Source organism: Panthera leo, chromosome B2, assembly GCF_018350215.1.
Source record: "Panthera leo isolate Ple1 chromosome B2, P.leo_Ple1_pat1.1, whole genome shotgun sequence".
In the NCBI taxonomy this organism is placed as follows: domain Eukaryota; kingdom Metazoa; phylum Chordata; class Mammalia; order Carnivora; family Felidae; genus Panthera; species Panthera leo.
Genome location: NC_056683.1, coordinates 1 through 124212, shown reverse-complemented (window position 1 = coordinate 124212; position 124212 = coordinate 1). Strand labels below are relative to the sequence as shown.

General features: G+C 45.8%; 2 protein-coding genes and 3 long non-coding RNA genes across 9 annotated transcripts in view; 2 read left to right on the top strand and 3 right to left on the bottom strand.

The window, feature by feature from the left end:
* Positions 1-4566, top strand: part of TRIM15 (tripartite motif containing 15) — a 7486-nt gene extending 2920 nt beyond the window's left edge. Inside the window, 6 exon segments of the mRNA XM_042937457.1 lie at positions 1-172; positions 921-943; positions 1979-2091; positions 2453-2485; positions 3560-3761; positions 4323-4566. Of these exon segments, the coding sequence (XP_042793391.1) occupies positions 1-172; positions 921-943; positions 1979-2091; positions 2453-2485; positions 3560-3761; positions 4323-4365 (586 nt within the window). The 3' untranslated portion in view covers positions 4366-4566.
* Positions 4567-13807: 9241 nt separating this feature from the next.
* On the bottom strand, positions 13808-35979 carry LOC122219309 (tripartite motif-containing protein 26). Its single transcript, XM_042937481.1, has 8 exons — positions 35896-35979; positions 25174-25641; positions 24982-25077; positions 23269-23499; positions 20548-20570; positions 20032-20147; positions 19338-19370; positions 13808-18976 (listed from the first exon to the last, which is right to left on the bottom strand). The coding sequence occupies exons 2-8, from the start codon at positions 25609-25611 to the stop codon at positions 18294-18296; spliced, it is 1620 nt and encodes a 539-aa protein (XP_042793415.1). The 5' UTR covers positions 25612-25641; positions 35896-35979; the 3' UTR covers positions 13808-18293.
* Positions 35980-38255: 2276 nt separating this feature from the next.
* On the top strand, positions 38256-77866 carry LOC122219306. Of its 5 annotated transcripts, none has more exons than XR_006202332.1 (9): positions 38256-38294; positions 39362-39764; positions 51317-52234; positions 54382-54538; positions 72514-72606; positions 73655-73900; positions 74415-75288; positions 76616-76907; positions 77582-77866. It is a non-coding gene; the product is annotated as an uncharacterized LOC122219306 (long non-coding RNA). The 5 variants fall into 5 exon arrangements; XR_006202330.1 differs by lacking the exon at positions 77582-77866 and having other exon boundaries at positions 51317-51577; positions 52006-52234; positions 76616-76715; XR_006202334.1 differs by lacking the exon at positions 77582-77866 and having other exon boundaries at positions 72528-72606; positions 76616-76715.
* LOC122219307 lies at positions 71523-77089 on the bottom strand. The gene is made up of 4 exons (XR_006202335.1): positions 77054-77089; positions 76692-76857; positions 74386-74481; positions 71523-71760 (listed from the first exon to the last, which is right to left on the bottom strand). It is a non-coding gene; the product is annotated as an uncharacterized LOC122219307 (long non-coding RNA).
* A 336-nt stretch (positions 77867-78202) lies between the features above and the next one.
* On the bottom strand, positions 78203-108013 carry LOC122219308. The gene is made up of 3 exons (XR_006202336.1): positions 107651-108013; positions 80479-80617; positions 78203-78230 (listed from the first exon to the last, which is right to left on the bottom strand). It is a non-coding gene; the product is annotated as an uncharacterized LOC122219308 (long non-coding RNA).
* Between the last annotated feature and the right edge of the window lie 16199 nt (positions 108014-124212).

The window sequence follows — 124212 nt, the reverse complement described above, 5'->3', positions numbered from 1 at the left end:
GGAGCTGAGGGAACAGCGGGGCCTCCTGCTGGCCAGGCTGAGGGGGCTGGAGGTGCAGGTCTGCGAGGAGCGAGAAGACTACATCTCCAAGTTCTCTGAGGAGGTTGCCAGGCACAGAGCCGAGGCCAAGGAGCTGGAGAACTGCCAGCAGCTGGCAAGTGTCCTGCTACATGTGGGGGGCTCTCCACAACCTGCCTCGTGGGATGGGAGAGGGATTGCTCATGCAGGGACAGCAGCTGAGGTTGGGAGATGCTGCAGAGGGGCAGGAGAGGGGAGCAGAGGTCTTCTGCTAGGAGGGACCGGTAGCTGTCGGGTTTCTTCAGCCCAGAGACGCTACAGAGGGGCAGACCCCGGAAGGCTGGATGACTTGACCCCGCACTGCGGTCGTGTCAAAGACTCTGGAATCAGCCGTTCTTGGGTTTGAGGGCAGGCTCTTCCAGCCGTGTGGCCTCAGCGAGCCTTGCGCCCGCCTAAACATGGGGATAACAGTAGCACCTCCTCCCTAGAGCTCCTGCAAAGACGATAAACAATCTGTGCCAAATGCCTCACATGGTCCTGGTTCACAGAGAGAACTCCATGGTGGCGTCTGTTTCGATGGTCCTCACGTTACCCTGCGTCACATCAGGTTCGGCTGGTAACTCAAGGCCTGGACCCTGTTCTCCACCATCTCTCCATCACTGGAGGCAGAACACGCTCCCAAGATGAGGCTAAGACAAAGTGAGCTTGAATGATCTGGCCAGAGTCCCACATTAGTAGGGAGGCATGGTGCAAAAGAATAGTCTGATGGGTAGGTAATTAGACACAACAGAACTTTCTTCAAGAGGAGAACTTTGAGCCAATGCGTTAAGAAGAACGGATGTGCAGGCTCCCCGGCGGGAAGGACCTGAGGACACTGAGTGCATGTTCTTTCTCTTTTGTAGGATGTGGGCGTCAGCCAGAGCAGGTAGGGCCTCCTCCCAGTCCTGCTTCCTTCACACATGGGGTGTATACTTTGTATCCGTCACCTGTGTCCGCTGGGCATGGACATTGGGGGGCACTCTGACCTCGCCCTCCAGCGGGCTGCGCGGAAACACAAAACTGCTTTGGCAGACACACACACAGGCAGCCTCCACTCAAAGGTTTGTGTCCTAAGAGTTCATTTTTAAAACTGATTGTTTGGTATCAGGGACACATTTTCCCCTTAAAAGTGAAGAAACAAACAATAATCAGGTTTTTAGGCTGATCCAGGAACATCCATTTAATTCCCGAAATTATTAGTACTCGAGGCAGTAGTAAACACCACGTAAAACGTAATTCTGAGGGGAATATCTTCTATCAAATACAGTCAGCACGGAACGTGGAAAGACCGGCAGCCTGCCTTCAATCATTTCCCCCCTCAACTGCCCCATTTCCTTCAGAATTTACAAACACTACTCTCAAGGGGCAGCTGCTGGAATTGTGAATATTAGCTCCTGTCCCTTCCTCTGCTCCAAGTGCCTGCGCCTTCCCGGTGCTCTGCTAGGGAGCAGCTGTCACAGCCATGGGTCATGCATCCACAGGGGCCTGAACCCCGGGGGGTCTACCCTGGGGGCCCATGAGCCAAGAAGCATCTCCAAACATACTTTTCAAGTTGTGTTAGAGATTCCGATCTAGATGGGCTTTGCAGGCCTTCTGGTCTGCGGAGGAAGCTGAGACCAGGAAGTGGGGGAAGGGGTTTGGGGGGTTGAGGGGTTGGGGGAGGGGGTAGGGGTGCTGTCAAGGTCATGCAGCGGGTGACCCGCAAGGACACATTTTCTTCCATCCCGCTGTTCTCCCCCATCCCCTTCCCCTAGTAATGAGCAGCACACAAGTCACAGAGGAGTTTAAGCGCCTTCTCCTTTTCCTAGTGACCCTGTACTGTCCTCTAGAGGCAAACAGGGTAACGACCTCTTGTAGCCCCCACAAGCCCCAAACATTCTCCTAAAGGACCTTCCTCTAATTCTGGAGGAACTGGTTGTAGGTGTGAGAAGACTTTTGTGAGTCCAGAGACCATTTCTCCTGCCCTTGTCAAGAAGATCCGAGACGTTCACAGGAAAATCCTGCCCCTCCCAGAGATGCTGAGGACCTTCTCAGGTAAAGGGGAAGGGGTAACAGATTTCCCCATGCTGTTCCCTCCCCCCTCCACCGCTTGCCCTTCTGCCCACCCCCCCATCCCTCTCCACCTTCCCCTGCCTTCCAAGCCTGGCTCCAGTTGTCTTCCGCCCAAGCCTTCCCTTAGTGACCCTGGCTCTGCTCAGAGGGACCATTCCTCAGAGATCTTCTCTCCCCAGCGACATGCACTGGCAGGTGGGGGCTGCTCCTGTGCCATTAGAGCACAGCAGGAGGCATGGAGCAGATGCCTCCTCCTCCTTCCCCACGGGGTCCCCAGGTCTGCCCTGGGGAGTACCTGTAAGAGATGGCAAGTCACATACCTTTCTATTTCTGCTTCGCTCAGAAAGCCTGGTGCATCATCTGGAAACAGACTCAGGTAAACAGCTGGGGGTTTCGGGAGCCTTTCTCTCATCCACCCACTCAACCCAAGGCAGCAAACAGAGCAATTAAATACACCAAGTCTGGAGCCTGGTTACTGGGCTCTCTGCTCCAGCTCTCGCTGGGTGTGAGGCATCTGGCAAGCCGTTAAGCCTCTTTGTTCCAGTCTCTTCACTGGAAATGGAAAGAGACAATGGAAAACACACTGGTTCTAGCCCCATACGTAGCCACCAGGTAAATGAGGCAGTAGATGCAAAAGCCTTAGTGTAGCACCTGGCACATAGTGAGGGCTCAATATTTGTTACTTGTGTAGGCATTATTTCCCCCCAAATATTTATGAAGTTCTTTGTTGTGTGTGTGTGTGTGTGTGTGTGTGTGTGTGTGTGTGTGTAATGCCCGGCACTGTGCCAGACTCTGCTGACTTGAACAGATACTGTAGAATTTAAAACCTAGCATTTACTTTGAGATGGGTGCTTAAAGAAGAAACTATTTACACAAATATCACCACATTCTGCTTCTCACACTTAATGTGCAAGAAAAACCACCCGGGGGATCTTGTTAAAATGCAGATTCTGGTTCAGTAGGGATGGGGCCCAAGATTCTGCATCAAAAAAAAAAAAAGTTTATTTATTTATTTTGAGAGAAAGCGGGGGAGGAGAAAAGAGAGAGGGAGAGGGAGAGAGAGATCCCAAGCGGGCTCCACAATGTCAGTGCAGAGCCTGATGTGGGGCTTGATCCCAGGGCCCTGTGAGATCATGACCTGGGCTAAAACCAAGAGTCAGACGCCTAACCGAATGAGCCACCCAGGCACCCCCAGGATTCTGCACTTTTACAAGCCCCCTGGCGAGGCCGTTCAGGGGCTGCACTTTGAAAACCAAAATCTCACAGCTGAGCAGCACTTGCGTGTTGGGTAGCATTGCTCCCGCCTCGGTCCTTACAGAACAGAAGGGGAAGCCGAGGTTCAGGACAGAAAGGCGCTGGCGGGTGGCACCTACTGGAGCGCTTTTTGCCCCGCCCCGAGCGGCGCATGCGCCCCAGGGCTCCCCTCCACGCCCTGCTCTCCTCCCCCCAGGGGCCGGGACCCGGGACCCTCCGGCCGCCAGCTGGAGCACGGCCCTCTCCGAGGACAGGAAGCCGACGAGGTTCACCCGGGACCAGCAGGACCTGCCTCACTGCCCCTGGAGCTCCGAGGGTGTCCCCTTGGCGCTCGGCTGCCCCGGCGCCACCTCCGGGCGCCCCCGCGGGCACGTGCAAGTGCAGCCCAGAGCCCGCGGGTAGGCGGTGGGCGTGGCGGGCGCGTGGGCGGGCAGCAAGGCGGGGGGTGGGGGTGGGGGTGGGGGTGGCGGCGGGGGTGGGAGCGCCTGAGCTCGGCCGCGCGCTCACCGGCACCAGGCCTCCAGGGCTTCGCACCTGCTGCACCCAGCGCGCAAGTGCCCTGCCCCGTCCCGCCCGCCGCGGAGCGCGACCCCGCCTTCGCCACCTCCTTCGGTCGGTCGGAGCTGTCTGGAAACAGGCTCCTGCCCGAATGAAGGGCCGAGGGGGGAGTCCGAGGGGCGCTGGGGCGGAGAGCGGCCGAGCTTTCGGGAGCCCAGGGGCTGCTCCCGGACACACGCACGGCTCGGGGAGTCAGCGCGAGTTTGAAAAACGAAACCAAACACCAGTACAATAGAAACTGCCAAAGCTTCAAAATAACCGTCGTGGGGAAAAACAACGTCCTTGGGCCTGCATTAATTTGTTCCGTTGACATGCGCGCAGACATGCTCCCGTCTTTGCGGGGCGCAGGGTGGACCCAGACTGCCTTCGGTTCTGACATTCGGGTCGTTTCTTTCTCGTAGAGGGCGTCCTGATACAGTGTACGACGAACCAGCCAGACGCTGAAAACTTGAAAGGCAACGGAATCTGTGACCGCGACACAAGCCTGTCCCTCCTTGTAACTCCGAGTTTCCTGATTTACCAGACCCCACTGTTCAATAAAGTGACATTTGCTTTCAGGTCCAACTAACCTCTCTAATGTGTATTATCATCCCCGTTCCTGTTGGATGATGAGGCTTTGTCTCACTTCCCCTGCACTCAACTCGTGTTCTGGGCAGGCCAGGCGTTTTGGCCGCGTATGAAGTTGAGAACACAAATGAGCTGCTTACACTGTATTTCCACGTCTAGTGCTGCTACTCTCACGGTGAGTGTCCAGTGATTTCGGCTGTGGGTATGCATCTAGGGAGGCCCTGGGCCAAAATTAAATTGCCCTGCATAAGGAAGAAAGTAGGATTCAGAGGCTTCAGGGGAAAGTTGAGTCTGAGGACTGGAGCTGCCTCGAGGGAAAGAATCCACTCGGTGGCCCCACTGGAAAATCTGAAAATATTTGTGTTGCAATGTTCGTGATGTAAAACCGGCCTTTATCGTCTGCACAGGAGCCTCAGCCTAGTTGACCTTGGGCTCGATGCTTCTGGAAGCCTTGCTGGGCTCCGGGAATCTGGAATGTGAGAGGCTGAGCACTGTTCACTACCGGGCAGGAGGCAAACAGAGACTCCACAAAACAAGTGTGTGGCTGCTGGTTTACGTGAGGAGCTGTCACACACCGGGACGTGCCCCTGAGGACCAGGGCGGCCCAGGTGGAGTCTTTCCAAAGCCCAAGAACAGTAATTACAGCAGGCAGGATGTGACAGACACCCAGGCCAGAGCACTGCCTCTGTGCCCTGGTCGTGCTCCGCAGGCTTGCTGGCTTTCCTCATGCCGTTTTCCCCACGCATCTCCGTTCTTTCCTTTTCCTTGGACCCCAGTGCAGACAGCTGACTCAGTCATACTCCATGGTTCCGGGTGCAAAACCGTGCAGGGTCTTCTTGTTTTATTTATACTTTCTCCCCTGTCTCCAAGTCCCATTCCCATTCTCTTCACCCCGTGGGCAGTGGCTCTCGAATGTTCTCACACACCATCGTATACAGAGGGGTCCTTGCACACACAAGTAATACAGGATTGTTTCTTCCTTCTTTAAACCTAGTACCACGGTTTTAAGATCTAGTCATGTTGCTGTATATACATCTAGTTTATGGCTTCTAATCGCTGAATAGTATTCTGTAGAACACGTCAACCACGTTTACTTTGCTTTCTTTTGGCAAAGAATGTCTGGGTTACCTCCGTCTGCCTGTGACAATGAGCAACATTGATGATGAACAGCCTCATGCTTTTCCCTTGTGAACCTAAGATATACCCCAGGAGGGGATGGCTGGCGTTTGCACACTTAATTTCCTTAAGTACCACCAGATTGCTCCCCAAGATTGCTGTACCCACTTATACTTCTGCTGGAGGGGCACAGAAGTTCCTGCTTCCCAGCCCCCCCCACACAAATGGGTGCCATCAAACTTGCTCATTTCTGCAAATCTGATGACTGTAAACTGATAACGTATTTTTAAAATGTTTGTGTTTTTCTTCCTGTAAAGTGTGCGTTTCTTCTGGACTTTTCTATGCTGTTTCCCTATCTTTCAGGTTCCCCTCTTCCTTTCATTGACTTCCAAGAATCTCTTACATATTCTAGATGTTAATCTCTTGCTCATCTTAGGCTTGAAAATACCACTCATTTATTAACTTTGCTGGTGGTGTTACTAATTAGATAGAAATCCTGAACTTTCATGATAAATTTAATAAATTTTCACTTTGTGATTTATGTTTTTGAGATCTTTTTCACCACCACAAGATCATGTGTGTGTTTATATATATTTCCACTAGTTTTATAACTTACTGTGCACATGAAATCTTTAGTTTATCTGGAGTTAGGAGGACGCCGCCTTTCTCCATAGAGTAAGCCAGTTCTTCCAACTCCATTTACTTAAATAATCCATCTTAGTCCTACTGACCAGTAGGGCCACTTCTGCTACACCAGCTTCCCATGAATGAAAGAGCTGTTTCTGAGTTTTCTACTCTGTTGTCTCAATCTATTTGTCTTCTCCTGGGCCAGTTCATGCTGTTTTTTTTTGCGACAACCTTGTAGTGCAAGTTAACGTCCAATAGGACGGCTCTACCCCCTTTAGCTTCTTTTTCAGATATATCTCAGTTACCTGTAGACATTTATGCTTCCATATGAACTTAGAATCAATTTGTCAGATTCTTTAAAAAAATGCTGGTGCTCTTTTAACAGAACTTACATTGGCATTGATTGAAATTTTATTGAATTGGAGGATTGAGGGAAATTAATTTGGAGAAAATGGACATTGTCATCCTATCCATAAACGTGTTCTCTCCCTTCAGCTGTTTGGATCTTGTTTTGTGTCTTTAATGGGATTTTGAGATTTTCTCCAGAGAACAGTTTGGCAACATCTAGTAACATGCCTGTCCTTTGACCCGAAAACTTTCCCTTGAGAGAAACGTTCACACAAATATGCAATGAAACACCTCATGATGGTTTGTCACAGCACAGTTTATTTATTTATTTATTTATTTTATTTTTTTAAATATATGAAATTTATTGTCAAATTGGTTTCCATACAACACACAGTGCTCATTCCAAAAGGTGCCCTCCTCAATACCCATCACCCACCCTTCCCTCCCTCCCACCCCCCATCAGCCCTCAGTTTGTTCTCAGTTTTTAAGAGTCTCTTATACAGCACAGTTTAAATTACAGAACAGATAATCAGCTGTGGTCTATTCATATAATACAGTACCATACAACAGTGAAAATGAATGAATCATAGCTACACGAATCTGTATGGATACACTTCAAAAGCACACCTGGGCACACACCAAACCCAGCCAGTGGGTCTTTCTGGTCAGGAAGGCAGGAGGTTTGTGATTGGAAAAGGACTGTGCACACAGGGCCTCTCAGCTGTATGTGTAATGTTTTATTTTCTGGGGGGTGGGGGGGGAACTAGATCATGTTTATCAAGGGATAAGAGTTTGATGGAGTTGAGTGGTGACTATTCCTTAGGTTACTTAGAACACTTTTCTGCAGATCTGAAATACTTCATAAGGAAAACCAAAACTTGCTCTTCCTAAAACTTGTACCTTTTGGGGAAGCTATGATATTTACAAGGCTCACATTGCTATTATAAAACTTTCCTTTAAAAAATTATAATTTGTCTTGGTTATTGCTGATATGAAGGAACAATATTGATTTTGATAATCATTTTAGTAATTTTGCCACATTCTTATGAATTCTAATAGTTTGTTAATTCATAGGGTCACTTACATAGAAAATCGTTACTATTTTATCATCTGAAAATAAATTTTGACTCTTTCCTTCTAATCTGTGTAACTCTTACCGCCATTTTGCACCCTGCCGTGTGGGCAGGGGACCTGCAACATGCTGCTGAGTGGTGTTAACAGAGTCCACCCTTGGTCCCTTTTTAACATGAGAATAAGCTCTCTAAGCTTTCTCCGTTAAGTATACTGACTGTGGATTTCTTGGTAGAGAGCCTTCATCAAGTTAAAGAGTGGTTTTCTATTCCTGGTTTTCTTAGAGTTTTTCAAATAATACCTGGGGTTTAAGCTTTATCAAATACCTCTTTTCACGTTTTGAGATAAGCGTTGTGATTTTTCTGTCTGTCCATGGATGTGGTCATCCCACGTCAGATCTTCTGATGTTAGGCTATCATTGCCTGTCAGAGGTGAACTCTATGTGATAACAGTGTAGCCCATTGTTGAAGTGTTTCACAATCACATACACATTCTTTAACCTGCGCAGGACCCTCTGGGCTGAGCTGCCACCATCTACCCGCCCCTCCCCTGCCCTGCTTTGCAAACTTTAGTGTTTAAACTAAACACTTTAGTGTTGACTTGTTCAAGTGCAAGTTCTGATTCACAGGTATAAGGAGGACTCTACTCTAGTTAGGGCTTTAGATCACAGCTGTCACCGGCAGACCTAAACTTCAAATCCCGAACTCCTGAGAGGCTTTGGTCGTCTCTGTACTGACTTTTATGCCAGATTGCAAGTCACTAGCCTGTGAGTGTCCGGTGACCCTTGAAAATGACCTCAGGGCTGATCATGTGGCCGGCAGGACCTGGTATGGTTCATAGCCCTTTGGCTTGGTTATTATGAGTTCAAATCCTAGCTCAGCCAGAAGCAAGTTACTTAATTTTTCTGAATCTTAGTCTCCTCATGTGAAGAAGAGATCAAAATCCCTATTCTATAGGATTATTGTGTGGTTTACATGGATTGATACGTGTAATATGATACTGGAACCCAATCCCAAAGTAGGTACATGGGTTTTCCTGACACCAGCTCCAATTATCTTGACCCCAGCTGGGTGTCCCCCAATTCAGCCCAATTCTGACACTATCTACCCAGATTGCACAGGGTAAGTCAGTGCTAATAGACTGTCCTCCACTGCAGACGCCAATCACAAACCCCGGTTGACACCTATGCTTCTGACTCACTGGCCGTAAATCAGAAGTTCCCAGGGTACCTGGTGGCTCAGTTGGTTAGGCTTCTGACTTCAGCTCAGGTCATGGTCTCGCAGTATGTGAGTTCGAGCCCTGCGTCGGGCTCTGTGCTGACAGCTTGGAGCCTGGAGCCTGCTTCAGATTCTGTGTCTCCCTTTCACTGCCCTTCCCCCGAAGGCTCTCTGTTTCTCTCTCTCTCTCTCTCTCAAAAATAAACATTAGAAAAAAAAAGAAGTTCCTATGACCCTCTCCTTGGGCTCAATTAATTTTCTAGAGTGGCTCATAGAACTCAGGAAACCTGTTCACTCACTAGATTATTGATTTATTGCAAAGGATATTAAAAGATCTGAATCAACAGCCAGATGAAGAGCTGTATAAGTCAGGTCTCAAACAAAGGGACTTCTGTCTTTGTGAAGCTTGGGGACCAGTATGGTAGCACGTGGGAGCATAACTGATTAGATCACCGGCCATCAGGGACTGGAGTCAGCTTCCAGCCCCTCCCCTCCGCTCCCCAGAAATGAGGTTGCTTCCTGATTCGTGGTTCTTCCCTCTGGCAAACAGCTCTTGTCTTTACATGCTTCCCAAAAGTCCCTCATTAACAGAAGCCCACTTGTGGAGGAAAGGGGCCTGTTATCAACCACAGGACACCCATTTCTCCTTTACGACTCTGAAGAGATTTCAGAAACTGAGCATAAGAGAGCCACCATTGTAACAAAAGATGGCTCAGGAAATTGCAAGGTTTGGGGAGCTGTGAGCCAGGAACTGTGGACAAAGACCAAATATATATGAGAACTCTATCTTGGTTGTATGACTGAATCGCATTATCACAACATGTAATGGGCTTGGTACCGTGTTTGGCATTTAGTAAGCATTTAATGCTGGTGTTTGGACTTGGGACAAATTCTTCTAGGATGAGACCCTGCCAGGAGGCTCAGTGAGTGGTCTTCAGAGTCAGGGTCAGACTGGTGTGAACCTTTAAATGTGCACCAAAAAGGACCTATTTAGGAGCAGGGAGATCTCCACTTATCCATTCTTTTTCTCACATGTAACTGAAAAGTCCGTGGTCAAAATAAAAAATCTGGCCTAAGTTAGTCCAGGCAACACTCCAGACGGAGAGAACTGGGTGGCAGAGCTCACAGCCCCACGGAGGAAGGAGAGAATGGGGCCAGGGGTGGCCATGCCCAACTTTCCTGTGTCTCTGGGTCTGGTTATGTCCTGAATTCAAAGAGCGGTGCGGCTTCACTGACTGAGAGTCATAACAGGGAATTAAAAACGTACTCAAACCTACAGAAGAGCAAAACCATTATAGTGAGAACTGCTGTGTACATTACCTTTGGTTTGGACTATGTGGCCTTTGCCAGTGAGTATTTGTATATTCTCTCCTTCCCGCCCCCTTCAGAAGGAGGACACAGAGCTAATTATCCTCATGACAATAAAGCCATTGCCACCAGTGTCATCTGCTCACAGAAGTCTCTTTGTATAGATTCCTGAGAGTGGCTGGGTGCCCCCGAGAAGCATGCAGAAGTGACGGTGAGTATGCACACAAACCAGGGTGCCTGCCTGGGGATGTGAGGGCCCTGCTCCAGGCTTGATGATTCAACCTCAGGGATGGATCCTCCCATCTGCCCAGGGCCTAACAACTAGAGGATCCCTCCCATCTGTGAGTCTTAATGCCTATCATGGAGCTGTGCACTTTAGGGCCTGAGGAGTGGGCCTCTACCCCCTAAAGTGCCACCTTGCTTCTCCTAGGACTGGGGACCAAGTTCATGCACTTTCACCCAGGTCCCCTGGCGAAGCAATGACCTCATACCTTTGTGCTCAGTGGAAACCATGGGCTCTAGAAACAGGGAGACCCTGGTTCAAATCCTGACTCACGTTTTACTGGTGTGAGCTTAGGGAGGTTTACTTAATCTCCCTAAACTTCTACTCTCCATGTCTGAAAACTAGGAACAAATGCCTACGTTAGGGTTGTAATAAGGAGGGAATGAGACGATACATGTGCAATGAGAAATGCAGATTTTTCCTTCTATGGAGAGAAGCATGCAGCTTTTCCCTACCTTGAGTCTCCGTCCTACTCACATGTAACAACTCACTTCTGGCCACCAGGTGTGTGGAGACTTCTCCCTGCATCAAACAATTCTGTGCGACACCAGCTGGGTGTCCTATAATTTAACTCAATTCTGATCCTCTCCACCTGGAGACAGCATCAGATCCCACAGGTTAGGGGAGGGCTCAGTCCCGCAAGACTGTCCCTCCACCCCCACTTCAGATGCTGAGATTATCACCTGTGCTTCTGACTGACCACTCCTTGGGTCCCATTAATTTGCTAGAGTGGCTCACAGAACTCGGATAAACACTGATTTGTTTGCTAGTTTATTTAGGGACATGATAAAGGGTTCATATGAACAGCCAGATGAACAGACACAGGGAATGCATGGGGTCCTGAGCATGGGAGCTTCTGTCCCCATGGACTTGGGGTGCAGCACCCTCCAGGTGTGGGTGTATTCACCAGCCTGGAAGCTTCCTCAACCCTGTACTACTGGGTTTTATGGAGACTCCCTCATGCAGGTAGGATGAATTATTAACTCCATTTCCAGTCCTTCTTCCCTTTCTGGAGAGTGCGGGATGGGTCGAGGATTCCAAGCTTCTAATCATGGTTTGGCCTTTCTGGTGACCAGCCCCCACCCAGAAGCCCACCCAGAGTCCCCTCATCAGAACAAGAGGTGCTCCTAATGCTCTTTGCACTTAGGAAATTGCGAGGGTTTTAGGAGCTCTGCGCCAGGAACTGGGGGCAGAGACCTATATATATGTGTCTTACTATCTCACCACACGTGATGGTGCTGGGCACACTGCCTGGCTCAGGGTAAGACTCGGCGATGCTGCTGCTGCTGCTGCCAATGTTGTCTGGCAGCTCAGAACCGGTAAACATGAGCAAACATAAAGAAGCATTAATTCTATAGACCAGCGGTAACAGGGACTACTTGGAGGCATTCAAAACAAAGAGTGCACACGACTGTTTTCAGGTAAGTTACACATCAAAGTGTGAGGGAAATGCTGTAAAACGTTTACAAGGTAAGACAGGAGAATATCCCCAGGACCTGGGGGTAAGGGAAGATCTCGTAAGACCAGTAAGTAAATAAGTGAATAAAGCACTCACCACAAACGTACAGATCTATCAATTCCCCAGCATTACCGTTAAGAACTTCTGATCATGACAGCCGATGAGAGTGAAGAGGTCAGTCATAAACTAGGAAAAGACACTGACTATATACATGTAACTGACAAAAGACTAGAATCCAGAGTAATAAAAACTGCATGTCAAGATGCAAGAGAACTGCAGAGAAACATACAAAAGATGTGAGCAGGCAGAACCCAGAGAGGAAACCCAAAGCCACCATCTTTAGCAAACCAGGAAGCGCAAACGACAACCACAGTGAGATTGTTACACCTGCCGCTGGGCACAGGCTTCCAGGGCTGATGCTACCAAACACGAAGAGCAGTGAGGAAGTTCAGATACCAGCGTGAGTATGAACTAATGCAACCACTTCCAAAACCACTTTGGCATCACCTTGGTAAAGCCAACATACACCTGGTAAAGAAAACATACCACATTATGGCCCAAATTCCACTTATGTGTATATCCAGATAAGCCCTTGCATATACATCAGGAGGGATGCAGAAATATACTTAGCGGCAGTGGTTTTTTATTTTATTTTATTTTTATTTTTGAGAGAGAGAGAGACAGAGCCTGAGCAGGGGAGGGACAGAGAGAGGGAGACACAGAATCTGAAGCAGGCTCCAGGCTCTGAGCTGTCAGCACAGAGTGGAACGCGGGGCTGGAACCCACGAACTGCAAGATCATGACCTGAGCCGAAGTCAGACACTTAACCGAGTGAGCCACCAAGGCGCCTTTTTTTGTTTGTTTGTTTTGTCTTGAGAGAGGAAGACAGGGTGTAAGTGAGCGAGGGGTAGAGAGAGAAAGAGAGAGAGGGAGACAGAGAGTCTCACAAGGAGGGGGGGAGAGAAAGTGGGGCTCACACAGGGCTCCTGTTTTACCAGAAATGGGGCTCCAGCTCACCCAACGCAGGGCTCGAACTCACAAACTTGCAAGATCATGACCTGAGCGAAAGTCAGGTGCCCACTTAGCAGCACTGTTGTCACAGTGCGAGACTTGAAACAACACAGATGTGGGACAAAGCTGTGAATAATACCATCATGTAGATGAAGGTGTGTTCCCAGTTAAAACTTTCCAAGGTCTTCTGTTGCTGGAAGGACAGAGGGACATTGATATGCTTTATTTTTTGTTAATTCAAGTATGCATGTAAAATTTTACAGATAAAGAGAAAGAAAATATGTAACTTCCAAACCAGGAGAGGAGAAACAATGGAATAAAGAAAAGTTAACCAACCCAACAAAGATAAAAAAAAAAAAAGTACAAAAAAAGATTAAAAATAATATACTGGGCAATGATAGTGATGGGAAAGTTGATGTAACTGTATTACTATCAGAGAAAACATACTTCAATGCAAGAAGTATTATTTGGTGCAAGAAACAGGGACACTGCATTCTGGTAAAAGGAACAATTTATCTGGAAACTAACAATTCTAAGCTCTAACACATCTAACAATTCATGGTCAGTTACAAAAAGAACTTAATAGCAGATTTTAAAACATATTTCTTTCAGTCACTGATACTCAAAGGCAAAAAAAATTGTAAAGATATATAGAATATTTGAGGCACAAAATAAGATTTTCGGAATAAAGATACAGTGTATTGGAATAACAAAATAAAGTTCATCTAATGATCACATGTGGAACCGTAGACTTAACAGGAAACAGTCTTTTTGAACATTCGTGGAACATTAGGAAAAGAGTGACGAGGACCTAGGTACCAAAGCCAGACATGAGTATCATTGTCAGAGCAAAACATTGCATGCCTGCCCGCCCCCCCCCCCCCCCCCCGATTTGTTTCAAACTTTTTTCCATGTCTAAGTTCTGACCTTCTCTTTCTGCCCTGTTCCCCTGCTCCTAACCTGTGGAATCCTCGTGCTAGGGCTTGGGGACCTCTCCTGCTTGTTCTGAGGGGGGTCTGGCCATGGGTGTCCACGGCAACATCAGCATTCAGGGTGTGGGGCTGCAGGGAAGCCTCTAACCATGACCACGCACTCTGTGCTCTGCTGTCGTAGAGCTGATCTTGCCAATGTTGGCCGTAACAAGGCTTTCTTCCAGGGTTCCTCAGCTCCAGCTGTTACGACTGCAGTCTGTAGAATCTGGTGAGACTTTTAGTCTGTACAGTGCCTGCTTTATTACATGATTTTCTTGCCAGACAATAACTGCTCGGGTAATAACTGAATAATCATGTTTTCTAAAAGTATAAATGCCTGAAAGGTTTATTTATTAATCCGAAGCATCTAACCTCTCCAGTTCCACCTGCTGCTTCGCTGGGCTCCTTCTCACCTGGCTGGCTACTGCGTCCTTCCTCTGCCTGGCCCTCTGGCAGGTGCTGGGGCACCCCAGGGGCCAGCACGGCCCTCCCCCATGCTGACTTCACTCTCACCCAGGGGTCAGCTCACCCTAGGGTCAGCATGGCCCTCCCCAGTGCTGACCTTCACTCTCACCCCAGGGGCCAGCACGGCCTTCCCCGTGCTGATGTCACACTCACCCCAGGGGTCAGCACAGCCCCTCCCCAGTGCTGACTTCAGGCTCACATGGTCCGACATGAGTCGCCTCTGCTGACCTCTCCCTGCTCTCCAATATCACACTCCAGACACCCCATCTTTCTGTGCCCAGCTTGTCCCTGCCTTGTGACTCTGGCTGGTGCCATCCTAGAATTCCTTCTCAGAATTTGGATTTCAGCTTTAATGCCACCTTCTGAGAGAGGCGCTGACCATCTGGCTTACTACACATCATCCTCCTATCTCAGGTCTCTGCAGGGTGCTAACTGCTGTTGTATTTTCTACTCTCACTCACTGCCCATTACCCTCCACTAGAATATCAACTCCATGCAGGGACTTTGTTTACTTTATTGCTATTGTAACCTAGACACATCCTGGCTTCTCACAGGCACTCAGTAAATGAATTCAGGAGCTATACGAAGGCGGCAAAGAATAGACTTGAGAGAACAGAGAAAATGAAGGAGAGAAAAACCATCAAGAAATAATTCAGTAATGTTTCCCAGAACCGAAAGCTTATGAATTTCTAGAATGACAGGGTCCACTGAGTTAATTAGCACCATGGTGGGGGAAGGTTGGACACATACATCCCGATGTTTACATATTCAAAAACTCAACTTACATGCCCCATTTCTCAGGAAGCTAGGGGGTGATGTTTCATCAGAAGGAAGTAAATGAAGAAGAGGGAAAAAATAGGATAAGAAAACGAAACCAAAGCCAGGGTTCCAATATGGCAGAGAAGGGAGAGCCAGGAGGCTGGGCACAGGTGAGGGGCACAGGTGAGGGGCAGCCATCCCAGACTGAAGGTCAGGAGGCGGCAGAAACAGCATTGAGAAGAGAACCTGGGAAGTGGGCACCCTGAGGGACCCTGACGCCCAGCCAAGTCTTTGGGGTTCAGTTAGTAACAAGGATGTAGGAGATGAAGCAAAAGGGGAGAAAAAGGCAATTACAGCAGGGAAGACGAAGCCGCACAGGAAAGAAAAGCAGCCACGTTTGCCAGTGGTCCAGGCGTGAACTGCTTTCACAGACACCGGACTCAGCTGCCTGAGCTCAGGGTGGGTGGGGATGGGAGCCCAGAGCTCGACCCCCTCCTGCCGTGGGGGGTGGGAGGGCAGGCAGTGTTCTTTCTCCTTTGTGGGAACACGGAAGGTAGATTGGACCATATGTGTAGTTGCAGCTCATGTATAAAAACTACTTACAAAATAGAAAGGTTCAAGAGAACTTGCTGAGTAAGTACCCTGCTGGTAACTTTCTGTTCTAAGATGGTGTCACCCAGTATGCAGTTTTGTTTATGACTTTGCAAGGCCGTTTTACGTTGAGACTTGCTCGTCTACAGATTATCCTGGAAGTATGACCCTTGTGAGACTCGGTAAAGCAACAATGACCTGAAAGCATTCATATTTTGTTCAAATGGAAATGTTCCCTATTTAATAACTATGCGCTTTTAATTATACAATGATCACCTTAAAACATTTCAGAAACCTCATTATATAAAAATTCTTTCCAAGAAAGGAGAAAAGGCATTTTGAGAATTATGAAAATTTTCCATAAATAAAAGATTAGTAGAGTATAATTTCAGGGAACAATTCACATCAATCAACAAAATAAATTTTCAAGAATTTCAAGAATATGCTGGTGATTATTGTCTCTCAGGACTCAAATGCAGATTAACTGACCTTATTATAATTGATACCGCACATTGTATGTCTATAATTGACACATTTTGCATATCTGTATTTGGAAAGAAGAGTAAAAAGAACAATTAAAATAAAAAGGGAGAACCCAAATGAGTCACAAACGAGATCTTGAAGGGGCTTTATCCCACTCTTCCGTTTCCACCTTTAATATGGCAGTTTAAAAAAATCAGAAAGAGGCCAGAACCAGAGAGTTGAATGTGTCACACAGCAGGACAGAGTCTCTGCTGTATTTCCTTTGGGCACTGCTTATTTTCTGAGGAAAGATTCTGGGAGTGCCACCAATGTCACCTTCTCACGGCCCCATCATGCACTCTGCAGATGCTGGGGCTCAACCAAGGGCTGGCCCCGTGGGAAGGGAGGTAAGGGGGCTTTTGTCTGGGGGAGCAGAAATGACAGCGCGTGTGCAACAGCGTGTGAGCAAGCAGTGTGTGCGCAAACAGCATGAGAGCAAAGTGTGTGCAGACAGCGTGTGAGTAAACAGTGTCTGCAAACAATGTGTGAGCAGTGTGTGCAGACAGTGTGTGAGCAAACAGCGTATGTGCAAAGAATGTATGTGCAGACAACAGCGTGTGTGCAAACAGCCTGTGAACAAAGAGTGTGTGTAGAGAGGACAGTGTTACGTGCAGAGTGTGTGAGCAAATGGTGGGCAGAGCTGCAGGTACACGTCCCAGAAGGGGTGGGGGAGCAAAGCCTGGGGCCACTGTCCGTGGAACCTCTCTGTAGCCAGACTAAGAAGGTCTGGGGGTATCTGAGTTATAATAAAATATGTGTAAACCCAGGCTGCTCATTCATCAAGTTTTTATTAAGCACCTACTATGTGCCCACACTGCAGGCGGTGCCGCAGGGAGTGCAGAGGAGAAGACACGGTCTCCACCCTCCAGGACCTTACAAACCTAGAGGCAGGATCAGGTGGATGTGTGACCCGGCAGCACGAGACACATGCACGGGGCAAGTCCCAGACAGTGTGGAGGCCAGTGGCTGGGGACACGTGGTCTCTGGGGCAGGCTGCTGGCAGGCTGTGGGGTTGGCCACGAGAGGGCCCTGGACACCGGCTGGGACAGGGCTGGGCCTGGGCGTATGAGGCCAGGCTCTAACCTCCTCCTGACCCGAGGACCCGGTGACCTCTCCTGTGCCCACCACCGCCCTTCTCCCAGGAGAACAGACTGTGTGTGTGGAGTCAGGCGCGACACAGGCTTCCTGCTTCGTAGCCTGCAGCAGACTTGTCCAGGCTTCCAGGGAGGGGACCGGATTCCAGGTGTGGCTTCAGCGGATATTTGCCCTGGTGCTTTTAGAGGACTGGTCAAGAGGAGGATATTCTGGACGCCCTGGACAATCTGCCTCCTGTGGCCACACCCACGGGTTATATTGATCACTGGTCACAAGTGGTGAACCAAAGCCACACGTACGCAGATCCTTCCCCCAAGTCCACAGGTCCTCCAGGGGGTCCCGCCTTCTTCAATGCACACACATCAGACGCTCAGCTCTCTCCTGGAGAAGCATGGAGCCCATGCTGACCCCCGACTCCGCGGCACTCCAGGAGGCTTATTACGCAGCCTGGAAACCGTGGCGGGCTTTGGCCCTGTCCACTTGCGTGCGTGTGGGTGCTTGAGACTCTTGAGCTGGGGGGCAGTGTGGCTGTCTCAAGTGCTGGGGAACGCAGGCAGCAGAGAGGGTCTGGGCAAGCGGGAAGCATGTGGATTGGGCCTCACGGTCACCTGCTTTTTCCTAGGAAGAGTCAGCGTGGGATGCTGGACGGGGCAGCAAAACACTGCTTCTCCTCTAACTCAGCATGGAGAGTGCAGAGCTGGGTCAAAGGCAGTGGGCAGAAGAGGGGCCCCGTGGCCCTCGGGTTGGAAGTGTGCATGGGGAGCCCCGGGGGCTGGGGGAAGAGCCTGACTACGGCTGTATGGCACAGCAGCAGCACTGAGCGAGCCTCCACGGGCCCCGGCCATGGGGGGGCGGGGCCCACCTGCTCCAGGTGCGATGGCCAGACACCCCGTTCCCAGCACAGTCCAGGGCTCCCAGGGGAGGGGGGCGTCGGGGGTCATGGGCTGGGGGAGGCGCGGGGCTCAGGGTCTCAGCAGGAGGCGTGTCCCAGGCCACTTGAGCCACAGGAAGGGCACCAGGCGCCGGGTGAAGGTGGCCGTGAACGTGTAGATGAGCTCTTGTGACTCGGCGTTGGTGAAGGTCACGGTGCCCCCCTCGTAGTCCAGGGCGATGCCCACCCTCCGTGGCCGCAGCGCAGGGAAGAGCTCAGCCTCGGGGTCAGTATTGGCCCAGATGCCCGCAGACGAGAGGCGCAGGGCCCATACCCCGTCCTCTGGCCGCAGGGACACGTCTCCCTTCCTCTTCACAGAGTCTCTGGCCACCCCCACCATGCAGCTTTCCAGGACCTCCTCCCCCTCCTCCTCCTCCTCCTCCTCCTCCTCCCCCAAAGACTCCTCGTCCTCATCTGTCTCCCAGTCTTCGTACCCGTCCCCGTAGCCGGCCTCCTCCTCCTCCTCCTCCTCCTCCCCGTCCTCCTCCTCCTCCCCCTCCTCCTCCTCCTCGGACCAGCCCTCCCTGTCCACCTCCACCTCCCAGTACACCTTGCCCCAGGTGAAGCCCTTACTTCCCAGCACACCCGGCTCACAGTCAAACTGATGTGGGTGCAGGTAAGTGCTCTGGTACAGGCCGCTGTACGTCACACACTTCCAGTCCTCTGACAGCTGCAGGTACCCGCTGGCCGACTGCGGGTCCAAGGTGACACTCACTGTGGGGACAGCAGAACCAGGAGTCACCGGTAGGTGGGAGGCAGGTCTCCAGGGCTGCCCACTGAATAAGCCCAGGGGGACCAATCCCAGCTTAGGGGCATGTAGGACACGACCTGACAGCAGGGCCTGGGGCACACACGGCCTCTGGCCAGTTGCATGTCTTGCAGAGGAGGGTCAGACGATCAAGTACAGGCCTCTGTGGCTGATTACAGACACAACGCGGGGGCTCAGACCAGCAGCTGGGAAATCTGGCTGCAAGAGGGAGGGGCCAGGGACAGCAGGGACCAGGGTGCCTCTCTGGGGGGAGGGCGTTCTTTTTCTCTACAGGAGGTGAACTGGGATAGCTCTTTGGACACTTACCCGTCTTGTATTCCAAGTCTCTAAGCAGCTTCCCTGGGGAGGAAAAACACAGCAGTGACCATCGAGCCCCACACACGTATGGGCCTGTGTCCTACTAGGACAGGAATCATTTCCTGACAGGCCCCCATCACTGAGACCCAAGAAGAAAAGAGAAAAGAAGCAGCACCCAGGAGTAGGGCTGAACAAGGTGACAGCAAGGAGCTGGTTCCACTCCTCCAAACAGAGCCCTGGCTCCCGACTCGATTCGCGACTCCCAGCTCCTGACCCCCCACAACAGTGCCCTCCCTGCCCAGCTCCTGATCCCCACCCCTGTGCCCTCCTTGCCCAGCTCCCGACTCTCACCCCAGTGCCCTCCCTGCCCGGCTCCCGACTCGATCCGTGACTCCCAGCTCCTGACTCCCCACCCCAGTGCCCTCCCTGCCCAGCTCCTGATCCCCACCCCGGTACCTTCCTTGCCTGGCTCCCGACTCTCACCCCAGCGGCCTCCCTGCCCGGCTCCCAACTCTCACCCCAGCACCCTCCCTGCCCGGCTCCCGACTCTCACCCCAGTGCCCTCCCTGCCCGGCTCCCGACTCGATCCACGACTCCCAGCTCCTGACCCCCCACGCCAGTGCCCTCCCTGCCTGGCTTCTGATCCCCGACCCCAACGCCTCCCGGCCTGACTCCCATCCTAGTGCCCCACCCTGGCCCTCACCTTGGAACTCTCTTAGTCCTCGCTGCAGAGACAGCACTTTTTCTGAGAATTCTCCTGTCTTTTTTTTTACCACTCGAGCAATGGGTTTCCCAATCCAGAACTTCTTCCGCGGATACCTAGGGAAATGACACAGGGACGCTGTTACTTAGGTCCCCCTGCATTTCTTTCAATTCTCACAACAATTATGAAGCGGGAAGGACAGGTATGACCATCCCCACTCAAATGACAGAAAACCAGGGGGTTAGAGGCAGAGGGAACTGCCTGCAGCTGAACCAGGACTTGAGACCATCTACAGACTGGACATCTGTGCTGCTGTGCACTGGGCCCCTGGTCACCTGTCCCGTCTCCACCCAGCACAGCTGGGGTCACGCAGAACCCGCAAGCCTGCACTTCTCAAGGATGCGCTCTTGCTCCCCAGCAGGGAAGGTGGTGGGAAGAGCCACAGGACACGGACACCATCAATTCAAACAGGTCAGGTTAGCAGAAGGGCAGGGAGGACACAGGGAGCTCTCTTACCTGTTCAAGAAGTCCCTGCTGTCCTGGAAGGAGAAAGCACAGCATCAGTGGGATTCGATCAGACCCCACTCACAGGCCACAGGTCTGTTAGGAGCCAGGGCACCCATGCACAGTCCCTTCCCCATGGCTCTGGCACCCAGTGGCATGGCTGGTCAAAGGTTGTGGCTCATGATGTGTGTGGTGCCTCCTCCCCTTCTTCCATTTTTTTGTTTGTTTTTTTTTTTTTAGTTTTTAAAAAATGTTTATTTATTTTTGAGAGAGAGCATGAGCAGGGGAGGGGCAGAGAGAGAGGGAGACACAGAATCCGAAGCAGGCTCCAGGCTCTGAGCAGTCAGCACAGAGCCCGATGTGGGGCTTGAACTCATGGACCTCGAGATCATGACCTGAGCTGAAGTTGGACGTTTAACCGACTGAGCCACCCAGGCACCCCCTCCCCCTATTTCCTTTGAAGAGCAGAAGCCCTGGGATCACAGTGGGCAGACTGCCACCCAGCAGAAGACTACACTTCCCAGATGACTTTGTGGTCAGGCCTGGTCACATGACCGAGGGCAGCCAATGGGATGTGAAAGGAAGCAGAGAGGAAATTTTGGGGTGCTGTCCTAGCTGAGACCCACACCCCTTGAAGCAGGTGGAACCAGCAGGTAGAGGCACCCAGCCTCCAGGATAACCTCACGGTTGGCCGCCCGGTTCCTGGAAGAAGGGAAAGTGTTCTCTCTGAGCCAGGGTATTGGGTTTGACACTGCAGCTGCCCTAATGCCCCAGTCTTGCAGACTGGGGCAGAGGGGGCGACGGGGACACAGACGGGGACACAGACAGGACACTGATGGCAGGCAGGGGAGGCCAGGCCCCGTCCCTGAAGCGCTTGTCCAGAGACTAGCTGTGAGTGTCCAGTAAATCCTTCTAATCTGCGCCCCCCCCGACACGTACACCACGGCCAGCTCAGAGAGGCCACGAATGCACCCGCGTGGCCAAGAGGTGTGCCAGCATATGGGCACAGGGCCACGGGTCCAGATTCATGGGGCGGAATCCCCAGCAGCACAGAGGCCGGCCAAGGCCATCTCTTCATACACCTGGAGAGCCTGCTTTGCTGTCTCTCCCTGAGGCTGCTGGCCCGGAACAGACAGCATTTTCCTGGAGGAGACCCTGGGGGCTCCACCACAGACACACAGGCCCAACTGCACACCAGCAAGTGAGACCATCCCAGGCCTCCTCCTGACTCGGGGAGGGGGAGGAAGATCAAGCACACCCCGCCAGAGGCCTCTGAACCCTGGTCAACGGGTGGGACTCTTCCAGAGGCTCTGAGCCCTGATTAGGGAGGCAGGACACCTCAGAGAGGCCGTGAGCCCTGATCAGGGAGGGGGCACTCCTCAGAGAGGCTGTGAGCCCTGATCAGGGAGGGGGCACTCCTCAGAGAGGCTGTGAGCCCTGATCAGGGAGGTGGGACACCTCAGAGAGGCTGTGAGCCCTGATCAGGGAGGCGCGACACCTCAGAGAGGCACTGAGCCTGATCAGGGAGGGAGCACTCCTCAGAGAGGCACTGAGCCCTGATCAGGGAGGCGGGACACCTCAGAGAGGCTGTGAGCCCTGATCAGGGAGGGGGCACTCCTTAGACAGGTTCAGGAGCAGGGAGTCACAGAGTTGTTTCAGGTCAGGACTCTCCCCCTGACAGCATCCAAGCTGCCTCCTCCAGGAAGTGCTCCAGAGGCTCCCTGCCTGCTCTCTGACTTTTCCTCTGGGGGTAACTACAGTTGCAGAAAAAAACCTCGCCCATCAGTCTCCTTCCCCAGCTGCCCATCTCCTCCAGTCCTTCAGGTCCCTGAGAGAAGCTGCCATTCAGCTTGTGCTCAGCCCCCCACCCAAGCTACGTCTGCTCCAAACCACAAGAATCAGCCCCCACTGGACTGGCTAGCAGGCGGACTTGTGAACGGTAGAATTGAGGACAGGAGCAGACATGGAAAGAGCAATGACCTTCCCTTCCACTTCCACAGCACTTTCTAAAATTCTTACACTTTTTTTGGTAGAAAATTTGCTTTTTGAAGTGACAGCACACGCCAGTCATGTCATCTTACACTCACCTGACTGCTGGAATACGTGGGGCAGTGGGGTTATCCTGCTCACGTTTTGGGAGAGAAAACCCAGGCCTGAGAATCAGTGAGTGTCCCAGGTCCCCCAGGTAAGCGGTAGGGCAGAGACCCAGTGGTGAGTGTCCCAGGACCCGCAGGTGAGCGGTGGGACAGAGACCCAGTGGTGAGTGTCCCAGGTCCCGCAGGTGAGCGGTGGGGCAGAGACCCAGTGGTGAGTGTCCCCAGGTCCCCCAGGTGAGCGGTGGGACAGAGACCCAGTGGTGAGTGTCCCAGGTCCCCCAGGTGAGCGGTGGGGCAGAGACCTAGTGTTGAGTGCCCCAGGTCCCGCAGGTGAGCGGTGGGGCAGAGACCCAGTGGTGAGTGTCCCCAGGACCCGCAGGTGAGCGGTGGGACAGAGACCCAGTGGTGAGTGTCCCAGGTCCCCCAGGTGAGCGGTGGGGCAGAGACCTAGTGTTGAGTGCCCCAGGTCCCGCAGGTGAGCGGTGGGGCAGAGACCCAGTGGTGAGTGTCCCCAGGACCCACAGGTGAGCGGTGGGGCAGAGACCCAGTGGTGAGTGTCCCCAGGTCCCGCAGGTGAGCGGTGGGGCAGAGACCCAGCGCCCTGGCCTCCCGCCCCTACCCTGGGAAGGTTGCTCACCTGCATGAGCTCTGCTGCTGGCTGCTGGGCCTTGCCCTCCAGCTCAGAGATGAGCAGCGCTAGCCGGGCCAGCTCTGAGACACCCTTGGTCTTGTACTTCTCTCTACCCTCCGTGAGCTCCTGCTCCAGTTTCGCCAGTTGGTCCAGCAAGTGCCGCTCCCGCTCCCTCAGGAACTGGTGGCTCTGCTCAAACTCAGCCACTATGTCCTGCCTCTGGTCCTGGAGCTTCTTCTGCGGGCACAAGAAGGGGAGGAGGGCATGACTCCTCTGCTGTGGGGTAGAGAATCCCCGCAGGCTCTGCTCCTGCCCCCATCCAGGCCCCCCCCCCCCCCAGCTTATGTCTGACGTACAAAATATGTCCCCAAGCTCTGCCTCATTGGACTGTATCCTATTCCCTCAGTGAAACCATGGAATATCTGTGTTCAGGGACTATGTCCTTTCCTGCCTCCACATCTCCCTGCTTAGTGCAGGCTGGAGTCTGGCCAGAGTTAGAACCCCTGTTGACTGATGTCCATGCACAGTGAGGGCACAGGGGCTCCTTGGACTTGGGCCAGCTCCTGCCTCACTCTTCTCCCCCAGGATCTCATCATTCACTGTGGGGCCTCCATATCCCTGCAGCATACAGCTCCCTGACACTGACGCTCCCCCAGGAACCTGGAACATGTCCTCCTGACCCGTTCCTAATCATGCACGTGCTGTGCTGCTTCTGCATTCTGACTGTGGGCAGCGGTCCTGGGACAGGACTCAGCATCCACAGTGTTCTCAGAGCCGCTCAGGCCGTCCCTGGCCTCCTCTCTCTTCCCAAACCCTCCGGCTCCCCTCCACCATCAGAATCTCATCTCCCTCCCCCTCTGACAGGAAGGACTCAGCCAGGACCTCGTTGGTCCCTTACACTCTGGCCATCCCTAGCACAACAGCGGCAGCTGCCAGATGGGACCCACAACTACGGTGAGTCACACAGAAGGAACCTTAGCTGACACAGGGCCACTCCTGCAGCAGATGAGGACGCCAGCCCAAAGCCACCCTCCCGGCAGGGTTTCCACTGCTCACCCTCCCCTGCTTAGCCTTTGAACAGGGCCTCTCCTGCTCAGCCTTCCCAGCACAGCCTCCCCTGCTCAGCCTCTCCTACTTGGCCTCCACTGCTCAGCCTCCCAGGCAGGGTCTCCACTACTCAGCCTCCCAGCAGAGCCTCTCCTGCTTGGCTTCCACTGCTCAGCCTCCCAGTAGAGCCTCTCCTGCTTGGCCTCCACTGCTCAGCCTCCCCTGCTCAGCCTCCCAGCAGAGCCTCTCCTGCTTGGCCTCCACTGCTCAGCCTCTCCTGCTTAGCCTCTGAACAGGGCCTTCCCTGCTCAGCGTCCCCTGCTCAGCCTCCTGGCAGAGCCTCCCCTGCTCAGCCTCTCCTGCTTGGTCTCCCCTGTCAGCCTCCCAGCATAGCCTCCTGGCAGAGCTTCTCCTGCTTGGCTGACACTGCTCAGCCTCCCCTACTCAGCCTCCCAGCACAGCCTCCCCTGCTCAGCCTCCCGGCAGAGCCTCCCCTGCTCAGCCTCCCAGCACAGCCTCCCCTGGTCAGCCTCCCGGCAGAGCCTCCCCTGGTCAGACTCCTGGCAGGGCCTCCCCTGCTCAGCCTCCCAGCACAGCCTCCCCTGCACAGCCTCCCAGCTCCCCCTCCGCACAGTCAGCTGCCTCAGGCTTTGTGCTGACAGCCTCACTTACCAGGGCGGTGAGGATGTCGGCTTCTCCCTTTGCCTGAAAGCCCTGAATCTTGTCTCTGTCTCTCCTGAGGGTGCTCAGGTGGTTCAGGATCTTCTCCTGTGGGGAGATGGGCGGTGGGGACAGGTGGGTGCTCCGGGTTGGGGAGGGAGGTGGGGCTGCGGGGCGTGTGGGGGAGGGGCGTGGAGGGCTCACCCTGTGGGGCTGGGCAGCCTTCTCCACGAGGACGGCCGAGTGGGGCCGGTGCTCCCGAGACTCGCGGCACATGACGCACAGAAGCTTGCCGTCGTCCTGGCAGTAATAGTGCAGCTTCTCGCGGTGCCGCTCGCACAGCCTGCCGTCCGCCTGCTCCCGGGCCCCCTCTCCGGGCTGCCTGTCCTTGTCCACCTGCAGCCGCTCGATGTTCTCCACCAGGCTGGCCAGCTGCCACACGGGCCGGATACTCTCCTTCCTGAAGGGCTTCTTGCAGAGTGGGCAGACGGGCCGGCCGCCCGGGGCCGGGCGCACGTCGCTGGTGCAGACGCGGCAGAACACGTGGCCGCAGTCGATGGTCACGGGGTCCCGCAGGTAGTCCAGGCAGATGGAGCAGGTCACCTCCTCCTCCAGGCTGCGCAGTGGGGCCGACGTGGCCATGGCGTCCTCGGCTCACGGGGGCTTCTTTGCCTTGGGGAACAGACACGGTGTCAAGAGCGGGCGGGGCTGGGGCGCAGAGTGGCAGCCCGCACTGCCGGGGACAGTCAGCAGAGGCTTACCAGAGCCCACAGCATGCGGGCGAGAGGACCTCACCCACCCTCCAGGCCAGCCCCACATCGTGTACATGAGGACAGGGAGGCCCAGAGAGGGCACTCTGGTGGGCTGGGGAGCACAGCACCAGCAGCCCAGGCCATGCTGCTGGGGCAGCGCTCCGGCCTAAGACCCTCTCCATCCCTTAGTGTGGGGAAAGTGCTCTGACATACCGAGTGCGACAGAGTAGGACGCGTGTTAACTATGTGGTGGAAGTGTGTTGTAACACACAGAGGCCTGTGGTGTCTCCTGTGTGCACGGTGCTCCCTTAGCTGTGCACCTGCTGCACAACCATTCCTGGGGGTGCTCATGCAAGACACTGATGTGGGAGGAGTCCCCGGGTGGCTGGAGACGACACTGGTCCTGTCTACCCATATGGCCAGGCCCACCTCCTGTCTGGGGAAGGAGCCTCGGCATAGCTGATGAACAGTGGCCCCCTGCCCCTGATTCTGTGTGACAACAGAGACGCCTCTCAAGTACTCTGAGCCTCGGTCTGTTCATCCATAAAATGGGGACACTGATGCTTACCTAGAAGTTTCTACATGGGCGGAGACAAAGGATTGGTGAGGGCACAGGACACAGAGGCGGGCACAGAAGTCAGAACCCTTGGTTCCCAAACCTGGTGACAGTTCGAAGCACGAACAGAGCAGGAGAGGAGGTGAGGACGCAGCAGCCACAGTGGCACGTGCTTCAATTACAGTCCCTGAGGGGCAGGGACCAGGACAGGCTGGGGAAGACAGCCGGCCCACAGGGCACATGGGTCACCGCAAGGCTGGAGCAGGCACCTGCAGACACAGGTAAGTCACTACCACTAGTGGCTGTGTGCGGGGAGAGTGTGTCACAGCCCGGTGACGGGGAGGCCCTGCCCTGTGGTGACGAGCTGGGACGAGTTGGAGATGAACCCCAGAGAAATGACACGGGAATAAGGTCTTGTCCCCAAGATGCGATGCGACAATTACAAGAGTGCCTCATAGGCTGTGAGTACTGTGTGGACGTAAGGGATGCTCCTAATGCTGATGACCAACAGCAGCATGGATTCAGAGGCTGTGGCCTCGAGGGACGCCACGCACACACAGAGCTCACGGGAAAGAACAGACGGCTGTGTCTGGGGTGTCAGCGAGGCTGCGACAGACCCTGGGAACTGCTGGTCCCTCACCAAGAGGAAGCTGGTCGGTGCCGGGCTCTGGCAAGGGGCACCGTTACTGTTACTGCTGCTGGGGACGGAACGTGCTGTCCTTGGGGCTGGGACGTACAGTTGCAGCTTGCTTTGAGAACAGCAGACCGCAGGGAGCTTGGTGACAGCCCCTCCTGCACACCTGACCATGGTCACAGCCAGGCCCCATGCCGACACTGCATGAAAATGCCCACACACGTAGCAGATGCATGAGGCTGTCCGGGGGTAACAGAAGACCACCACATTGCAACCCGCATTATCAGTGGATGCTACAGGCAAGAAAGGTATTAGGGAACACGGTAAGTCCCATGGTGCTGAAGGCCCTCCCTGTGGATGACCTCCCAATGTGCCCTGATGAGGGGAGTATCTGGTGATCACCCCAAGCAGTGACCAAACCCAGCATCGCTCAGAGAGGTACAGACTGGCACTGGCTTCCCAGTACGGCACCATATGGAACACTCGGCATCCCCTGTGAAGGAATCCTGCCAAAAATGTTTGACCTGAAAGGATCTGATGAAGCCTGTAGACCTAGCTTCCAACATACAGAAAAGATGAGGGACAGAGAAATGAGCTAAACCACAGGATGAGGAAACAATCTGATAAATTCAGACTAAACCACAGTATTAAGAAACAATCAGATAAATTCAGAATATAGGACCTTCCACAGGACAACTGGCCCAGCCTTTAAATCAGTCAATGTCATGGGGAAAAAAACAAAAAACAAAAAACTCTTCTTGACGTAGACTGAAGAGAAATAACAGCCAAATGCAAATACCTTGACTGGATCCTGTTTGTTTGTTAAAAAATAATTTTTTTTTAACATTTGTTTATTTTTGAGAGACAGAGAGAGACAGAGTGTGAATGTGGGGGTGGGGGTGGGGCAGAGAGAGAGGAAGACACAGAAGCAGAAGCAGGCTCCAGGCTCTGAGCTGTCAGCACAGAGCTCGATGTGAGGCTCGAACCCACAAACCATGAGATCGTGACCTGAGGCGAAGTCTCAAACCCACGGACCGTGAGATCATGACTTGGGCTGCAGTCAGATGCTTAACCGACTGAGCCTCCCAGGCACCCGTTTTGTTTTGTTTTTTTTTTAAAGCTACAAAAATAGTTTTGGGACAACTAGAGGAACTCTGACAAAACACAGTACTAGGGGCACCTGGGTGGCTCAGCCGGTTAAGTGACTGACTCTTGAAGTCGGCTCAGGGCATGATCTCATGGTTCATGGGTTTGAGCCCTGGGTCAGGCTCTGAGCTGACAGCATGGAGCCTGCTTGGAATTCTCTCTCTCTCCTTTTCTCTCTGTCCCTTCCCCATTTGTGCTCTCTCTCTCTCTCTCTCTCTCTCTCTCTCTCAAAATAAATAAACATTAAAAAAAGCCCGGGTTCTGGATCATAAAAAATCATCATTAATTTTTAACAGTGTTTACTGAGGTGATGAAGGGGAACACACGTTTAGGTGATTCATCCTGCCGTATTTGGGGCTAAGGACTATCACTTTTAAATGGTTCAACAAAACATCATACAAAGTTAGAATCATTTCCTGAGGAGGGCGTTCTGGTTTTCTATCACTTTTAAAGGAATGTGTACAAGGGTCTGGAATGACCAAGGCCGCTGCCCCCTTGTGGATGCTCAGTGTGGGCACACAGGCGGTGGGCCCGGACAAACCAAAGGTGACGTGAATTGTGCGAACCCCATGTCTGTGAGCCTGGCCTGAGCAGGCAATCGAGGCTCGGTGTCTCCATGCACCGTCCCACACCCGGTTACACGGATTCCATCCCAAACACACAGCTCACGCTGCCGGTTGCACACACGACTGGATGTGTAAACTGGTCAGTCCAACAACCGAGGGTCACGTCTGGGGCCCCAGAGCCGGGTGACCAGCTTCTTGGGACACTCTTCTGGGAAACTGAGGTTCAGTGAGGTCAAGCAGTGTGCCCAGGGGCACCGGGCTACGGCGGCTCGACTGGATCCTCCTCCTCGGCTGGCTCCCTGGGAAATGCCAGGAGCTCAGGTGAGGCCACCCACATGGAAGCGCTTTGTGAGCTGCCCAGTGTGTGCACTGACCAAAAGCACAGCAGCTCAGATTCGGAGAGGGCTCCAGTGCAGGAGCCTTGGCAGGCTGGACCTGCTCACGCCAGCGAGACTCTGCCCTTTGTCTTGTGCAATGCCTCTGGAACATTCTATGTCATTGGATTCCACAGTATGGAGGGGCAATGGTCCTGCTCTGGGGCAGAAGGAACCACGGAAAGAGCTGGAAACCCTTCCAGGCCATACCATCCACCCAGTCCCCATTACCCTCAGTGAGAATTCTGACACTTGAGATCATTTTGTGGCCTGCCTGGTACCAGCGGCCACGCACCACTGCTCTGGGGTGGCAGGCACACCCCTCGCTCTGCCCCTGCCCTGGCCCAACTGCCCCTTGTTTCTTCATGGAAACCGTCTTCCGCCCCCGCAGGTCCTAACTTCCCCTTCAGCTGTCTGTAGTTCAGCTGCCCCACACTGTCCTCCCTGCCTCCCACTGCCTTGGGCTCCCGGATGCCACTGAAAGGGACCTGGAAGGCACCAAGTCCCAGCTGTGGGCTTCACGGCCCAGAGCTGCCAGTGGCCTCCAGGCTGCTTGCCAAGCCCACGCGTGGGGTGTAAACAGGAGCCCCTTCTTGCTTGTAATCACCAAGCACTTAGCTGATGGCTCCATTCCCCATGGGAATCCCATTTAAGGGCTCCTGGGGCCCCAGGCTAAGCCCCATTTCTTCATCCGAAATAAGCCAATTCTCCTAGAAGTAAACACCTGTGATGCCTTATAAATCTGGAGACGACAGAATTCGGGGCAAAACCCAAGTGATCTGGATCTGGCTGCGGAGAAGTGGCTGCATCTTGGCTGACGATGGAACCCTCAGGTCCTGCAGCCCTGGCTGTGGCTGGCAGGTGGGCCACAGTGTTGGGGGACACAGGTTGTGCGGCCAGTGCACTCCTGAGGTCACACGTGGGCTACTGTCCCCACAGGACCGGCGTCTGTGGTGCTCTGACGCGCAGTGGGGCTGGGCTGAGTTGCGCTGTGAGCAGTGGAAACCCCAGGGCTCAGGGGCTGTGGCAGCCATGGTGGTGGATGGGACCGGCTGTGACGTGCCACTGCAGGCTGTAGGTAGCAGGCTGTCATGCTTCCCCCACGTCCCGGACACCGGCTACGTGCCAGGCACCGAGGATACGGCACAGGACAAACGTGGCAAAGTCCCTGCCCTCCCAGAGCTCCGACCAAGTGATGCACGTGCGTGACCCTTTGGAAGCTGAGACTGGAGCTGACTGATACACAGCCCTGCAGGGTTTCCCAGCACCTCCTGCCTCCGCGGCCTGTGTTCTGGTCCCCCAGGCCGGCCTCCCGTCCGGCACGCACATTCCACGGCATGTTCAGATGCAGGTGTGCCCACGCGACCAGCCCGGTTAGCACCCTTCGGTGGCTTTCTTCTGGTGCCCCAGGGATCAAGTCAAAACCCCTTCCAGTCCTCCCTGAGGCCAAGGAACCTAGGCCCAGCCCTTGTCTGCAGTCTCATTTCCTGCCACCCCCCACCCTAACCCGACCCCATAGCCAACTCAAAACCCTCTCCATGTCTCCCAAAATGCTATGCTCCCTCCTGCCTGAGCCCTTAGAAAATGCTACTCTCTCTGCATTGAACGCTATTCCTTTCCCGCTTAGCTGAATGCCACCTCCTCTGGCCATTCTTTCCCGATCAGACAGACTGAGACCACAGGCTCTTTCCCTTACAAAGCCTGAGAGCGTCCCACGCTGTGCCCTGCACTTCTTTGCAGTGCTGAGTCCTGGCTAATGAGCCTCATTACATCTGGACAGAGACTGTCTGCCTTATGCCCAGAATCCAGCCCAGGGCCAGTACCTCCTAGCCAGGAGGTGAAGAAGCACGGGCACAGGGCATCTGATGCGCACAGATGCTTCCTACATGTCTGTACAAGGGCAAGCAATCGCAGCCACCTGTCCTTTCCCCTCCGCCCAGACGGCGAAGTAGCAGAGGGAGAGAGGGGTGATTTCTCCACATTCTCCACAGCAAGACCAGCAAGACCACATCACCAGCACCCTCCTGTCACGGTGCCTGGGTCTGGCTGCAGGGATGCAGACACTGAGGGAGGAGGGAGAGCCATGTCTGGGGAGACAGATGCCGTGGCATATGTGACACAGGTGACAAATCACTGCCCTCTCATCCTACAGATGCTACCTCTTCTTGCAGGGGTGGGTATCAACAGCGTGTTTGTAAGGTGCATTTATGTGATTGTGAGCTGATGTCATTCATGTCCATTGCTTTTTGACACTATAATTCTACCTCTGACGAACAGGCACACCTTGGAGATTTGGGGGTTCGGTCATACACTCCCACAGTAAAGTGAAGATCACAATAAAGCAAGTCAAAGCAATCGTTTTGTTCTCCGGTGCATGAAAAAGTTGTGTTTAATAAGTCATACAGAGAAAGACAGATACCATACGTTTTCACTCTTACGTGGATCCTGAGAAACTTAACAGAAGACCAGGGGGGAGGGGAAGGGAAAAAAAAAAGTTAGAGAGGGAGAGAGTCAAACCATAAGAGACTCTTAAAAACTGAGAACAAACTGAGGGTTGACGGGGGTGGGAGGGAGAGGAGGCTGGGTGATGGGCATTGAGGAGGGCACCTGTTGGGAGAAGCACTGAGTGTTGTATGGAAACCAATTTGACAATAAATTTCCTATTAAAAAAAAAAGTGTGTTTACACTATACTGTCGTTTATGAGGCGTGCAGTCACGTTATGTCTAAGAAGCAACGTACGTTCCCTAATTAAAAATACCGTATGTAAACAATTCCAACTGTTGTCTGAGCTTTCAGGGTAAGTGTCCCCGCTGGTCACAGATCACCATAACAACTGTAATCATAATGCAAAGGTTGGAAATACTATGAGGATTGCCAAAATGTGACGCCAACATACAAAGCAAGAAAAGGCCGATGGGAAGTGGCACTAAGAGCCTTGCCTGATGTGGGCTTACCTCAAACTTTCCGTTTGTGATAATGCAGTATCTGCAAAGAAAACAGGTATGCATGTAGTCTGCTTCTGATGGCCACCTGGACCGTTTCCTGCTCGGGACAGTTACAAACACGGTTCTGTGAACGTTTCTGCACCCGTGTCCTGGTACACACAAGCAAGCAAACGCATCCTTAAGCTGATCAAGCCACACTGTTTCCACACTGACTGTACCACTGTATGCTGCCACCAGCAGGCTACAGGCATCCATGCTGCCCCACGGCCCTGTCGACACCGGGTACTATCAGCTTCTAAACTGTTGCCAGTGTGGAGGATGGGAAACAGGATGCGTGCATATACGTGCGTGACGTGTGCATATGTGTGTGATGTGTGCATATATGCGAGTGACGCTGAAGGCAGAGGGAGGAAGCAAGACGGAGCGCAAGGGAAGCAGCATGAGAGAGGCCGAGCACTGGCTGAGGAGTCCCACCACAGCAGACAAGAGCAGACGACGGCACGGCGCTCCCTGGTCCCGGCGGTAAGTGCTGCAAGAGCTTGGTCTTTGGGCGAGCGGTCCCCCTAGCTTCCATTCTTCCTTCCTTTGCTAACTCTTCCCAGTTCCCTTCTGGGGATTATGTGCTTAGGGCAGAGCTCTCCCTCAGCTCAAGGGTGGAGCGAGAGAGTGCATGTGATGCCTCCTTGGCCACGGTGCCTGCTTCAGAGGTGAGAACATGACTCAAGGACTGATAGTCACAAGGAGACCTAGTTTAGATGGGGAAAAGATTCTGTGGTTTCTCGAGAACGTGCAAGAGGTGAGGTCATATGGTTTGGAGCTACATGAGCAATTTTGCTAAGTCTGTTTGAGAGTGAAGCCAACCCAGAGAGGAGGTACGAGAAACTGGTTCCTGATGACATCCTGTAAAACCCTGTATCAGGCTGTGCCTGAAGCTAGATTGACCCTTGAGTTCTGCCATCACGTGAGCCAATAAATGCCCTTTATGCCCAGCCAGATTGGACTTGTGTGTCATTTGAAAAAAAAAAAAAAAAAAAAAAAGGAATCCTGACTGATACAGCACAGGAAGTTGCTGAAGGTTACTAGGCTGAACTATACAAAGCATTTGTGAAAAAAAAAAAGAACAACCAAAAAAACAGCCTATTCATCTAGAGAAGGGCAGACACTGGGCAGCAGTTCCCTCTCTGGCCCCACAGGTGGAATACAACCTGCCAGGACAGCCAGGTCTCCAGCCTGCTCTGGCCCACCACGGCCCTTTCCCACGGCTCCTGGATGGTGCGAGGAAACACCATCGAAACCTTCTTTCACCCCGGGCTGTCCTTCTAACCAAAGCCGACAGTGAGGACTCCTGGATCAGCACGCAAACCCGGATTTTCACCCAGCTGCAGTCACTCAGATGTAGAGCTTGCGGCTACATTCTTGACCTCTACACAGCTCGGTATCTCAGGAAGACATGGTGGGGGGAAGCGGGGGGAACATCCAGGCCGCTCACAGGGCAAACTGAAACAGACGTTGGCCGAGCACAGCAGCATATTTGATGTGCCACACAAAGTCATGGCCGTTAACAGGAGCAAGCAACGCAGAATAAGCACGGATGAAAGACGGAGGTCAGGCGTCCCCTGTGCTGGTTTTCCACAATTTGGCTATCAGGCAGGAAAGAGCCAGTGACGGGTTAGTGAGATGGAGATATCCTGACCGTTCACTTCCCAGACGGCGGAGGGATCTGAGCAACTGGTGAGTGATTTACAACTTTCCGTCAAATTTCAGATGCCCGTGGCATCACATTTCAGTCTCTCAAGTGTGATCAGCAGCACATCCTGATTCAGCTGGCAGGATGTGTGTTCTGTGTGGAACATACCTAAACTGACAGCACTGACGATTTGGTGGAACGTAGCAGATGTCCTACAAAGGGCCACCAGGGCCATCCTAACACAGCTCTCGACCTGGGGCTCTCCCGCACTGCACGGCAAACAAAGCCTCCTGCAAGCTGGCCCCCCTGCCCTGAGCCAGGAACACAGCTGTGTCCTCAGGGCCCCTGCTCCCCACCCCTGGTCCTTGTCCCTGCTCCTGCTCATCCCTGAGGACTTGACACAGGCCAGCCCCTCGTGAGACCTTCCCTGTGCTCAGAGCTTAATGGCTCTGCCCAAGGACCACTCCTCGCTGACCCTCTCAGCTCCAGCACTGGGCACAAGGCAGGAGGTCTGTCGACTGTCTCTCGAGCACCACCCTCTTCATGCTCCCCCCACACTTGCCCACCCCTCCCTCCCCCTCAGATGAGACGCTCTGACCACAAACACTTCCCAGATTGCCCCTCGCCTCCCTCCACACACACCGGCTTGGGGACAAGTTCAACCTTTCATGTCTACCGATGTGGCAGGTGGTACTTCCTCCTGGATGCCACTCAAATTAAGCCTTTATTTTCCAAAACCATTATCTTCCCATTCTCCATCTTTTCTGTTCTGATCCTGGGGCCGAAGGCTGAAGTCACCCCAAGAAACCTCAGCTTGGACTACGGACTTCCTTCTGCGGTTTGCAGGGTTTTCTGGGGTGGTCAGCCCTTGTCTGAGACCAGTCTGTCACTCCCTTGCAGGGAAGTGACATCTAAGAAGTCATTCACTGCTCCTGGGCCTCAGTTTCCTTACCTCTTAATGAGGAGAATAATAATGTCTTGTCAAGTCCACTGCACTGTGTGAAGTTCAAGTGAAGCCACATAAAGTGCTTTCAACAGCAAGAAGCTCTATAAACACATGCTAGCAAGGACACAGGAGCCAACTTGACAGGGCACCCAAAAGCCAAAGCTGCAACAATTTGAGCATCAAAATAAAGCAGTATTGGATTATAACCCAAAGTATAAAACAAATATCCACGAGTCCATGCTGATACAAATAAATGACTGACTTAATAAATAAGGAACACGAGAGACTAAACTCCCCTGCAGAATTCCAAGTAATATATGTAGATACTTGTCCTCAGGGAGGAGGAGCACGCCCCCCTCCTTGCAAGTGGGCTGCACACAGTCGCTCATTTCCAGAGAGTTCAGTATGAAATGTAGTAGAGTGACTTTACACCTGAGGGGCCTGGCTACACGATGCCAACGGGTCACAATCAACAGCACGTCATACATCGTGTTGACACTGTGGGCGGCCTTCCTCTGGGGTCCTCCACCCAATCACCTGCAGCCGGTCTCAGGAGAAACACATCACAGGGATTCCAGCGGAGGGGCGCCCAGAACACAGATCACCGGCAGGCAGTGAAACTGTCAACATCATCACAAACAAGTCTGAGAAACTGCCACAGCCAAGGGGGCTTTAGGGAGCCATGCTGACCAAATGTCACCTTGTGACCTGGATGGGATCATGACACAGAACAAGTGCTTAGGTGAAAACTCAGTCACTCGGAGTAACTATGGACTCTGGCCAATAAGGTATCAATATCGGTTCATCAGCAGTAGCAAATGTGCCACATGTAAGATGTTAATAGACGGGGGGAAAGGGTTAGGACCCGTGGGAAGTCACAAACGGGTGCACAGGCAGAGCGTGCGGTGTCACAATCCGGGGCGCACACGGGGAGCTTGCGGTGTCACAAGCCGGGGCGCACACGCAGAGCGTGCGGTGTCACAATCAACCCGGGGCGCACCGGGAATCTGGAAGTGCCTGCCCCCCCCCTCACCCCCCACTTGCTCCTCCAGGATGAACTGACACAGCCTGTTCTCTGAGGAGACCGAGGCATGAAGTCAACCGGGCAGCGCGAACCGGCTGCAGGATGGAGTGAACGTGCAGCTCCAAGCCCGGAGCCTAACCTGGTTCATTCCGACCAAACCCTCCCCCGCCTGGCGGACGAGCAGACGGAAGCAGTCTCGACGCGGGCCCCGGGCCACCTGCCGGCGCCAAGAGGGCCCGGGAGGGCAGTGGCCCCGCACCCAGGCGCACCGCACCCCCCCTCCCCGCCGACTCACCCCACCGTCGATCTCCACGCCGCGAGCTCCGGGCCGGGGGCGCTGCTCTCGCTCGGCGGACGGTTCCGGATCGCGATCCCCGCGCGTCCCCGCCGCGCGGTCTCCGGGATCCGCCGGGCGCGGCTCCGAGATTTCTCGGATCAGCGCCCGGATTGGCTGCTGCCAAACTCCGCCTCCCAATGGGAGCCCGCCGCTCTGCTACGTCACTGATCACTGGGCAAATCCGCGGGTCTCTGCAGGGGGCGGGGCATCGGGGGCCCAGCCCGGCGGGGGGAGGGGAAAGCCTGCGCGCGGGCGGAGCCCAGGTACGCGGGGCGCGCTCCCGGCGACGGGATGGCGGGACCGGGTTCCGAAACCTGGCGGCTGGTTTGCAGGATTCCGACTGGATCCCTTGCCTCCCCCAGCGCTGGGTCGGCGTCGGAGGGGGCTCTGCGGCGGGGTGGCGCGCACCAGGCGCTCGGCCTCAACTAGGCCTCCTCGCCCCCAACGTGGCCTAAATTCGCCTCCGGAACCCGGAAGGCCCTTAGCAAGCACAGACTTAATGGGCGCTGTTTACAAAAATTAACTGCTGTTTTCGAAGCGCCTGCGACGAGTGAGGGGCCGTACACAGAATACCCTTGAACAGGACGGCGTTACTGTTCCCACTGGACAGAAGGGAACACCGAGTTTCCCAGAGCTCCGGTGCCCGGGCCCCGCTCAGGGCGGCTGTCTTCCTCCTCGGGGCTGGATGCGGGACACTCGAGTCCCTGAGACCCCGGTGGGGAGGGTCCGTGGCGGCTCCGGCGCGTGCGCCCAGGCTCCGCGCCAGCCGCCAACGTGTCTCCGCCCCTAAGGGCGCCGGAAGGTCAGGGTAGGGGTAAGAGGGTGGCTGGCGGGGTCCTAAACCTTAGCACCTGCCCGCCCCTGGCCCTCTCGCGGTGGGCCATTCAGACCTACGCGGCCTTGTTTCTCCACCTCCGTGTGCGCCCCCACCCCCACGCCAGGCAGTCTTCTCTCCCTTTCTGCCGCGGTGCCACTGGAAGCCCCTCTCTGGGGTGGAGGGGTGTTGGCCTCACCCTCTGAACAGGACGCGGGCCGGCCTGGGCTCTGGGTGTGGTCTCAGCACAGCCTGGACACTGCTGCCACCTGGTCTTGTGGTGGGTGTTGTGGAAGAAAGCGTGCGTAAAATGCTCCTTAAGTGTTTCCGTGCTACTGGTGTGTCCTCTCTCTGTCCCTGACCCTTGCCCCACTCAGAGGCCATTCTGTAGCCATAGAGGTCCCCTGCCGTGCTTCAAATTATATGATACCTTCCCTGCCCACTTAGAGACGCAGGAAGACCGTACTTATCTCTCTGAGCCACTTCTGTCTCCGTCCCTGCGCTTCAACCCCTCTGGCCTGAAACACTCTGCCCCTGCCCCTCACACAGCTGCCCTCTTCTTGTTAGCGGCTCAGTTGGCGTCTTAGACAGGCCTTCATTCTGTCACTGTCTTCATGCACGTGTCAGCATTGGAAAGCCTCTTACTCTCCTGTCGGTGTCTCTGCCCGCCCCGCTTGTGCGTCCCATGAGAGTGGACACGTTCCCTGCCTCCTTCCGGGCACCTGCCTGCCACTCAGCAAATGTATGTTGAATGAATGATCTCTGCTTGGGCGTTTCTGGAAGCTTTCTGAAGCTGTGTCAACCGGCCTGGCTGCAGTATTGGTCATGCACTTCAGCACACCATACCTTCTCAGGTCTGAGTTACAGCAGTGGAAATGCTGACTCCAGGCCTTGTTTGGTGGTTAGAGATGGATTTGTAGCAGCATAGGGTAGTACTATCCTCTCTGGCTGCTGCATGTTCAGACTTACTGGCCTCCCGCCTTTCTCGGAACACAGCCAAAATTCCTTCTTCCGGTTCTCTGGTCCGGTGCTCACACCAGAAGGAGTCCAGTGCAGTAAATGCGGCTGATTAGATGTCTGACTTTGGAGTCCAGTCTCTGTTTGGCTCTACATGCGCTTGAATCCTACTCTCAGCTACTTTTGGTGTGACTTTGGAGAGTTGCTCAAACTCTATGTGCCACAGGCTCTTTCTCTGCAAAATAGAGATGGTAGTTCACAGAGCTGCTGTGAGGGTTAAGTAAGATAATACATATTATACCCACTTCACAGAGATGCTGGGAAGATTAAATAAGATAGTACATATAAAACTTCTGGAACGGTGAGTGTTGGGAGGCCAAAGGGTGTAGTATAATTACTTCCATCTGAAATGAGAATCTTTTTTTTTTTTTTTTTTAAGTAGGCTTTATACCCAGCACAGAGCCCAGTTCAGGGCTTGAACTCAAGACCCTGAGATTATGACCTGAGCTGAAATCAAGAGTCGGAAGTTTAACTGAAAGAGCCACCCATGTGCCCCTGAAATGAGAATCTTAAGCAACAGGATGTTGTAAGTATGTTCCTGGAGCAACCCAGGTTTAACCTCAGGAAGAACTAGGGGGTCCCCTCTAAAACTGACTTTGCACAGTATAAATATATTGAGTTAAAATGTGGCATCTGGAAATCTCAAGGCTTTAAGAATATTAGAGTGCTTGCAAAGAGGCCTCCAAACAAAAGTCCTTGAAAATATGAGGTTTCCATTGGTAAAGATGCAAAGCATTTGTCTGAATCTTTCATACGAAGGATGCCTTTGCATCAGGACCAGAATAAATGACTATCTTAAAAAGCTAGAAAAAGCTATCTAAAAAAGCTTAGAAAAAGTTAAAAGTTATCTCTTTTAACCACGGGGATTTCATTTGCTTACATCACCAAAATGCCACCATCTCACCAAGTAAAAGTATTCATGTAATCAATATTTTCAATAATAGCTTTTAGCACCCAGACTATATTCAAACTTCCTGATTTTCTCAAAGATGTCTTTTTACAATTAAGTTGTCTCAATCCCGATGCAAATAAGGGCCACACTATTAAGGAAAAAAATCCCAAACTTGGAAATGGGCAAAATGAAGACTGTGTATGCTTTCTGAGCAACACTGGAGCATTTTCCAACAGGCCCACAAAGCAACGATCTAATTCTCTAGCACAGCCCTGTTGGACTTACCATGGCAGGATTTTTGGAGGACTCTCTATGGGCAGATGTTAGCTTATGGAAAGTGACGTAGATGCAAGTGATTCTTGGTCAGAAGCAATGCCAATGAATATTGTTCAGTAGAGATATAAAATACGTGCACTCAATGTGCACGTGTGCTCTGATTTTTGAAATGTCTTTGGAATAGTTCTTTTTTTACTGGTCCCCATGTCAATATAACTTTGATACATGCTCAGTTTATATTTGTATAGGACCATTGTTTTTAACTTTTTGAAAATTATCCTTTGACAATATATGGCATTTTATTATTATGTCTTTTAATGTTCTTTTTATCTATAACAATCCTTTAGTTTCACACTATTAATTTGTTGGAGAAACCAGTTTATTTATTCTGTGTTTGAAGGAAGAAAATGATTTTTGCTTCCTAGTTCTGGTGTGCTCCATGCCAGGCTCCTGCAGCTGGCACCTCCCAAAGCACCAGAAACTTCCCTAACATCCAGTGTCTGCAATGCATGATGGTCAGCAAGACACAGCCACCAGCAGCTTCTTGGCACCCCGCTTGGGTGGCTTTATATTGGAGTGTTCCTGGTGTGAACGGCTTTCTCCTGCACCCAAGACGGTGGATTTCTGGGAAGTTCCAGCAACTTCTCCTGCAGCAGAACCTCTGTGACTATTGTGCCGTCCTGGGAAACACCACACAGACAAGCCTGGAGCCATCTTGGGAGACACCACCACAGACAAGGCTGGATCCCATCCCCTCTGTTTTCTGAGATTCTGCATCCACAAATATCCCATCTCCTGCTCCAGCATTTTCTACCTTTTCACTAACTCGTGAGCGTAAACATATAATATCTCCTGTTAAGAGAAACATTCCTTGATATCTAAGTTTTTCAATCATTTTTCCTCAGCCAGCCCTTCTCTCATGTCTGTTCCTTATAACTTGAAAATCTTGTCTGTACCTGCTCTCTGCATTTCCTTTCCTCTCAGTCTGTTAAAAACTGTGAAATATACCATGTGTTCAAGAGTATACATAATACGTTATATGTTTTAAAGCGTTAATGGTAAGGTAATAAAGTAGGCTCTGGCATTCATCTCTCATTTAAGAAGTCAGACATTCCCAGTACCTTTCACTGTGTGTCCCTAAGCAGTATTTCACTCGTGGTCTCCCCCAGACATAAGGATCAATCTGCACTTGTGTGATCATCATTCCTTGGTTTTTCTTTATGCTTCTTTTTTATACATGTTTGTAACTCTAAATAGTACCTTGTCTGGTTTTGCCTGTTTTTGAAGTTTCTGTACCTGGAAATCCCCCTGCACGTGTTCTTCTGTGACTTGTCTTTGTTTTTGAGATTCACCATCTTGATGCATTTAGGTTTGATGCCTTAATTTTCATTGCTGTGTAGTATTTCAGATATGAACAATTTGCATTTTTTTCTTCTTCATTCTACTGTTCCTGGAATTTGGTCTGTCCCCATCTTTTTGCTATTATGGTCAACACTGCTATAAACATTATCCCACATGTATCCTGGCACATGTACCCATGTGTCCATCAGTTTTGGACCTCTCCCCCATTCATGTATTCACACAATGGAATCCTATTCAATGAAAAACTAATCTCAGCGCAGTTCTCTGTGTACTTTTGGTAAGATCTCCAAGTACATTCCTAAGTGAAAGCAGCAAGATGAGGAACAGTGTATGATAGGCTACCTTTGTATTAAAAAAGAGGATGGAACAAAGACTCTATTGATATTCTCATAAACTAGAAGATACGCAAGAAACTAAAGAAAGATGCTATGTGTCTGAGGACGAGAAGTGAACTGCACAAATGGTGGACAGGAGCAGGGGCAGGACACTTTCCTGTCCCTACTGAGGCAGTGAGTGTTCCTTACAGCAAATGAATAAGTAGGGGAGTGTCAGCAAAGTATGGAAGCCGCACTGTGCCACACGCAAGCGTCCCAGCTCAGCAAAGTACCAAACACAGCTGAACAGAGCCGGCCACGGAAGAACAGGGCTGTGTGTGATGCTGTTCACCCCTCCTCCATCCTCCTCCCTCTTTTTGGACACAGCCCCTGTTTAAAAGTTTTTAAATGTTTATTTAGTTTTGAGAGAGAGAGACAGGCACAGAGCATGAGCAGAGGAGGGGCAGGGAGAAAGGAGACAGAATCTGAAGCAGGCTCCAGGCTCTGAGCTGTCAGCACAGAGCCTGACGTGGGGCTCCAACTCATGAACTGTGAGATCATGACCCGAGCTGAAGTCAGACGCTTAGCCGACTGAGCCACCCAGGAGCCCTGATACATCCTCCATTTTGAAATGCTTACTACGTACCCCCCCTAATCATCATGCACCTTTTTTGGGAATGAGAGTATTAATATGCTGCTGCAGACCCTTCCTGCATGAGAGCAGCCACAACTCACTCTGTGTGGGCCCCCAAAAGTGCAGCAGGAAGTCTTCATTAGGCTGCCCCCCAGGAGCTCTGCCTGCTGTCTTCCACGGGAAATGTGCACAGGACGTGTGTCCACTGGAAGAAGTGACCGCTGCTGGGCAGACTGCACTTCTGGGGTAAGGTTGTGTTTGGAGCTCTCTAAGCTGCTTCTTAAGGAAAGAAGGTAGCAGGACAGCAAAATGAACCCAGATGTCTTTTTTAAGCCAAACAGAAACAAGCACAAGGTGGTGAGCCAGAGCCTACCATCACTGGCAAAACCTCAACTGCGTATCCCAGAGCTGTTTTTTTTTTTAAATTTTTAACGTTTTATTTATTTTTGAGACAGAGACAGAGCATAAACGGGGGAGGGTCGGAGAGAGAGGGAGACACAGAATCCGAAACAGGCTCCAGGCTCTGAGCAGTCAGCACAGAGCCCGACGCGGGGCTTGAACTCACAGACCGCGAGATCGTGACCTGAGCCGAAGTCGGCCGCTCAACCGACGGAGCCACCCAGGTGCCCCAAAGAGCTGTGTTTTAAAAGGAGGCTTCACACCGGGGACAGAGCCTGGCTCGGAGCCCACCTCATCACCCTGAGATAACACCTGAGCTGAGGCAAGAGTCACTTAACCCATTGAACCACCCAGATGCCCCTGTCCTGAAACACAAGTGGTGATGTCCCTCTGCCTGTCTCCATGAACCAGCAGCTTCCTTCTTCCCTCATACTCTCAAGAGATCTTTAGTTTTGCCTTTTATATCAGTAAAGCCCTTTATTTCATGTTATAATCTTTATCTATTAGGAGTTTAACACGTCTTTCCCAAACTGTGCTGGGAATTGTTATCATTTTGTTGGTATTGTGGTCACAGAGGTGTGTAGATTTTGAGTTGGCTGCCAAAACACTATTTTCCACTATAAACCCTATTATTTCTGGGGACGTTTTGCAACTTGTGAATTTCTTTCCCCCAGGGATACATACATAACATTAGGGCAGAAGTATCTGTAAAACTTTTTACTGTTTGTAGAATCATGTGACTACCTTGCTACTAAAATTTTTTAAGACAAATTTTAATAAAATCTCCTGAAGTGGGGGGCACCTGGGTGACTCAGTCGGTTAGGCGTCCGACTTCAGCTCAGGTCACGATCTCACAGTTTGTGAGTTTGAGCCCCGCGTCAGGCTCTGTGCTGACAGCTCAGAGCCTGGAGCCTACTTCAGATTCTGTGTCTCCTTCTCTCTCTGACCCTCCCCCACTCACACTCTGTCTCTCTCTGTCTCTCTCTCAAGAATAAATAAACATTAAAAATTTTTTTTTTTTTTAAATCTCCTGAAGGATACAGGGACCCCAATGGCAGCCTTGTTTTACAGCAGCTTGGGCACCTCCAAAGCTTTTTGTCACCAGGGTCCTGTTCAAATGTTGCTTGCTAGGAATTTGGTGCAGATTCATGGGATGTTTTACCTCTAATATCCAAAGAGGTTAGTCAGGTTAATCAGGAGGGTGGGGGCACTTTTCCTTTCTGATTGGAGGCTATAAGACTAACCATCTAGCCTGTCTACATTGTTCAACATCTCTGTGGGCTCTATCTGCATGGTTCCTAAGAAGGACACAGGGCCCTGGATATCATCCTCCCTCAAGGACTACCCAGCTTTAAACAGGTATGCAATGAGATCTTAGTGGGTTCTTCACGGGGGCTACTTCATGATCGTATCAGTAGCTCACATTGTGCTGAGGTTTATTTAATCCACTCTTGGCATATTACAGACTACCTTGAAACCCTGAGGAAGTAGGGCAAGAGGACATTGCATGACTAGTAACTAAAGGAGCGCTAAGCCTGATGAGTAGTCTGTAGAAAAGCAGGTGTTAGGAACGTCCAAGGTTGCATCCCAAGTGTCAGAAAGGCAGCACCCACAGCAATGATATGAGGATCTGCAGGAATAAAGTTGTCCTCTGCTTGTGTGAGCTTCTCAGTCTGCTTTCCCTGGCCAGATGGGGTGGGGGCTGGGTTGTATAGTATCTCATCCACTCTAATTGAATGAAAAGGAGAATTCCCTTTTCACCTTTGGGTTCACAAATCAGTTTCTTTGTTTAAGTTTTTCTTTAAATTCTAGTTAGTTAACTTATAGTATAGTATTGGTTTCAAGAGTAGAGCCCAGGGGTTCATCACTTACATATAACACCTGGTGCTCCTCCCAGTAAGTGCCCTCCTTAATGTCCATCATCCATCTAGCCCATCCCCCACCCACCTCCCTCCATCGTCCCTCAGTTTGTTTTCCATCTTTAAGAATCTCTTATGGTATCTTTCCCTCTCCTTCCCCACCCTTCCCCTATGTTCATCAATTTTGTTTCTTAAATTCCACATAGTAAAATCACATGGTATTTGTCTTTCTATGCCTGACTTATTTCACTTAGCATAATACACTCTAGCTCCATCCATGTCACCGCAAATGGCAAGATTTCATTCTTTTTTATGGCTGAGTATATATGATTCCAGTGTGTGTGTGTGTGTGTGTGTGTGTGTGTGTGTGTGTGTGTACACACACACACACATACACACATACCTTCTTCAGTTGATTCATTAGTCAATGGACATTTGGGCTCTATTCATAACGTGACTATTGTTGGTAGTGCTGCTATAAACATTGGGATGCATGTGCCCCTTCGAAGCAGGATATTTGCATCCCTTGGATAAATATCTAGTAGTGCAATTGCTGGGTTGTGGGGTAGTTCTATTTTTAGTTTTCCGACAAAACTCCATACTGTTTTCCAGAGCAGCCGCACCAGTTTGCATTCCCAACAGTGCAAGAGGTTCCCCTTTCTCTGCATCTTCACCAACATCCGTTGTTTCCTGAGTTGTGAATTTTAGCCATTCTGACAGGTGTGGTGGTATCTCATTGTGGTTTGGATTTTTATTTCCCTGATGATGAGTGATGTTGAGCATCTTTTTATGTGTCTGATTGCCATCTGAATGTCTTCTTTGGAAAAGTGTCTGTTAAAGTCTTTTGCCCATTTCTTAACTGGATTATTTGTTGTTGTTTTTTTTGTTTTTTGTTTTTTTTTGGTTATTAAGTTTAATAAGTTCTTTATAAATTTTGGATACTAACCTTTTATCTGATATGTCATGTGCAAATATCTTCTCCCATCTGTCATTTGTCTTTTAGTTTTGCTGATTGTTTCCTTCTCTGTGCAGAAGTTTTTATCTCGATAGTTCATTTTCGCTTTTGTTTCCCTTGTCTCTGGAGACATGTCTAGTTAGAATTGCTGCGGCCAAGGTCAAAGAGATTTTTGCTTGCTCTCTCTTCTAGGATTTTGATGGCTTCCTGTCTTATGTTTAGGTCTTTCAGCCATTTTGAGTTTATTTTTGTGTATGGTGTAAGAAAGTGGTCCAGGTTCATTCTTCTGCTGTCCAGCTTTCCCAACACCGATTGCTGAAGAGACTGTCTTTATTCCATTGGATATTCTTGATCTAAGTGCCTGTTTTTGTGCCAGTACCATACTATCTTGATGAATACACCTTTGTAATACATCTTGAAGTCTGGAATTGTGATGCTTCCAGCTATGGTTTTCTTTTTCAAGATTGCTTTGGCTATTCGAGGTCTTTTCTGGTTCCATACAAATCTTAGGATTGTTTGTTTTAGCTCTGTGAAGAATGCTGGTTTTATCTTGATAGGAATTGCATTGAATATGTAGATTGCTTTGGGTAGTATAGATATTTTAACAGTATTTGTTCTTCCAATCCATGAGTCTGGAATGCTTTTCCATTTTTTTCTGTTTTCTTCAATTTCTTTCATAAATGCTTTGTAGTTTTGAGAGTACAGGTCCTTTACATCTTTGGTTAGGTTTATTCCTAGGTATATTATGTTTTTTGGTGCAATTGTAAATAGATTCGTTCCTTGATTTCTCTTTCTGCTGCTTCATTATTGGTGTATAAAAATGCAACAGATTTCTGTATGTTGATTTTGTATCCTGTGACTTTACTGAATTCATGTATCAATTCTAGCAATTTTTTGATGGAGTCTTTTGGGTTTTCTACATAGAGTATCATGTCATCTGCAAATAGTGAATGTTTAACTTCTTCCTTGCTGGTTTGGATGCCTTTTATTTGTTTTTGTTGTCTGATTGCTGAGGCTAGACTTCCAACGCTATGTTGAACAACAGTAGTGAGAGTGGACATCCCTGTTGTGTTCCTGACCTTAGGGGGAAAGCTCTCAGTTTTTCCCCATTGAGGATGATATTAGCTGTGGGGTTTTTGTATATGGCTTTTATGATGTTGAGGCATGTTCCCTCCAATCCTCAAAGGTTTTTATTATGAATAGATGGTGTACTTTGTCAAATGCTTCTTCTGCATCTATTGAAAGGATCATGTAGTTCTTATACTTTCTTTTATTAATGTAGTGTATCACGTTGATTGATTGTGAATATTGAATCACTCTTGCAGCTCAGGGATAAATCCCACTTGATCATGGTGAATGATATTTTTAATGTACTGTTGGATTCAGTATGTTAGTATTTTATTGAGAATCTTTGCATCCATGTTCATCAGGGATATTGGCTTATAGTTATCTTTTTTAGTGGAGACTCTGTCTGGTTTTGGTATCAGGATAATGCTGACCTCAGAGAATGAAATTGGAAGTTTTCCTTCTTTTTCTATATTATGGAACAATTTGAGAAGAATAGGTATTAACTCTTCTTTAAGTGTTTGGTCGAATTCCCCTGTGAAGCTATGTGGTCCTGGACTTTGTTGGGAGATACTTGATGACTGATTAAATTTCTTTGCTGGTTATTGGTCTGTTCAAGTTTTCTGTTTCTCCCTGTTTCACTTTTGGTAGTTTATATGTTTCTAGGAATTTATCCGTTTCTTCCAGGTTGCCCAATTTGTTGGCATATAGTTTTTCATAATATTCTCTTATAATTGTTTGTATGTCTGTGATGTTGGTTGTGATCTCTCCTCTCTCACTTGTGATTTTACTTATTTGGGTCCTTTCTCTTTTCTTTTTGATAAGTCTGGTTAGGGGTGTATCAATTGCATTAATTCTTTCAAAAAAAAAATAGCTCCTGGTTTCATTGACCTATTCTACTGTTGTTTTTGTTTCTATATTGTTTATTTCTTCTCAAATCTTTATTATCCCCCTTCTGCTGACTTTAGGCGTTGTTTTTTCTTTTTCTAGCTACTTTAGGTGTAAGGTTAGGTTGTGTATTTGGGACCTTTCTTACTGCTTAAGATAGGCCTGAATTGCAATGTACTTTCCTCTGAGACGGCCTTTGCTGCATCCCAAAGGTTTTGGGCTTTTGTGTTTTCATTTTAATTTACATCCATGCATTTTTAAATTTCTTAATTTCCTGGTTAACCCATTCATTATTTAGTAGGATGTTCTTTAACCTACATATATTTGTGGTCTTTCCAGATTATTTCTTGTGGTTGATTTCAAGTTTCACAGCACTGTAGTCAGAAAATATGCATGGTATGACCTCAATCTTTTTTACTTGTTGAGGGCTGTTTTGTGTCCCAGTATGTGATCTATTCTGGAGAATGTCCCATGTGCACTCGAGAAGAATGTAAATTTTGCTGCTTTAGGATGAAATGTTCTGCATATATCTATTAAGTCCATTTAGTCCCATGTGTCACTCAAAACCATTGTTTCCTTACTGATTTTCCTTTTAGATGATCTGTCCACTGCTGTCAGTGGGGTGTTAAAGTCTCCTAGTATTATTGTACATTGTATATTGTATATTGTAATATATATATATATATATATATATATATATATATATATATATATATATATATATATGGATTTTTCCAAGTTGGGGGCATAAATATTTACAATTGTTAGATCTTCTTGATGGATAGATCCGTTTATGATTGTATAGTGTCCTTCTTGGGAAGGATACTTCTTTGTCTCTTTTTATGGTATTTGTTTTATTTTTATTTTTTAATATGAAATTTATTGTCAAATTGGTTTCCATACAACACCCAGTGCTTATCCCAACAGGTGCCCTCCTCAATGCCCATCACCCACTTTCCCCCCCTCCCACCCCTCATCAACCCTCAGTTTCTTCTCAGTTTTTAAGTGTCTCTTATGGTTTGGCTCTCTCCCTCTCTAACTTTTTTTCCCCTTCCCCTCCCCTGTGGTCTCCTGTTAAGTTTCTCAGGATCCACATAAGAGTGAAAACATATGGTATCTGTCTTTCTCTCTATGACTTATTTCACTTAGCATAACACTCTCCAGTTCCATTCACGTTGCTACAAAAGGCCATATTTCATACTTTCTCATTGCCATGTAGTATTCCATTGTGTATATAAACCACAATTTCTTTATCCATTCATCAGTTGATGGACATTTAGGCTCTTTCCACAATTTGGCTATTGTTGAAAGTGCTGCTATAAACATTGGGGTACAGGTGCCCCTATGCATCAACACTCCTGTATCCCTTGGGTAAATTCCTAGCAGTGCTATTGCTGGGTCATAGGGTAGATCTATTTTTAATTTTTTGACGACTTCCACACTGTTTTCCAGAGTGGCTGCACCAGTTTGCATTCCCACCAACAGTGCAAGAGGGTTCCCGTTTCTCCACATCCTCTCCAGCATCTATATTCTCCTGATTTGTTCATTTTAGCCACTCTGGCATGAGATGGTAGCTCAGTGTAGATTTGATTAGTATTTCCCTGATGAGGAGTGACATTGAGCATTGTTTCATATGCCTGTTGGCCATCTGAATGTCTTCTTTGGAAAAGTATTCATGTTTTCTGCCCATTTCTTCACTGGATTATTTGTTTTTGGGTGTGGAGTTTGGTGAGTTCTTTATAGATTTTTGATACTAGCCCTTTGTCTGATATGTCATTTGCAAATATCTTTTCCCATTCCATTGGTTGCCTTTTAGTTTTGTTGATTGTTTCCTTTGCAGTGCAGAAACTTTTTATCTTCATGAGGTCCCAATGGTTCATTTTTGCTTTTAATTCCCTTGCCTTTGGAGATGTGTCAAGTAAGAAATTGCTGCAGCTGAGGTCAGAGAGGTTTTTTCCTGCTTTCTCCTCTAGGGTTTTGATGGTTTCCTGTCTCACATTCAGGTCCTTTATCCATTTCGAGTTTATTTTTGTGAATGGTGTAAGAAAATGATCTAGCTTCATTCTTCTGCATGTTGCTGTCCAGTTCTCCCAGTACCATTTGTTAAAGAGACTGTCTTTTTTTCCATTGGATATTCTTTCCTGCTTTGTCAAAGATTAGTTGGCCATACTTTTGTGGGTCTAGTTCTGGGGTTTCTATTCTATTCCAATTGGTCTATGTGTGTGTTTTTGTGCCAATACCATGCTGTCTTGATGATTACAGCTTTGTAGTCGAGGCTGAAGTCTGGGATTGTGATGCCTCCTGCTTTGGTCTTCTTCTTCAAAATTACTTTGGCTACTCGGGGCCTTTTGTGGTTCCATACAAATTTTAGGATTGCTTATTCTAGCTTCAAGAAGAATGCTAGTACAGTTTTGATTGGGATTGCATTGAATGTGTAGATAGTTTTGGGTAGTATTGACATTTTAACAATATTTATTCTTCCGATCCATGAGCATGGAATGTTTTTCCATTTCTGGTATTTGTTTTAAAATTCATTTTGTGCGATATAAGTATTGCTACTCCAGCTTTCTTTTGACTTAATTTGCATGACGTATTTCTCCACCTTCTCACTTTCAGTCTGCAGGTGTCTTTAGGTCTAAACTGAGTCTGTTGTAGGCAGCATATAGATGGATCTTGATTTTTTATCCACTCTGTCACCTATGTCTTTTTTTAAATTTAAATTTAAATTCCAGTTAGTTAATATGCAATGTAATATTAGTTTTACGTGTACAATTTAGTGATTCATCACCTAAATACAACATCCGTGTCCTCCTTAATACCCTTATCATAACACGTGTCCTCCTTAATACGCTTCACCTCTGTTTTTTGATTGGAGTGTTTAGTGCATTTACATTCAAAGCAATTATTGATAGATATGTATTTATTGCCATTTTATTATTACTTTTGTTTTCGCTTCTGAATTTTTCTCTGATTCTTTCTTTCTTTTATGTTTTGCTTTCTTTAGTGATGTATTTGGATTTCTTTCTCTTCATTTTTTGCATGTTTATTAGTGGTTTTTGATTTGTAGTTACCATTAGGTTTGTATATAACATCTGCATATAGCAGTCTATATTACATTGATGATTGTTTAAGTTCGAATCCATTCTTTATTCCTCTCCTCCCCAGGTTTTAGGTATGTGGTGTCATACTTTACATTCTCTTATTTTGTGTTTCTTGGCTGATTTTTTAAATAGAAATATTCATTTTACTGCTTTTGTGTTTCCTACTGTTGTGTTATGACTTTTGGTTTTTCCACTCAAAGAGTCCATCTTCAAATTTCTTGCATACTGGTTTAGTGGTCACTAAATTAGTGGGTTTTGTTTGGTAAACTCTTGATCTCTCCCATTCTGAATGACAGACTTGTTGGACAAAAGATTCTTGGTTACAGTTTTTTCCCATTCAGCACGTTGAATACATCCTGCTATTCCCTTCTGGCCTGCCAAGTTTCTGTGTAGAGATCTGCTGCTAACCTGATGTTTTCTTTTGTAAGTTAGGGACTTCTTTTGTCTTGCTGCTTTTAGGACTTTTTTATCACTATATTTTGCCATTTTAAGCAAAATATGTTTTGCTGTGGGTCTGCTTTTGTTGGTTTTGATGGACATTCGATATGCCTCCTGGATCTGATGTCTGTTTCCTTCTCCAGATTAAAGAAGTTTTTAGCTATTATTTCCTGAAATAAATATTCTGCCCATCCCCCCTTCTCTCTCTTCTTCTTCTGGGACTCCTATGGTATGAATGTTATTATATTGGATTGAGTCACTGAGGTCCCTAAATCTATTCACGTTTTGCATAATTATTTTTTTCCTCTCTTTTCCTCAGCTTGATTACTTTTCATTACTCTGTCTCCTAGGTCATTAAGTCATTCCTTTTCTTCTTCTTTGCTGCTGTTCATTCCATCAGGTGTGTTTCTCATTTTGTTTATTGAGCCCTTTATCTCTGCTATGTTGGTCCTTATCTCTGTGTTAAGGGACTCACTCATATTCTTCACTCTTTTCTCAAGCCCAGTGAGTATCCTTATGATCATTGCTTTACATTTTCTATCAAGCAGGTTTCTTAGATCTGTTTTGCCTAGATCTCTGGCTGTGGCTTGTTCCTTTCTTTCATTTGGGGTAAATTTCTCCCTCACCCTGTGTGGTTTGCCTCTCTCTGTCTGTTCATGTGTATGAACTCACTAAGCTGTGTCTCCTGCTTTTGGAAGTAGTGACTCAGTGAGGAAGAGGTCCTGGAGTGCCTGCAGTGCAGTGTCTCTGTTCACCATGACCTGGAGAGCTTTGGTCTCTATCCCATGGTGTTGCTCCTGCCCCGCTGTTACCCCAAGAGTAACACACTTTTCCTTTCTGCCTATTGTGGGCTGTGCTTCCTGTCTGTGGTGTGAGCGGGACCCAGGCAGGCCAGCCCTGAGGGGATGTGCTCACTAGAGATCTTATATTGGGCCACGAATCCTATGCTGGATCCCCTGAAGTGCTGGGTGGCTGGAGGCTGCACACCAGGGTGGCTGGGGGCAGGCAGCTGGGCACAGTGTGGTGGCTGAGAGTGGCCCTCCACTCAGCTGTGTTTCTGACATCTGGGCCTTACACTTGATGGTGCCTGGGGGTGCATGACTGAATGTGGCTCTGGGGCTGGGTGGGCTGCATGCACTGCTTTAGCAACATTTTCCCATAGCCCTGGACAAAGGTGAATAGTGTCTGTGCATCCCTGCCTCCCCCAGGTAGTCCTGTGTTAATGGGGGGGGGGCGGTGGGAAGGGAGAGGAAAATGGCACCTGCCAGCTTCCTTGATTTTAGAGAAATCAGTACTAGCAGATATGTCTCTTGTTTGCCCCTGACATTGTGTAAACTGCTCTTTGCATATTGTCTCTCTGTGCAGGCTGCTGTCTCTTCTAGGGCGATGACCCAGCTATCACTCACCCTCCAGGCTTGCCTGGTGATGAGTCAGCTGACTTTTAAAGCTCCAGGATCCAAGTCCCACTGGCTTTAAAAACTCAGCCTGTCTGGTTTTTAAAGCCAAACATTATGGGGACTAGTTTTCCCCATATGAGCTTCCTCCCGCAAGGACCAGTTTCTCTGCCCTCCTCGTGTGCACAAGGCCCTCCATCTGCCTCCATCTCCGACCTTCCAAAACCTTCAGGTGCAGCTTCTTCTCTAATTTAGTTGTGGACTTTGTTCTCTCAGTGTTTGCATTGTGCTCTGATTTATTGACTTGGGTGTGCATGATACCTGGCTGTAAACGTGGGATGGGGTTACCTCAGGGTCCTCCTACTCTGCCATCTTCCCAAGCTCCCCAGAGTGGACTTGGGATCCAGGGTGGTCATATCCAGAGACCACTCATACCAGCTTTCATGATTTAGATTATGACAGTTGGGTCTTTGGAGCTGATGATATAGAGATGAGATTTTGAACTTGAGTTGATGATGTAAGGGCTTGAGACTTTTAGGAATGTTAGGATGGGGTGAATATATTTTGCATATGGAGTGGACATAAATTTTGGGGAGCCAGAGGGTAGAGTGTGGTAGGTTGAATAATGGGCTTCAAAGGTATCAATGTCCTAATCCCCAGAACCCGTGACTGTTCTCTTTGATGACAAAAAGGACTTTGTGGATGTGATTAAGTCAATGATCTGAAGATGAGGAGAATGGCCTGGATTGTCCAGGTGGGCCCTGGATGCAACCACAAGCATCATTGTACGAAGAATGAAATTTGACTGAGGAAGAGAAGACTTGAGTGGTGTGAGCATGGGAGGAGCCATAAGCTGAGGGACACAGGTAGCCCTTGGACTCTGAAAAAGGTAAAGAAATGGATGCTCCCCCTCAGAATCTCTGGAAGGAAGCAGCTCTACTGACATCTTGCTGTCAGTCCTATAAGACTCATTGTTATGACTTTAAAGTTAACTGCAACACAGAATGGATGTTCATTACACACATCCAGGGATGCAGATGTATGAAATGTGCATCCCTAAAGCACATTTCATGGGAAATATTAGCCAAGGATACATACAGTAAATTCATAACAGATGTGTAGCTCCCTGTAAGTTGCATTCTGACCCTGTCACATATGTGTCATCAAAGATATTAGTGACTATTCAGATAAGCTCTCAACATCAAGATGGTGATGTTAGAGAATCTAGTATAAATGGAATTTCACAGATTCTAAATTAGGAATGATTTTTTTTAAAATTTATAATGTTTCTGTTTTTCTTTTTTGGAGAGAGCCTGAGGGAGGGATGGGGGAGAGAGCAGGAGACACCGAATCTGGGGCAAGCTCCAGGCTCTGAGCTGTCAGGACAGAACCTGACGCAGGGCTCAATCTCATGGGCTGCAAGATCATGACCTGATGGGAAGTCGGACGCTTAACTGACTAAGCAACCCAAGCGCCCCAGGAATGATAGTTTATTGGCAAAAAAAAGATAAATTAAGGATAGCGTAGAGGATGTCAACTTTTCATTGAAATATTCTTCACACATTTGTTGTATTAGTTTTAGGCATACTTTGTAGTCATTCCATATGTCTATAAATTATGTTTTACTTCAGCACAAGTGTAGCTATCCTGTGAAAGCATGCAACAATATTATTACAGAATTGACTCTATTCCATTGGCTGTCTCTTGTATCCCTAGGACTCATTCGTTCCATAGCTGGAAGCAGTTGTCTCTCTCTCAAAGGTGTCAATTCTTTTTTTTTTTTTCAATATATGAAATTTATTGTCAAATTGGTTTCCATACAACACCCAGTGCTCATCCCAAAAGGTGCCCTCCTCAATACCCATCACCCACCCTCCCCTCCCTCCCACCCCCCATCAACCCTTAGTTTGTTCTCAGTTGTTTTTTTTTTTTTTTTTTTTTTTTAATATATGAAATTTACTGTCAAATTGGTTTCCATACAACACCCAGTGCTCATCCCAAAAGGTGCCCTCCTCAATACCCATCACCCACCCTGCCCTCCCTCCCACCCCCCATCAACCCTCAGTTTGTTCTCAGTTTTTAACAGTCTCTTATGCTTTGGCTCTCTCCCACTCTAACCTCTTTTTTTTTTTTTTTTTTTTTCCTTCCCCTCCCCCATGGGTTTCTGTTATGTTTCTCAGGATCCACATAAGAGTGAAACCATATGGTATCTGTCTTTCTCTGTATGGCTTATTTCACTCAAAGGTGTCAATTCTTTATCTAACCTAAATACTCTGGTGGTAAACACAATTACTTGCTCAGCATGTGTAAGTTGGCAGTCTATTTTTCTGTGGACATTGTTTAAAACATTACAAATGATGTCATTATGTTAATAAATTCTGTTTCATTCTTCACTCAAAAAAAAGGAGAAGGAAAAGATTTCTTTGTGTCCCAGGCCCTGTCACTAAGACCCTTCCCATTGTGGAGAACAGGCGGAGTTGCCCAGAGCACCTTCAGTCCCTCAGCTGAGCGGCCAGGGCCTTCAACATTGCACGAATTCCCATGGTATCCAGCAGAGAGAGCTCAAGCACCACAGACCCGGAGGGGCGGGCTCCTCTGCCTAGGCAGTGATGGCCAGCAGAGGGCGCACCATCGGCTTTTCTGACCCAGGGCACTTCAGAGCAGGAAGGGCTGCTGTTGCTCCCAGAGGACACAGGACCTCTACCGCTGTCTCAGGACAGAGAGCAGAGCTGCGTTTCCAGCGGCTTCTGCCGCCGGCCCCAGGGGAGACCTTGGGAGCTTTGCAGCAACTTGGCATCTCCTGAGTCGCCAGAGAGAAGCTACCTTGTACTGACTGCTGAGGAGGGGGCGCTGGGTGGCTTCCCTGGGCATGATGGTTGCTAAACAGCACAGGCCCTTGCATTTTCTCGGTTGTTCCCGTGTTTCATTCCTCAACTTCCTGGACAGTATTTGAACAAGTCGTATTTTACTAAAGGACTTGTGGATTGCAGGGTTCCACGACATCACCTCATAGATACAGTCGATGGTTTGTTCCAGATTCAGGCTTGTTTCCGGGAAGAAACCCTGACAGAAATTCAGAAGAACGGGAGCTGCACTCCATTAGGACTTGAATACACGAAATGTTTGTCTCAGGACCTTCTAGAAGAATGAGCTGTGACCCACTTTCCGAGTCCTGCTGGAACCAGTGACCGAGGTAAGGGCACAAACTGTCCCCCACAACATACATGCTTTTTAAAAAAATTTATGGTTATTTTTCCAACCTAATGAAGTGATTGAAAACTACAGAAAACCCCGTAGGTAGGTGTCTTAACCTTCTGATATCTATTACTTTAAATTGCACTTAGTAAACATACAGTGTAATATTAGTTTCAGGTGTACAATGTAGAGCAACACTTCCATGCGTCACCTGGTGCTCATCCCAGGTGCACTTCGTAATCCCCAGAAGCTGTTTCATCCATTCCCCCACCTCATTGTGGAACCCCTCAGTTTGTTTTCTAGTTAAGAGTGTTTGTCACTGTCTCCTCCCCCCCCCCCCCTTTGTTTTGTTTTATTTCCATGTGTTAGTGAAACCATCTGGTATTTGTGTTTCTCTGACAGGCTTATTTCACCCAGCATAACATTCTCTCCATCCACCTCGTGGAAAATGACAAGATTTCATGTTTTTATGGCTGAATAATATTACTTTCCATATACTACATCTCAGTTTATTCATCAGTTGATGGATGCTTGGTCAGTTTCCGTAATTTGGCTTTTGTAGAAAATGCTGCTGTAAACTCATGGTGCATGTATCCCTTTGAAGAATTATTTTTGTATTCTTTCTGTAAATACCTCGTAGTGAAATTGCTGGATCGTAACATAGTTCTATTTCCATTTTTTTTTTTTTGACGAATCTCCATGTTGTTTTCCGGAGTGGCTGCACCAGTTTGCATTCCTTCCCACAATGCAAGAGGGTTCCTCTTTCCGCACATCCTTGCCAACACCTGCTGTCTCATCATTCATTGATTTTAGTCATTTTCACAGATGTGACGTGTTATCTCATTGTACTTTTGAATTGTATTTCCCTGAAGACGAGTAATGCTGAGCATCTTTTCATGTGTCTCTTGGCTATGTTTATGTCACCTTGGGAAAATGTCCATTCGTGTCATCTGCCCATTTTTAATTGGATTTCTCATTTTTTGGGTGCTGTATAACTTTATATATTTTGGACAGTAAACCTTTATCAGATGTCGTTTACAAATATTATTCTGTAGGTGTTTTAGTTTTGTTGATTTTTCCTTTGTGACAGAAGCTTTTTATTTTTATGAAGTCCCATTATTTTTGCTTGTGTTTCCCTTACCTCAGGAGATATATCTACAAAGATGTTTGTACAGCCAATGTCAAATAAGATACTGCCTGTGTTAGGTATCCTCTGGGATTTTTATGGTTTCAGGTTTCACACATAGTTCTTTATTCATGTTGGATTTATTTTTGTGTATGTTGTAAGAAAGTGGTCCGTTTGTGTTTTTGTTTTGTTTTGCAGGTTGCTGTCTAGTTTTTCCAAAACCACATGTTGAGGAGACTTTTTTTATGTATTTATTTTTGAGAGAGAGAGAGAGAGGAGAGAGAGAGAGAGAACATGCAGAAAAGGGGCAGAGAGAAATGGAGAGAGAGAATCCCACGCATGCTCTGCACTGCCCTGAGATCATGATTGGACCTGAATCCACAGTCACACGCTGTGGAGCCACACATGTGTCCCAAGAGTATCTTTTTTTCCCCATTGGATATCCTTTCCTGCTTTGTTGAGAATTAATTGACCATATATGTATGAGTTTATGCCTGGGTTTCCATTCTATTGGTCTCTGCGTCTGTGTTTTTGTTGTTGTTGTTGGTTGCCAGTACCATACTGTTCTGTTCAGTACAGCTTTGTAATATAACCTAAAGTGTAGAAGCGTGATGTCTCCAGCTTTAGTTTTGGTCTTCAATTTCTTTTGGCTGTTTGGGGTCTTTGTCACTCCATACATATTTTGGGACTATTTGTTCTAGTTCTGTGACAAATGTTTTGTTTGTGTGATAGGGATTTCATTACATGTGTAGATTGTTTTGTGGAGTGTAGACCTTTTAACAGTATTTTGTTCTTCCTATCCGTGAACATGAAATGTATTTCCTTCTCTTTGCGTCCTCTTCCATTTCTTTCATCAGTGTTTCACAGCCTTTAGAGTACAGATCTTTTACCTCTTTGGTTAGGTTTACTCTAGGTATCTTGGGGTATTTGGTGCACCTGTCAATGGGATTGATCCCTTACTTTCTCTTTCTGTTAATTCATTATTTGTCTACAGAAATGCAATAGATTTATGTACATTGATTTCTGTATATTTTGATTTATCGAATTCATGTATCAATTCAAACAATTTTGGGGGGAGTCTTTCATGTTTTCTATAGAGAGCATCATGTCATTTCCAAATAGTGAAAGTTCTATTTCTTCCTTGCCAATTTGGATGCCTCTTATTTCTTTTTGTTGTCTGATTGCTGTGGCTAAAACTTCCAGTACCATGTGGAATAACAGTGGTGAGAGGGATCATCCCTGTCTTGTCCCTGACCTTGGAAGAAAAACTTTCAATTTTTTCCACATTGAGGATGAGATGAGCTGTGGGTTTTTCATAGATGACCTTTATTATGTGCAGGTAGGTTGAGTACCAATATACTTGCTAGGATGTGACATTTTGTCAAATCGTTTTCCTGCATGTCTTGAAAGCATCATATTGTTCTTATCCTTTCTTCTATTACTGTGGTGCATCATGTTGATTGATCTGTGAATGTGGAACCACCCTTCCAGTCCGGGAATATATCCCACTTGATTATGGTAAATGATTCTATTAATGTATTATTGACTTTAATTTGAAGGTATCTTGATGTGAATTTATGCATACATATTCATCAGGATATTGGTCTGTAGTTTTATTTAAATTTTTTAAAACATATTTAAAGTATTTATTTACTTAGAGACATAGGGTACATAAAAGTGAGGGAGGGGCAGAGAGACAGGGAGAGGGAGAATCCTGGCCATGCTCCACACTGTCAGCACAGGGTCCAACGTGGGACTCGAATCCATGCGCTGCAAAATAATGTCCTAATCCAAAATTAAGATTTGGACACCAAACCCACCGAGCCACACAGGAGCCCTGGCAGTTTTCATTTTTAGTGGAGGCTTTAACTGGTTTTGGTATCAAGGTAATGATGGCCTCATAAGATGAATTTGTAAGTTTTCCTTCTTTTTTTATTTTTTGTAATAATTCGAGAAGAATACATATTATCTCTTCCTTAAATGGATGGTAGAATTCATTAGTGAAGCCATCTGGCCCTGAACTCTTGTGTTGGGGGGAAATTTTTTATTACTGATTTGATTTCTTTCTGTTTTCAGATTTTATGTATCTTTCGTTTCAGTTTTGGTAGTTTGTGTGTTTCTAGGGATTGTTCCATTTTTCTCAGAGTGTCCAATTTGTTGCATATAGATTTTCATAATATTATCTTCTAACTGTATTTTTGTGGTGTTGACTGTTATTTCTCCTGTGTTATTTGTGATTTTATTTGAGTCCTTTCCTTCTTCTTTGTGAAAAGTATGCCTAGGAGGTTTTCATGTTGATTACTGTTTTCAAGGAACCAGCCCCTGGTTTCATTGATTTGCTCTAGTGTCTTTTTGGTTTCTATATTCCTTATTTCTGCCTTAATCTCTATTATTTCCTTCCTTCGGCTGTTCTTCTCATTCCTTTAGTTATAAGTTAGGATTGTTTGGGATTTTTCTTGCTCTTTATGGTAGGCTTGTACTGCTATATACTTCCATCATAGACTGCTTCTGCCGCATTCCAAATACTTTTACCAGTGTATTTTCATTTTCATTAGTTTCGGTGTATTTTCTCATTGATTTCCTGTTTGACCCATTCATTTGGTAGCATGTTATTTAACCTCCCTTTAATTGTGGCCTTTCCCCCTTAGTGTGTGTGTGTGTGTGTGTGTGTGCGCGCGCACACGTGGTTAACTTCAAGTTTCTTAGCTTTGTGGTCAGAAAAAATGCTTGGTCTGATCTCTGCCTTTGGGTACCTGTTGAGGCCTGATTTGTGACCTAGAATGTGATCAATTATGGAGAATGCCCCATGTGCACTTGAAAAGAATGTGTACTCTGTCATTTTAGTATGGAGTGTTCTGAATATATCTGTTAAACCCATCTGGTCCAGTGTGTCATTCAAAGCCATTGTTTCCTTGTTGGTTTTCTGTTTACAGGTTCTGTCCATCGATGTGAGTTATGTGTTAAAGTCCTCTAATATCGTTATATTATTATAAATGAGTTCTTTTATTGTTGTTGTTAAATGTTTTATATACTTGGTGGTTGCATGTTGGGGGCATCAAAATTTACAATCATTGGATCTTCTTGTTTGGTTGTCCCCTTTAGTATGAGATAGTGTTCGTCTTCATCTCTTGTTACAGCTTTATTTATTTTTTAAATTTAAGTCTTAGTTGACATACAGTGCATTCTCGGATTCGTGAGTAGAATTCAGTGATTCATCCCTTACATACAACACCCAGTGCTCATCACAACAAGTGCTCTTCTTAATACAGGTCCCCCATCTAGCCCAGAGCTGACCCATCTCCCTCCATGAATCTTCACTTTTTTTTCTCTATCATTAAGAGACACATGTGGTTTGTTACCACTCTTCTCTTTTCCTGCCCCCTTCCCATGTTTTCATCTGTTTTGTTTCTTCAATTACACATGAGTGAAATGATATATTTGTCTTTCTTTGATTGACATATTTCACTTAGCATAACACATTCTAGATCCATCCACATCGTTGCAAATGACAGGATTTCATTCTTTTTGAAGCCGAGACATATTTGATTGTATATACGTATGTATGTATGTATGTATGTATGTATGTATGAATATATACACGTACACACACACACACGCGTATACATGAATACACAGACACACACATACACAGACCCCACAACTTCTTTATACCTTCATCACTTGTTGGATACTTGGGCTTTCTCCATAATTTAGCTACTGTTGATAAAGCTGCTATAAATATTGGGTGCATGCAATTTTACTACTAGGTATTGACCTAAAGGGTACCAAACTACAGTCTCAATTTTAAAGTTTTTTGCCCGATATAAGTATTGGTACTGGGTTTCTTTTGATATTATTGGCATGATAAATGTTTTTTCATTCCCTCAATTTAAATCTGCAGGTGACTTAAGTCCAAATAAGGCTTTGTAGGCAGCACCTAGATAGGCCTTGGTTTTTTTTTTGTTTGTTTGTTTGTTTCTTTTCTTTTTTTCTTTTCTTTTCTTTTCTTTTCTTTTCTTTTCTTTTCTTTTTTTGTGTCCATTCTGTCTCCCTATCCAATGTCTTTTGATTGGAGCATTTATCGATTTACATTAGAGTAATTATTGATAGGTATATATTTAGTGCCCTACTAGTTGTTTTACCATTGTATCTTGATGTTTTCTCTGATCCTTTCTTGTCTGTAACAATTTTGGTCTTTCATTTCCACTAAAAGAGCCCGATTTATATATTCTTTACTTTTGACTGGTAGTATATTTCTTTACTTATTTTTAATATTTTTTTCTTTTTTAAAATTTAAGCCCAAGTTAGTTACCTTATAGTGGAATACAGTTTCAGGATTAGAATTTAGTGATCCGTCAATTACAAAATATATCCAGTACTCATCCTAAGTGCTGTCTCTAATGCCCATCACCCATTTAGCCCATACCCCTATTCAGTAACCCTCCAGGAACCCTGAGCTTCTTCCCTCTATTTAACAGTGTCTTATCGTTTGACTCCATCTCTGTTTGTATCTTATTTTTGCTTTCCTTTCACTACGTTCTTCAGTGTTATGAATTCTCTCATCTGTGGAATTTAATATGATGTGTGTCTTTCTCTGACATATTTTGCTTATCATAATAAAGTCCAGTTCACTAAATGTTGTTGAAAATAGCAAGATTTCACTCCTTTTGATCGCCGTGTAATATTCCATTGTATGAATATACATCTTCTTTATCCATTCATCTGTCAATGGTCATTTGGCCTCTTTGCATAATGTAGCTATTGTTGATAATGCTGCTATAAACATTAGAGTGCATGTGCCACTTGGAGTCAGCATTAATGCATCCTTTGTGTAAAAACCTAGTAGTGCAATTGCTGGGTCCTAGTGCAGTTCTATTTTTGGTTTTTGTAGCGAATCTCCATACTATTTTCCAGAGTGGCTACACCATTTTGCATTCCCACCAGCATTGCAAAAGCTTTCCCTTTGCATCCTTGCCAACATCTGTCATTTCCTGAGATGTTAATTTTAGCCATTCTGATCGGCGTGAGGGGATATCTCATTGTGGTTTTGATGTGTATTTCACTTATGAGGAATGAGGTTGAGCATCTTTTCACGTGTGACCAATCTGGATGTCCTGTTAAAGTGTCTCTTCATGTCTTTTGCCCATTTTTTCTCTGGATTATTTGGTTTTTGGGTGTTGAGTGTGATAAGTTCTTGATAGATTTTGGATACTAACCCTTTATCTGATATGTCACCTGTAAATATCTTCTCCCATTCCATTAAGTTTCCTTTTAGTTTTCCTGATTGTTTCCTCTGCTGTGCAGAAGCTTTTTATCTTGAGGTCCCAATAGTTTATTTTGGTTTTATTGCCCTTGCTTCTGGAGAAATGACAAGCAAGAAGTTGTTGCGGTCAGGATCAAAGAGGTAGGTTGCCTGTTTCCTCCTCTAGGATTTTGATGGTTTCCTGTCTTACATTTATATGTTTCATCCATTTTGAGGTGTGTGTGTGTGTGTGTGTGTGTGAGAGAGAGAGAGAGAGAGAGAGAGAGAGAGAGAAGTTTAAGAACATAGTCCAGGTTCATACTTGTCACTGTCCAGGTTTCCCAGTACCATTTGCTGAAGAGACTCTTCTTTTTCCTTTGGATATTCTTTCCTGCTTTGTGAAAGATTATTCAGCCATATGTTTGAGGCTCCATTTCTGGGTTCCATATTCTGGTCCTTTGATCTATGTGTCTGTTCTTGTGCCCGTACCATACTGTCTTGATGATTGCGGCTTTCTAATGCACCATAAAGTCCAGAGTTGTAATGTCTCCATCTTTGTTTTTCTTTTTCAACATTACTTTGGCTCTTTGGGATCTTTCCTGGTTCCATACAATTTTAGGATTGTTGTCTCTAGCTCTGTGAAAAATGCTGGTGTTATTTTGATAGGAATTACATTGAATTTGTCGATTGCTTTGGATAGTATTGACATTTTAACAATATTTGTTCTTCTAATCCATGTACATGGGATTTTTTTTTCATTTCTTTGTGTCTTCTTCAACTTCTTTTATAGACGCTGTATGGTTTGTTCTTTTAATTTTTTAATGTTTATTTATATTTGAGAGAGTGAGCGAGCAAGTGAGTGCGCATGAGCGGTGGGGGGGGCGGGGAGGGCAGAGAGAGATAGAGGGAGACACAGACTCTGAGGCAGGCTCCAGGCTCTGAGCTGTCAGCACAGAGCCCGTCAAGGGACTCAATCCCACAAATGCAGGATCATTCCCAGAACCGAAGACGGCACTTAACCGACTGAGCCACCCAGGAGACCCTCTATTGTTTTAACTGTACTGATCTTTTCCCTCTTTGGTTGGGTTTATCCCTGGGTATTTTATGGTTTTCAGTGCAGTTGTAAATGACATCAATTCCTTGATTTCTCTGTTGATTCATTACTGGTTTATAGAAATGCAATCAACTTCTGCATATTGATTTTATATTCTGATACTTTCCTGAATTCCTGTATCAATCCTAGAAGTTTTTTGGTGGAGTCGTTCAGATTTTCCATGGAGAGTATCGTGTCTGTGAGCAGGGAAAGATTGATTCCTCCTAGCCAACTTGGACACCTTGTATTCTTTTTGATGTCTAATTGTTGAGGCGAAGACTTCCAACAGTATGGTGAATAACAGTGCTGAGAGTGGACATCCCCGTCGTGTTCCTGACCTTAGGGGGAAAGCTCAGTTTTTCACCACTGAAGATGATATTAGCTGTGGGACTTTCATATCTGGATATTCTCATGTTGAGGAATGATACTTCTATCCCTCCTTTCATGAGGTTTTTTTTTTTTTTTTTTTTTTTTTTTTTTCACCAAGAAAGGATGCTGCTGCATTTTGTCAAACGTTTATTCTGCATCTATTGAGAGGATCAGGTGGTTGTTATCCTTTCTTTTATCAATGTGATGTATCACATCAGTTGATTTGCAGATATTGAATCTATTGTGCATTCCAGGAATAAAATCCACCTCATTGTCCTGAATAATCCTTTTTATGTATTGTTGGATCCGGTTTGCTACTTTTTGTTGAGAATTTTCGCATCCAGATTCATCAGGGAAATTGGTCTGTAGTTTTCCTTTCCGGTGGGGTCTTTGTCCAGTTTGGACTCAAGGCCATGCTGGCCTCATAGAATGAGTTTGGAAATGTTCCTTCCATGTCTCTGGCCATGACCTTATCTTGTTCTTTCATTTGGGATGCATTCCTCTTATCTTGGCATTTTGGTTGAGTATTTACCTTCTCTGTTACCAAAGCTCATTATGTTACCTGCCTCTGGGATGAATGGCTTTATGAAGAGGAGATCATCTAGTGTCCAGGGCCTGGCACAACATGGAGTGTCTGTGGTGTGTGTTGCACGCACTGTTTTGTGTTCTGGCTGCACTATCCTTCAAGCCAGTTGTATGAGCAATGTATGGTCCTTGGCCAGAATGTTGTGAGACTTATCTAGGTCTGCTCCAATCTGCTTGTTAAGTGAGACTTGAAATGATTGCCACTAGAAGTGAAGCCCTGCATAACGGTCTGGTCAAGAGAGGTGGTATGGTCATGGGCTTCCCCTGGTCTTCTGGGGAAGGGGCCAGCTCCATTGGGACTGAAGCAAGATTGAATGACCTTGAAGGCCAGTCTCGCCAGAACACAGGAAGTTGGGGTTGTCGTAAGCAGCTTAGGCACCCAGTGTGGGGATTGCCTTGGTTCCAGCAGATGGCTCTGTGTTTTTTTTGCTGGGGGGGTGTGCAGAGCAGGGTAATGGCGCCACGCAGCTCCTCTGTCCTAGCTCTTTGTCCCCTCATTGTGAACACTGCTTCACAGGGATGCTCTCCACGATGAGTGTATAATCTCCCCCAGTGTGTGCACCAGGTGTTGTACAGATCACTGTTTCAATGCCATCTGCCTGCAAGTTGTTTGCGCTTTCTCTTCAGGAGTAGGCCAGTGCTCTCATGGCTGTATCCCAGCCAAGACTGCTAACCTTTGAAACTCCACATTCTCAGGGTGCCTGGATGGCTTGGTTAAGTGTCTGACTCTTGATCCTGGCTCAGATCATGACCTCTTGGTTGTGGGATTCTCTCTTTCCCTGTTGTCTTGCCCCTCTTTTGCATGTGCTCCCTGTCTCTAACTTGAATAAACTTAAAAAAAAATAGTGGCATGGAATACCTTATTTAGGCAAGACTGCCTCTCTGAGGGGAATGGCAGGGATCTATCAGTTAAATTTCCAGCACTGACTAGGAAATTCTTTGCTTACTGGTTAAAGGTTACATTCCTGCAGGAATGAAATTAGGTTTAGTGACATGTGGCCTTAACGTAAGTAACTCCATGATGGGCCTGTGATTTTTCTTAACATTCCAAACCCAAATTTTTACACATACATTTTTTTCATTAAATGTATAGCCCTAAATAATATTTTAGGCATCTACTGCCGGCCCAAAGATCATACCCTGTGAAACTGTGACCATCTCCTAATCATAGGTGAAGATCGACTCTGTGGTTCTAAGATCTTTGTGGCTCTAAGTTACTTTGATCTATGTTACTAAGATCTTTGTGAGTATAGGTTACTGCTGATCTTTTGAAGTCTTTGACGCAGGGACCCCCAGCCAGGTTGCTGACCCATCACTTAGGCACAGAAGCACCCTTTACAAGTCACCCCGCCCTAAAGCGTTGTCTTTCCCTCTTGTACTTCTGGGACTTACCCTTTGGCAAGTCACATATCCTCATGCAAACATGTCAGTGTGGACCAGAGAAAGCTCCTTGCCTGTGACTCCCCCTTCATGGTCAACTCTTATCCTTCTGAAACCCTTTGAACTCCCTATCGTTCTTCCAGTCTTTGAATATCTCTTCAATTTGGAAATATTTGATTCTCTTGTATTCCTGCTAAAAATATACGTGAAAATATTAAAGCAAGGGTTCTTTACAATAAGTGAGCCAGTCACAATGCTTCATCTGGCCGCGTGTATGTTTTTATTTTTGACAATGTTCAGGCATGATGTGACGTACATCCTGTAAAATCTGAGTATCATTCATTATCTAGCATAACCACCTTTATGGAAAGCCATTCAATGACATGCTCGTTCAAGATCAGAAAAACATTTACATACCACATAATAGAGTGGTATATATACGTTATTATCTTAAAATATGTAAAGTAGATGTTTCTATGAAGTGTTTATCATGCATTCAGTTTTCTGTACCATGAATGCTATTATTTAAATTAAACAATAGTAAGAACAAGAATAGGTACATGTACATCACTAGTAACTAATACTGGAACTGGTTATGTAATCTTATGTGTAGAAAAACCATGATTACTAATAATCTATTCTTTCATGATGGGTTTCTAGTTACCAAAAAAGATTGGGAGCATAATACTGACTATCCACATACATCAGACTGTTTTGTCACTATTGATGTCATAATGGTTGGTACATGATCACAATCAATGTATCAAAGAGATATGGTAGTATGAAGTAAAGTTTATATTTGTATTCAGATTGCTTCGGTTTTAACCTCTCCTAGCCCAGACTCATCCCAGCTGGCACATTACAGTCATCCTGTCTCCTTAGGCTCCACTTGGCCATGACAATTTTTAGATTTTTCCATATTTTTCATAAGGTGCAAAGTTTTGAGGGTACGTTTGTAGAATGTATTTTGTAGAATGATCCTTGGTTGGGATATGTCTAACGTTTGTTCAAATGCTTAAGCCAGAGTTATTGTGTTTTGGAGCAGAAGATCCAGAGGCATAGTGCCATCCATAATTATCACTTCACATAAAGATTGTTTACTCTGAAGATTGGGGTCTTTTTTGGTTCCATACAAATTTTAGGACTGTTGTCGTTCTGTGAAAACTGCTGTCGGTAATTTGATGGAAATTGCACTAATTCTGTCAATTGCTTTGGGAAGCATAGACATTTTCACTATATTTGTACTTCTGATCCGTGAGTATGGAATGTCCTTCCATTTCTTTGTGTCATCTTGAATTTCTTTCATCACTGTTTTATACTTTTCTGAGTATAGGTCGCTCACCACTTTGGTTAGATTTATAGATATCTTATTTTTGTTGTATGACTGTAAATGGGACTGTTTTCTTAATGTCTCTTTCTACTGCTTCTGTATGGTCTACAAATGCAACAGATTTCTGTACAATGATTTTGCATCCTGTGACATTGCTGAATTCATTTATCAGTTCTAGCAGTTATTGGGTGGACTCTTTAGGGTTTTCTATATATAGTGTCATGTAATCTGCAAATAGTTTCATTTTGTTTGTCTGCTGGCTGTGGCTAGGACTTCCAGTAATTTGTTTACTAAAAGTGGTATGAGTAAACATCCTTGTCTTCTTCCTGACCTTACAGGAAAAGCTCTCAGATTTTCCCCATTAAGGTTGATTATAACTGAAGGGTTTTCATAGATAACCTTTATGATGTTAATATATGTTTCCTGTAAACCTACTTTAGGGGGTTACATGCATGAACGGATGTTGTACTTTGTCAAATGTTCCTTTCTGCATGTATTGAAATGACTGTATGCTTCTTTTCTTTTAACGTTTACTAATTTTGAGAGAGAGCGTGAGCAGGGAGGGGCAGAGAGAGAGGGAGACATAGAATTCGAAGGAGGCTCTTGGATCTGAGCTTTCAGCACAGAGTCTGACGCAGGACTTGAACTCAGGAATCATGAAGTCATGACCTGAGCTGATTTCAGACTGTTAAAGGATCAGCCACCTGGATTTCCTGATCATCTGGTTCTTATCCTTTCTCCTGTTGATGTATTGTATCATATTGATTGATTTGCGAATATTGAACCACCTTTGTAGCTTGGGAATAAATCCCATTTAATTGTGGGATATATTTACAGTTGTTATATCTTCTTTTGGGATTGTACCATTTACTGTTATATACTGTCCTCCTCTGTCTCTTGTTATGTACTTTTTTGAGTGTATTTTTTCTGATACAAATATTGCCACCCCAGCTTTCTTTTGACATTCATTTGTGTGATGTTTCTCTATCCTATCATTCTTGAGGTGTAAAGTGGGTCACTTGTAGGCATCAGAATCTGTTTTGTTTTGTCATCCATTCTTAGACCCTACCTCTCTAGACTGGAGCATTCACTCCATTTCCCTTCAAAATTGATTGCTATGTATATATGTATTGCCATTTTATTGCCTGTTTTGTTGTGGTTTCTAATGATTTTCTCTGATCCTTTCTTGCCTTTGTTTCATGTATTGCTTATTTTCTTTAGTGATATATTTTGATTTCTTTATTCTTAGCATATTTATGACTGGTTTTAGGATATGGCTACTGTTAGGTGTTTATATAACCTCTTCTGCATTTAGCAGTTTGTATTAAGTTGATGGTCATTTACCTTTGAACCCATTACTTTCTCCTCCCTAGGTTTTTGGCAGATGTTATTATATTTCAGATCCATTTCTCTGAGTATTTTAACTGATTTTTTTTCCAGAAATGTTCATTTTTTACTTGAACTTGTCTTCTACCTCTATACTGTCACTGTTGGTCTCTCATTTCCACTCAAAGAATCCCTCTTAATATTTCTTGCAGGACTGGTTTAGTGGTACAAACTCCTTTAGTTTTTCTTTGTGAAAGTCTGTGTCTCCTTCATCCTGAAAGATAGCCTTGCTGAATAGAGTATTCTTGGCTGCTGATTTTTCCATTCAGCACTTTGAATATGTGATGTCACTCTGGCTTGCCAAGTTTCTTTTCAGAAATATGTAGCTAGCCTCATGGGTCTTCCCTTCTAAGTTAAGGACTGTTTTGCTGCTTTTATGAGTTTTTCTTTACTCTCACCCTAACTTGTAAGTTTCCTTACAATAGGTTTGTGTGTTGGCCTGATTTTGATGGGAGTTCTCTAGTCTCCTGGATGTGGATGTTTGTTTTCCTCCCCCAATTAGGGAAGTTTTCAGCTATTGTTTCCTCAAATAAATTTTCTTCCCCATTTTCTCTTCCTTCTGGGACTCCTACAATATGAATACTATTATCTTTCCTGTAGTTACTGAGTTCCCTTAGTCTTGTCTCACGTTGCAGAATTCTGTTCTCTCTCTTTGGTTCAGTGTGATTAATTTCCATCACTTAGTCTTCAAGGTCACTAGTTTGTTCGGCTGCTTCTTCCATCCCTCTGTTGTTTCCAGCAAGCATGTTTCTCCTTTATTGTGTCCTCAGTGTGTAACTATGTTATATCTTACCTCTGTCAGGGGTCTCACTCTTCTACTCATTCCACAACTCCAGTGAGTATCCTTATGATCATTGCTTTAAATTCTGTATCAGGTATGTTACTTATATGTCTTTGGCTTAGATCTCTGGCTGTGGCTTTGACTAGGTCTTTCACTGTGGATAAACATCTCTGTGTGTCCATTTTGTCTGTCTCTCTGGCTCTATTTCTCTGTGTTAGGAAAGTCAGCTGTGCCTTCTGATCTTGAAATTAATGCCGTTATGAAGAAGAGGTCCTGGAGTCCTCAGCAGTGCACATCTCCGTTTATAGAACCTGGACCTTCAGGAGGATATCGTATGGGTATTGCTCACTCCCTGCTGTTGTGTCTGGGTTACTTTTCCTTTCAGTGCGGAGGTCTGCACTGAATGCGTGCCTGTTGTGGGCTGTGCTTGCTGTCAGTGGTGTCAGTGGGACCCAGGCAGGCCAGCTGAGTCAAGAATCAAGAATCAGCACAAATACATGTGTCTCCTGTGGCCTAAGCATTGTGTGAAATGCCATGTTTACGTTGCCTCTCTACACAGGCAGGGACCTGGCTGTCACTCATCCTCCTGGATCACCCAGTGCTGGGTCAGCTGACCTCCAAAGCCCAGGATCTAAACTCAAGGGAATTCAGCCCCCCTGGGTTTTAATGCCCAATGTTATGGAGATTAGTCTTCCCTGGTGTGAGGGCTCACTTTTTCTGCCCCTTCTGCAGGCAGCCAGACTCCACCTTTCTGATGCAGCTTCTATTTAGGTGTGGAGTTTGTTCTGCCAGTCTTTGGATCGTTCTCTGGTTCATGGACTTGGATGTGGATGTTATGCAGTTGAAAACATGGGACAGTGTGAGCTCAGGGTCTGCTTAGTCTGCTATTAATTTTTTAAGGGTCTTATTATTTTGGATTTTTGAGACATGGGCAGACAGACTCATTTCACCCATGCACTTCAGGATTTGAAAGGAACGTTCCCACATTTGCTTCTAGTATTTTGTGCTTTGAAACTCTCTTTAATGAGGTATAATTTACATATAACAAAGAGCCTCAAATTAAAGGGTATAATTTGATGAGAATTGATCTCATGGATACAGCACCATGAAGTCACATGCTTTCTCTCTAAACCTTAAATCATGATCCCTTTGTGTCTAGAGCTAATGTTGCTTTTGGAGTAAGGACTTTTTTTTTTTTTTTTTTTTTTTTTACATTTTCAGATATTGCCCAGGTGTCTGAAGGCCTGCACTAGGGTACCTACCTCCTTTTCTGATAGACTGTATTCCCGAAAGTATTGCAGTCATTCTACCTTTGGACTTTATCCTGTGTTGTATCTTTCAGTCTGTTCACTTAATTTTGTTGGAGTACTTTAATGCTGAGGGATGCATAATTGGATTGATTTTCACTAAATGGTACGAGCTGCAGTTCCAATCATGACAGAAAGCACGTGCTTCCTGTGTTAGGTACTCAAGAGCAAGGCAGATACCCTGGGCACTTGAGCTGAGTATGTCATTCTGTCTTTTTGCCAGCCCTCTTCCCTTCCCTGGGAGACAAGCGGCTCATTTTGGTCACACAAAAATGTAGGTGAAGTCAGCAGAGAAGGGTCCCTTCTCTTCTCTTTCCTGTGTCTCTCAAACTCCCTGTTGCTGCCTTCTGCCTGTCCCTTTCCCTGACTCAATCCCCCAGGCCCACTGCTCCACTCCAGCCATGATCAGGGTGTCCTCCAGCTGCTGGCCTTCTGCTCTGGCCATCGCTCAGTGAGGAAACTGCAGGATGATTATGTAGTCCATGGGTCTGATCAAGAAATCTCTGCTCCTCAGAGTCCTCCTACACGTGGTGCTGTCTGTGGACACCTGGCATCCTGGGCATGGGTCTGACCCTCACTCCTCTACCACAGTCACTGCTGGTCCCTCATCCTTCTCCACCATTAGATCTCAGCCACTTCCTAAGGACAGATACCTATCTGACCCGAAGGCATCATGGACTCAGGGAATATTTCCAAAATAAATGAGCATAAGCACCTAGATATAGGAAGGTCCCATCACCCCAGAAAACTCCCTCCACCATTTCCGGTACTTTGTTACCTGTGTGTACAGGAACCCCACTGTGTGCACCAATGGGGAGTGAGAGTAGATGGTCCTAGAAGCAGACGCTGACACAGAGACATAACGATGAAAGGTGGATTAGGGGACAGTAGGAAGGACAAAGTGGAGGGGACAGGATGGGCATGGAAAGCATTCAGGTAGATCTGACACATTCTTAAAATGTATATACAAACATGATAGTCTGTCACCATGCACAGTCCTCTTCAAATTTCAAAAGAGTTGTCCTACAAGGCAAAGAGATTTGGGTTTATTTCCCTGTGATCTTATGTTTTCCTACATGCATTCTGTCTTCTGTAGTTTATCTGTGGCTGTGGCCTCAGATGAACACTGTAGTGTGTGGCTGCATCTGTGAGATTATGTGTAATAGAAAATGATTGTCTTCAGATCTAGGTCTCTGAATGTACACATTCTCATAATTAGATTTTTTTCACTGTGTGGCAGGGCCCGAATTCTAATAGAAAAACGAGGGACATTGTCTTATTTTTTAAAACCGTGATTCCCACTCCCTGGGCTGAGTTGTTAACAGTCCTAGTTTAATGAACTCCTGTGACCATCTTTTTTGGAGGATCATTGTGTGGAGATATCTTAACTGAAACTGTGAGAAGCGTGTTCCCAGAGATTTTGCAGATGCTTTATACACTGAATGTCTTCTTTTTCTCTTGTTCTTAGAAACAAATATTACCCCTGTTTTCACAGATAACACAGCTGAGGCTCTGTGTAGGTCCCACTGAGAACTGTTATTAGGGCTGAGACAGCAGGAACACAGGCAAAGCCTCAGGATATTGTGAGAGAAGTTTGAGGAGATGCAAAGCTGTAGTCAGGATGATGACAGGGGTCCAGCAGGGGTGGCATCTGGCCAGCCCTGAATTGTAGGATGACTCAGCTGATCTAGAACCTGTCTCCACTTTTAGTCTCACTGAGGGATATGAACTTGGGCATACAGCATTTTCATAAGAACAAGTTAAATTCCCCATATCTCCAGGGCTCTTTTCCCCCCACAAATATGTAGAACCTTCAGGAAAATCCAGGGAGACAAGAATCTTTTTAGGTGATTACCTGCGTGCACTTTGGCAACACACTGACATTCTGGAGATGAACAGTGCATTGTGCACTGAGAGCGGTCCCACATAGCAGCTCCGTATGGACCTCACACTCCCTGCTCAGGCTGTGGCCAGGAATGACCTCCAGCTGCATCTCACTGACCCCCAACACCCTCCCCTCTGCACCTCCTCAAACTCTGCTTACTGTGCTCAACTTCCCTTCTATTCCTGTATGATTCAAGTCTCCCCCGGTTTTGCACTGGATCCTTCACTGGTGTTTCCATCATGGTGATCACAAGGTCTGCATCGTTTAATGAATGTCCCTCTTTCACACAGGACACCTGATGCTCTAAAAGTTAGAGAACCCAACACATTGTGTCTCCAACATACGCCCCAGTACTGCTGATACGTCTGCTTTTGTGTAAAAACTCCTCTTTCATTTGACAAGAGAAACGTATAGCTCACTGTATTACAGGGACATGACACTGCCCATTGTATGTATGTCCTGAGAAACTTGAGATATGCTACGGTGTCCTCAGGCAGTTTGTAGTTGGATTGCCAAGACTCACAACCATCTCTACATCATTGCCACAAAGTCAATCATGAAGAAGATGAATATACTTTACCAGCCACTCATCCAGTTCAGGTCATCTTAACAAATAGAGTAGGTGGAGGAGGGGGATGTGGCCTATAGCCCATGACTGGTGGTGAAGGGTGGTCCACAGGGTACAGCCTGCAAGGCAATCCTGGGAAAGGACCAGGACTCTTGCATACAAAATAGCCTGCGGAAAAGAAATGAGAGGTATGTTCATAGGACAGAACCGAGCACCAACACCAGCAAAAAGCAGAAACCCAAAGCAGCAGTGCTCATATCCTACTAGCTTCCCCACCACCAGGTTCCAAGAGGGCAGCATCAGTGCCAAAATCTCTACCCATACTTTGGGTTCCACTTACAGCTTTGGGGTGGGAAGAGGATGTGATTGGGGTAAACTAATGTCCCCACGTGTCTGGAAACATAGAAACAGCAAGCGTCCTTTTCCTAGAAGATTTATAGGCTGAATACTAAATTAACAAAGTAGCATATTCCAGATAGGAAGTCAACTATGTCCAGGATCACACTCCACCCTTCATCCCCTCCACCACAGAGGCTGTTTATTGTGTATGTGAAGAACTACAGAATGAGAAGGAATGACAAAGCCAGTGTCCACACATGGAATCATAGCCCTCGTGGCTCAAAGTTCTGCCTCTAAGCCCCTGCCTGTGTCCAAACTACCGTCCCGACAATGGGATCTCCTCCTCTCTGGAAGTGCTATCCATGGGCACAGTGAGGGCCTGTAGAGGACCTGGGAAAGCATGCTCTTAGAGAAACAGGTAGCCTATACATGTTAGTTGGGTTCAGCTAATTTATTTGAATTCAGAGGTACTTCTCAGCTTAAGTGCAGTACACTTTGCAGGGTAATTGTGTCCTCTGGAAAAATGAGCTGAAATTCTAAAAGACAAAATTAACACAAATGCACTTTGATGTCTGGTGTAAGTTTCCATGTTTTAGCTGTACCTGTGACACAGGACACGAGAGAATGTGCTCATGTGAACACAAGTGAAGGACACCGTGGGGACTTGACACACAGGTAATTTTGGATTTTTTCTCTTCACAACTTAAGTTTCAGTGCATGTTTTCTATGGCAAATATGCCACCTCTTATAGTTCAGATATTTGTGCCCAGGGCACACCTGAAGGGACTCTGGACAGCATGTTTACCAAAATGCTGATGGGTATGAAATTTACTTTGTCTAAGACCATTGTAAATGACACATACAAAAATATAAGTTGGAGTGAAGGCAGTTTGCATTTTCAAATTGTAAGGATACCCACAGATTTTTCTGAGCACGTTAAAACCCTCAATAGAAGGAAACAGGAGAGGAAGAAACAGCAAGAGCAATGATTCCACATTGAGGAGATCCACAAAGAATGAGGCAAGGTAGGAGACTTCCAAGTGGAGTGTGGTGTCATCCTCCTTGATTTATTCCAGGAACACATTGGAAAAGCCCTATGGTTCTCACCCTTAAGCACGCTTAGCCTCTAAAGTTACCACAAAGAGATGCCAGCTGGAAAATAGGGAATCCCATAGACTCGGTGGTAAAGGTTTTGCATTTGGGAAAAAAAAAACAAAAACAGCAGACAGGCCATACTTCACACAAACCAGAGACAATGGCAGGAGAGTGTCCTGTACAGAAAGATGTGGCTGTCCGTAAAGACTTAGAACTGAAAATGGCCACAGCATTTACTTTGTGCTTGACGGCAGTTTTGGCAGAGCCAGTGTCGATGTCACTCTTGGTTGTGACACCTACTTCTGGACCTGCAAAAAGCTCTAGAAGGGATGGAGGTTTATTCTGACTTGAGTAGACTGTTTGGAGGTCAAAAACAAAACAAAAAACCCTCCCCTCATACTTCCGTCAACTTAAACTCTTTGTCCCAGTGAGATCCCAAATTACATGCACAGGGTGTCCCACATGCCTCCGGTGATACCCAAAAAGAACTTGAAGAACCATCCCTTATAACTTGATGAAGACTCCTAAAAGCCCTGATTCAGATGTATTCATCACTCATAGAACAACTATGGATGGCTGTGAGCACAACTAGATGGACGTACGTTACATTGTGCCTCATGCCTCACAGATCCCAGCAAGTGGACTGTGTACAGGGCATTTCTGCTGAAGCGCTATGTCTGCTTTCCTGCATACGGCCCCATTCCTTTTCCACAAGAGATGCCTGTACCAACCCATGGTGGGGGAAAGGACAAAGATGAGATCCTGAGCAACTTGAGGAATATGGTAATGGCAGCAGACACATTCCCCTTGCATCACAATGGTCTGTGGTACCGCCTCTGCACCTTGGCCCAAGACCTAACAGCAACAAAATAAGGTGAGTGTGTTTTAGAGTCAAATCCTAGTGCTTAGATCATCTTACCAAGTGTTGCAGGTGGAGGGGTTCCGGGTGGCCTCAGGGCCACTAAGGTTCAGGAGGTGGACGTGCCTAATAGTCCATGGGGGCGGAGCATGTCTAGGGTAGGGCATGCAGAATCATCCAGTTAACGGAGGAGGTCCCCAGGATCCAGACTGCCCTGCAGAACAGAAGTGACAGCTACATCCATATGCCAGACAAGAGAACAAATACCAAAAGCAGCTGTAACCCAGAGAAGAAGGTGTCAGCACCTGCCACCTCTCTACCACCAGGATCCAAGAGAGTAGCATCAGTACCTGAAAAGTCTGTCCCTGCCACTGGATACCACCTACAGCTTGGGGTAGTAGATGCAAGAGGTTAACCTATTGCCACCACACATCATTGCCCATGTCTGCGGAAGTAAAATGGCAAGGGTCCTGTCCTAGAGGGTTAACAGAAGTAATTACAGATTAATGAAGTAGCATTCTCCCGACAGGCAGCCATCGATGTCCAGGTTCACCCTGCATCCCTCCTCTACGGCGACTCCAGATGCTCTGCTTTTGCTATATTAAGAACACAAAAAAAAAATGATTGGGAATAAACGACTCATATTCTGCTCATGGAATCACAGCCACTCCTGGCAAAACGTTCTGCAGCCGGACCCTCACTGTGCCTCCTCTGGTCCTCTCCCTGAGAAAGGAGTCTTCCCTCTTGAAGTGTTGTCAAAGGCCTCGGAGACCTCTGGGGAGTGGAGGATGCCTGGAATCTTGCAGGGGAATGAGAGTCTTCTGTGAAGAACGAGTTACTTGTGGTGAATGTCTACAAAGTTCAGATGTGTTCATCTTAATTCATAGGGAATTCTGACTTTAAGCATACTAAAGGACACAGAGTAGTTATGTGCAACGGAAAAAAAGAGGGAGAAATTCACATAACAGATTTCATGCAAGTGTTTTGGTATAAAACTGGTATGTGTCATGAGATTATATCAGCTCTAACAGTGACTGGGGACACAACCAGAAACTGCTCATAGAAACACAACTGAAGGACACAGTGTTCAAATTGTTTTTTACCTAAGGTATAGCTGGAGGATTCCAGACAAGTCATTTACCAACAAAGACAGAAAGGTGATGACATTGGCTTTCTCTATGACCACTCTAAATGGCACAGGGCACATAATAAAAAGTTGGAGTCATGATGTCGTTTCTAACAGGTTCATCTCCTAGCCAGAATCAAGAAAGGAAGACACAGCAGCCACACTGTTCCCACAGAGGTGAGGTCTGGAAGGGATCACCCAGGCCGGGAGACCTCTGTTTGGAGTGTGCAGTCATCCTCCTCTCATTATTTCCTGAAACTCGTGGAAAAACCTTAAGGTACTCAGTCTCTAAGCGCTTTTGGCTTCTAAACTTACCACAGAAAGCTGACAGACTAAAAATTGAGAAGCCTGTGGGCTCCTGGGTTATGAGTGTGCATTTGGAAAAGAAAGAACAAACAGACATATCACACAACACGCAAAATGAGACAAGGCCGGGGGAGCATGTTGTACATAAAGATGAGGGTTTCCCAAAAGAGTTACAACTGAGAATGGCCCTGGCATTTACCTTGTCCTTGTATGCATTCTTGGCACAGTCAGAGCCGCTGTAACCCACAAAGGTTTCAGTAGTTTCTCGATCTACTAAAGACCCTAGAAGGGACAGAGGTTTATTCTGCTTTTAGAGGACTGTGCGGAATGAAAACAATCCCTCAACTCATTCCTCAAATATCTTAAATTTTCCCTATGGTCAGGTCCCCAAGGATAAGGGGGAGAACCATCCCCTCACCTTGATAAAGACCTCATGGTGCCCTAGTTCATGTTGTTTCATAATTAATCACATAACTGTGGACAGGCCAGGCAAACTAGCAATTTAGAATTCACCAGTAAAACAGTTTTCTCAGTATACATCATGGGAAATCACGATTCCATTACAGATCAAGAATTAATCTGAGGATGCTTGGATTCAGCATCCAACTCTTAATTTTGGCTCAGGTCACGATCTCACAGCTTGTGAATTCAAGCCCAGCATTGGGTTCCTCACTGACAGTGTGGCGCCTGCTTGGCATTCTGTCTATGCGTCTCTCAAAATAAATAAAATTAACAAAAAAGAATAACATTGAGAATACTGGTTTGGTGTATATCCTCAATGAGTCCTCAAGAAGGGTGCATTTCTTCAGGCTTCAGGCAAATTGTTCAATCTCCCAGCTTATCTACAAGCTGCCTTCCACATGAGAGCAGTTAGTATATAAGGAAAGACTAATTTGACACTATCAAGAAAAGGAAAACTGTCAGAAGTTAGCAGTGAAGCTGCAGAGTTGCACTGATACCATCAGAGGACTAAGCTAAGCTTTATGGAACTTGAAATGAGGGATGTAGGGCTACAGTTCCCAAAACAAACAAAAAGAAAGACTGTTAAAACTAGTGAATAAATGACCTTCTCCTCAAATAAACTAAAGTCTTCGTATTGTGTCCGGGTGGGAAGAAGGTTTCCAGGCTCTTCAGACACCGGGATGTTAGAGGAGGTGGGAGGGTCACCGTCAGAGGAGGGGCATGAGCTCCACCAGTCACAGGGACAAGTGCCTCACTGTCTGCGGCAGCAGAGGAGAACACCCTTCTGTCACCCCTTCAGACCACCTGCCGTCCTTACTGCTTGTGATTCTTTCCAGACCACACGATGATCACACACAGGAACAGGCTGCACAGCAGAAATTAGACTGCAGCACATCACAACGTGCTCCTTACCTCTCCGTGGAGGGTTCTTGCAGTGATTGGTTTCTGCCTCATGTATCCCTCAGGCAGCCTCTTTGCTTCCATCCCGTCCAGTCTTGGATACAGAAAAATAATGGACTTCTATAAGAGTTGCAACACCGCGTCGTCTACTAGACAACAAACAGTGCAGGCGTCATCCCTGGAAACACCCATAAAAACGCAAGTCAAATGACCACACCTGTATTTCAAGTAAGCGACCTCCCTGCCCTGCTCCGCCATCTCCCTGTCCCAGATCTGAGTCTTGATCTGGGGGAGAAAAAACACATCCACCTTCAGTCGGAAGGTGGTGCCACACTGTGCACCAAAGAAAGAGGAGGAAACAAGAAAACACTTACCTAGTTGTCCTGAGCATTCTTCTCATGAACTGCAAGCTGAAAAAGCCAACAATGAAAAGCCCGTGGTCAGGGATTCCAAGGGCCACTACACTCACCCGCGTGAGGCGCTAAGGGTTCAGTATGTCAGGCAGAACTCAGGTTACCTGGTATCTAAAGGGGAGCTCTGCCTGCTGCAGCTGTTCCCGTGTTTGTTCAATTTGTTGCCTGTGAGTTACAATTGCTCTTGTCAGATAAGGCCCAATATTGGGTATGATTTTAAATAAGCTGCCCACGTTCCCAACAACCTCATATTTGTCCCAGGATACAATTTATTCTTACACATGAAACACTTTGCACATGATTATCAATGACCAGTAGGATCAAAGCTATTGTTACATCTTTTCCTTACTCATTATTCCATGCCTGTAGGGTTCAGAGTTCATAGAATTCCTTCCCATTTTCAATCTTTCTCTAACTCATCATGTGACAAGTGTCTTTTATCATAAAGATCTATTCTTCTATAACTTATATCCTCACCATGTTTCCCAGGGTTGCAAAGATGAGGGCCATGAAATGGCACTACCACGTTGATGGGTATGATTCATTGTATGACACACTGCTTTCCTACATATGATGACAATTGACACCACCTCCGAGGAATGTTAGCATGGACAAAGTTTCCACACAGTCTGGCCACTACTTGAGATCTGCAAATGTTTAGAAACTTAATTGTTTTATTCTTTCTAAACTTACCTTTTTTATCTGTTAATACTCTATGCATATGTTGACTTTAAACACTGCACAAAGATTAAAAACCAAAAAATGAACAGCGGTTTCATGAGCTGCTGGTAATTACTAGCTGAACTCACTTGTACTTGTTTATTTCTTCTGTAGCTATTTTCTTTTTTTTTCCTAATGTTTATTTTTGAGACAGAGAGAGAGTGAGCACATGCATGAGCGGGGGAGGGACAGAGAGAGATGTAACAGAATCTGAAACAGGCTCCAGGCTCTGATCTGTCAGCACAGAGCCTGACACGGGGCTCGAACTCCCGGACTGTGAAATTATGACCTGAGCTGAAGTTGGACGCTTAAACGACTGAGCCACCCAGGCGCCCCTTAAGTAGCTATTTTCAAATTTTACCTGCAGCTGCCAGCTGATTCTTCTTTGCCATCAGTTCACAGTGTCATTTTCAGCTTCCTATGATGGGAAAGATACATACACAGTCAGGAACAAGGTCCAGAGGTTCTCCCTTTTTACCTCCCAGCACTCTTGAAGTCCTATGCAAATATCCCTTCCCCCACTTCTCCCATAAATGCACAGACTGACAACCCAATCAGAGAAATGAAGTGAACACCCCATTTAAGTTCAAGAAAATTCAACTTCTGTCTGCTGCCACGTCTCTACTATTGGAACTGTCTTTCTAGTTCTCGTTTCCTCTCCTTTATCATAAAGTCATCAAATAACATTGTACTTTGTGCCTTCCCAGAGTTGGTCTTTTGTTTGAGATGGTGAAGACTCATTTCATCAGTGAGTGAAAAACCATATCTGACCAACTGTACCCATTAGGATGAAGCAGGGGATCATCACTAGTCTTACACCTCCATGGGGAGCCCTGATTCTCAGTCCAAAAGTTGTACCATGACACAGGCAATCACCTGAAAGACGACCTTCCAGAATATGGTTTCACTAACATTGCAGCTCACTCCCAGACATCGCTAGAGTTCAGGACTGCAACCCCTGCCTCCACCTTCAAAAGGCCAATCTTAGAACAACATCATCTCCTGACGTACAACATGATATGAACTGTCACACAGTCTGGGATTACTTCCAGGAAAGAGATTTCAGGTGGAAAACTCTCAACTTCATGGAGCCAAATCTACTTTAACAAGACTCATTCCATTGATAATGAAGGCAGCAAAAGGCAATGCTTGGCAAGGCTGGGTTGCTGTGTTACCCTCAGACTATTTTCTTTGTGGTGTTGATTGAGATGGTTTCAACTTGACACTTGATGTACTCAAGAATCACATGCAAAATTGAAAATCTCTTAGAAAATGACACAAAAGCACTAGACAGAGAAAGGCACATGCATTTCCTTCTGGCCTCTCAGGCAGTCCTTCGGCAAATGCTCGCTGGAGTGGTTGTAATGTAGTGGCTCTGTTGTAAGGGGTTGAAGATAGAGAGGTGGTCAGGGTGCTGCACCCACTCACAGAAAGTGCTTACGAGTTAACAAAAACAAGATGCCAGTGAGACAGAGCAAGCCCTAACCCCAGCCCCAGCTGTGGGAAGGACAAATATAAGGTGAGTCTCCAGGGAAGAGAAGACTTCATTTTCCAACACGAGTGAGGGACTCTAAAGTCCCGCATCTCCTCCTGAGAACAAAAGGAAATACTGTACAAAGGAGGAAACATGTTACTGAATGCACCAAGTGTCTGACAACCCCACAAAGACACACAAGACCAAGATGGAGAAGAAGGAAGCCCAGGACAAAGCCAGCCTGGCAGTTGGACCCAAACTCCCTAGGACTCATCATTGAGGTGGGGGGCATACATTTGAATGGCAAAGAAGCTGAACAACTTTATGGGCACAGACTTAGAAGTAAACAAGTGTAGTTCAGGGGCGGCCAGCAAAGATGAGCCCTAGTGAAGCTGCGGGCTTTGGCCAAGACTCAGAAGAGTTACACTTAAAAAATCAGGGGACAGGAAACAACTTGACTTTCTTAGGGATTGGGCCTGCAGTGAGCAATCTCACTGGCAGAATGGATGCAGGGATCCAGTACTGCTGGTACCCCTACCCACTTTCCAGAAAGCAACTTCCATTGTTTCTGCAGCAAGATAATTCATTTTTTTTCCCCACACATTTTTGACCCATGTCTGGTCCTGAAGAAAAATGACCTAATTGCTGGGTGACAAAACAGTGTGATGCGATTGAAACCTGTAGGACAGTGTAGGTGGATCCAGAGTGGATCCAGGTATTAAAGTTATTAATGATGGTACCTTCCCTCTTCCACCCCCAAAACATGACACAATGTGTGGCAAGCACTTAGGACAGAAAGGAAAATGCAGGTTACATTACAGAAAGCAAGGTAGGAAGGGAAGGTCCAATACTACTGAATGCATTGGGCAAAAATACTCTGGACCCAGTTCCAAAAGAAATACAATTATCTCTACTGGCTGCCATGTTCTCCCATACAATCCGGTCCTTGTGACAGTTCTCACATGAACATCTTACTTTTCTAAATTTTTTTTAACGTTTATTCATTTTTTGATAGAGACAGAGTGCGAGTTGGGTAGGGCCAGAGGAAGATATAGAATCCAAAGCAAGCTCCAGGCTCTGAACTGTCAACACAGAGCCCGACATGGGGCTTGAACTCATGGACCGTGAGATCATGACCTGAGCCGAATTTGGACGTTCAACCGACTGAGCCACCCAAGCGCCCCCATGTTACTTTTTTGTAGGCACTTTTCTTTGTTCATAGAATTCTTCCAGGTTATGTGCTTTCTCCTTCAGCTGTTTGACTTTTGCTTCCTTTGTGGCTTTCACAGACCTCAATGCATCACACTTGTCTTCCAGGGCGTTTTTATTTTCTGGAAGAAAAAAAAAAAAGGTGTTTTCTTGATAAACGTGCACATGACCTGAGTCTTGATTTTGGTGAGACAGAAAAAAGGCAAGAACCACGAAGGCATGAAAGTATTCTTTCCCTTACCAATGCAAAGTCATTGCCATCATATGGGGATTTCTCCCCAACAGAAAATATAACTTCTAGTTGACAGTTATTGGACCTGAAGGCTCTTAGCTCTACATCCTTGAATTCAACATTTGCATCTTGTGGTTAAGACAGATATGAGGAAAGACTTTCACGGAAAACTGATCACACAACAATTTGTACCTCACACAGCAAGATCGTGCATTGCAATCAACAAACACCTTGAGGCATGAATATAACTAGAAGACAAAGATGATGGAAAATAGTTCATGTCTAACAACTCATGGCTTTCTTAGTGGTATACGTATGTATGTATGTATGTATGTATGTATGTATGTATGCATGTTTATCCCCCATTCACGTTGAAAATTTACTATTCAGCATTCAGAGAGAAAGAGACTATTGAGCACCTGGGTGGCTCAGTCAGTTGAGCATCAGATTCTTGATTTTGGGTCAGGTCATGATTGTAGGATCATGTGACCCAGACCTGTGTTGGGCTCCACACTGAGTGTGAATCCTGCTTAAGATTCTCTCTCTTTCCCTCTGCCCCTCTCCCCCACTGGCATGCCCCCTCACTAAAATTTAAAAAAAATCATAAAGCATAATTTAAACATATTTTTTAAAGGGAAAGGATTATACACTTTGGCTATCACCCTTTCTCTCTCAACTATATTTGGGTATTTTCTACATATCTTGGAGGGCAAAGTTGAATGATGTGATAATTACCTAGTTGTGAAAATAAAAGATAACTCCTAGTCCTTGAAATAGCAAATCTCATCTTGGCGGTCCTAGTAAAATTCCAACTCATTGGTCAGAAAGAGTTTTGGCTCCCAGAGGCCCATTGTCTACTGTGGTAAATGGCAGGCAAATATGCTGTGCTCACTTCACCCAATGAACAAAAACCCTCCAAAGCCAAATTACGGTAAAACTCAGCAGCCAACTCTTAACCACTTCCTGATTCTTCACATTTCTTTCTCTCTCTCTGAGTTTGCAAGGTAGCAAGTGCACTTTGAACGGTGTCATTTAAAATTTCATTAAAGTGGGTGCCTGGGAGGCTCATTCAGTTAAGCATCTGACTTCAGCTCAGGTCGTCATCTCATGGTTTGTGAGTTTGAGCCCTGTGTCGGACTCTGTGCTGACAGCTCAGAGCCTGAGGCCTGCTTCGGATTCTTTGTCTCCCTCTCTCTCTGCTCCTCCCCCGCTCATGCTGTGTCTCTCTCTCTAAAATAAGTAAACATAAATAATTTTATGTAAACATAAATAATTTTATGTTTACTTGTACTCAACAAGTACAAAAAGATAGAGATCATACCGTGCACAGTTTCAGACCCCAATGCTATGAAACTCGAAATCAACCACCAGAAAAAATTTGGAAAGATAACAAATACTTGTAGAATAAAGAACATCCTACTGAACAATGAATAGTGGAATGCAAGCTGCTGCAGCCACTCTGGAAAACAGTACGGAGGCTCCTCAAAAACCTAAAAAGAGAACTATCCTACGACACAGCAATTGCAATACTAGGCATTTATCTAAGGGACACAGGTGTGCTGTTTTGAAGGGACACATGCACCCCCATGATTATAGCACCACTATCAACAATAGCCAAAGTATGGAAAAAGCCCAAATGTCCATCGATGGATGAATGGATACAGACGTACATACACACACACACACGGTATGTATATGTGTGTGTGTGCGTGTGTGTGTGTATACACATACATACATACACACACCCTGGAATATTAGCCATCAAAAAGAATAAAATCTTGCCATTTGAAACTACATGGATGGAGAGCCTCCTGGGACCTAACACTAACCGTAAACATAACCCTAACCATAACCCTCACCCTACACTTAACCCTATCTAGCACATGAAAAGTAAACCGGATCCACAGCCGCACATGTGCCCTCATTTCAGACCTCCATGGAATTAACAACATTGGTGTCGCTTCAGCCTTAGCAACTTCCCTGTACCGAACACTTACCCTAGCTAAGTGTCTATCCCCATGGAGACCCAATTCCAAAGTCTGACAACAGCACGCACACGGGTTCGAGAATCGGTGCAACAATACCCGGAATTGAACATGGAACATCACCACCATTTCTTTTGCAAGGTGTGATTGCAGCTGCACGACAGGATTCCTGAGGCCTATTCCAAGGGTGGCCCAAACATCTCTCTGGTCTTGGATCTTATGAACTGATACTGACCGGCACGCTCCCTTATGTACTCCACTCAGCCCTTCGGGGAGACAACCGCACTGTTGTTGGTTCAGTGCCTGGAGCCTCCTGGGACCTAAAACTAACCCTACCCATAACCCTAAACATAACCCTCAACTTACACCTAACCCTATCTCTAATTGAACCCTATACTTGACCCCCACCTTCTCTAGGGCCCTCAACACAGCCCTCAGGGAGATCATGAGACTGGAGTCGCTTCAGCCCTGTCGACTTCCTTGGACTGAACCCTAACCCTAGCTAAGGCTTTCTCCCCATGGGGACCCAATTCTAAAATCTGACAACAGCACCCACAAGGATTCGAGAATCGGTGCAAAAATACTCAGCATGGAACATGGAACATAACCATGTCATTTCAAAAGCACGACTGCAGTTGCACAAGAGGATTCCTGAGGACTACCCGAAGGGTGGCCCATACATATGCCTGGCCTTGGAACCCAAAGACTAATCCTGACAGGCACCCTCCCTTGTGTCCTACACTCAGCCCTTCGGGGATACAATTGTTCTTCTGTGCATTCAGTGCCTGGAGCTTGCTGGGTTAGGACCTAACCCTAACCCTAATCATAACCCTAATCGTAAACTTCAACCTACACCTAACCCTATCTCTAACCCAAACACTACACTTGACCTGCACACTCGCATGGACACTCAATTCAGCCCTCCAGCGAGATCATGAGACTGGAGTCTCTTCAGCCATGGCCACACCGCTGGAACGAACTCTAACCCTAGCTCTGGCTCTGTATGCATTGGGACCCAATTCCAATGTCTGACAACAGCTCTCACACTGGTTCAAGAATTGGTCCAGAAATAGTTGGTTGGCATGGAACTTGGAACATCACCATGTCACTTCCAAAGTGCAACTGCAGCTGCACGGGAGGAATCCTGAGGCCTACCCAAAGGGTGGCCCATACATTTGTTTGGTCTTGGAACCCAAATACGAAGACTGATGGGCACCCTCCCTTGTGTACTACACTCAGCTCTTCAGGTTGACACCTGCTCTGTTTGGGGTCAGTGTATGGAGTCTCATGGGACCTAAACTTAAACCTAACAGTACCCCTAACCATAAATATCACCCTACACCAAACCCTATCTCATTAAGTCTACACCAGACCCACAGCTGCGCATGTGCCCTGACTTCAGAGCTCCATGGAATTCACAACACTGGAGTTGCTTTGGCCCTGGTGACATTCCTGGACCAAACCCTAAACCTATATAAGTGTCTCTCCCATGGGGAAACAAGTCCAAAATCTGACAATAGCACACACAAGGTTCGAAAACAGGTGTAGAAATACTTGGCATGGAATATATATCATCACCATGTTATTTCCAAACCATAACCCTAACTGTACCCCTAACAATTACCCTCACCCTACACCTACCCCTATATCTAACCCTACCCTACATTGAACCACACCCTCGCATGTGCCCTCAATTCAGCCCTCGAGGGAGATCACGAAAATGGAGTTGCTTCAGGACTGGCAACTTCCCTGGACCAAACCCTAATGCTAGCTAAGGCTCGGGGACCCAATTCCAAAGTCTGACAACAGTACACAAATGGGCTCGAGAATCAGTGCAGAAATACTTGGCATGGAACGTGGAACATCACCATGTCATTTCCAAAGCGCGACTGCAGCTGCACGAGAAGCTTCCTGAGTCCTACACGAAGGGTGACACATACATTTCTCTGGCTTTGGAAGACAAAGGCTAATCCTGACCGGCACCCTCCCCTGTGTACTCCACTCAGCCCCTCGGGTTAACACCAGCTCTGCTATGGGATCAGTGTCTGGTGTCTTCTGGGACCTAAAACTAACCCTAATCCTAAACATAATCCTTACCCTACACCTAACCCTATCAACCTCAATAAGCTACACCAGACCCATAGCCACGCACCTACCCTCACTTCAGCCCCCCATGGAATTCACAAAACTGCTATGGCTTCTGCCATGGTGACGCCCCTGGACCGAAACCTAAACCTAATTGAGGCTCTGTCCCCATGGGGACCCAATTCCAAAGTCTGACAAGAGCACGCACAGAGGTTCGAGTATCAGTGCAGAAATACTTGACATGGAACGTGGAACATCACTATGTCATTTTCAAGGCGGAACTGCAGCTGAACGAGAGGATTCCTGAGGCCTATATGAAGCTTGCCCAATATTTGTTTGGCATTGGAAACCAAAGACTAATCCTGACTGACACCTTCCTTTGTGTACTCCACTCAGCCCATCGGGGAGACAACTGCTCTGCGGTGGGGTCAGTGCCTAGAGACTCCTGGGACCTAACCCTAGCCCTAACGTAACCCTAACCATAACCTTCACCCTACACCTAACCCTAACATTAACCCAAATCCTACACTTGACCCGAACTGTCGCATGGGCCCTCAATTCAGTCCTCGAGGAAGATCACAAAACGAGTCGATTCACTCCTGCTGACTTCCCTGGACCTAACACAAACCCTAGGTAAGGCTCTCTCCCCGTCAGAACCCAATTCCAAGTCTGACAACAGTATGCACACGGTTTCGAGAATCTGTACACAAATACTCGACATGGAATGTGGAACATCACTATCTCATTTCAAGCGCGACTGCAGCTGCATGAGACGAATCCTGAGGCCTACCTGAAGGGTGACCCTTACATTTGTCTGGCCTTGGAACCCAAAGACTAGTCCTGACTGACACCCTCCCTTGGGGACACCACTCACCCCTTCGTGGAGACAACACCACTGTTGTGGGTTCAGTGCCTAGAGCCTCCTGAGACCTAACCCTAACCCTAATCATAACCCTAAACACAACCTTCACCCTACACCTAACCCTATCTAGCACACTAACTCTAAACCAGATTCACAGCCACGTATGTGCCCTCACTTCAGCCCTCCATGGAATTCAAAACACTGGTGTCGCTTCGGACTTGGAGACTTCCCTATACTGAACCCTGACCCTAGCTAAGTGTCTATCCCCATGGGGACTCATTTACAAAGTCTGACATCAGCACATACATGGGATCGAGAATCAGTGCATAAATACTAGGCATGAAACGTGGAACATCACCATGTCATATGCAAAGCACGACAGCAGCTGCACGAGAAGAATCCTGAGGCCTAACCGAAGGGTGGGCCATATGTTTGTCTGGCTTTGGAACCCAAAGATTAATGCTAACGAAAACCCTCCCTTCTGTACTGCACTCAGGCCTTCAGGAAGACAACTGCTTTGCTGTAGAGTCACTGTCTTCACTCACCTGGGACCTAACCCTAACGGTGAACCGAAACATAACCCTCACCCTAAACCTAATTGTATCTAGCACACTAACTCTGCAGCAGACTCACAGCCACACATCAGCCCTCCATTGAATTCACAACAGTGGTGTTGTTTCAGCCTGGCGACAACCCTGGATGGAACCATACCCTAGCTAAGGCTCTTACCCATGGGCACCCAAAACCAAAGTCTGACAACACCACACGCCTGGGGTCCAGAAGCAGTGCAGGATCATTCCGGATAGAACCTGGAACCTCAGCATGTTGTTTCTCAGGCCCGGCTGCAGCTTTCCGAAAGGATTGCTGAGGCCTACACGACCAATGGTCCATACAGTTGTCTGGAATTGGAACGGAAATACTAAAAATGACCAGCATCCTCCCATGTGCCCTCAACCCAGCCCTTCGGGGAGACAACTGCACTGCTGTGGACTGAGTGCCAGGAGCTTCCTGGGACCTAACACTATTCCTAACCAGAACCCTCAACCGAAACCTAATGCTACACTTGACCCGCACCGTCACATGGGCCCTCACTTCAGCCCTCGAGGGAGATCACGTGACTTGAGTCGCTTTGCATCTGGGGACATCCCTGGACCGAACCCTAACCCTAGCTAGGGCTCTCTCCCCATGGGGACCCACCAACGTCTCGCAACAGCATGTGCTTGGGGGCCAGAAGCGATGTAGGATCATTCGGCATAGAAACTGGAACATCACCAAGTCATTTCCAAGGCCTGAGTACAGGTGCACAAGAGAATTCCTGAGTCCTAACTGATGAGTGGTCCATAGAATTGTATGGTCTGGGACCCAAAGACTAATCCTGAGCGGCACCCTCCCTTGTGCCCTCAACTCAGTCTTTCAGGGAGACAACTGCTCTGCTGTGGGTTCAGTGTAGGGAGAATCCTGGGACCTAACCCTAACCCTAACCAGAACCCTCAACAGAAACCTAACGGTATCTCGAACCCAAACCCATGACTCACACCGTTGCATGGACCCTCAATTCAGCCATTGAGGGAGATCACGAGACTGGAGTCGCTTCGGCCCTGGTGTTGTCTCTGGACCGAACCTTAACACTAGTTAAGGCTCTCTCCCCATAAGGACCCAATACCAAAGTGACAACACCACGCGCCTATGGTCCAGAAGCGGTGCAGGATCACTCAGCATAGAATCTGGAACATCACCATGTCATTTCCAAGGCCCGGTGGCAGCTGTCCAAGAGTATTCCTGAGGCCTACCCAAACACTGGCCCACAGTGTTGTCTGGCCTTGGAATCCAAAGACTCATCCTGAGGGCACCCTCCCTTGTGCACTCAATTCAGCCCTTCGGGGAGTCAATTGCACTGCTGTGGCTTCAGCGCCTGGAGCCTGTTGGGACCTAATGCTAACCAGAACTCTCAAGCAAAACCTAACCCTAACTCAAAAACTAACCCTACATTGAGCACACCGTCACATGGGCTCTCACTTCAGCCCTCGAGGGAGATCACAAGACTGGAGTGGCTTTGGCCCTGGCGACGTCCCTAGACCGAAACCTATCACAAGCTAAGATTCTTTCCCAGTGGGGACCTCATACCAAAGTCTGACAACACCAAGCGCCTGGGGTGCAGAAATGGTGCAGGATCACTCAACATATACTCTGGATCATCACCATGTCGTTTCCAAAACCTGGCTGCAGCTATCTGAGAGGAATCCTGACGCCTACCCAACAAGTGGCCCATAGAGATATCTGGAATAGGAACCCAAAGACTAATCCTGACCAGCACCCTCCCTTGAGCCCTCAACTCAGCCCATTGGGTAGACAACCACACTGCTGTAGGTTCAGTGCCTGGAGCCTCTTGGGACCTAACCATAACCCTAACCCCAACCAGAACCGCCAACCAAAACCTAACCTAGTCTCGAACCCTAACCGTACACTTGACCCGTACCATCACCTAGGCCCTCACTTCAGCCCTCGAGGAAGATCACGAGACGGGAGTTGCTTCAGCTCTGGTGACGTCCCTGGACCAAACCCTAACCCTAGCTAAGGCTCTCTTCCCATGGGGACCGAATACCAAAATCTGACAACACCACGCGCCTGGGGTCCAGAAGCGGTGCAGGATCACTCCACATAGAACCTGGAACATCACCATGTCATTTCCAAGGCTGGGATTCAGGTGCTCGAAAGTATTCCTGAGGCCTAACCGACCAGTGGCCCATAGAATTGTCTGGCCTTGGAACCCAAAGACAAATCCTGACCGGCACCCTCCCTTGTGCCCTCAACTCAGCCCTTCAGGGAGACAAGTGCACTGCTATGTGTTTAGCGCCTTGAACCTCCTGGGAACAAACCCCGAACCCTACTTCTAACCCTAATCAGAAACCTCAACTGAAACCGAACCTAACTCGAACCCAAACCCTACAATTGCTCCGCAACGTCATATTGGCCCTCACTTCAGACCTCGAGGGAGATGACAAGACTGGTTTCACTTGGAGCTGGAAACGTCACTGGACCGAACCCTAACCCTAGATAAGGCTCTCTCGCTATTAGACCCAATAACAATGTATGACAACACCACATGCCTGGGGAACACAAGCGGTGCAGCATCACTCCTCATAGGACACATAATATACTATGTCCTTTTGAAGGACCAGTTGGAGCTCCAGAGAGATTTCCAGAGGCCTACCTGACTGGTGGCCCATACAGTTGTCTAGCCTTGGAACTCAAAGACTAATCCTAATCAGCACCCTCCATTGTTCCTTCAAATTAGACTTTCAGGGAAAAAACTGCACTGCTCTGGTTTCAGCGACTAGATCTCCTGGAACATAACCCTAAACCTATGCCTAAACCTAACAGAACCCTCAACCGAATCCTAACACTATCTCAACCCTAACCCTACAGTTGAGAAGCAACGTCGCATGGGTCCGCAATTCAGCCCTAGAGGGAGATCACGAAACTAGAGTCGCTTACGCCCTGGCGGCGTCCGTGTAACAAACCATAACCCTAGTTAAGGCTCTCTACCCATGCAGACCCAATAACAAAGTATGACAAAACCACGCCCTAGGTACAGGAGTGGTGCAGGATCACTTGGCTTAGAACCTGGAACATCACCATGTCGTTTCCAAAAGCTGGCTGCAGCTGCCCGAGAATATTCCTGAGGCCTGCTAGAACATTCTCCCATACAGTTGTCTGGATTGGAACCAAAAGACTAATCCTGACAGGAAACTGACCTTGGAACCTCTACTCAGCCCTTTGGGGAGACAACTGCAATGCTGTGGGATCAGTCCCTGCAATGTGCTAGGACCTAATCCTAACTACTATTCCTAACCCTAACCCAAACACAAACCTTAACCTGAATCATAGCCCTAAATCCTATCCCTAACACAAACCATGGCACTGACCTACGCTAACCCAAACCGCAACAATGATACTAACCCTAAACCCTACACCGAAACGCTGAACCCTAAACCCCAAATCCTAATCCAAATCCTAACTGTAACCATAAACTTAAACCCTAGACCTGAACACTAAACTCTAACCCTAATCCGTAAACCATAAATCCTAAACACTAACCCTAAACCAAACACTGACCCTGACCATAACCCTAAAACCTAACCACTAACACGTAACCACGAAAACCTAAAACCTACCCCAAAACCTAAAACCTAAACTCTAAACAATAAAACCTAAATCCTAACCCCTATCCCTTGACCCTGACACTACCCTGACCGTGACCCTAACCCTGAAGCTAATGCTGATACTAACACTAACACCTAAGCCCTACCCTAACACTAACCATCACCCCAACCTTAGCCCCTAAACCCTAAACCTAACCTTCACCCTAATCCTAACATTTAAATCTAACCATCTAATCCTAATCCTAACCCTAACCCTGAACCGCTAACCCTAACCCCTAACCCTAACCCCATGGAAAGTCCTTCATCACCAGTCATGGGCTATGAACCACCCCCCCCCATCCCCCGCCTCCTCTATTTGGGTAGATAAACTGAAGTGGTTAGGGATTTCTAAAGCATATTCATCTACTTCGTGAAACACTTTGTGGGAAAAATGTAGAGATGGTTTTTAGGGCTTGGCAATTCAACTGCAAAACTGCCTGAGGACTTTGTAACATATCTCAAGTTTCTCAGGACATATGTTCAATGGACTGTATCATTTCCCCGTAATGAGGTCAGCTTTAGGTTTCTCCTGTCAAAAAGAAAGAGGATTTTTACACAAAGACAGATGTATCGGGCGTACTGGTGCATATTTTACAGACACAATGTTTTGAGTTCTGTGAAGGATGAGATGCACCCCTAAGTGTAGGTGCCTTAGGTGTCCTGTGTGAAATGGGGCACGTGCATTATATGACACAGACCTTGTGGTGACCATAATGGAAACACCAGTGAAGGAGTGGGGGAAACTTGAATCACACAGGAATAGAAATTTGAGAAATTGGAGGACAGTAAGCAGAGTTTGAGGAGGTGCAGAGGGGAGGGTCCTGGGTTCAGTGAGATGCAGTTGCAGGCCATTCCTGACCACAGCCTGAGCAGGGAGCATGAGTTCCACACGGAGCTGCTATGTGGGATCACTCTCAGTGCACAATGCAAGCTTCCTCTCCAAAATGTCATATTTGTCAAAGTGCACCCAGGTGATCATCTAAAAAGGTTGTTGTCTCCCTGCGTTGTCTGAAGGTTCTGGATATTTATGGGTGAAAAAAATGCCCTGGATATATAGGAAATTTAACTTGGTCTTAAGGAAATGCTTGTCTGCCTAAGTTCATATCCTTCAGTGAGACTAAAAGTGAAGACAGGATCTAGATCAGCTGAGTGCCTGCATTGGCCTTTAGCCTGGGTAGACCTACAATTCAGGGATGCCCAGATGCCACCCCTGCTGGACCCCTGACATAACCTGACTACGGCTTTGCATCTATCTCCTTAAACTTCTATCACAATATCCCGAGGGTTTCCCTGTGTTCCTGCTATCTCAGCCAGAACACCAATTCTCAGTGGGACCTACACAGAGCCTGAGATGGGTTATCTGTGAAAGAGGGGTAATATTTGTTTCTAAGGACATAATGAAAAGAAGACATTGAATACAGAATGCATCTGCAAAATGTCTGGGAAATATCCACTCACCCTTCTCACAGTTTCAATTAAGATATCTCCACACAAATGATCATCAAAAAAAGATGGTCACAGAAGTTCATTAAACTAAGACGGTTAATGCCTCAGCTAAGGGATTGGGGATCGCCACTTTAAAGAAGACAACGGCACACTTATTCTATTAAGATTCAGGCCCTACCAGACAAAGAAAGAAAAAGATAATTACGAGAATGTGTATATCAGAGTTCTACATCTGAGATCTGAAGACAATCATATTCCATTACATATAGACTCGCAGATGCATCCACACACTAAAGTGTTCATCTGAGGCCACAGATTAAGTACCGAAGAGGGAATGCACGTAGCAAAACATAAGACCATAGGGAAATAACCCCAAATCTCGTAAATCTCACTGTCTTATACGACAACTATTTTGAAATTTGAAGAGGACTGTGTGAGGTGACAGAGTATGGTGATTATATATCTTAAAAATGTGTCAGATCTGCCCGCATGCTTTCTCTGCTCACCCTGCGCTCTCCACTTTGTTTTTCTTAGTATCCCTTAATAGTACTTTTACTGTTCTGTCTCTGTTTCAGTGTTTGCTTCTAGGAGGACCTACTCTCACCCCCCATCGAATGCACACAGTGCGGTTCCTATACACACAGGTAACAAACTAGCAGAAATTGCAGTGATGGAGGATAGTAGCAAGATCACCCTTTTTGCAGAGGAGCCCGAGAGAGTTTTCTGGGGTGATGGTAACTTCCTATATCTAGATGCATGGGGTGCTTGTGCTCATTTATTTTAGAAATATTCACTGACTCCTGGTGCTTGGGGTCAGATAGACAGGTACCTGACCCTAGCATATGGCTGATTTCTAATGGTGGGTAAGGATCAGGGACCAGCAGTGACTGTGGGAGATGAGTGAGGGGGCCACACATGGAGTCAGATCCTCACCCAGGATGCCATGTCTCCACGACAGCAACCTTGTGCAGGAGGGCTCTGAGGATCACATATTTCTTGATCAGTCCTGTGAAATGCATAATCCTACTCCAGATTTCTCACTGAGGGATGGACAGGGCAGAGGCCAGCAGCTGGAGGACACCCTGATCATGGCTGGAGTGGAACAGTGGGCCTGGGAGATTGAGTCAGAGAAAGGGAAAGGCAGAAGATAGTGGCAAGGATTTTGAGATATAAAGGGAAGAGGAGAGAAGGCAATGTTTTCTACTGACTTCACCCACATTTTTGTGTGAACAAAAGGAGATTCTTGTCTCGCAGGGAAGGGAAGAGGGCTGGCAAAAAGACAGGGTGACATTCTCAGCTCAAGTGCTCAGGATATCTGCCTTGCTCTTGAATACATATCACAGGAAGCCTGTTCCTTCTGTCATAAGTGGAACTGCAGCTCATACCATTTGGTGAAAATTAAAGCGATGATGAAGACCTCATCATTAAAGTATTGCAACGAGAGTATGTGAACATACAGAGAGATACAATAGAAGCAAAAGTCCAAAGGTAAACCGACTTCAAAACTTATGGGAATATAGACTATCAGAAAAGGAGATACCCCAATGCCAGCTTTCAGACACCTGGGCAATATGTGAAAACGTGGGAAAAAAAGTAGTCCTTACTTCAAAAGCAACATTAGCATTAGACACAAAGGGATCATGATGGAAGGTTTAGGGAGAAACCATATGATTTCATGGTGCTGTACCCATGGTCCTGTACCCTCAATCTCATCAAAGTATACCCTTTAACTTGAGGTTTGTTATATGTAATCATATCTCATTAAAGAGAGTTTCAAAACATAAAATAATAGAAGGAAATGTGGGAAAGTTCCTTTCCAATCCTGAAGTGCATGTGTGATATGAGTTTGTCTTCCCATGTCTCAAAAATCCAAAATAATAAGACATTTAAAAAATTAATAATAGCAAAGTAAGAGGACCCTGAGCTCACCCTGTCCCATATTTTCAACTGCATAACATCCACATTCAAGTCCATGAACCAAAGAGCGATCCAAAGACTGGCAGAACAAACTCCACACCGAAGTAGAGAGAAGCTGCATCAGAAAGGTTAGGAATGTCAGAAAGGTGGAGGCTGTCTGCCTGCAGAAGGGGCAGAAAAAGTGAGCCCTCACACCAGGGAGGTCATACAGGGAAGACTAATCTCCATAACATTGGGCATTAAAACTTAGAGGGGCTGAATGCCTTTGTGTTCAGATACAGGAGGTTTGGAGGTCAGCTGACCCAGCACTGGGAGATCCAGGAGGATGAGTGATAGCCATATCCCTGCATGTGTAGAGAGGCAATGTAAACATGGCATTTTACACAATGCCGAGGAAACAGGAGACAGATGTATTCATGCTGATTCTGGAGTGTGTTGGAGGACTTCTCCAACAATGAGGGAGCTCACAGGCACCACTCTTCTCCCCCAGCCTCCCAGAATAAGCATAGAAGCACCCACAAGAGGGCGAGGCTGCACAGACACTTGCTAACTAACCCATTAGCAGTGCACCAGTCCCAAGGGTTCACTAGGGGACTCACCAAACCAAGCCTGCTGGTCTCAGGGCAAACATTTTTCAAACCACAAGGGCACCCTGTCTGACAAGCTGCATGCATAGCTGCCACAACATGCTGTGCACATCTGCACCTCACCCAGCTGTACATATCCAGGCACCCTCATCTGTCTCACTAAGCCACATGTCCCCAGGCACAGACATGCTCTGTGCATATCCTCAAGCCCCTAGCTTCCACCGCTGGGCCACAGCCCCCAGCCACCAAAGGACATCGGGAAATCTGGCATAGGACTTGTAGCCCTGTGAAATTTTGCTAACACTCCTGCCCTGTGCCCAAGTTATCCAGCGGACATACCACCCCACAGCTGGCCTGCCTGGGTCCCACTAACACCACTGAGACGAAGCACAGCCCAAAACAGCACGCAGTCAGTGCAGACACCTGCACTAACAGGAAAAGTAACCCAGACACAGCAGCAGGCTGTGAACAGTACCTATACGATAGCCTCCTGAAGGTCCAGGTCCTATAAACGGAGATGTGCACTGCTGAGTTCTCCAGGACCTCTTCTTCATAACGTTATTAGTTTCAAGAGCAGAAGGTACAGCTGACTTTCTTAACACAGACAAATAGAGACAGAGAGACAGACAAAATGGACACACAGAGATGTTTATCCACAATGAAAGACCTAGTCAAAGTCACAGCCAGAGATCTAAGCCAAAGAGATGTAGGTAACATACCTGATACAGATTTGAAAGCAATGATCATAAGGGTACTCATTAGAGTTGTGAAATGAGTAGAAGAGTGAGACTGACTACAGATAAGAAATAGTACAGTAGACATTGAGGACACGATAAAGGAGAGACATGCTTGCTGGAACTAACAAAGGGATGGAAGAAGCAGAGGAGCAAACCAGTGTCCTCGAAGACTGAGTAATGGAAATTAATCACATTGAACCAAAGAGAGAGAACAGAATTCTGCAACGTGAGATGAGACTAAGGGAACTCAGTGACTACAGCAAAGATAACAATATTGATATTGTAGGAGTCTCAGAAGAAAGAGAAAAGGCGGCGAAAATTTATTTGTGGAAACAATAGCTGAAAAATGCCCTAATTGGGGGAGGAAACAAACATCCCCATGCGGGAGGCTAGAGAATTCACATCGAAATGAACAAAATCAGGCCAACATCCAGACATATTGTAAGCAAACTTGCAAATTACAGTGACAATAAAGAAAAACTCTTAAATGCAGCAACACAAAGAGACCTTCACTTAGAAGGGAAGACCCATAAGGCTAGCTACCAGATTTCTGAACAGATACTTGGCAAGCGAGAAGCAAGTGACATCACATATTCAAAGTGCTGAATGGAAAAATCAGCAGCCAAGAATACTCTATCCAGCAAGTCTATCATTCAGAATGGAAGGAGACACAGACTTTCCCAAACAAAAACTAAAGGTGTTTGTACCACTAAATCAGTCCTGCAAGAAATATGAAGAGGGACTCTTTGAGTGGAAAGGAGAGACCAAAAGTGACACTATAGAGGTAAAAGACACAAATCAAGTAAAACATGAATATTTTTGTAAAAAATAGTTAAGGAACTCAGAGATATGGATTTGAAATATAATAACATCTACCAAAAACCTAGGGAGAAGAACATAATGGGTTCCAAGGTAAATGACCATCAGCTTAGTACAAACTGCTAAACGCAGAAGAGGTTATGTAAATAACCCAGCAGTAACCATATATCAAAAACCAGTCACAAATATGCTAAGAATAAAGATAAATAAATTAAAATACTTCACTAAAGAAAATAAGCAAAACATGAAAGACAAGAAAGGATCAGAGAAAATCATTAGAAACCACAAGAAAACAGGTAATATAATGGCAATACATACATACATACATACATAGCAATCATTTCTTTGAAGGTAAATGGAATGAATGCTCCAATCTAGAGACATAGGGTGTAAGAACGGATGAAAAAAAAAATTAGAGTAGCAATACTTGTATCAGAAAAAATACACTTAAAACAAAGTACATAACAAGAGACAGAGGAGGACGTTATATAACAGTAAAGGGTACAGTCCAAAAGGAGATATAACAACTGTAAATATATCCCACAATTAAGTGGGATTTATTCCCAAGCTGCAAGGGTGGTTCAGTATTTGCAAATCAATGTGATACAATATATCAACAGGAGAAAGGATAAGAACCATATGATCGGGGCACCTGGGTGGCTCAATCCTTTAGCAGTCTGACATCAGCTCAGGTCATGACCCCATGATTCGTGAGTTCAAGTCCCACATCAGACTCTGTGCTGAAAGCTCAGAGCCAAGAGCCTCCATCGAACTCTGTGTCTCCCACTCTCTTTCTGCCCCTTCCCTGCTCACACTCTGTCCCTCTCAAAATTAATAAACGTTAAAAGAAAAGAACCATACGGTCATTTCAATACATGAAGAAAAAGCATTTGACATACTACAACATCCATTCATGATTATAACCCCCTAAAGTAGGTTTACAGGGAACATACATCAATGCAATAAATGTTTTCTATGAAAACCCTGAAGCTATAATCAACCTTAATGGAGAAAATCTGAGAGCTTTTCCTATAAGGTCAGGGAAAACACAAGGATGTTTACTCTTACCACTTTTAATAAACATAGCACTGGAAGTCCAAGCTACAGCCAGCAGATAAATCAAATGAAATGAAACTAAACAAAACGAAATGAAACAAAACAACGTAAATTAAAGTAAAAGAAAAGAAAAGAAAAAAAAAAAGAAAAGAAAAGACAAAAGAAAAGAAAAGAAGAAAAGAAAAGAAAAACTAATCCAAATCTGGAAGAAGTGAATCTTTCACACTTTGCCGATTACATGACACTATATATAGAAAACCCCAAAGAGTCCACCCAATAACTGCTAGAAGTGATAAATGAATACAGCAATGTCACCGGATACAAAATCATTGTACAGAAATCTGTTGCATTTCTAGACAATAACGAATCAGTAGAGAGAGAAATTAAGAAAACAGTCCCATTTACAGTTGTACACCAAATAATAAGGTATCTATGAATAAATCTATCCAAGGTGGTGAGCGACCTATACTCTGAAAATTATAAAAAAGTGATGAAAGAAATACAAGATGACACAAAAAAGTGGAAGGATATTCCATACTCATGGATCGGAAGTACAAATTTCATGGAAATGTCTATACTTCCCAAAGCAACTGACACAATTAATGCAATCGCCATCAAAATAGCAACAACATTTTTCATAGAACTAGAACAGTCCTAAAATTTGTACAGAACCACAAAAGACCCAAATCTTCAGAGTAAACAACCTTTATGTGAAGTGATAATTATGGATGGAACTATGCCTCTGGATCTTCTGCTCCAAAACACAGTAGTCAGCCTAAGCATTTGAACAAACGTTAGACATATCCCAACCAAAGATCATTCTACAAAATACATTCTAAAAACGTACCCTCAAAACTTTGCAGATCATGAAAAATATGGAAAAATCTAAAAATTGTCATGGCCAAGTGGAGCCGAAGGAGACAGGATGACTGTAATGTGCCAGCTGGGATGAGTCTGGGACAGAAGAGGTTAAAACTGAAGCAATCTGAATACAAATATAAAGTTAGTTAATACTACCATATCTCTTTGGGATATTGATTGTGATCATGTATCGACTTAGAGGACATCAATAGTCAGAAAACACTCTGATGTATGTGGAGACTCAATAATATCTTCCCAATTTTTCTGGTAACTAGAAGCCCACCACGATTGAAAATATTATTAGTAATCATGGTTTTATGTTTTCAACACCTAATATTATATGACTAGTTCTAGTATTAGTTACTAGTGATGGCCATGTACCTAGTCTTGTTGTTCTTACTATTGTGTAAATAATAGCATTCATGGTACAGAAAACTGAATGCATGATATACACTTCATAGAAACATCCACTTTACATATTTTAAGATAATAACGTATGTATACACCACTGTATTATGTGGTATGTAAATTAAGTGTTTTTCGGATCTTGAATGAACATGTCATTAAATGGCTTTCCATAAAGGCGGTTATCCTAGATAATGAATGATACTCAGATTTTACAGGATGTACTTCACATCATGCCTGAAGAGTGTCCAAAAAAGAAAACATACGTACACACGGCCAGATGGATCATTGTGACTGGCTCACTTATTGTAAAGAATCCTTGCTTTAATATTTTCACGCATATTTTTAGCAGGAATACAAGAGAATGAAATATTTCCAAATCAAAGAGATGTTCAAAGTCTGGAAGAATGATAGGGTGTTCAAGGGGTTTCAGAAGGAAAATATGTGACCATGAAGTGGCAGTCACAGGCAAGCAGGTTTCTCTCGTCCACTTTGACAGGTTTTCATGAGGGGATGTCCATCACAGCATGTGATCTGCAAAAGGGTAAGACCCAGAAGTACCAGAGGGAAAGACACACTTTAGGAAGAGGTGACTTGGAAAGGGTGCTTCTGTGCCTAAGTGATGGCTCAGAAACCTGGCTGGGTGTCCCTGGGTCAAAGATTTCAGGAGGCCAGCAGTAACCTAGACTCACAAAGATCTAAGTAACATACATCAATGTAATTTAGAGTCACAAAAATCTTAGAGCCACAGAGTTGATCTTCATCTATGATTAGGAGATGGTCACAGTTTTACAGGATATGATCATCGGGCTGGCAGTAGATGGCTAAAATATTATTTAGGGTTATGTTTTTAATAAAAAAAATTGATGTGCAAAAATATGGGTTTGGAATGTAAAGAAAACTCACAGGACCATCATGGAGTTACTTACGTTAAGGCCTCATGTCACTATCCCTAAATTCATTCCTGTAGGAATGTAACCTTTAACCAGTCAGCAATGAAATTCCTAGTCATTGCTGGAAATTTAACTGACAGACCCCCGCCATTCCCTCAGGGAGGAAATCTCGCCTAAATAAGGTATTCCATGCCACTAAATTTGTTTTAAGTTTATTTATTTTGAGAGAGAGAGAGAGAAAGAGAGCACATGCAAGGGAGGGGCAGGAATAGAGGGAGAGAGAGAAGCCCATGACCACGAGGTCATGATCTGAGCCAGGATCAAGACTCGGACACTTAACCAAGCGATCCAGACCCCGAGAATGTGGAGTTTCAAAGGTTAGCAGGCTTGGCTGGGATACAGCCCTGAGGGCACTGGCCTAATCCTTGAGAGAAGGCAGCAAACTACTTACAGGCAGATGGTATGGAAACAGTGACCTGTACATCGCCTGGTGCACGCAGTGGGGCGATTATACACTCATCATGGAGAGCATCCCTGAGAGGCAGTGTTCACAACAAGGGGACAAAGGAGCTAGGACAGAGGAGGTGTGTGGGACCATTTTCCTCCTCTTCCCCACAGCATAAACACAGAGCCATCTGCTGGAAACAATGTCATCCCCACACTGGCTGCCTAACATGCTTACATCAACCCCACATTCCTGTGCTCTGGTGAGACTGGCCTTCTAGGTCAATCAGGCTTGCTTCAGTCCCAATGGAGGTGTCCCCTTCCCCAGGAGACCAGCGGAAGCCCATGACCACATCACCTCTCTTGACCAGACAGTTCTGCAGAGCTTCACTTCGAGTGGCAGTCATTTCAAGTCTCATTTAAGAAGCAGATCGGAGCTGACCTAGATAAAACTCAGCACATTCTGGCCAAGGACCATACATTGTCCATACAACTGGCCTGAAGGACAGTGCAGCCAGAACACAAAACAGTGTATGCAACACACACCACAGACACTCCCTGATGGTCAGGCCCTGGACACTAGATGACCTCCTTTTCATAAAGCCATTCATCTCACAGGCAGCTAACATAATGAGCTTTTGTAACACAGAGAAGGCAAATACTCAGCCAAAATGCCAAGACAAGAGGAATGCATCCCAAATGAAAGAAAAAGATAAGGTCATGGCCAGAGAAATGGAAGGAACACTTCCAAACTCATTCTATGAGGCCAGCTTGGCCTTGAGTCCAAACTGGACAAAGACCCCACCAGAAAAGAAAACTACAGACCAATTTCCCTGATGAACCTGGATGCAAAAATTCTCAACAAAAAGTAGTGAACCGGATCCAACAATACATACAAATAATTATTCACCACAATGAATTGGATTTATTCCTGGGATGCACCACCAATTCAATATCTGCAAATCAACTGATGTGATACATCACATTGATAAAAGAAAGGATAACAACCATATGATCCTCTCAATAGATGCAGAAAGAGCATTTGACACAATGCAGCATCCTTTCTTGATGAAAAAAAAAGTACTCATGAAAGGAAGGATAGAAAGATCTTGTCTGAATATCAGTATGTCCAGATACAAAAGTCCCACAGCTAATATCATCTTCATTGAGGAAAAACTGAGAGCTTTCCCCCTAAGGTCAGGAACACGACTGGGATGTCCACTCTCACCACTATTATTCCACAAACTGTTGGAAGTCCTAACCTCAGCAAGCAGACAACAAAAAGAAATACAAGGCGTCCAAATTGGCAAGGAGGGTCAAACTTTCCCTCTTCGCAGACATGATACTTTCCAAGGAAATCCAAAAGACTCCATGGAAAAACTGTTAGGACTGATACTGGAATTCAGGAAAGTCTCAGGATATAAAATCAATATACAGAAGTTGACTGCATTTCTATACACCAATAATGAGTCAGCAGAGAGAAATCAAGGATTGATGTACTTTACAACTGCACTGAAAACCATCAAATACCCAGGGGTAAACATAACCAAAGAGGTAAAAGATCAGTACACTTAAAACAATAGAGGGGCGCCTGGGTGGCTCAGTCGGTTAAGTGCCAACTTCGGTTCAGGACATGATCCCTCATTTGTGGGTCTGAGTCCCGTGATGGGCACTGTGCTGACAGCTCGGAGTCTGGAGCCTGCTTCAGAGTCTGTGTCTCCCTCTCTCTCTCTCTTTCTGCCCCTCCCCTGCTCATGTGCTCTCTCTCTCTCTCTCTCTCTCAAAAATAAACAAACATTAAAAAAATAAAGGAACAAACCATACAACATCTATGAAAGAAATGGAAGAAACACAAAGAAATGGAAAAACATTCCATGCTCATGGATGAGAAGAACAAATATTATTAAAATGTCAATACCACCCAAAGCAATCGACACATTCAATGCAATCCCTATCAAAATAACAACAGCATTTCTCACAGAACTAGAACAAACAACCCTAAAATTTGTAGGGAGCCAGAAAAGACCCCAAATCGCCAAAGTCATGTTGAAAAAGAAAACAAAGCTGGAGACATTAAAATCTGGACTTTATGGTGTATTAGAAAACCGCAATCATCAAGACAGTATGGTACGGGCACAAAAACGGACACAGACATCAATGGAATGGAATAGGGAACCCATAAATGGACCCTCAAACATATGGCCGAGTAATCTTTGATAACACTGGAAAGAGTATCCAATGGAAAAACAAAAGTCTCTTCAGCAAATGGTACTGGGAAAACTGGACAGTGAGAAGATTGGACCTGGACTATGTTCTTAAACCACACACACACACACACACACACACACACACACACACACACCTCAAAATGGATGAAAGATATAAATGTAAGAAAGGGACCATCAAAATCCTAGAGGAGAAAACAGGCAATCTACCTCCTTGATACTGGCCACAACAACTTCTTGCTTGTCATGTCTCCAAAGCAAGGGCAATAAAAACCAAAATGAACTATTGGGACCTCAAGATAAAAAGCATCTGCACAGCAGAGGACACAATCAGCAAAACTGAAAGGCCACTGAATGAAATGGGAGAAGATATTTGCAGGTGACATATCAGATAAAGGGTTAGTATCCAAAATCTATAAAAAATCATCACACTCAACACCCAAAAACCAAATAATCCAGTGAAGAAATGGGCAAAAGACGTGAAGAGACACTTTAAGAAAGATGACATTCAGATTGGTCACACATGAAAAGATGCTCAATCTCACTCGTCATCACTGAAATACAAATCGAAACCACAATGAGATATCCCCTCACACCTATCAGAATGGCTAAAATTAACATCTCCGAAAAAGACAGATTTGGCAAGGATGCAGAGAAAGGGAACGCTTTTGAAATGCTGGTGGAAATGCAAAGTGGTGTAGCCACTCTGGAAATAGTATGGAGATTTGTCAGAAAAACTAAAAATAGAACTACACTAGGCCCCAGCAATTGCACTACCACGTGTTTATCCAAAGGATACACTAACGCTGAGTCGAAGTGGCACATGCACTGCAATGTTTATAGCAACATTATCAACAATAGCTAAATTATGCAAAGAGCCCAAATGACCATTGACAGATGAATGGATAAAGAAGATGTGGTATATTCATACAATGGAATATTACTCGGCGATCAAAAAGAATGAAATCTTGCTCTTTGAAACAACATGGATGGAACCTGACTTGATTATGCTAAGCAAAATATGTCAGAGAAAGACACACATCATATGATTTCTCTCATCTGTGGAATTTAATACAACTGATGAACGTAGTGAAAGGAAAGCAAAAATAAGATACAAACAGAGAGAGAGTCAAACGATAAGAGACTCTTAAATACAGAGAAGAAACTCAGGGTTCCAGGAGGGTTATTGAATAGGGGTATGGGCTAAATGGGTGATGGGCATTACGGGCGCACTTGGGATGAGTATTGGGTATATTTTGTACTTGATGGATCACTAAATTCTACTGCTGAAACAGTATTCCACTATAAAGTAACTAACTTGAGCTTAAATTAAAAAAAAAGAGAGATATTAAAAAGAAGTAAAGAAATGTACTACCAGTCAAAAGAAAAGAATATTTAAATCGGGCTCTTTGAGTGGAAATCTAGGACTAAAAGTGTTACAGACAAGAAAGGATCAGAGAAAACACCAAGAAACAATGGCAAAACAACTAGTAGAATGGCACTAAATATATACCTATTAATAACCACTCTAAATGTACATGGACTAAATGCTCCAATCATAAGACATTGGATAGGGCGTCAGAATGGACAAAACAAACAAAAAACAACACCTATCTAGATGCTGTCTACAAAGATTTATTTGGACTTAAGTCACCTTCAGATTTAAAGTGAGGGAATAAAGAAACATTTATTATGCCAATAATGTCAAAAGAAAGCCAGTAGCAATACTTATATCAGGCAAAATAACCTTTAAAACCGAGACTCTATTTTGGTACACTTTGGGTAAATACCTAATAGTGACATTTCATGAACCCAGTATTTATAGCAGCATTATCAACAGTAGCCAAACTACAGAGAAAGCCCAAGTATCCATCAACTGATGAAGGTATAAAGAAGTGGTGTGTGTGTGTGTGTGTGTGTGTGTGTGTGTGTGTGTATATGCATATATATATGTACATAAGTGTACGTTCATATATACAAACATATGTATATACAAAGAAATATAACTCAACTTCAAGAAGAATGAAATCTTGCCATTTGCAATGATGTGGATGGAGCTAGAATGTATTATGCTAAGTGAAATATGTCAATCAGAGAAAGACAAATATAGGATTTCACTCATGTGGAATTGAAGAAACAAAACAGATGAAAACATGGGAAGGGGGAAGGAAACGAGAAGAGTGGTAACAAACCACATGAGTCTCTTAATGTTAGAGAAAAAAAACGAAGGTTGATGGAGGGAAATGGGTCAGCGCTGGGCTAGATGTCAGATGAGTATTAAGGAGAGCACTTGTTGTGATGAGCACTGGGTATTGTATGTAAGGGATGAATCACCAAATTCTTCTCCCGAATCCGAGAATGCACTGTATGTCAACTATGACTTAAATTAAAATAAATAAATGAATAAGTAAGTAAATAAATAAATAAATAAATAAATAAAGCCATAACAAGAGATGAAGACGGACGCTATCTCATACTAAAGGGGACAATGAAACAAGAAGATCCAATGATTGTAAATTTTGATGCACCCAACATGCGATCACTAAGTATATAAAATATTTAACAACCACCATAAAGGAACTCATTTTTTATAATATAACGATAGTAGAGGACTTTAGCACATCACTCACATCAATGGACAGAAGCTGTAAACAGAAAATCAACAAGGAAACAATGGCTTTGAATGACACACTGGACCTGATGGGTTTAACAGATATATTGAGAACACTCCATACTAAAATGGCAGAGTACATATTCTTTTCAAGCGCACATGGGACATTCTCCAGAATTGATCATATTCTAGGTCACATATCAGAAGAAGAACAGCAGAAGGAAGGAAGTAATAGAGATTCACAGGGAAATAAGGGATATTCAAACCAAAAAGACACTAGACAAAATCAATGAAACCAGGGGCTGGTTCTTTGAAAACAGTAATCAACATGAAAACTTCTAGGCAGACTTTTCAGTAAGAAGAGAGAAAGGACTCAAATAAATAAAATCACAAATAAGAAAGGAGAAATAACAGTCCACACCACAAAAATACAGTTAGAAGTTAATATTATGAACAACTATATGCAACAAATTGGAAACTCTGAGAAAAATGGACAAATTCCTATAAACACACAAACTACCAAAACTGAAACAGGAAGATACATAAAATCTGAAAACAGAAAGAAATCAAATCAGTAATAAAAAAATCTCCCCCCAACACAAGAGTTCTGGGCCAGATGGTTTAACTGATGAATTCTACCATCCATTTAAGAAAGAGGTAATATGTATTCTCCTCGAATTATTACGAAAAATAAAAAAGAAGGAAAACTTATAAATTCATCTTATGAGGCCATCATTACCCTGATACCAAAACCAGATAAAGCCTCCACTAAAACCGAAAACTGGTGGGGCGCCTGTGTGACTCGGGCTGTTTACTGTTCAACTCTTAATTTCGGATTAGGACATTATCTTGCGGTGCGTGGGTTTGAGTCCCATGTTGGACCCTGCCATGACAGTGTAGGGCATGGCCAGGATTCTCTCTCTCCCTATCTCTGAGCCCCTCCCTCACTTTTATGTACTCAAAGGAAAGAAATAAACATTTAAAAAATGTTTAAAAAATGTTTAAATAAAACTGCAGCCCGATAGGCTGATGACTATGTATGCAGAAATTCTTATTAAAATACCTTCAAATTAAAGTCAACAATACATTAATAGAATCATTTACCATAATCAAGTGGGATATATTCCTGGGCTGCAAGGGTGGTTCCACATTCACAGATCAATCAACATGATGCACCACAGTAATAGAAGAAAGGATAAGAACAATACGATGCTTTCAACAGATGCAGGAAAACTATTTGACAAAATGTCACATCCATTCATGATAAAACCCCTCAGCAAAGTACATTGAGACTCAACCTACCTGCACATAAAAAAGGTCATCTAGGAAAAACCCACAGCTCATCTCACCTCAATGGGGAAAAATTGAAAATTTTTCCTCCAAGGTCAGGGACAAAACAGGGATGACCCCTCTCACCACTGTTATTCCACATAGTACGGGAAACCCTAACCACAGCACTCAGACAACAAAAAGAAATAAGAGGCATCCAAATCGGCAAGGAAGAAGTAGCACTTTCGCTATTTGGAACTGACATGATGTGTTCTATAAAAAGCATGAAAGATTCCCTTAAAACTTGCTAGAATTGATATATGAATTCCACAAGTCACAATATACAGAAATCAAGCTACATAGATGTATTGCATTTCTAACACAAATCATGAATTAACACAGAGAGAAAGTAAGGGATCAATCCCATTGACAGGCTCACAAATGCCACAAGAAACCAGGAATAAACCTAACCAAAGAGTTGAAAGACCTGTACTCTAAAGTCTATGAAACACTGATGAAATAAATGGAAGAAGACACAAAGAAATGGACATACATTTCATGTTCATGGATGGGAAGCACAAAATACTGTTAAAATGTCTACACTCCTCAAAACAATCTACACATATAATGAAATCCCTATCACACTAACAAAAACATTTGTGACAGAACAAGAACAAATAATCTCAAAATTTGTATGGAATAACAAAAGTCCCCATACAGCAAAAAAAGAAACTTGAAGAAGAAAAGCAAAGCTGGAGACATCACAATTCCAGACTTTAGGTTATATTACAAAGCTATACTGATCAAAACAGTATGGAACTGGCAAAACAACAACAACAACAACCACCACAACAACACCACACAGAGGCATAGATCAATAGAATAGAAATGCAGAAATGAACTCACACCTATATGGTCAATTAATTCTCAACAAAGCAGGAAAGAACATCCAATGGAAAAAAAGTCTTGGGACACAGGGGTGGCTCAGTCAACAAAGCGTGTGATTGTGAATTCAGCTCAGGTTATGATCTCAGGGCAGTGCAGAGCATGCGTGGGATTCTCTGTCTCCATTTCTCTCTGCCCCTCTTCTTCATGCTCTCTCTCTCTATCAAAAATAAGTAAATAAACTTAAAAAAAGGCTCCTCAACATATGGTTTTGGAAAAACTGGACAGCATCCTGCAAAACAAAACAAAAACAACAATGGACCACTTTCTTACAACATACACAAAAATAAATCCAACATGGATAAAGACCTATATGTGAAACCTGAAACCATAAAAATCCCAGAGGATAACACGGGTAGTATCTTATTTGACATTGCCTGTACAAACGTCTTTGTAGATATATCTCTAGAGGTAAGGGAAACACAAGCAAAAATAATGAGACTTCATAAAAATTAAAACCTTCCATCACCTAGGAAATAATCAACAAAACTAAAACACCTACAGAATGATATTTGCAAACGACATCAGATAAAGGGTTAGTGCCCAAAATATATACAGTTATACAGCACCCAAAAAATGAGAAATCTGATTAAAAAAGGGCAGAAGACAAAAATGGACATTTTCCGAAGGAAGACATATACCTGGCCAAGAGACACATGAAAAAATACTCAACAATACTGATCTTCAGGGAAATACAATTCAAAAGTACAATGAGATAACACATCACATCTGTCACAATGACGAAAATCAATGAAGGATGAAACAGCAGGTGTTGCCAAGGATGTGGGGAAAGAATAACCCTCTTGCACTGTGGGTAAGAATGCAAACTGGTGCAGCCAGTATGGAAAACATTATGGAGATTTCTCAAAAAAAAAAAAAAAAAACAAAAAACTGGAAATGGAAGTACCTTACGATCCAGCAATTTCACTACAAGGTATTTCCACAAAGAATACAAAATCTTCAAAGGGATACATGCACCATGATGTTTACAGCAGCATTTCCTACAACAGCCAAATTACAGAAACTATCCAAGCATCCATCAACTGATGAATAAATTGAGATGTGGTATATGGAATGTAATATTACTAGGCCGTAAAAACATGAAATCTTGCCATTTGCCATGAGCTGGATGGAGCAAGAGAATGTTACCCTGGGTGAAATAAGCTTTTCAGACAAAGACAAATACCAGATGATTTCACTAACACATGGAAATAAAACAAAACAAAGCGGGGGGGGGGGGGCGGGAAGGAGACAGTGACAAACAGACTCTTAACTAGGAAACAAACAGGGCTTCCAGAGCAAGGTGGGGAATGGGTGAAACAGCTGCTGGGGATTAAGAAGTACACCTGGGATGAGCACCGGATGACGTGTGGAAGGGGTGCTCTATATTTTACACCTGAAACTAATACTACACTGTATCTTTACTCACTGCAATTTAAATTCAAGATAACGTACGTTAATGACAGGTACCTACCAGGTTTTCTGTAGTTTGCAATCACTTAATTAGGTTGGAAAAATAACCATGAAACTTTTTAAAAGGCATGTATGATGTGGGGGACAGTTTGTGCCCTTACCTCGGTCACTGGTTCTAGCAGGACTCGGAAAGTGGGTCCCAGCTCAATCTTCTAGGGGTTCCCAAGACGAGCATTTCATGTATTCATGTCCTAACGGAATGCAGCTCCCGTTCTTCTGAATTTCTGTCAGGGTTTCTTCCCGGAAACAAGCCTGAATCTGGAACAAACCATCGACTGCATCGATGAGGTGATGTCGTGGGACTCCGCAATCCACGAGACCTTTAGTAAAATATGTCTTGTTCAAATACTGTCCGGGAAGGGGAGGAATGAAACACGGGAACAGCCCAGAAAACGCAAGGGCCTGTGCAGCTCAGCAACCAGCTTGCCCAGGGAAGCCACCCAGCGCCCACTCCTCAGCACTCAGTACAATAAGACAAGTTCTCTCTGGCGACTCAGGAGATGCCAAGTTGCTACAAAGCTCCCAAGATCTCCCCTGGGGCGGGCGGCACAACCTGCTGGAAATGCAGCTCTGCTCTCTGTACTGAGGCAGCGGCAGAGGCCCTGAGTACTCTGGGAGCAATCAAAGCCCTTCCTGCTCTCAGGTGCCCTGGGTCAGAAAAGCCGATGTTGCGCCCTCTGCTGGCCATCACTGCCTGGGCAGAGAAACCCGCCTCTCCGGGTCTGCGGTGCTCGAGCTCTCTCTGTTGGCCATCATGGGCATTTTTGCAATGTGGAAGGCCCTGGTCACTCAGCTGAGACACTGAAGGTGCCTGGGCAACTAAACCTGTTCTCCACATTGGGAAAGGTTTTAATGACAGGGCCTGGGACACAAAGAAATCTTTTCCTTCTCCTTTCTTGTGAGTGAAGAATGAAACCGAATTTATTAACGTAATGACATCATTTGTAATGTTTTAAGCAATGTTCACAGAAAAATAGACCGCCAATTTACACTTGCTGAGCAAGTGGTAATTGTGTTTACCACCAAAATACTTAGGTTAGATAAAGAATGAACACCTTTGAGAGAGATACCGGCATCAGCTATGGAATGAATGAGTCCTAGGGATACAAGGGACAGCCAATGCAATGGAGTCAATCCTGTAATAATACTGTTGCATGCTTTCACAGGATAGCTACACTTGTGCTTAAGTACAATATAATTTATAGACATATGGAATGACTACAATGTATGCCTAAAACTCATACAACAAATGTGTGAACAATATTTCAATTAAAAATAGACATCCTTTACACTATTTTTAATTTCTCCTTCTTTGCCAATAAACTATAATTCCTGGGGCGTTTGGGTGGCTTAGTCGGTTAAGCGTCCGACTTTGACGCAAGTCGTGATCTTGCAGTCCATGAGTTTGAGCCCTGCGTCAGGCTCTGTCCTGAGAGCTCAGAGCCTCGAGCCTGCCTTAGTTTCAGTATCTCCCACTCTCTCCCCCCTCCCCAGCTCGGGCTCTCTCAAAAAAAGAAAAAAGAAACATTAAAAATGAAAAATAATTCCTAATTTGGAATTTGTGAAATTCCATTTATACCAGATTTTCTAACATCACCATCTTGATGTGAAGAGCTTATCTGAAAAGTCACTAATAATATCTTTGATGACACATATGTGACAAGGTCAGAATGAAACTTACAGGGAGCTATGAATCAGTTGTGAATTTACAGTATGTATCCTTGGATAATATTTCCAATGAAATGTGCTTTAGGGACATGGATGGATGAAATAATGTCCACCAGTCATATAGGTAAATATCCTATAGGACCGTTATGCCTTCAATTACTAATTGCCATCTCTTCAGCATTAAAAAAAATCTGGGACAAGAAAATGTCTTTGAATTTGATTTAAGAGAAGACTAGAGTGCTTTAAAGTGTTCACCTACCTTCTGGAATCCTCAGATTAGTTGTGGACAGGAGGATAGCAACCCACGATTGGGATGCACACCGCTAGTCCCAGAGGGAGGATATGGACCTTATTGTCAATTTTTTAAAATCAATATCAGCAGTCCACCTCTGCCAGGTACAGACTTCAGGACCTGGGGACAACATGATGCCTGATGCCTGGGTTCAGAACTTGAGGAAGGCCAGCTGGTGGGGGAGAGGGGAAATCCAACAGGGCCTGGGGCAGTGAGAGAGATGGCCCCAGGACACCTCCCCACAGGGCAGACTTGGAGTATACCTGCCAAAGAGCAGCACAATCTCCCTCAAGACATCCCTCTCCATGACAGAACATGAGGCTGAGCCTCACAATTCCAGAAGAAATGAGGGATACTCTTCTGTTCAATTCCAATGGCTTCTGCAGAGCTTGGACCCAGGGATGTTGGAGTCTTGGGGTCATGGAACTCTGATGCCCATGATACAATCCCTTTCTGCCCCAGCACGCAGAGCCATCTCATACATCCCCTCTCCCCTGATGCATCTAATGCCATCCACATACCTCGAGCAGGTGTCTACCTTCCTCTTTGTACTTCCTCTTTGTCACTGTTTCTCTCTAACCACATCTATGTTTCTTCCTTTCACTCTTTAGGGAGTGGTGTAACATACAGTGCTAACCTTTATTCTTGTACATGTGAATATCCAATTTTCCCAGCACCAGTTATTCAAGAGACTATTCTTCTCCACTGTGTATTTTTGACTCCCTTGTCAAATACTAGTTGACTGTGCATGCATGGGTTTAGATTGGGCTCTCAATTTCCGTTCCATTGTCTTATGTGTGTGCTTATGCCAGTAACATAACTGACTTCTTTGTGTTAGAATGAAGCTTGAAATCGAGAAGTGTGATGCCTCCTATTTTGTCCTTTCTTGCATTGGCTACTTAGGGTCTTTTTGTGGTTCCAAATACATTTGAGGATATGTGTTTCTAATTGCATAAAAATTGCATCGGAGTCTTGATAGAGATAGCACTGAATCTCTAGAGGGCTTTGAGTAGTATGGACGTTGTATCTGTATTAATTCCTCCTGCAGATGGACATGGGGTGGCTTTTCACTGACTTGTGTGTTCTGTTTCTTCCATGCAAATTGAATTTCTTCCATTTCTGCACACAGGTTTTGTAGTTATCTGTAGAGATCTTTCACCTCCTTGGCTAAATTTATTCCAATAAATTTTATTGTTTTTGATGCTATTGTAAACGTATGGCCAACTAATCTTTGACAAAGCAGGAAAGATTATCCAATGGAAAAAAGACAGTCTCGTTAACAAATGGTGCTGGGAGAACTGGACAGCAACATGCAGAAGATTGAAACTCGACCACTTTCTCACACCATTCACAAAAATAAACTCAAAATGGATAAAGGATCTGAATGTGAGACAGGAAACCATCCAAACCCTAGAGGAGAAAGCAGGAAAAGACCTCTCTGACCTCAGCCGTAACAATTTCTTACTTTTTTTTTTATTTTTTTTTATTTTTTTAATTTTTTAATATATGAAATTTACTGTCAAATTGGTTTCCATACAACACCAGTGCTCATCCCAAAAGGTGCCCTCCTCAATACCCATCACCCACCCTGCCCTCCCTCCCACCCCCCATCAACCCTCAGTTTGTTCTCAGTTTTTAACAGTCTCTTATGCTTTGGCTCTCTCCCACTCTAACCTCTTTTTTTTTTTTTTCCTTCCCCTCCCCCATGGGTTTCTGTTATGTTTCTCAGGATCCACATAAGAGTGAAACCATATGGTATCTGTCTTTCTCTGTATGGCTTATTTCACTTAGCATCACACTCTCCAGTTCCATCCATGTTGCTACAAAAGGCCATATTTCATTTTTTCTCATTGCCACGTAGTATTCCATTGTGTATATAAACCACAATTTCTTTATCCATTCATAAGTTGATGGACATTTAGGCTCTTTCCATAATTTGGCTATTGTTGAGAGTGCCGCTATAAACATTGGGGTACAGGTGCCCCTATGCATCAGTACTCCTGTATCCCTTGGATAAATTCCTAGCAGTGCTATTGCTGGGTCATAGGGTAGGTCTATTTTTAATTTTCTGAGGAACCTCCACACTGCTTTCCAGAGCGGCTGCACCAATTTGCATTCCCACCAACAGTGCAATAGGGTTCCTGTTTCTCCACATCCTCTCCAGCATCTATAGTCTCCTGATTTCTTCATTTTGGCCACTCTGACTGGCGTGAGGTGGTATCTGAGTGTGGTTTTGATTTGTATTTCCCTGATAAGGAGCGACGTTGAACATCTTAACAATTTCTTACTTGACACATCCCCAAAGGCAAGGGAATTAAAAGCAAAATGAACTCCTGGGACCTTATGAAGATAAAAAGCTTCTCCACAGCAAAGGAAACAACCAACAAAACTAAAAGGCATCCAATGGAATGGGAAAAGATATTTGCAAATGACATATCGGACACAGGGCTAGTATCCAAAATCTATAAAGAGCTCACCAAACTCCACACCCGAAAAACAAGTAATCCAGTTAAGAAATGGGCAGAAAACATGAATAGACACTTTTCTAAAGAAGACATCCAGATGGCCAACAGGCACATGAAAAGATGCTCAATGTCGCTCCTCATCAGGGAAATACACATTCAGATATCACCTGACGCCAGTCAGAGTGGCCAAAATGAACAAATTAGGAGACTATAGATGCTGGCGAGAATGTGGAGAAACGGGAACCCTCTTGCACTGTTGGTGGGAATGCAAATTGGTGCAGCCGCTCTGGAAAGCAGTGTGGAGGTTCCTCAGAAAATTAAAAATAGACCTACCCTATGACCCAGCAATAGCACTGCTAGGAACTTACCCAAGGGATACAGGAGTACTGATGCATAGGGGCACTTGTACCCAATGTTTATAGCAGCACTCTCAACAATAGCCAGATTATGGAAAGAGCCTAAATGTCCATCAACTGATGAATGGATAAAGAAACGGTGGTTTATATACACAATGGAGTACTACATGGCAATGAGAAAGAATGAAATATGGCCCTTTGTAGCAACACGGATGGAACTGGAGAGTGTGATGCTAAGTGAAATAAGCCATACAGAGAAAGACAGATACCATATGGTTTCACGCTTATGTAGATCCTGAGAAACTTAACAGAAACCAATGGGGGAGGGGAAGGAAAAAAGAGAGGTTAGAGTGGAAGAGAGCCAAAGCATAAGAGACTGTTAAAAACTGAGAACAAACTGAGGGTTGATGGGGGGTGGGAGGTAGGGGAGGGTGGGTGATGGGTATTGGGGAGGGCACATTTTGGATTGAGCACTGGGTGTTGTATGGAAACCAATTTGACAATAAACTTCATATATTGAAAAAAAATAAAATAAAATAAAATGTATTTATTTAGTTTAGTTTAAATTTATGTATGCATTTCTTCAGTATTTATTTTTTCAAGTTTTTATTTAAATTCCAACTGGTTAACATACAGTGTATGTTAATTTCAGGTATAGAATGTAGTCATCCATCACTTACATACAACACCCAGTGATCCTCACTGCTAGCGCCCTCCATAGCCCATCACCCATTTAACCCATTCCCCTGCCCACCTCACTTATAGTAACCCTCCATTTGCTATTTATAGTTAAGAGTCTGGTTTCTGGTTGATTTTTATTTCATTCAATTATGTGAGGGGTCACATTTATTGATATGCATTTCTGAAACATCCTGCCTTTACAGGGAAAAAACCCTTCATCACGGTCAATGATCCTTTTCATGTGATCCTGAATTTGGTTTGCCTGTATGTTACTGGGAATGATTCATCTATATTCATCACGGGGATACTGGCCTATAGATTTCTGTTCAGGTAGTATCCTTTCTGGCTTCCTACCAGGGTAATTCCAGTCTCATGAAATGAGTTTGGTGGTGTTCATTCCTTTTGAATCAATGAGAGGACTGCTGTTAGTTCTTCTACAAACGTTTGGTTAAATTCACCAATGAATCCACCTGGTCCTGGGGTTTTCTTCCTTGGCAGAACATCGATTACTGATTCAATTTACTTACATTGGTTATCTTCTTGTATTGATACAGTCTTCCTTTAATGGGTCTGTGCAAACCTTCCATATCTTCCTGATACAATCTTGGTAGGTTGTGCGTTTCTAAGAACCTATCCATTTCTTCTAGGTAGGTAGTTTTCTGTCATCTAATTTGGCCATAGTTGCCACTTTGTCTGCTTTATGTTTCTTTGGTATAAGGCATAATATCTTCTCTTTTATTTATAATTCTTTTGAATTTGGTCCTCTTTATGTCTTAGCATAGTCTATGTATAGTCCTGACAATTTTGTTTCACTCTTCTGAAAACCCACTGTTGGTCTTCTTCATATTTTCTATTGATTTCATGGTCTGTTTCATTGGTTTCCACTCTCATATGGATTAATTTCTCCCTTTTGAGAACATTGGGCATAGATTGTTTTTTTCTTCTAGTTCTTAGAAGTTAAAGGTAGGTTGTTCATTTGAGTCTCAAATCTATCCTCCACGCATGCAAAGCCAGTGACTCATCAGAGAACCTTCAATAAGTCTTTTCTGTCCTATTTCTCATTCTCAGAACTCTGAGAAATAGAATCCGAAAATTTATTTGAAGACACAATAAATGAAAACTTCCCTAATGCGGGGAAGGAAAGAGATACAGAGCAGGAGGCACAAAGAACCCCCATTATATTCAACAGAAGCAGATCCACACCAAGTCGTATAGTAATTAAAACCCAAAATGTCGTGATAAAGAAAAATTTTCACAGCAAGAAAACAAAAGTTGACAGTTACCTACAAGGGAAACCCCATAAAGTTATCACTGGATGTATTTCAGAAGAAACTTTGAAACCGTAAGTGAGCAGCACGGTTTGGTAAAGGTGCCGAATGGAAAACATCTGCAGCCAAAGAGTCTATCCAGCAAACTATCATTCAGATGGAAGGAGAGATCAAGAGGTTCCCAAATAAATACTAAGCGAGTTCACAATCAACAAACCACCCTTGCAAGAAATGTTAAAGGGGACTCTTTAAGTGGAAAAGAAACACCTAAAGTGACAATATTAAAGTGTGAAACGCAAAAGCAATAAAAATGAGTATATCTGTAAAACATCAGTCAAGGTATTCACAATATGAAAGGTTTCAAAATAGGAACACTACATAGCTACAACACGGGAAGGAGAGGAGTAAACAACTGGTTCAAACTTAAACAACTATCAACTTAATATAGACTCCTATATACAGAAGTGGTTAGGTACAAACCTAATAATACCCACAAATCAAACACTACTAATACATATGCAGAGTATAAAGACAAACAATTTCAACTGTGAAATTGTGAAGAAACCCAGCAAATCAAAATAAGAGAAAGAGAACAAAGGATCAGAAAAAATCAGAAATAACCAATATCAAGTAATAATAGGACAAGCACATGTCTATCAATTACATTGAATAGAAACAGAATAAATTCTCAAATCAAAGGCACTGGGTGACAGATAGGGGCAACTGGATGGCTCAATCGCTTGAGATTTTGACTCTTGATTTCGGTTCAGGCTATGATCGCAGGATCATGGGATTGAGCCCCAACTGGGCTCTGCACTGAGCATGGAACTTGGTGAGGATTCATTCACATTCTCATTCTCTCTCTCACTCTCTCTCTGTCTCTCTCTTCCCTCATTCCCCCCACCCCGCCCTCCCATGCCTGTGCTCACTCTCTTCATAATAAAAAGCACTGGGTGATAGAATGAGTAAATATATAGGACCCATCTATCTTCTACCTACAAGAGACTAATTATAGAACTAAGGTTTCAAAAGAAATCTGCACTAGCAGTACCTTTATCAGACAAAATAGATTTAAAAATAAAACTGTAACAAGAGACAAAGGACACTATAATAATAAAAGATACAATCGAACAAAAAGATAGAACAATTGTAAACATATATGCGCTCAACCTGAGAGCATCCAAATACACAAAACAGTCCAAAACTAAAGAATTGATAGTCATCCAATAATAGTAGGGCACTTTAACACCCCAATTACATCAATGGAGAGATATTTCCATCAGAAAATCAGCAAAGAAGTAGAGATTTTGAATGATAGAGTAGACCAGATGGACTTAACCGATATATTTTAGACATTCCATCCTAAAACAGCACAATACACATTCTTTTCACGTGCACATAACATTCCCCACACTCGATATTAGGTCATAAAACAAGCCAAAACAAAATCAAACGATTGACACCATACCATGTGTCTTTTCAGACCACAAAGCTATGAAACTAGAAGTCTACAACAAGAAAAAAAAATCTGGAAAAGGCACAAAATCATGGAAGTTAACATGCCACTAAACAAACAATGGCTCAACCAACAAATCAAAGAGAAAATAAAAAAAAAAAACATGGCAACAAATGAAAATGAAAACAGAAGAATCCAAACTTCTGTAAAGCAGGAAAACTGGTTCTAACAGGGAAGTTTATAACAATACAAGTCTGCCTCAGGCAAAAAGAAAAAAAAAACAAAAACACAAACAAACAAACAAACAAACAAACACTGAAGTAAACTCCATAACTTTATAAAATAAAAACCAGACAAAGGACAACAAACAAAACTCACAAAGGACAGAATGAAGAAAATAATTAAAATCAAAAAAGAAACAAATGATATAGAGATTAAAACTATGCACCCCATGCATCAAAAACGGATGAGGCAGTACGTGAAATCCTATCATACCTAGAGAGGCAGGGTGGCGATGTGAAACAGTCCAGAGCCAAGCAAGAATGGGGCAAGGCAAAAAGAACCTCCGGTGCAGAGAGACAGGGGCGAAAAGAATGAACACACGCCCTCCCAGATCCAGGTCGATGTCTACGCATAAACATCTCCCCGTTCCAAGTGGGAGTGCAAACATAACTTAATTCTTGTCCTTGACCTAACCCTAACAATAACCCAAATCCCAACACCTAAACATAACAGCTAACCCTAACCATAACCCTAATACTAAACCCTGTCCCTATCCCTACACCTAAACCCAAACCTAACCCTACCGAACTGAGAAAGTAAACAATCCCTGAACTAACTGTGACCTTGTGCCTAAACCTCTAACCCTAACCATATAACTCTAACCCTAAAACCATAACCCTAATGCTCTAACTTTACCCGCTAACCCTAAAATTATAAAACCTAACACTAACCCTAACCCTAACCATAAAACTCGAACACTAACCCTAACCCTAACCGCTAATCGAATCTCCACACCCATAACCCGAACCCAAGTCCTAGACCTAGACCTCACTTTATCCCTAAACCTAACGCAAACCCTAACACTAATGCTATCAACTTACCCTAACCCCACCATCTAACCATTACCCTAACTCTCAAACCCAAACCATAACCCTAAACCTAAGCCTAACTCAAGCCCAAACCTAATGCCTAAACCTAACACTTAACCATAACACTAAACACTAACCATAACCCTAAACATAACCCTAATGCATAAACCTAACTCTAACCCCTAACAGTAACCCCTAACAACAACCCTAACCATAACCCTAACGCCTAACACCAAACCCAATCCCAAACCCTAACCCAACACACACGACACACAGGAATGGTGTCACATACACACTGGTGAAGTCCCTGGTCAGAACATTAACCCTAGTTAAGAATCTTTCTAGATGGGGACCCAATTCCTATCTCTGAGAACACCACAAACAAATGGCCCAAAGCGGTACAGAATTACTCGACATGGAACATCGAACATCATCATGAAATTTCCAATGCCCTCATGGAGCAGCACAAGGGGGCTGATGAGGCCCAACTGAAGATGGCACACACACGAGGCTGCTCCTGGAACACAAAGACTAAGCCTGAACAGCCCGTTCTGATGAGGTCCACACACAATCCTCTGGGGAGACCACTACCCTGCGGAGGTTCAGCGCTTGGAGCTTCCTGGGACCTAACGCTAACCTTAACTGTGACACTCACATACCGCTCAAACTAAACCTCAACCCAACTCTAAACCTAACCCTACACATGACCCGCACCCATGCATGGACCCTCATTCAGCCCTCAGGGTGATCATGGCACTGGTGTCGCTTTGGCCCTGGCAACATCCATGGAACGAAACTTAACCTTGGCAAGAGCTTTCTCCTAATGGGGACCCAATTCCCAAGTCTGAGGACATGACGGACATGGGGCCCAGAAGCGGAGAGGATTACTCAGCATGGAACCTGGAATATCACAATGTCATTTCCAAAGACCAGAAGGAGCTCCACAGGGGACTTCTTGAGGTCTAACCGAGGAGTGGCACTGGCACCCAAAACTCAGCCTGACTGGGAACCTCCTTAGACCCCTCTACTCAGCCTTGTGGGGTGACAATGGCCCTACTGGGGATATAGTGCCAGGAGCCTCCTGTGACCAAGCCCTAATCTTAACAGTGACCCACAGTATACACGTGAACCTAAACCTCACCTCATCTTTAACACTCACCCTACACCTGACTCGCACCATGCGTGTGCCCTCATATCATCGATTCAGGGAGATCACAGAACTTGTGTCACTTCAGCCCTGGAGATTTCCCTGGCCAAAACCCTAACTGTAGCTAAGGCTTTCTGCATATGGAGACCGAATTTCCACAGTCTGACAAGAGCAGGCACAATTGGTTGAGAAGCGGTGCAGGATAATTGTGTGTGAAGCGTGGAACATCACCATGTCATTTCCAAAGCAGGGCTTCAGATGCACAGGAGGATTCCTGAGGCCTACTGAAGAGTGTGGATATAAGTGGGGCCGTGGAATGCAAAGACTAATGCTGACCGGTACCCTTCCTTCTGCACTCCAGTCAGCCATTCGGGGAAACAACTGCACTGCTGTAGGTTCAGGGTCTAGAACCTCCTGGGAACTAATCTCAACCATAAACAGAAACGTAACCCTAACGCTACACCTAAACCTAACACGAACGCTCACACTAACTCTAAACCAGACCCACACCCGCCCATGTGCCCACATTTCAGCCCTCCATGGAATTCACGAGAATGGTATCGTTTCGGCCCTGGCGACGTCCCTGTACTGAACCCTAACCCTAGCTAAGGCTCTCTCCCATGGAGACCCAATTCCAAAGTCTGATAACAGCACGTACATGGGTTCCAGAATCGGTGCAGAAATACTCAACATAACATGGAACATCACCATGTCATATCTGAAGCACGACTGCAGCTACAACAGAGGATTTATGAGTACTACAAGAAGAGCATTCCATACACTTGTCTGGACTTTGTACCCAAGACAAATCCTTACTGGAAACCTCCCTTGTGTACTCCACTCAGCCCTTCGGGGAGACAGCTGTACGAGAGGATTCCTGAGCCCCACCAGAAGGGTGGGCCATACATTTGACCGGCCATGGAACCCAAAGACTAATCCTGACCGGCACCCTACCTTGTGTACTCCACTGAAAACCTTCAGGGAGACAACTCCTCTGCTGTGGGTTCAGTACCTGGAGGCTCCTGGGACATAACCCTGACCCTAACCTAACCCTAACCATAACCCACCCTACACCTGACCCGATCTATCACACTAACTCTATACCAGACCCACAGCCGTGAATGTGCCCTCACGTCACCCTCCATGGATTCACAACACTGGTGTCACTTTGGCCCTGGCAATGTCCCTGGACCAAACCCTAACCCTAGGTAAGGCTTTCTTCCCATGGGGACCCAATTCCAAAGTCTGACAACAACATGCACACGTTCAAGAATCGGTGGAAAAATACTCACCATGGAACGTGTAACATCACAACGTCATTTCCAAAGAGCTATGACAGCTGCACTAGAGGACTTCTTAGGCCTAACCGAAGGGTGGCCCATATAATTGTCTGGCCTTGGAACCAAAAAACTAATCCTGACAGGCACCTTCCATTGTGTACTCCACTCAGACCTTTGGGGAGACACTGCTCTGCTGTGGGGGTGTCTAGAGACTCCTGGGAAACCTAACCCTAACCCTAAACATAACCTTAAACATAACCCTTACACTACACCTAACCCTATCTGTAACCCTAACCCTACACTTGACCCGCACCGTCGCATGGGCCCTCACTTCAGCCCTCGAGGGAGATCACAAGACTGGAGTTGCTTCAGCCCTGGCGATGTCACTGGACCAAACCCTAACCCTAGCTAACCCTAGCTAAGCCTCTCTCCCCATGGGGACCCAAAACCAAGTGTGACAACACCATGCACCTGGGGTCCAGAAGCGGTGCAGGATCACTCGGCATAGAACCTGGAACAACACCACGTCCTTTTCAAAGACCCGGCTGCGGCATCCCGAGAGGATTCCAGAGGCCTCACTGACCAGTGTCCCAAAGAGTTGTGTGGTCTTGGAAGCCCAAGACTAATCCTGACCAGCACCCTACCATGTGCCCTCACCTTATTACTTCGGGAAGACAACTGCACTGCTGTGGGTTCAGCGACTGGAGCATCCTGGGTCCTAACACTACCCTAAACCTAAGCCTAACCAGAACCCTCAACCGAAACCTAATCCTATCTCAAACACTAACGCTCCACTTGACCATCACCGTCGCATGGGCTCTCACTTCATCCCTGGAGGGACATCACGAGACCAGAGTCGCTTCAGACCTGGCGACGTCCAGGGACAGAACCCTTAACCATAGCTAAGGCTCTCTCCCCATGTGGACCCAATACCAAAGTCTGACAACACCACATGCCTGGGCTCCAGAAGCGGTGCAGGATCACTCAGGATAGAACCTGGAAGGTCCCCATGTGCTTTCGAAGGCCTGGCTATAGCTGCCTGACAGGATTCCTGACGCCTACTACACCAGTGACCCATAGAGTTGTCAGGCCTTGGAACCAAAAGAATAATCCTGACTAGCACCCTCCCTTGTACACTCAGCCCAGTGGGGAGACAACGGCACTGCTGTGCTTTCAGTGCCTGGAGCCTCCTGGGACCTAATTCTAACCCTAACCCTAAACGTAATCTTAAACAGAACCCTCAACCGAAACCTAATCCTATCTTGAACTCTAACCCTACACTTGATCCGCATCATTGCTGGGCCCTCAATTCAGCCCACGAGGGAGATCACGAACCTGGAGTCGCTTCAGCGCTGCCGACTTCCCTGGACCTAACCCTAACCCTGGTTAAGGCGCTAACCCCGTGGGAACCAATTCCAAAACTGACAACAGCAAACACACGGTTTCGAGATCAGTGTAGAAATACTCTACACGGAATGTAGAACATCACCACGTCATTTCCAAAGCACGACTGCAGCTGCACGAGAGGATTCCTGAGGCCTATCCGAAGTGTCTCCCATACATCTGTCTGGAATTGGAACCCAAAGACTTATCCTGACTGAACCCTCCCTGGGGACACCACTCGGCCCCTCAGGTAGACAACAGCACTGTTGTGGAATCAGTGCTTGGAGCCTCCTGGGACCTAACCCTAACTGAAACCGAAACCCAAACCATATCCCTCAACCTACACTTAACCCTATCTCTAACTCTAACCCTGTACTTCACCTGAAACTTCGCATGGGCCCTCACTCAGCCCTCTAGGAAGATCATGAAACTGGAGTAGCTTCAGCTCTGGTGACTTCCCAGGACCGACCCCTAACCCTAGCTAAGGCTCTCTCCCCATGTGGAATAAATTTCAAGTCTGACAACAGCACGCACATGAGATAAACAATCAGTGCAGAAATACTCCGCATGGAACATGGAAATTCACCATGTCATTTGCAAACCGCGACTGCAGCTGCATGAGAGGATTCCTGAGGCCTACCTGTAGGGTGGCCAATACATTTTTCTGGCCTTGGAACCCAAAGCCTAATGTTGACCGGCACCCTCCCTTGTGTCTTCAACTCAGCCCTTCGGGGAAACATCTGCACTGCCTTGGGGTCAGTGTCTAGAGGCTCCTGAGACCTAAACCTAACAGAAACCCTAACCAGAACCCTCAGGCGAACACAAACCCTATCTCGAACTCTAACCCTACACTTGAAGCGCACCGTCACATGGGCCCCCACTTCAGCCCTCGAGGTAGGTCACGAGACTGGTCTCATCAACACTGGCGATGTCCCTGGATCGAACCCTAACTCTAGCTAAGGCTCTCTCCCCATGGGTACCCAATACCAAAGTCTGACAACCCCAACACTTGGGGTCCTGAAGCGGTGCAGGATCACCTGGCATAGAACCTGGAACATCACTATGTTGTTCCCAAGCCCCACTGTAGCTGCCCCTGAGAATTCCTGAGGCCTACCCGACCAGTGGCCCATACAGTTGTCTGGCCTTTGAACCCAAAAATTAATCCTGACGAGCACGATCCACTGTACCCTCACTCAGCCCTTCAGGGAGACAACTGCACTGCTGTGGGGTCAGCGCTTGGATCCCCCTGGAAACTAACCCTAACCCTAACACTAGCCAGAACTCTCAACAAACCCTAACCCTATCTCAATTCAAAGCCTACTCATGACCTGCACCTTCACATGGGCCCTCACTTCAACCCTCCATGGAGATCACAAGACTGGATTCGCTTCGGCACTGGTGATGTCACTCAATCGAACCCTAAATTTAGCTAAGGTCTCTCCCCATGGGGACCCAATACCAAAGTCTGAAAACACCACGAGTCTGGGCGCATGAAGCTGTACAGAATCACTCGGCAAAAAACCTGGAACATCACCATGTCCTTTCAAAGGCCTGGCTGCAGCTGCCCAAGAGAATTCCTGAGGCCTCCCTGAAGGGTGGGCCCATACATTTGTCTGGACTTGGAACTCAAAGACTAATCCTGACCTGCATCCTCCCTTGTGTACTCCACTCGGCCCTTCGGGGAGACAGTTGCTCTGATGTGGGGTCAGTGCCTGGAGTCTCCTGGGACATACCCTAACCCTAACCGTAATCTTAACCCTAGCCCTCAACCTGCTCCTAACCCTATCTATCACACTAACTCTACAGCAGGCCCACAGCTGTGCATGTGCCGTCACCTCAGTCCTCCATGGAATTCATGATACTGGTGTCGTCTCAGCCCTGTCGATGTCCCTGGTCCGAACCCTAACCATAGCTATGGCTCTCTCCCCATGGGACCCAATTCCAAAGTCTGACTACAACTCGCACACGGGTTCGAAAATAGGTGCAGAAACACTTGGCATGGAACCTGAAACATCACCATGTGATTTCCAAAGCGCGAGTGTGCCTACAAGAGAGTATTTCTTAGGCCTACCTGAAGAACGTCCCATAGAGTTGTCTGGTCTTGGAACCCAAAGACTAATCCTGACTGGTACCCTCCCTTGTGTACTCCACTCAGCCCTTCGTGGAGACAAGTGCACTGTTGGGGTTTCAGTGCCTGGAGCATCCTGGGTCCTAAGTCTAACCCTAACCTTAACCCTAACCATAACCCTCAACCTACACCTAACCCTGTCTCATTAAAAAGGACAACATCAGAATCAGAGGGCTCCCAGAAGATGAAGAGAGAGAGACAAAGGGATAGAAGTGTTAAGTCAGCAAATCATAGCGGATTTTTTTTATTTTTTTTTTTTTTTTTTACCTAGGAAAAGGCACAGACATTAAAGTCCAGGAAGCACAGAGGACTCTCATAAGATTCCACAAAAATCCACCAGTAAAAGGAATATCATATTCAAATTCACAAAATACTCAGGCAAGGAAAGAATCATGAATGCAGCAAGGGAAAAAAGTCCTTAACCAACAAGGGAAGACAACAAAGATCAGGTTTGCAGCAGACCTACACACAGAGGCTTGGCAGGCCAGAAAGGAGTGGCAAGATATACTCAATGTGCTGAATCAGAAAACTATGCAGCCAAGAATTCCTTATCCAGCAAGTCTGTCGTTCAAAATAGAAGGACAGATTAAAAGTTTCCCAGACAAATAAAGCTTAAAGGAGTTCGTGACCACTAAGCAATTCCTCAAGGAATTTTCAGGGGGGCTCCCTGAGGGGAGAAAAGATAAAATAAAAAGAATAAAAAAACACCAAAAGTACCAAAGACTGGATAGCACAAAAAAACACCACCACAAAATCCAACGCTACAAGACACATAATGGCAATAATCTCATATCTGTGAGTACTCACTCTAAACGTCAATGGCATAGATGCTCCAATCGAAAGACACAAGGTAACAGGGTGGGGAAAAAAACAAGATCCATCTATATGCTGTTTACAAGAGACCCATATTAGACCTAAAGACACCTTCAGATTGAAAGTGAGGGGCTGCAGAACCATCTATCATACTAATGATCGCCAAAGAAAGACGGAGTAGCCTTACTCATATCAGACAATCTAGACGTCAAAATAAAGACTGTAACAAGAGATGAATAAGTGTGTTGTATCATATTGAGGGGGTCTATCCACCAAGAAGACTTAACAATTGTAAACATTTATGCTCCCAATGTGAAAGCACCCAAAGATATAAATCAATTAATCACAAGTATAAAGAAGCTCATTGATAATAAAACCATAATAGTATGGGACTTCAACACCCCATTATGACAACAGAAAGATCATTTAAACAGAAAATCAACAAACAAACAATGGATTTGAGTGAGACACTGGACAAGATGGACTTAACAGTTATATTCAGAACATTTCATCCTAAAGCAGCAGAATGTACATTCTTCTCCAGGGACACATGGAACATCTGGCAGAATAGATATCATACTGGAAAACAAATCAGCCCTCAACAAGTACAAAAAGTTCGAGATCATACCGTGCAT

What these genes read in the sequence shown, in the direction of transcription:
- LOC122219309 (XM_042937481.1), bottom strand. Translation starts at nt 25,611, where the DNA reads ATGGCCACGTCGGCCCCACTGCGCAGCCTGGAGGAGGAGGTGACCTGC. An exon ending in CCGACATCCTCACCGCCCTG is followed by an intron (nt 23,500 to 24,981) that starts GTAAGTGAGGCT and finishes TTGTGCCCGCAG; the next exon opens with AAGAAGCTCCAGGACCAGAG. An exon ending in AGACTTGGAATACAAGACGG is followed by an intron (nt 18,977 to 19,337) that starts GTAAGTGTCCAA and finishes CTGTCCCCACAG; the next exon opens with TGAGTGTCACCTTGGACCCG.